Here is a 104,621-nt window from a genome sequence, read left to right on the forward strand (position 1 = left end):
AAACGTCTGTTACATCCGAGGTCATTTCAATCCAAAATTACAGCCGTGGCATGTTGAAATGGTGAAACTTTGCATATACCACTGTCCGAACCGAATACGATCGCAAGGACACTGGAAACATTTAAGTTAATGTAAACAATAAATCAGCAAGTTTCCGCGGTAAAGGTACAACCACGTGCCAAGGCACCTTGCTGTCCACCATTTTTCGGTCTCTGGTAGCCGAAATACAGCAATTTCGCTCACCCTAGAGCATATTCAGACACCTGCACAACTGAAAGATTAAAGGCCGCCACAATGGCGCAAAGCTGGCCGACCAGCTTCTCGCCGTGCCGCCGCCAGGCCCAAGGACATCACTGCCGCCGCTGACACTAACATCGGCTACAGTTTGTTTTTCACACAACACCCCCAGCTGTTGTTACAATAAGCTGATGTCTTAATTTTATCTTTCGCGACAAGCGACGACCACTGTCAAGCAGGTATCAAGAACTAGAGCTGCAATACGAGCCAAGTTTAACTTGCCACTGCACACTATGTGAGATGGCTCAATCGCACCACGTATTGTTGTTTCCTTTTTTAATTTTTGTGCAAATTGATGCGACGAGAAAGTGTTCTCAGTGCATTCTGCGATCGTCGGCTGTAGTTTTTTAAGTGCTGTATGTCATGGTTTCACATAGTGGATTAGGCCTGGTAGCACTTTTGGCACTTTGACGGTGTTGATCCGCTTGCGTGGTCGACCCAAAAGACTCTTCCTTAGCCGGTGGAGTGTTGTGTGGAGCACCCTGTTGCGGGAGGCTTGCCGCTAGTGTGTTTGTACTATACGAAAAAGTGCATTTTCGCGCTTTCCGCAAGTGGCTGGAAATAGTTGCATGCAGTGGACTGCCGCAGGCATCGCCGCAGCAAGGTGCATTGTATTCATGCCATCTAGACAAAATCTGCCCAAAAATGTGTCTGTTGTAGGCGATTTGTTGCCTGAATAATATAGGCACACGAAACTAAGTGAGAGGAATGATCTGTTATATTCGTAAGTATGTTTTATGCAGATACGTTGTAACAGGCGTGGACTGTACGAGATTCCACGATGTCTGGTGTTTTGGTAGCGATAAATGCATTAAGTCGGGGATTCCCAAACTACTTTGGCCTCAGAAAAGCCCCATCCCACCATCATCCTTGCCTCAGAAAATTCATGCAGTCAAGAGTACAAATGCATCATGGACCCTCAATAGATGGTTACTTCGTTAGTGAATTGACTACACAGGGTTTATTAGGTAGAAATCATAACAATGGTGCAAATATAGCATGACAGGTGCATCTGTCTTCCGTTAAGCCTAACATGCTTTTAATTTTTGTAACTATTACGACAAAAAAAGAAGTAATTTCTTAAGTCTTCGAGAATTTTGTTAACCTGGCCGAACTAAAAATTCACCGACGATTGCGATACTCCCCAATGCAGAATTTGAGTGCAGCTGTATGCATGTTTTCATTTTGCGATATGTTAGCTGGCGTGGACAGTCTGTCTCATGCGGTACGTTGCAAACGAAGCTAAGTGTGCCACGACTGCCTCACTAATCGGGAGATCACGAGAGACAGCACGTGGGCACGATTCACAGCAGCCACCACAGACAGACCTTCACTCATACAATGCTTTGTTTTCATATATAGTATCGGTGGATGCGCTCGCCATGTGCCATCGGTGAACAGACGACGGTGTGCTACCTTGGCGTGATCTCCTAGCTGTCAACGCCGCAGAGCCCGTCTTGCGTGGTGCTACGCTTTTCTTCTCACACTTTTGCCAAATCCTCCGCATGCCGCCTCACACTCTCTTCGCTTTTGCAGTCTTTCATTTCCCGCTGCGCTCCGCGGTGACTCATTCATCCTTCGCTGTGTTCGTTTGCTTGGTTACGCCGAGGGCCGATGGTAGATGCAGGAATGGGCGCATAGAAGCTGCGCTCTAAAACATAGTGAAGTATTAAAAATGCAATTAACTGGACAAATACTACAGCACAAGCGTCTCGTATTTGTCTGGTCTGTTCATATGCTGATCATGCCTTGCAATTAGAAAGAAAATTCGGAATGTCTGCTTCAATATTGCTGTTTTTCACTAACTGAAACTGCCGCACACTAATACTAGAACTGGAAAGACAAGGGCCCACAGCTATCCTTTATTTTCATGGTCAATGTGCATTTTGCACCCATTTGCATTATCATGTTAGCAACCTGCAACATTAAGCAACTGTTTACAGCTGTAAGTTTTTTCCAAATTAATTTTACACATTATTGTAACGCCATCTACAATTAGTGCATCAAACTTATAATAAATTAATTAAATTATGGGGTTTTAAGTGCCAAAACTACTCTCTGATTATGAGGCACCCTGTAGTGAGGGACTCTGGAAATTTCGACCACCTGGGGTTCTTTAACGTGCACCTAAATCAAAGTACACGGGTGTTTTCGCATTTTGCCCCATCGAAATGCAGCTGCCGTGACCGGAATTCGGCCCCGCGACCTCGTGCTCAGCAGCCCAACACCACAGCCACCGAGCAACCACAGCGATCAAATTTATAATAAGTAAGGCAAGCTCTGTGTGTCTGAAAAACCTGTTCTTTTTTTCCCTAATAAGGCACGTCTAATTGTATCAGATGAGCTGTACTTGTTCGAAACAGTTATCAGTGAAGTTGTCCAGATGAGCTGAGCTTGTTGAAACATTGACGGAATTCAAGATGGAGGATAACATACACTGCAATGGGTGTAAACCTTTTTTAGAGAGTGTTTAGCTTGCAGTAATTAAAGTTATTTTAAAGCTGGCATCTGCTTATAGCTAGCTATAACAGTTTTTGCACAAGTCCAAACTGGTGGATTCCATTGCAGAAAAAGAAAGGCAGCGAGCTCGGCCGTTTCGTTGAACGGTGGTGCATGTTCAGTGGTTTGTAGTGTTATGAATTGATGGAAGGCATGCTGTACTCGTGTAGCCCATAAATACTGCATTTGCACGATTACAAAATAACTTTTTTTATGGGTAATTACTAGCCTGAGAGATCACTTCTGACGGCATTTCGGAACCATGTGCCAAATACTAAGCAAATTTACACTACCTACCTTGGCCTTGAATTTTGAGGTCTAAATTGATAGCTCAGGCACCAGGCAATTGAACTGTGCAGAAAAGCTAACTTCTTGACACAGCAGCGAATGCCAATCTGTGAACAGCAAGAGCACAACACCGCACAATGAAGAAGAATGCTGTGATGGCATAATAAGTAATTGCAGGAAGGCTTACGATAGTACATCTTGATCCAGTGGTCCAAACCATAGAGTTTCTCACTAAATTACCTAGAGGGAAATCTGGCACTGCTGCACTGTGGTATGCATGGGAATGCCGGTATATTGTGACTTTGGATTGGCATCATTCTCGGAGAGCCAAGTAAGCACTGTTCTGTCTGTCATGATGATTAACTTTCTACTAAAGCAGCACGTAAAAAAGCTGTTTTAGCTTTATTAATGCACAAAAAAACATGTTTTGTTTGACTATAAAAAAACTTGTTATTGCATGTACAATTTTATGAAATGTAAAAAGTATCAGCGGGCCGCTAAAGTTGGAGGACCGATGACAAGATTCGTGCTTGCTCTGCAACAGTTTGTCGTCTGTTCTTGCTTTTCTTTGCTTGGTTATGCATTTTAGGTGAATAAACTTCACTGGAAGATGTAATATACATGAATGGAAACATTTTATGAAGATTTTACTTTAAGAATGCATTATTTGTGTAGTCATATCCACGTTTTTAGACACAGACTTACAACACCAGCCAACACAAGCCTCGCAGACACATACACCGTCATTCCCATGACAGCACCGCGCCCCTTAGGAAACTCTCATAGACGGTAGCATCAGATTTCCCTCTAGGTATTATAGTGAGAAACTTTATGGTCCAAACAACTACAGCAATATGCAAATTTGCACAAATGCAGCTATAATGGTGTGCATGCATCTGGAATAAATTGCACTCCTGCTGGAATGATTCAGCGCAACGCAGGAATGTTGGCGTGCTATGCTAACATATTGCCCGTTATGCTAAAGCCTTATGTTAACCCAATGGTACAGCCGTATTACAAAACATTAAATTGCATTATAATCACAATATATATTTTTCTGAGTCATCACAGTTTGCTCCCCTTCTTTCATTACATTCATACGAACACGGTATACTAGTATCTAGTTTGGGAATCCCTGATCTAGTCTGTAGGTTGTATTGTCCGTATTTTGCGTCCATTGTGAAGTATCAAACAGTGTGCGATTCGCATTGCATTTGTAGTGAAGTCCATCCAGTGAATAGTCTTTCGCGTTTTGTCCGTGCCAAAAAGAAAAGGAAAAACATTTTGACTTATCTATGGCAATGTTGAGCTGTTCTCTTCTGCTGAACGTCTGCATCAGCAGATGCCTTTTGGCGTGAAAATTTCCAAGTGAAACTTTTTTTTTAGACAAGTTTCCCAGCGAAATGGGCAACGGCACGTTCTGTGCCCACGTTTTATTTCCGTGCTGTTTCCCTACCAGAACAACATCACCCAAGCGGGCTCTTGTGTGCGCTGTTCTGTAGGGTAATTTGAAGCTTGCAGTCTATAACCTTGCATGTGCTTGTTTAACGTTTACATTCTGGCCCTTGCCAGGTAATGTTTCGTCACTCTGATAGACTACATTAAGGTGGATTCACATGACCGACTGATTCAAAAGGCGAGTCCTTCATGATCGACTTCTTAAACATCAGTAAAGCTCCTTAGTTGCTACACGTTGCTGGCATAAACGTCTGAGCATAATGTGTAATAGTATTTCTTTGCGACCAACAACAAGCTTATTTTTCTATAAACAGTTGCCTGCTCTTTCCTTCAACTTTCTTAAATCCCTGCTATTCTTTGTGTACTGTAGTTGCTTGGACCATTACCACGATGGCTAGTGGTTATCTTATCTTAAGATGTCACCCAGCCATAACATTGGAGAAACTTCCAATACTGAAAGGCACGTCTTGTGCTGAGCGATAACCTTTAACATTTCTTAGCCAGTGGAAGACGGTCACCGGAAAAGGTACTTAAATGCGCGTGGCAATGTTTTGGTGGACAGTCCACCAATTTTTCACGATGCCTAAGTCACGAATTTGTCTGCAAGCTCAATCTGTGATGTGAATCCACAACTTGAAATGCCTCTTTGATTATATAACCGGGTGCCAAAAACCAAGAATACTGTCTTTATTTTTATTCTTTTCTTTTTCTCACATTTGTCAATATTGTTCCAGGAGTGACAGGTGTGACTTAAATTGGCCATTATAACTGCACACATCTCTGCAGTAATTAGAAGCGTTATGTGTGCATAAGAAAGAGACTGCATGAGTTGCGCCAATTGATTTGAACAGAGTTTCATCTTTAGGTCATGACCACAGTCATCAGCAGTCATAAAGATTTTTTTAACTTGAGCCAGTTGTGAATTGTGTTTTCAGAACACTGAATGAATAATATGCAACAGAATATTTAGTACAACAAGTTAACCCATTTAGCCCAAAACCATGGAACTTGTCGTGCAAACAAGGAAGGCTGCCGAGTAAAAAATTTTCTTTGCAAGTGCGAAATACGTAAAAAAAAAAAAAACTGGAAACAAACATTTTGGTCCATCTCAAGCCATCCCGACGGCATTCTGTGTTGGGAATACTGTAAGGAGTATTTGCTGCTTTCTTTGATTAAAAAGAAATTCCAAAACTGAGGGTGTGCTTTTTCTTGCATGCAGCACTGGTGTGAACAAAACCCAACTGTCCCACCAAAGCTCCGATCAAAAGGTAAACTGAAATGGGAAAAAAATGATTTAAAAAGAAAGAGAAAGAATCACCTTGTGGTTTCAAAAAATGAAAAAAAGAAAGAAGGAAGCTTTATGTATCTATAAAGTAGATGCCAATTTTTCTTAATGCTTCCTCCATCATGTGGATTTCTAGAGAACTTGTTTGCCACAAGGTACAGTCTGCTTACGGAGCACAGTATCTCAGAAAATGTTGCATTTTCGAGCAGACTATCCAGTAAAACCTTACATCGCAATGTTGTTCGCACATACTAGTAAAGATTGGAATGTGAATACGAAGCTGCATTGCGAGGCTGCATGTATATTCAGCTCTTTCTCAGATCACGAGATCACGTGGTCCATAAATTTTTCTTGTCTACTGCACTGTCTATCGCAGTGCTATCAAGGCCATTGCACGCACATGACAAACTTCCACTGGATGCTTGTGCTGTGGCAAAGACCTGGAGAGTAGAATGAACACTGGAACTCGTGGCGTGGCTCTGAAACTTTTAGCAAACAGTGTGCATAAGGAAAGAATGCACACTTTGGGAGAAGCTGTACGCTAGAGGCGGCTTCCGGGAACCTGGTGGAGTCATTGGCTCTTGTGTGACTCGGGGTACCACCCTTGAATATCTTGGCGAAGTGTGTACATTAAAAAAAGAAAAGCCTTTTGTTTGGGAAAACCAGACCCCTGGGAACTGGCGAATCTGGGACAGCAAGCAACACAGTCTTCTTGGTCACAATGACTTTTTCAGCTACTTTGATATTGCCAATTTCGCCTGCTATAGGAACTTCTCGAAGCAGCTACTCATCTTGTGTTCATCATTGGAAGGTTTCCAAGGGTGGGGCCAAGGCCAGCGAGCTTAACTTTTTCGCTAACAGAATGTTTTGTAAAACACTGCGTAACACTCGAAATCGTAGAACTAGCCAAAATTCTGTGTATGGGAATTCTGGACTGTCTGCCTTGGAGGAACTCTGCACTGCGATCTGTTACAAAAGTGAAAAAGAAAAACAGCATCGAGCCTGCGACCTCGAGCTCAACAGCGCAATACCACTGCCACTGGGCTACTGCTGTGGGTTACAAACGTGAAGGCAGACTAATGGTGCACAATAGTTGCTCACTAAGGAACGATGATTGATGTGATTTGTCATGGGAGGTCAGTTTTCTGTACATTAAATTATGGGGTTTTAAGTGCCAAAACCACTTTCCCATTATGAGGCATGCCGTAGTGGAGGACTCCGAAAATTTCGACCACCTGGGGTTCTTTAACGTGCACCTAAATCTAAGTACACGGGTGTTTTCGCATTTCACCCCCATCGAAATGCGGCGGGATTCGATCCCGCGACCTCGTGCTCAGGAGCCTAACACCATAGCCACTGAGCAACCACAGCGGGTAGTTATCTGTACATTGTTGCCATTGCATGATGCAGCACCTTTTGTGATTTGAGGTAGTGTTCGCCCATTAAGAAGTGCTGAAACTGCATGCTAATAGACATGTGAGGAGCTCTCAAATGCACCAGCATCTCTACCCAAGTTGCAGACAAGTGGTCTCAAAAGGACACTTGCTCTTCTGCATGGCATGACGCGGCTGTCTTTAAGAGATTCAGCGCAACATTCGTTCCTTCATCTAGCATCGTCCAATATAAATGACGGATTTGAAATAAAGGGCATGTGCATGTGTACTCATTCATTCAATTCACATCTCTTGTTTGGCTCCGTAGGAAGCAAGCAAATTGCCAGTTTAACACCAAACCAAAGCCTCCCACATTCTTCAATCCCTGTACAATTGCTCCGATATTAATGGGAGCCAATGGCTCACTGCTGCGGTGCCAGCTTCCCAGACAATTTGTTTGTGCAGGTACTTACGCCTATGCATTACTCGGCAGAAATCTCCTGTGCATTGGTAGTTCCGCATTGCTTTGCTGAAGAGCAAGCCTGCGTTTCACCGCACGAATAAAGTTTGATTTGTTTCAGTATGCTTGTTTTGCCTCATTTAGAGCTGAAAGTGATGTAATCTTCGTAACAAGTCGACAGCATAATGCACAACGTTCCCTCTCCTATTAGCACTGCGTGTAGATAGCTGCACTGTCACCTTGGTTATGCACCAGCATGCACGCAGCGATGGTGAGTATTGTGCAGTCCAAAGCCACAGGCACACATTTCTGTTTGGATGTACGAGAACTAGGGGTGTGCAAATACCACGTAGTAGATTTTGAATCGAATATGAAACCAAATCAAGAAATAAAAAGGCAAATATCGAATTGAATATCAGAAAATTTTTCGAAAAATTTAATGCTCACAGGTTTTGGGCAAGGAAATATGGTGCTCGGAAGTATGCTACCTTGCTTAACAAGAATATAACAAGCTATCAGTAACTTAGGTACATGGAAATAAAGATGTGCATTGTAGTCTACTCTTTTTTTAAAGGGAACTCCAAATTAGTATGCCAGCATTGATTACAGGCCTCTTCTAGTTTATGCAAGTCTGAATTTTTTTTTTTTTTATGGATGGAATATCTGATGAAAAGAATAAAAGCCCTTTTCCCTCTGAAGCTAAACAATTACTTATGTTGTAGTGAACACCAATGAGGTTTGCATTCTAATAGTGGACCTTAATGTAATCTTTTATTGCACAGAATGCTTCGTTTTCCAGTTCTCCTCTGAAATGCAGAAGGGCTTTCTTATCTGCACGGCAGGTGGAAACTTGCAAGGCCAATCTGTGCAGACTGCGCATCGTCTAACTCGACCGCCACTCCCCATGCACCTATCGTTGGCGCTGTGCGGGTCGACCGTGATAGTTGCTAATGGCAAAGAGCAGGCGCCATTTTATGGTCAGGTTAGGTGCGATTTTCTGCATGTCAAAGATGCTGAAATTAGGAGGGTCACGGCAAAATTTGCTGAGCAACTCAGTTTCGTATGCGAGGTTTGTCTCCTTTCCAAGTGTCGCACGACTGCTGCGAACAGATCGGCATCAAATTGGCACCGAACCCTAACTTTACTTGCCAACGACCGAAAAAGCAGCACCTAGGCAGTGTGGATGGAACAAAAATGCACCGCTGGCCCATGTGGTAACAGGCCACGATTACGCAAAATCATGCATATGGGTTAGACTTACGGCTATTGAAGTGGCGTTAAGTAGGTCACCACGTATCCAACACGATTGGCGTGCCTTCTGGCAGCTAATCAGCCCGATATTCACACATGCTTTCGCGCTTGCCGAAACATGCACTGCTGTTGTTGCTGTTCCCTTCATCTGCATCAAATTATCGTTTCAATCGATCCTATCAAACCATACAAGCCTTTTACCGACAGAGGCGGCCCCCGCCATCGCAGTGCCGTTCCGCGAATTGCGCCATTTGAGCGTTGTGTGTGCGGTCTCCATATTGGGCTGACGTTGGGTAGGAACACTTGCAGAGACAAAGTCCATGACCGTGTAAGCCAAGGCAGCCCATCCATGCTGTGCTCATTTGCATGGCATCGACCAAAGGGGCAACGCAGTGCAAAATCGAACAGTATGTTTTTTATTGATAGATTGAATTATTGAACGTTCTGTATTCAATTCAGTGACATTTGAGTATTTGGACACGCCTAATAAGCATGCTTGAATGATCTCATATATGAATACTGCTTCATAGAGCAGTGTTTCCATTGCCTCTTTACTGGTTGTTCTGCTTGAAAATAATTGTTCACGAGTTATTCTAGCTATCCTGTGCATTGTGCAAGCATCAACCTGTCACATTGGGAAATGTCTGTATAGTTATGTTACATGTTTTGTTCTTGCCCCAGCACCCAGCTGTGACACTTAGACTTAGAAGTAACGTAAGACTTGGAAGTACCCAGGTGGGTACTTCTAAGTCCTCAGCGTAAGTAGCACATTAGAAATGAGTAACTTGCTAACTACGCACAGTGCCGCACTCGGAGTAGTACCGTGCGCAGTGCCTTCGTGGCCTAGTGTGCACAAAACATGGAGCCGATGATCTTTTATTCTGCCTGTACATTTTGGCACGTTCATACACTTTTATAATTTGAGTAAACATACCCGAGGGACAGCCAGCATGCGCTCTCTCAGTAATCAACGTTGCAAGAAGTTTCCCAGTAAAAAAAAAAGTGTAAGCACAGTCCCAATAGCATTGAACATTTTCAAGCATGACCATAGACCACTTGGGAAGCTGCCTCTCCATGCTGCATCCCGTGAAGCCATGTTGGAAAGCTATGATAGGGTGGCCTCGCGCCCCCAGGAGTTATCTACAGTAGACACTATTTAAACAGAACTTCAAGGGACCAGGGAAATTGGTTCTGTTTAACAGGAGTTCCATTCACTGAGAAACATTGCAGACAGCAGTGCATGAATACAAAACCAACCAACCATAAGGATGGTGTTCTGTTTAAGCAGCAGTTCCGTTTGAGCGATTTCCGTTTATCGAGACTCCACTGTAATTGTGACTCCTCAGTAATCATGGATGGAAGTGAAAAAGTAACACTTTCACATTCAAAATGAACAGCGCTTCTTACCCTGGATCTTTGAACAGAATATTTAGTTTATTGGAACTTTTGCCTGTGTTTATATATGCTCACGGAGATTACTACTTTGAGTTCCATGCTTAGAGTTCCATTACCAAGCAAGAGGCATGAACTCTAAACAAGGAATAGATGCATTTTCGCACATCGTTGAGATACCCGTCTATTTTTCCACCATGCCTGTGGGTGACCAGTGGGTGCGTGGTTTTGAACCACGAGGCCATAGCTGTGGTGAACTGGCATGAATGAATGCATGCATGAGTAATAAGTAGAGGTATGCGAATATTCGATTTTGAATCAATAGTGAACGATTGAAAGTAGAGGTGTGCGAATATTCGATTTCAAATCAATAGTGAACAATTGAATGATTCTATTCACAAATGTCGTTACCTACAGTGAGTGATCCGGCTGTATTCAGTACCTTGATGTGCGCAGCAATCCCGTGGCGTGCAGTCTATTGGTACAAGGTTCGGCCAGACCAATCGAAACTATTAACGTTACACGAACAGAGGGAACAACAAAAGCAGCGCATGTGGACATCACACAAGCGTGTGTCAAGATAAGGCCGATTAGCCACCAGAAGGCACGCCGATCGTATCGAACACGCGAGTTCAGTGTTCATGCATGCAGATTCGCGCAGTCAGGAGCTTTCTACCCACATGCAAGCAAACAGATGAACTTAGCACGCATGCCCGCGGTATAGTCGACCATGGACCCAAACATTACTTCAACGGGCGTCGATCTAACCCACACGCCCAATCAGTAAGATGCCACTCGTAGGAACATATTAGCAACAAGCTTCCCGCGACAGTTTGCAGCCCATTATCACATTAGCTGGAGGCGAATTTTGGCGAATTGTCTAGCCCGTTAGGCCTAATCAGAGCCGCGTCATGGGTCTCGGCAATTAAAGTTATGGTTACCGAATCAACGCAAATCAATTCACAGTGGTCGCATGACCCCCAGAAAGCCAACAAACTGGCCTTGCCACTGAAAGCGAGTGCATAGGATGACTGTTGCATGTTCACAGCCGCCATCTTAGAGAAATACTGTATGGTGGTTCCTATTACGAACGTCGTTCGTAGGCACACAACAGTCTCTTTTCATAGCTCCGAGCGATTCGTCACAAGACTGGCTCTGGATTTACGTGGCAGGCTTGAAAATATATGACGGTGTGCTGATGCCTGATCAGAGACGAACTTGGGTGGGCAAACTTGCCGTGGGCCTCCCAATTTGAAAACTCTTTACCGTCGATGCCGATGACAGCACGAAGCGGGGCCGAGTGACATGATGCGCATTCACCGCTTTTCTCTGTTGCACAGATGAGCCTTAACGAGCTGATGATAATCCACAGAAACCACCTACCATAAAGATGGAAAAACCTGGCTCCTGTTTTCTGGAAGAAAACTGGAAAGCTTTCTAAGCAATAGAAGGTTGCCACTAAGCACAGTGTTACCCACTATTAAACTAAGAGCCCCATTGGTATTTAGGATAACTCTACTATTTCATCAGCTTCAGAGGGAAAGTAGCACTTAATTCCCTTTGACAGACATTCTATAGATAAAAAAAAGTTTTCCAGACCTTCATATATAATAACGATATAACCAGCATGAAAGCAGATACGGAACACAAAAGGAACTTCATAATAAGGGCTGCACTGTTTTCAGTGCTGACACACTAATTTGGTGTTCCCTTTAATAATAGTAAAGCATACTACACATCTCAATGGATAGGTACTTAAGGTCCCACTAGCAAGATTCTTGTTAAGTAACATCATTAGCCTCCTGAGGATGTGCAGCACTGTTTTTTGCACAGATTTTGCAAGCATCAAGGCTTGTTTTAAATTCTCTGATATTCAATATTTGATTCGATAATCAGCTTTCTTTTCTTGATTCGATATTTGTTTGGAAATCTATTTGGTATTCACATAGCCCTAGTAATAAACAGTTATTCTAGTTTGTTTTTCTCTCAGCACCAAAATGTGGTATCTGTGTGGGAAAAAAATAAATTTAGGAACTGGAAAGGCGTGACACCTTTGCTTCTAAGCCAATGGACAAAAATGAAGGACAATTACAAAAAGCTAAAAAGTGTTTATTTAGCATTACGAATCGACAGCCACAAAAATAAAAGCTTAAAAAGTGGCCCAATAAGAATCATTTCTTAAGCGATGTTAAAAGTGATGAATAATATACAAGGTATCGGAAGATGAAAACCATGTAAACCAAGTGGCCCTTGTGAGTCCAAGGTCACTTATTGCCTTCGACGCTCTGCGTAGTGCGGGACACGGTGGACATGCCGTTGACGAACTTTGTTCGGAAGAGGACGTTGGCGTTGTTGAACATGCCCTCCTTCAGAGAGACGACGACAAACTGCAATGGTCAATGAACATCGAGAGTAAGTGACACACTGTACAAGACAAACTGTCCCACTCATAAGTGGATATTGTGCTTGTTGCTTTTGAGTCACTTGTAAAATACTGCAGTCACATCTTTTCTTTGGGGGCTTGTCGACTTTTGAATGTCTGAGCACACACAATCAGTCAATGTCACGTCCATCTTTGCATTTGTAAGCCCTTTCTTGTGGCCAAATTTAGAGCTGCACTGGGCTGCATTCATTTCGACAAATACTCCATCGAAGCTAGAAATCCAACACAGTTTTCTGGTTTGGCACAGTAGAACACCGACAGTGCTTCCAACTAATACTGTAAGCATTGAGGCATAATTACTGCAGCACAAGTGAATACGATGTGCGGGAATCTAAAAATTCAATGCAACCTTGACACCAGGAAAACATAGATGTTGCTGCTGCAGGGACAGCATCTCTGCTGAAGTCATTGGAACTCTGTCGTCCTCAGGAAGGGATGGCATGAACAGTGTGCGAGGAACATACACACAACTCCACTCAATTCGGGAGCATAAGTGGAAAAGACACGCTTCCACTGGCTCATTCTTGCTCAAACTTTATGCCGAGGAGGCATTCAGTGGTGCATACAGCTTTATACGAAGTGAGATTCAGTCCTGTTTTGAACTAACTTGCCCAGAGGGATGTCTCACCAATCTAAATATCTTCCTGCAGCGCTGTGATTTGTGTATGCATTGAAATGCCTTACAGAAACATCCAGTGCAGAGAAAAGCAGGATCCGACGACACTAGTCACAGAAATCAGTGACCCTAATTGCGACACATTTTATGCAGATTTGGGCACCACAGATCAATGGCTCTTACTAGAGTTTGTCAAATGTCCACAAATTGCAGTGCACTGACGTTATCTAGGCCTCTGTTCTGCACTCTTGGGAGCTCCTGTCTGCCGGAGCAGTGCGTGTAAATAATATTTCAAGAATTTGTGGTTCACATTCAGACACTTCTAAATGTTAACTTAGAAGTAGGAAGTTTCATAAGACTCCTCAAAGAACTAATTTACAGAAGGATATCTCCTGTTTCCTTTGTCGTTTCATGGAACAGAACGCAGACTTCTCAATTTCAAGGTGCATTTCTCAAAACGCTTTACTCACTTGTGACTGCTTGAAGTGGGCACGCAGCATCTGGCCAATGTTTTGTGTGTGCGAGAGGTCAAGCGCAGCGTCCACTTCGTCCAGGATGTAGATTGGTGCTGGCTTGAACAGCAGCAACGACAGGATCAAAGAGAGTGCCACCAGTGACCTGTTTCATTAAACAGGAGAAAGAAGAATTCCACACTTAATCATACAGTCTAAAAAAAGAGACTAGGGGCATATAATAGGCTTGAGTGAATATTCAATATTTTTTATTACGTGATCGAACAATGCATTTAGCACTTGAGTAAGGCGTGCACCACCACTTCGAGGCATAAAAATTTGAAGAAAAGAAAGTTTCGAGAAGTGCCAAGCACATGTCCACACACTGGCTGGTTAATTTCTGCAAACTACTACATGTCACTGGAGCCGTCTTGCCGACGATGACATCATCACCACCGTATCCTGCAGCATCATGCAGCATAGATCCAGCGGGCTTCAACCGTATCACCTGTGCTGCAGCAAATTGCTTGGCTGCTTCATGGTTTCAGGCAAGCTCCACTGGCAAAGATAGGCAAGTACTCAATCACTTATACTGCGATCTTCAAGCTCCAGGTGACCGCATTGCCACCAAGAGCTTCAAGGCGATGGGAATCTCGAACAGTATGGGTCGCACGGAAGAGAAGCAGTTTTAGGAGGACGCCAATGAGGCAAATTCGTCAAACGACAGGGGCGCTGGAAGCAACAAGACGACTGAATAAATATGTTTACAGTCAGCCACCAGTGGTTGGGTTTTTCTGCATAGCAATTTGAGCCCAGATCATGACTACCTTGTGTTGGGCCTGCAGCTTGCAAAAAAATCTGAAAATATTTGGGCCTTATGCAAGTAAATGCAGTACTATGCTATTCGATATTCGCTTCAACTATAATTACAGTATGCAGAATTTCCTAAGTATTTGAAATGAATTAAAGAAATCTGAAAACACGTACACTCGATAGTTTCAGTGGGCAAGTCGCATCGCATAGCAAAGAGACGCCAAAGATGAATACAGTTAAACCTCGATATAACGAACTTCAATATAACAAAATTCTCAATATAACCAAGCATTTAACTTTTCATAACCTCCTGTCCCTAGAACACCATGTATTTAGAACCTCAATATAACAAAGTGTGTTTGTACACGATTTAAGTACTATAAATACTTAAATGAAATTTCGCTTGCGCTGCAAAGGAATGCCGAGACAATAAATGGAAACTTCTGCGGACCCAGATGGTCAAATGATTGAATTAGAAGCAGCTGCTTGCAAACGCACCTCTCAAATCACGCACAGCGTGACGAGCCACCACTGAAGTGGAGCCGCAACATGTTCCATATAAAGTCCAGGTCCGATAAGATCTTATCATGGCCCGCGCACTTTGTGCTTTAGGTGCGAGTGCAAGTGTGTGAGGGTGAGACAAGAAAGATGGTGGCTTCACAAGTGCTGCCTTCCAATGTAAGCAAAGGGAAAGAGGGGGAAGGGGAGCTCACTCGTGGTAATGCAATCAAGTGCGCGAGGGGCGATGGAGGGTAAGTTGGTGCTTCTAAATTCCTGGCGCGCGTCTCAGCAGTGGCTGTAAGCGCAGCTGAGTGCATACGCAGCCGTGCACCCTGCTTTTGAGGTAATGTGTCACGTGTGCAAAGAGTGGGCATGCTGAGACAGCATGGCATCACGTAAGCTGTCTTCTCATCATGTAACGTTCCCTGTGGAGGTTGCGTAATCTCGAGTTTCGGTGACTCGGAGCGAGGGGTAGACGAAGTATTCGCTCACCGCTGTCGGCGCTTTTCAAGATAGCGCCATCCCAGTGCGGGCGACGCCATCAGCCACGGGGGCAGAGTGCATGCGAAAGCGTGGCTGGCTTCGCTTAATTCGTACCGCCGATGTGGAGATTTCATTAACGTGGCACGAAACCGTATCGTTCGTCGCCGACTCCCGAATTCATCAAATAAATTGTTTTCTCATTCAAATTTGCTTTTTTCAATCGCCCGATAATTTGGAAAATTCTGCAGCGCCTTTCCTTGCAAGAAAAATCAGTCGGCAACTGTACTTATTTGCATAAAAGGTAAAATTTCAATACAACAACATTTCAATATAACAAAGCAAGTTGCCGATTTTACCTACTTCATTAAATTGAGGTTTAACTGTAATTTGTTTACAGTCACTGGTCAATCTTTTGGATCTGCTTGATTATTCTCGTGCTTTTGCAGCACCGCCACAATCAATGAACTTGTTAACGAATGTGTATTGGCAACCAAAGTTTTGGAGGCCATGTGGTGCCTTACTCGATTTTTCAACCATGGTCTGCGCGCAGCAAGTCGGAAAAAGTGGCAGCTCTCAAACATAATGGCAGCAATGAATTCCTTCACACTCTCACTTTCGTTATCGAAATGGTGTTCCAGCTTTGCAAGAGCCATAAGGCTGCTGCAAATAGTTGTGTTGAGCCTGCACCAAACTGTACGTTTGATTGCCGACACTCGATGAACCAGTGCTGGTTAGGCCTAACAGCCAAGCCAGTGCTGGCTGCAACGAAAATCTGACGCTGGCCGGCATGACAGAAGGTGGCAAACCACAAGTTTTCTTATCATCGAGTGGCTCATCGGTGATTGGGCTTGAGGTCGTGCGCTTCAGTGAAGGACGTTGATGCAACATTCAGGCTTACGGGTGACCAGCAAACAATTACAGCCATCGTGCCGACCACGTTTATCTGCGCATTTACTGGACGGAATGGGTTAGGCTCCATGTAGGCAGAAAGTACTAAGCTGAAATTGTGCAACCCAGCTCATACTGTTGGTGTCGCACAGTCAAGGTTGCACTTTGTGGCATCGGGATAACATGCAATGACGTACATTTGCCATCCTGATGGGCAAACACTAGACATTCCCGCAGTCTTGCCCATCACCTACCCTATTTACTCACATAACGATCGCACTTTTATGTAAAAAAAAATTGGCGCAAATTCAGGGGTGCGATCATTACGCGGGTTAAATATTGCGCGAATAGAAACATTTCCTTTTTTCATCCCGCATTTACTGCGGGATGACAACGGGTCAACAAGCAGGCGGCTGCTGCCGTCAGTGCGGGACACGAAAACAAAAATGGCGGCCGGCGGAGCAAGCCGAACGCGATTATTTTTCTTTTTGTGAGTACATTATGCGCATTGAAACAGTTTTTTCTGTATCAGTAATGAATAATATCGTTAATATCAGCAAGTTTGCGACAATAATGTAGCCATGTCCACTTTGAGGGGACAGAAACAGAGATGGGCATGCTTAGCTGCCAGTGACATAGAAACACATGGCAGGCATGCTGCGAAAACTGCGGCATTTGTCTTCAGTGCTATCCTAATATGGCACGTTTCCGCTAAGGGTGGGCGAATATCTTAGCTGCGTTACAAGCATTGGCATGTAAATAGGGTACACTTCGAACATATCAGTGTAAACATGGCCACTATCGTTGCCGCTCACAATTTGTTGCGCGCCCACGAGTGCAGACGAGAAGAATCAAAAGGCACCCTTTATGTTGTTGTTGTTGACCAAAACCATTACAAAGCCTACAAATAATAAAGCCGATGCAAGTTTTTTTTTTTTTTTCATGGAAGTGCGGAAGTGATGAAAGGAATGAAATGGGGCATCTGCTTGACTATGTTGGGTGCGTGCAGACCGCTTGGTTTGTCTTGAAGAGTCGCTCGCGTAGCATTTGACAGATGGTAAGCACAATCATCATTAGCTAGACTTGGCACACGACATATCACTGCGACAAGTTCAGGGTGCGATCATCACACGGGAAAGAAAAAAAAAATCGAATGTTGACGACCAAATTCAGGGGTGCGATCATTACGCGAGTGCGATCATTATGCGAGTAAATACGGCAATTTTAGCTAGGCTGAACTCCAACATTAAGCAAAAGTCTGCAAACTGTTTTTTGCACTGGTGGCGTTTCTGCGTGAACATATCTGAGTACAGTATTACCCAATATTTACCCAATATTCAATGTTAGTGCCTCAGTGCAGTGCCGTGAATATTTTCATATGTTCACTGTCCTAGCTAAATTCTAGTGCTTGCGCATCGCATGCCGTGTTGAATGTAATGTATGTTTGCCCGCACCAAAAATTTACGTAATAAATTTCACAGTAAAGTCAGGGTGTGGGTTATAAGCGAATTTCACCTTGAAATGTGGCTTCACGGCAGCGTAGTGCATGATGCCGTGAAGCCACACCTCAAGGCTAAGTTCTCCACTATTCAAAGTTTACTTATCTCATAGGGAGCCCCATCCACTCCCCACCCCCGCAAGATGAAGCTGCCTTCTCCTTTCCATCATGGTCACCCATTCTCCTTCTCTTTATGGGTTGCCATTTTACGTTTAGTACTCTGCGAACAGTGCACACGGCACCGGCAAACTTATGCGTCACCCACACTCGCAGCACTCCCTTGGTCTGTGCAAAGCACTTCACGATATGGTGCAGGGCTGAATCACAATTGGTATTTTCGGCTAGGTCGCATTTGATCCACCGGGATGGATCTCAAGTCCTGCAGTTAACACAAACATTGAGCTAGTACTTTCTGGGCCTTTTAAAGAAGTCATGAAATCTGCATATTGTTCGACAAACTCACACAGTCGAACCTCTATATATCGAACAGCGCGGTGATCGCAAAATAGTTTGATATAGCCAGAATTCGATATATAAAATCACGTAGAAAATGCGTCAAAAACTAGCACAAATCAATCAATGAACCAATCGTGGCGCAATAGATATTCACATGAAGCTTCAAACAAAGTACTTATTTAGTTCGCTGAAAGTACTGAAGCAGCGTAGCCTGCTTCATATTGGCAACCGCGTGCTTGACCACGGCGTCCTCAACATAGTCCAAACGGTCCACAAGAGACAGTCCAGTGCCTTCTCTTGCGCTGCAGTAGCAGCGTACAACGGCCAAAGCAGGTACAGCCTCAGTTGCGGTCGGGAGCGGGGCAACATCGGCGCTTGCTGGATCAGCCTCGGCAGCGTCTTCGTTTGGCCGCTCAGCAGTCACTTCTGCCGCGATATCCATGTCTGTTAACTCCGCCACTGTTCCGGTGCTGTCGTCACCGCCAACGAAGTTCTCAATGCACATGCTGCGTGGCTCAGCACCGACAAAGCACTCCAACTGGCTCCACGGCCGCCTCGATCACGCGCGCAAGGCGGAGGCAAGCCCCGCCGTGCGCACTTGATCGAGGCAGCCGTGCTGGCTCCAAGCCGCCACGTGTGTACACTGCTACGTTCAAATGGCGCCCTCGGCGCAACCGATGTGGGCAGCTGTCATACGCAGCAGTCTGGAACGCCCATCGCGCCGCCGCTATCTTCGAGAGTGTTGCGGGAAAGCTCGCCTCCTGTCATCAGAGCGCACTTGGTCTGGGGCGGCGGAGTTCGATATATCCATTTTACATCCAGCCCCGTTCGAAATAAAAAATTAAAAATGCACGCGATTTTCCACGTGATATAGAAAGTGTTCAATATACGCAATAATTCGATATAGCCGTGTTCGATATATCGAGGTTTGACTGTATTACTGTAGCCGTCCTAAGTGTTAGTTCCAGTTTTCTGGCAAAACTATGCTCAGATGAATTACAATGCCTGTTTACACGTGTAGGTCCTTCTCCACTTTATCACCCCGACGACTTGGAAGAACCAACAGCGATACTCCTACCCGTTCCCTTCCTATGAAGACTAACTTCTCAAAATTTTACAACTTCAATTTCACTTACCCTACTTTACACACCAGTTTACTCTCCCCCTCCCCCATTAAAGGTGGGGGAGTGAACTATGCACACAAATTCTGCTAAGAAAAGCAGTTGCTGTCCTTGCAAAGACAAATTCCTTTGCTGCAACGTTGGTTCCGATGGTACTTGTTCGACCCCTGCTGGTCGCCTCAAACCTCCATCTCCCTGTGAACTTCTGTGTTGTTTGGATGCCTAAGTGCTTCTTATACACTTAGTGCTGTGACAAATCACAAACTGACAAACCAGCTCTGCAAAAGCCTGCAATAGGTTTCCTTTGTAGCCTTTCACTGCAATCATGTGGATTACATCTATCCCTTTCACGAACCTTCATCCACCTTGCGGGCTTTCGCAGAGCTGGTCCATCATATTCCGTGTCCCTGTGCATCGAATGGTCAATTGATGCAGCCTTGCTCTCCTATCTGCTAGCCTCCTGGTTAGTTTAAACAGAACGACTGCCCCAGCAAAACATTAGTCCTGGGTTTGATCACCGGACCAGGAAAAATTTTTCTTAAACTGCAAAGCTTTCTTTCTCAGAAACATGTACGGGTTTTCTTTGTAGCCTTGTGCTACAATTGTGTGGATGGCAATTTTCCCTTTCATGCTTTAGAAATACAGTAGAACCTTGTTGACACGATGCCATCAGGTATGGTTTCTCGGCACCAACGTTCGCAATCAACACAAGAAATGACCCAATGGAGTTTATGTTTCTTCTCACCCAGTTTATACATTGCTGGAAAACACGATTTTTCGGCACCAATGTTCAGTACATCACCAAAGTGCAATCATATAATATGTTTTCTGGCCCGCTAGATCCCATGTGAACACAAAAAAAAAGAAGTGCGTGGCATGTGCAAGTGAGAGTAGTAAGTGACCGCCATGGCAGCTTCCCTGCAGTACTCGCCCACCTGTGTCACACGAAAACGTTGGCACACACACTGTTCCTCTTTCGGTAATGGGTCGTTGCACGTCGCTTTCACAGCTCTGTGAAAAGTAAGCGTCTTTACCTATGTGGCACAAAGTGAGTGTGGCGTGAGGCCGTTGGAAGCGTACCGCATGCTTGTTGGAGATGACCCAAACACGTTGCCATTCCCTGCTGCAGGTGCTGTAAAGTGAAAGCTAAAGTGTCATCTTTCACTCTAGTGGCACTGTATTCTGGGGTCACTCACCAGCTCGATTTCGTTTTGGTTTCCCGTCAAATTCTCAAAGCACTACACAATACAAAAATGACGTGTCTCAGGCCGTTAGGGCCTCACCCACTCAACGCATGTCAGAGTTTTATGTCACAATGATTTTTGCCAAGTGGCCACATCAAAATTTCCTGCTAAAACACCCCACCCGAAGAAGCTTCTGACCCAGGCCGAATTCAAAATGCGCAAATGTAAGCTTGCCAAAGCCACAAGAATAATAAGCATTTCTGGCTGCGTGGGCCCCGCAAGCTCCACGCGCGTCGCCGCTTCGTGCTGCAATGATTCATGCAACACTTTGCATTACGAAGATGTCAACTACAGTTGAGTCTGCCAAATTCTTTAGTGAGTTAGGATCGCACAGTGTCTCGGTTAGTATGTTTCTTTCTCGCTTTTCTTTTCTGCAACATATGTGCAGGGTTCTCCTGTATAAGGCACAAAGAGGTCATCTCACCTCTGTCCTCCACTGAGCTCCTGGAGAGATTCTTTCCACACGCCACCAAAGGCCACTTTGACCTCGAGACCCTGAAGTGCATCCATGCCTTCTGGAGGCACTAACTTGGCGTCCGTGCCGGGAAGCAACGTTGAGAAGATAGAGCCAAAGTCCTGCACACAAACATGTACAAATACACAATCACTAAGTTTAGTTTACAGGCAAGCCACACATCTGCGAAAACAAAAGGAGCAACACAAAGCAAGCAGCACTTGATGTAAGTGAAGTCAAACAAAAAGGATTAAGACAAGGACAAGCTGAAACTGGACAACACAGGCTACGTGAACACCCATACTGTCCAGTATTATGGCTATTCTGAGTCCTAATTAATGCTCGGTTTTAACTGCTTCAAATGCCTAGCCAAATGTATGCTGAACTGAAGGGCATAAATTAGGGAATAAGCAAAACCAGCATGTGCAAGCACCAAACACTTTTGTACTCTTCTATCTGTTACTTTTAATGGCAATAATTTAATCCGAGTCTGAGCGCTTGATACAAAATTGCTGCATTATCTTATTGTACAATCTCATACCATGGCTCCATATTACTTCATGCTTGTATCAAGTGGAACTGCTTTCCCAACTTTATTATATTTATTGAAGATACATTATGCATCACAGGCTTATTGACGTCAGTAACTCACAGAGGTCGTGCGATTATGTTGGTTGCAAAGTAACTGGTCACAAACAGTCGCTTTGGTCAAAAATGGACTATTTTAGGTCAGTTGCTTGCTGCCCGATTTTTTAGTCGCTTGACTGCAATTACAAAACTCCAGAACCAACCAGCAATGCAGGAGCAAGATATGTGCTTACACTGACACCTATTTCATGTGGCGATGGCATTGCTTGCAGAAGTGAAAGGCATTAAGTGCAAGACGCTTCGACATGGCAATTGACAGGTCGTGCTAACCAGTGTGAACATTGGTCACTTCGAGTTGCTTCTGGTCGCCAGTTACAGTCGGCTGCGTGACCTCTGTCAATCTCTGGTGTGAATGCACCCTAAGACTATCATTTGCAATCGTGCCACCCAGTAACCTCACATTCATTGTTTAATGCTTTTTAACAGCGGAGCTGTTTGCTGTTCAGCCTTTGCTGTTCAGCGTCCAGTGTCACGCGGGGGGGGGAGGGGGGGGCAAGTTAATGGCACAAGCCCACTATGGGGTATAGGCCATAGGAGGGGGGGGGGGGGGGGTATAAGAGCAGGTGTTTCGCCGGCGCGCACACTTTCGCCCCATGGATTCTGTTTGGCGCGTGCAGCCCAGAAGTTGTGGCTGCCCAGACGTCACGACTGCCCCGAGGTCACAACTGCCCAGACGTCACGACTGCCCCGAGGTCACAACTGCCTAGACGTCACAACTGCCCAGATGTCACAACTGCCCAGACATCACAACTGCCCAGATGTCACAACTGCCCAGACGTCACGCAAATCCTGAGCTTCGAGAGCAAGAAGCGCAAGCAAAGCACCAACAGAGGGAAGCCAGTACTGCCGAGGATCAAGAATGGGAAGCGCAAGCCAAGTGCCAGTGGAGGCAAGCCAACCCCCACTTTCAAGAGAAGGCAAACCAAACCAAGCGCCAGCAGAGGCAAGCTAGCCCCCGACTCTGAGGAGAGGAGGCCGACCAGAGACGACGCAGAGCAATTCCTCTCACGGAGGGTGCCAATGGATGGTTCAAGAGAGAATTCCTCGACCGTGAGTGCGGCCACAGCTGCAGGGTCTGTGACCTCACACAACTGAAGAGTGTGCGCAATCGGGAACCGAAGCTCGAATCTAGCAAAACGACGTCAACAAGACAAAAGACTCATGAAAATTGCGCTCAACATGAATTCAAACTTCAGAAAATGACCACCAGCTTAGCTTGCTGTTTTGACAGCATTCACTGCATGAAACTGGCTTTACCTTTTTTGTTCCATCTACCACTGTGAACAACAGCTGAACACAGAAAAGCTCACACATAAGATGGAACACCTTTCAGACTAAAGATTTTTTTATTGTTATTTTAAGTTGAGCAGTTTTGCTCAAAGGCCACTGAAAGCGATAGCAAGGTTTACGGTCTCACTAAACCTCCTCAGATGGCATTCTAAATACACGAGCAAGCGACAGGTTCATGCAACGAAGCCTGCAAGGCAACTTCTGAAGCATAGCATAAACAGCGGCCTGGCAGCTACTAGGCATCTCGAAACACATGACGAGAAGTGCTGCCAGCAGCATCGCAGGCATGATGCCTCGGTGGTGCGCAGGATGAGAACGAACCCCCCTCAGAACAGTGACACTATAGCCAGAATTTCACTGCAGAACTTTACTGTTTGTTTTACAGCACAGAGCTGCACAGCAGAAACTCTTGGTGGATTTGTGTGCACAACACTTGTGCCAACAGTAGAAGGCGTAACACTGTCCTGGCTCCCCTGTAGAGTACACTGCGCAGAATGCTCAGACTGAGCAAACGCACTGCGCGTCTGTCACATCTCCAGACCTTTTTAACACTCCACCCAGAAGCTGCACATCGACCGTGACTGAACAGTGATGATGATGGCGACAGCAAAAATGTGCCTTCAGCATATAAATTATTGCTGTTGAAATCCTTACATGTCACCTTATATTCTAATAAATAGGGCACATTTAAATTCGTGGCATGCTGGCCAAAGTATGTGAGATCACCATGGAGCTTACATCATCACCAATGACAAATACAGCTCTGTTAAAGAACTGTGCCATGCCTGTCAGAAATTGGTCTACATATGCGTCACTCGTCCAACTCTCCAGAGGAACTGAAGGCGCACCTTGTCAACCTTCTTCCAGGCTTCCTTGAGGGCCATGTTCTTTTTCTCGTCCAGCTCCCGGATGACATCAATGATCTTGGCCCTGTCGTGGATTACAGTCCGTTTCTTGTTCAGCAGGTCTTGGTACTGGAATGAAGCAAGACACAAGACCATGTCCCTGAAATTCCTTTCTTACCCTAATAGTGCAATGCAAAGTTCTCCCACCATCAAACAGTGACTCTGGCTCGGATGATGACGTGCTGTGTGTTCCAGACCCTTCCACATGCGGATCTTACTCAAGCCTTTGCAGTCCTTACACCAGAGTACAACGAAGCTTAAAACTGGCTGAAATACAGGCGGCCTTGGTTGCACGTAAGCGGAAGTGCATGCAGCAATGCATCGACCACTTGTTCTAGGCACAGGAACCTTAAAACATAAATAAAGTGATCTTTTTTGGATACATTCGGTTCTTTTTTTTTTACATTCGATAGTTTGTACTTATTTACATCCCCTGTGGAGTCTGAATTATTGGTAGTCGACTGCATATACTTTCTATTTTCTTTACAGACAGGTAGGAAAAACCTTTAAAGTGCCACCAACACATCCTAATCGTTGGCGCTGTATTTTTTTATGGAAGCTGTTTCTGTCTGCAACGTCTTTCTTAGTGTGGTCCAACACCTTTGGCAATGAAGTACTACATGGTCAAGCTAACGTGCTCCAGCTATACAGATGGCTGAAAATGATGTCGCAAGAACAGACACCAACTAGTATGCACTTTGCTTACGACCAATAGCATAAAAATCTGTCCTCAGTCTTAGCAGCAATGCTGCGCTTCCTCCAGTCTACTCTTTAAACATTCTTTTTTTGCTGCGCATTATTTATCATGATGTAGAAATTACCACACCTGTGTACTTTAGCGCTCTGCGCCTGCAAGTTAGGAAGGACACAGCGGCCAACAATGGCTGCAAGGGTGACGACGCACACGGGAGGAGGAAGATGTCACTACTTAGCAAAGAAAGAAAGCATATCCAAGGACTTTATCACGGTGGGAGTGTGCATACGTGTGGGGAGGTCGTTCAACCGACCGTGACCATCAGAGATGCCAAAAGCTTGGTGACCAAGTCGTCGCAGCAACCAGACAAGGGAAGTCTCTCACCTTTTCCTCAGCCTTCAGCAGCATGTTCTGGGCGCGCGAGTTGACATTCTGGCCTAGCTTCTCCTTGGTCTCGGACAGCTTGCTGATGCGCCGGCCGGCATCGGTCGGGTTGTTGGCCTCAAAGTCGTACTCAGTGTTGCTCTTGCCAAAGTAGGGCCGCTCCGAAGGAATCCACTCGTAGTGGTGGACCATGTCCTCCAGCTGCACACAATTGCACCCACTGACCACAAAGCTTTAAGCAAAATTATAGCGCCTAGAATATATTGATTATAGTGTGTTGAGCACAGGCGTCACGGTGGCACCAAGTGTAATGCCTTTCGCTGGAGGTTGCATGGTGTGCTGCAGTACAGAACTGCGCACGTCTCCCTCTCGCTGTGCGCTTCGAAATGATGTGCTGTGCAGAGCACAGCTTCGTTTCTCTTTTTTTTTTTTCACATAACGTCAGCACACTAGCAAACTATCTCACATTTTGTTGCCATGGTACCGTGGAAAGTGTTGCCAGACAGCATTGCTAGTAGGGATTGTGCTGAACATGCAGCCTTCAGGCATCATTGGCGGCGCCACCATCTCCCGTTAAACAGGCCCAGCATTCAGCACACTAGTCTGCATATTTATTTGGTTATTTATCTAATACATACTGCGGACATGAAGTCCATGCAGGGTGACTAATACAATATTAGGTCACAAGAAGTAAAACAATGTCAATACAACAAAATGTGGAAATACGACGATAATGCTGATACAAAAGGTAAACAATCGTGATACAAGTTTTAGAAAGGCAAGTCATTCAAGTCATTAATAGTGTGTGCAAAGAAAGCATTTAAATAGGTTGGTTCGGGCAAAATAGGGGGTTAGTGCGTTTTAATGATGCTGGCGAGTAGGTCGTGACCGTGCCCTAGAAACTAGAGCACGATCTGGCCCAGCAATCAATCGGCCACTATTGGACTGATGGAAATGAGAACGACACAACGGATACAAAGTCGTCTTACAGCACATGGGCAACTAGGACCAAACATAGCCAGACCAGGGACGTTCGTGGGCCTAGAAGTGCTGTGAAACAGATAAGTGAAGTTGCTTATCGTAATGGGATTGGTAGCGATAGCCGTGAATGCGACGACCCGGGAGGAAATTTGCTGGTATGTACGGGAATAAGAAACTTAGTCCACACCAGCGTTTTCCCATGAGGTAGGTGAGCAAGTATTGCAGAGAAGTTGCCGCGGTGGGTGGCCACTTGCGTGCCTTGCATGCCTTGCGCCTCTTCTTTTTTACACTGGACCTAGGGACTGGAAAACATGTCATACGATCGCAGTTTGGCTATCTACTGGACATTGGTGCCGAAAGAGTGTTTCCTGGAACTGTATGAACCGATAAAAAAGAAGCATACAGTAAAACCTAATTAATTCAGACTTAACGGGACGAAAAGAAATTGTGCTGGTCCAGATTAACCGAATGTCGCATGATTGAGAATATCAAAAAATACAATAAACAAATGCTTCCTACATCAACACACTTTTATTTACAGAATGAATTGGCAAATCCTGCTTCTATTTTGCACAAAAGCAATGCGCAAGCTGCAATTCTCATCATTTCGTGACTGATTAGTGTTCGCAGCGGCGAAGGCCTCGCAACTTCCTCCACAGAGCGGCCATGGCGCGTGTCTTTATCTAAGACATGCTTTTCACTATTACTCGCACATCCCGATTCTTTTTTCGCCAAGTCGCTACTCGTCGCGATGTAGACGGTGCTCTTCATCGTCAACAGCTTTGCACTGAGTAAAATTGAGACTACTGTTTGCCACAACGGCTGCAGACGAAACGGCGGCCACTGTCAACACGATCACAGATGGCAACCTTGTGGTTCTGAAGGCCATTTAAGAACTTTTTAAGATTTTGCACTAACCACCGCTTTATTCACACTGCCTTGTTCTTGCACAACATTGCACAACAAGATCGGGTTTTATGGTCTCAATTGTTCACTGCAGCACTAGGCAATGTTGCTTGCCTAGTTTGTCAAAAAAGAAAAAAGATGCGAATTTGCTTTATTTCTGTGCCCCTTCAAATCACAACACTCGGGGAATAATGCAAGCCGATCTTGAAAGCCATGCTTTGCTCTGCTGCAGGTGCCGGAAAGTGACCCTCCATTTTTATAAGCTATTATACATGGTGAGAACCTCAAACCAAGGCAATCTTCTTTTTCTTTCTCTCAGTGAACCAGGCAGCCAGCAGTACCAAATATTATATTCTATGATCCGGGCTATAAAATGCGACCATGCTGCGAAATTTGAGCAATAATCAAAGCAATGGTAAGCGCAAGATTTTCTTAAGAGGGAAACACGCAAGTCACTACATCATTTACAGAGTTAGTACACGTGTGGTAAAATTGGTCCATCAGTAGTTAACACTCAGGCAGGCATTCACTACAGTGAAGCCCCACTGTTTTTCCCTGCTCGTTTAATTAATGCGCAGTGCACCCACAACCACCAGAACAAGCACGCCCACCTTCTTCACAGCATCTCCAGCCTCACGGTCGATCTTGTTGACGTCGTGCTCCCACTGCTGGATCTTGAGCTTGAGTTGGTCAGCCTGCTTCTCGATCTCGGCCCGCTCGGCATATTTCTCGGCGATCTCGCGGCTCGCAGCCTTGAGCTTCTCCTTCTGTGCCTTGACCTCCTCGCCTGCCTCTTTCACTTTCTCCTGCGTGGCGTCCACACAACAGACAACAAGTCCTTGAAACCAGGGATATTTCATACTACAATTAGTAGAGGGAAGTAACATAGGAATAATTCTTAGTACATGAATTTGTTTGTCTGATCCTTGTGCTTGTGGCTTCAGAAGTTCTGGTGCCTTTATTTGCTATGCTTCATCTGCCTTTTGTGGCCTAAATTTCGAAGCATTTGTATTTTGATAAACGCAAGAGGCAATAAGACTGTGCGCATGCATAATCATTATGAATTGCGGCATTTATAACACAATATAACTTGTTAAAAATGACCGACTTGTAGTCACAAAACCATTCAAAGCCGCAAGGACTAAGTTTAGGCAAATCATGGTGCAGTTAAACCTCAATATCGCAACACCAGTAAAATTAGCACTATGCTTTGTCTATTTCAAGTTTTTACACGATTATGTACAGTTACAGACAAAAATTTCTTGCACGGACGGGGCAGTAAAAATTTTGAAATTGTTGGGCGATCAGACAAGAAAGAAAGAATAAAAAGCGCACTTCTATAACAAATTTCTTCTCATTTCATTGAATTTGAGAGTCAGCGACCAAATAAAGATATGGTTTCATGCCTTGTTGATTACACCTTCACATTGGCAGTTCAAAGCGAAGCCTGTGTAACTTTTCACATTCACTCCACCACTGCTGCTGACACTGTGCTGCTGACCGTGAACACTTGATCACTGCCACGACGCTGGTGTGATGAAGAGCGCAGGCAGGGGGAAGTGAACGCTCTCTCTGCCTCTTGCTTCAACATGTCTCCGAAACTTGAGCTCCAGTACTAGTCAAGCAGGAAGATGGTGCACACGAAGCCAGCAGCGATCTCGGATCGCCCAGTTTTTGCACCCACGGCAGAATACCTTCAAGATAGGGTGTGCGGAGCACGTATGCACTCAGCCACGTTCACAGCCATGCGCAGACACAGCAAACCTAGAATGGGAGAAGCCCACACACGTGCTCTTACTTACCTTGGCAGCAGCCAGCTTCTGCTCATTCTGCTTGAGCTTTTCTTCGAGTTCGGCCAGCATGGCATCACTCGCCTTCATCTGTTCGTCATAGCCCAGGATGGACTTCTCCAGTTCCTGGATCTCCAGGTTCAGCCCTTCTACTTCCTACATTCCGGAAAGAGAGAGAGTCAGTGAGCGAGATGAACGGTGATTTAATCAAGACAAGTTACGCATTCGCTACGCTGGTGGTGCCCAAGCGATCCGAGACTCACATTGTCACACTTTACTACTGTGTGGTATTTTAAGACGGCAACAAGCTGAAACAAAATCAAGCTGGCGGGCGACACCAAAATACAATGCTGCCGGAGATAAACATGGCACTCACTTCGTGTAGCCTGTAGCAGCGAACAGCAACACATTTCGGTTATCACCTATTAAAAGTGTGCAGTACGGTTCCAACAGCACTGCGCTACCCACGCTGTGAAACAAATAAGTGAACATGCTTATCGCAATAGGATTGGTAGCGATAGCTGTGAATGCGCTGTGCGACGATCCAGGAGGTGATTTGCTGGTACCGGGAGAGAAAACTACTAAGTGAGAGTTGGCGTTCTCACGTGAGACGAGTGGGGGAGTATTGCGGGCATGCTGCTGCAGCAAGCAGCCACCATTCTCGATCACGTGCGTCTCGCGCCTTTCTTCGTTTACATGGGATCTAGCGGCCAGGAAACGTATTATACAATCACAGTTTGACGATGTACTGAACATTGGCGGCGAAAGATAATGTTTTCTGGGAACATATGAACCCGTAAAGAAGAAGCGTAACTGGATTGGGTCTTTTTTGTGTGTATGTTCTTGATCATGAACATTAGCACAGGGAAATCATATGTAATAGGATCGTATCATAGAGGTTCTCCTGTGCACCCAAAAGTTCATGGTGCTGCGACTGCTCACTGTTACATCCAATACACTCGACTTCCGTTAAGTTGATCCTGATGGTAACGACGAAACTGGTCGAATTAAACAAATTGCAGAAAAAAAGATATTGCCAAAGCACACTGTTGATTCCCTTGACAGTATATGCACTTAAAGTTATCTTCGCCACAATACAGCCATGTTATACGGTGAAGCAAGTCAAGCAAAAAAGGAGCCACTGTTACGAGACATAGCACCTGTTGCTTTAATTACACACGCACATTCTCCGTCTTCGGTAACAATACGAGCACCAAAACACCCAAGTTTACTGGCAGGCCATTGGAGTTTTAGGTAGACCCCCACTCTTTTGTTGGCTTTAAATGCCCTCTCAATTTCCAGTGTTTTTTCATCTCACTGCCTTTTATTTCACTAGATTTCCCAAACACAGGTGGAATTCTCTACTTCTCAGTGCACGGCACCTGCGCATGCATATAATTAAGGAATACACACTAGGCCCCATTAACTGTCTCATATACAAGACACGCATCATCATGGCAATGTCAGAAACAGCTTGTTTATTTAGCGTCAAGGTGCTCGTACTGTGATCGGAGACGGCGCGTGCGTGCCTGTATTATTAAGCAACGTCTACTATGTCTCATAAAAGCGTCCCCTTTTCTTTGTTAATATGCTTCACCGCAATAATTTGCTTATGCTTCACCACATAGCAAGACTGTATTACGGCAAAGCTGACCAGCCAAGCTCTAATTGTCCGGCAAAGGTCAAGCTTCAGATCGAAATAATGGAGATTTGGGCCCATAGAAATGTATGGGCACTGGCAGGGTCCTACGGTTAGGATAGAATTAATGGTAGTCGAATTAATGCAAGTCTCCTGTACATTATTAAGACTGTTGTCGTTGTAAATGGGTTTGATTGTATATGAAAAATATTAGTCGGAGCCAAAATATAAAATATGGTGAGAAATACTAAACATATTTGCTGCTCAGTGTGCCGACTGTTTATGAAAGATTCACCGACTTTGTTCCGTGAACGACAACGACCTGCGCCACAGACAAATGTAAATATTTATTAAGTTTAGAATGAAATATGGACGTAACAGTGGTCGAAATTTTGGCTGCCATTTTAAAATCGTTGTATAAGTTGGCATCTCTGCTGCGCAGGCAGGTCCGTATAAAATCCACCGATCCAAGAAATCGAGCTCAGAAAACCAGTCGCATACAAAGCATGCAGGGTGAGGTCAGAGCTATTTCTTTAAGTACGAAAGGCATTTACACCTGCTTGCGAACGCTATTCTAAAACTGTCTAGCAATGCTGGTACTGGCACAATACTGCTATACTGCAATAAAAAAAAAGTTACACCTGGCCAGCCACTGTTCTCTCCCCCCTTTCGTCTCACCTGCTTCTTGGCAGTGGCCTTCTTGGCCGACTCGTCAGCCTTCTTTTTGCACTTGGAGATCTGCTGCTCGGCTGCCTTCAACTCTCGATCTCGGATGTTCTTGGCATCTTTCACTTTCTCCTCGAGGTCCTTCACACGAGCCGAGGCCTTCTTCTGTGTCTCCTTGCACGCCTGCAGCTTGGCCTTCGACTCCTCTGCAACCGACAAGAGCAGAAGGAGCTTCGTTTTTGAAAGTCAAGAGACATGGCAAACAAACAACCCAATCACTGAGCTTTCGTCTAATGATCAATTGCTAACTTCGGGCAATGCAGCAAAAGCTATGCATAGCATCACCAACCAGAAAAGAGAACCAGAGGTAGGGCTTCTCCATTGTTCGCCCATTGTGCAAAACCAATTGAATACAAGCTACACAGAAGGATTAGTAAGGCACAACGGCCAAGCCTTGCTTCCTTTTACAGAACGCAGCCAGTTCTCGTAACCGATTGATTGACATGAGCCCTAGCCTATACTGCACTGAATGGGGTTGAGATGGTGTCCAGCAAATTACCAGTTTATTCGAAATCTCCCCTAGTACCGACGCAAATGCATGCATTTTAATCTGGATTGCTCGAAGCATACCGATAAGCTGCTCTGCTTAGAGCGAACTGTCTAGGGGCACACACACACTCACAGCAGTGCTCAGCACCTCTTGCACTGAGCAAAGCGTTCCGCGCCGGGCAAGCGAGCGAACTTCTCCATCACCAGCTACACCATCGCACTGCCTGTGCACCAGTTTTCTCCATGCTGTACTCGTGTGTTATTAGTAGTAAGCAGGAGCACACTCACGACGGCACTCAGCGCCATTCGCACCTAAGTCCCATGAATAAACTCAAGGTAGTGACATTCCTTCTCACTTTCTTGCCGCACACACCTTCCCTCACCACTAGCCCTCTCAGTTTGTTGTTTTCGATTGTGGCAAACGCACTGCATAGCCTGCCGATCTTCGCAATCGTTGGGTCCACAATCACCACCACTGTCATGGTGCCGATGCAAGTCAAAAGAAGAAAGCAAGAAAACAAAAGGCCCAGATGGCAACACACAGATGCTCCCGTGCTTATTTCCTCGAAAATGGAGCAAGTGCAACTACGCGACTTCACTCTGTCAACAAGGAAATACAGATAAGCCCCGGACTGCCTCCCCGGCCTTCGCTCGCTGGCTCGGGTGGCAAAATAAAGGAATGTCGCTACCTTTACTTTTATTCAGGTGGCTTATTCACGTCAAGCAAGCGAGCAACCCTCTTTGTCGGTGCACTCTTTTTCTCCATGCTGTGCCTATGTGTTATCAGGAAATAGCGCAGTGTTGTGGAAGCAGTGTACGACGGACAAATGTTACTCTACGCTGCCTTCCACATGCCCTGCGTGCCCAAAGTCACTCGTACCGAGATTGGCTCCCTCCCGCAGCATCCGCAAAGGAGCCAATCGCGACTGAAGAATTCTATACCAATATGCTCAATTGCAATCGAAAATGCGCCGCATAACACCAGTATTCGACTTCCATGGAGTTGTGCTATTTCAGCTCTGCTATTTAAGGTTTTATGGAGTAGCCACTTTTATTGTATTATCGCTTATATAGCATTTTTCTGCCGTTACGTTCAGTCCGTTATAATGAGTGTTTATTGTACGTTTAGCTAACTTTTGCTAGTTCACATAGAACGAATGAGCCAGTGGCTTCAGTCGCAGATGCATTTGCCTAGCCTACGAAACACCGTTTGGCTGCAGGACCTCACTTCAGTCCCTATTGGGTTTACAAAGCTACACAGGAATTATGAGAGGCTTTCTTAAACCAGGGATTCATCAATGTACACCTAAAGCACATAGGTGTTTTTTTAATTTTGCCCCCAATGAAGTGCGTAAGCTGCGGCCGGGAATTGAACCCACGACCTCATGTTCAGCAGCACGCCTTAGCGACAAACTGCGGCAACTGTAAACTATACAGACAGCTACTGCTGCCGTCAACATTGCAAGACCCACCAATAGTCTGTTGAAGGGCCTGGTACTCCTGCAGAAGCTGGTGGTGTGTGCTCTGCTGGAGCCGACTCTTGAGCTGCTCCAACTCGGTCTCCTTCAGGTCCGACTCTTCTTTTAGGCGGTTGTACCTGCACAGGCAACATACAGTAAAACCTCGTTAATTCGAATTTCACGAGACCGAAAGAAATGTCTGAATTGACGAAATGTCGAATCATCGAGGGTATCAAGAAAACAATAAACAAGTGCTTGCTACATCAACACGCTTTTATTTACTGAATGAATGAGCCAATCCTGTTCCTATTTTGCACAGAAGCAGTGAGGAAGCTCCAGTTCTCGTCGTCTCATGGCTAATTAGCGCTCGCATCGGCGAAGGCCTCGCGACTTCCTTCATACTGCACAGTGAAAGAAGTCGCGAGGCCTGTGAAAAAGCTTTTCACTACCACGCACACATCCCGACTATTCTTTCGCCAGTGAGCTGGTCGCCGCCCATCGCGATGTAGCCAGTGCTCTTCATTTTTCCACAGATTGTCAGAACGAAACTACTGTTTGCCACAAATGCTGCGGACGAAACAATGGCCATCGTTGACATGATCATAGATGGCGACCTTACAGTTCCGAAGGCACGCAGCCGACTCACGCACTGAGTTAAACTGAAACCACCGTTTGCTGCAACTGCGGACGAAACTGCAGTCGCTATCGAAGCGATCATGGATGGTGACTACAAAGTTATGAAGGCACGCGGCCAATGTGGAACTATACACTGTGGCAAACACAATAAAGGATTTAAGAGCACAATTAGGTACGAAGCGTTCTGGCATTCCTGTCATTCACGTACGATTTCCACTGATGACTATGGCGATGCGGACTCCACCGTTTCGTTTCGGTTGGGTGCTAGCACCCTTTTTGCTCTCTTGTGTCACTTACTTGCGGCATTCCGGCTCTAGCCGAGCTCTGAGAGTTGTCCGAAATTACCACGCGCTGTGAAACATATAGGCGAAGATGCTTATCGCAATAGGATTGACAGTGATGGCTGTGAATGCCGCGTACGATGACCCCGGAGAAGATTTGCTGGTACCGAAATGAGAAACTGAGTGCGCACCGCCGTTTTCACACGAGACGGGTGGCCAAGCATTGCAGTAATGCTGTTGTGACAGGTAACTATATACCATTCTCAATCACGCACGCCTCACGCATTTTCTTGTTTACATGGGATCTAGCGGCCGGAAAACGTATCATATGATCCCAGTTTAGCGACGTACTGAACCGCTGGTGCCTAAACATGTCGTTTTCCGGGAATGTATAAATCGGTAAAAAATGAGCGTAACGCTAGTGGGTCTTTTTTTTGTGTTCTCGATTGCAAACGTTGGCACTGAGAAAATGTACCTAACACGAACGCATCAACGAGGTTCTACTGCAATCACGCTAGCACTCCTAGGGCTAGGTCTAGTAAACATAAATACCCAAGTTAGTGGACGGATTGATAGCCGTCGCCGTAACACAATTGGTAGAGCAACACATGCGTAATGCAGAGGTTATGGGTTCGGCTTCCACTGGAGACAAGTTACCGTATTTATTCGCGTATAACCCGCACCAAAATGTGAAAAAACGCGTTTAAAAAGTGGGGGTGCGGGTTATCTGCGAATTTTTTACTTGGGAGGGGGGGGGGGGGGTCGGCTTCACCGCAATGTGCGGCGGCCTCCCCGTGTAGTCCGCCATCCCCATCGTCATCGACGCTTGTCAAGCCGATGAAGGGCCAACGAAAGGCCAGCCGGGCCAGCATTGTTGAGCCTCGCGTTAGGCGCTGTTTAGTGTACTTACCCCAGTTTGCACTGTTTGCCTGCTTTGTTTTGGCATCATGAGTGCGACTCGACGGCAGTGTTTCACAGCGAAAGAGAAGCTGAAGATTATAGCCGCTGCCGAAGAAATCGGCAACAGAGCTGCTGCAAGACAGCATGACGTCGACGAGTCGTGCATTCGCGACTGGAGGAAGAAAAAAGAGAGACTCGAAGCAACGAACCGGGACAGGCGAGCGTTTCGGGGTCCGAAGACTGGCGCGTACCCCCACCTCGAGACGCAGCTTGCGAAGTTCACTGAGGAGCAGAGAAGTCGTGGCCACGCTGTTTCGACTGAGATGGCGCAAATGGAAGCCCTGAAGTTGGCCCGGGAATTGAACATTCCACGTGAGTTTCGTGCAAGCCGTGGATGGCTTCAGCGCTTCATGCGAAGACATGGATTTTCTATGCGGCGGCGAACAACCATGTGCCAGCGGCTTCCTGAAGCCTACGAGGAAAAGTTGTTGAACTTTCAACGATATGTTATCGCACTTCGGAAGGAGCACAGCTATTTGCTGTCTCAGGTGGGAAATGCTGATCAAACACCTGTGTACTTTGAGATGCCGATGGACACGACCATGGAAAAAAAGGGCTCCAAATCAGTCAGCGTGCTGACCGGCGGAAATGCCAAGCTGCGCTGCACAGTCATGCTATGCGCTTTGGCTGACGGCACGAAACTGCGCCCGTATGTCATTTTTAAACGCAAGACGCTACCTAGCATTCCACTGCCCCCAGGAATCGTTGTGCGTGCGGAAGAAAATTCGTGGATGAACAGTGGCCTAGTCGGTGACTGGCTTCGAGTAATCTGGGAGCGAAGACCAGGTGCCTTGCTGGCACGCCGGTCGATGCTCGTACTAGATTCCTTCAGAGGCCACTGCACTGATGCGGTGAAGGCTCGCCTTGCCGAGACCAGCACCGACCTCGTCATAATACCTGGCGGCATGACGTCCATGCTACAGCCACTCGACGTGTGCCTGAACAAGCCGTTCAAGGCACACGTGAAGCGGCTGTATGCCCAGTGGATGGCCGACGGCCTTTACGCCCTCACACCGACGGGACGCGTGCGAAGGCCTGACATTCCATTGCTGTGCCAGTGGATCCTGGATGCGTGGAAAGCGATACCGGCCGATTTGGTGCGCAAAAGTTTTAAAAAATGTGCGATCAGTAATAGTTTGGATGGTTCCGAGGACGACTACGTCTTTGAGAGTGGCGATGAAGCCTCGGATGGCAGTAGTGAGAGCGGCGACGATTAAGAATCGGATAACCAGTGACGTGGTGGCGGTCGTTTGAATAAATGTTCTGAAAACGAAATGATCACTGAGTGTGAGTTGCATCTTTCTAGCGCTCATTTTTTTTTTTTTTCAGGTAAACGTGCGGGTTATACGCGAGTTTTTTTTTTTTTTTTCGCGGAGTTCAAAGTTAGGGGTGCGGGTTATACGCAGGGGCGGGTTATACGCGGGTAAATACGGTATTGTCTTGTCCATTCCCTCTCCTTCATTATGTTCTACATTTCGATTTCAACTGCAGCTAATTTCCCCAATGCTTTCCTTGGCTTCATTGTCTGTTGGCTTTATGTCTTCCGCAAGCTAGCACTGCAGACTGATAGAGCAGGCAAAACTGTAGTTAGCGTGCAGTTTGGCCTCCGAGACTGGAAACATGTGCATAGTCTCAAAGGCCATGTTTGATGCCAACTCTTCCCGTTGTTTACCCCAACACGGCCCACACAACAAATCGTGGTGAGTGGTCGCGTGAAGTTGCATGCAGTACCAAAGTTCTAAAAAAGCAACAGACGCTAACCTAGAAACACTGAACTAAACAGCAAGCGATTGTACCACGCAACAATAGTATTGAAAACGAAGAAAACAAAATAGTAAGGTGCAGCAAGCAGTCATGAAGGCTTACTTTTGTGCCACTGCCTGGATTCCTGCGAGCTCCTTGGAGATGTTTGCGTAGGCCTGCTCCCGAGATGCCAATTCCGTGCGGTCTTTTTGGATCTGGGCGACCATTTCCAGTGTGCTGGGACCCTTGGGCTGTGCACCTGTGCCGCATCGCAACAACACTTCGAGTTAACAGACAGTACCGCACCCAACAGAGGGCATGTAAGATCAGACATCAGAATGCGACCCGCCAGCATGTAAATGCTGGCGGGTCGCATTCAGGGAAGGAGGAAGAGTGTGATGGCTGCGGCCATGTGCTTTCCTCCACTCACTGGCAGAACGAAAATTGCCAGAAACTGGTTCCGGCTTATTTCGAGCAAAGGGGGATGCACCAAATGTTAACGCTGCCGCATAGTAGTTACCATGATGCGCTAAAAATGCAACACGCTACCGCTGCATTCAAGTAAACGCAGCTATTGCCATTTGAGAGTTCCTCTGCCTGTTTGGCACGAGATCACGCAATGAAGTGTAAGATTATTTGTCCCCTATTTCTGACAGTGTTGCCTGCCTCTTCACCAACACTACACCACGACAATACGGATTAGAAATTCCCACTTAGTGTCCCTTAACATATTACATATTAGTGGGTCCCCTACTTCACCTATTTAATCACTCCCTCGATTCCAAAATTCATCCATCAGAATTAAAAATAGCAAAAGTAATTCCGATTTATAAGGACAGAGATCGTTCTAATCCATCGAGTTATCAGCCGATCTCAATTAATAGCATTATCAACACAATTTTTGAAAAGATACTCTCCGTGCACATAAACAAATTCATATCCACATACAATATACTGAGCCCCCACCAACATGGTTTCAGACCTCAGAAATCTACTTCTTGCGCTGTTTTCACCCTGACGCACCTGCTGAATACGGCTCTCCAGCAGAATAAAATTGCAGTCGTTGTCTATCTCGACATAAAAAAGGCTTTCAATACAGTTGACCATCAGATATTACTCAACAAGATTAAAAATCTAGAGTTTAGGGGCAAAAACCTGAACTTGCTTCAAAGCTACCTCAGTAACCGCAAGCAGCAAGTAATACTTAAAAATTATACGTCTACTTCACAAACCGTACTAACTGGTGTGCCACAGGGTTCTGTTCTTGGGCCCATGCTTTTCTCACTTTACATAAATTATTTCCCTGCAACGCTTAGGCATTCACAGGCTTTAATGTATGCTGACGACACCGCTCTTCTATTTACTGGAGACAGTCTGCTTGATATACAGGATAAAATAAATGCAGCGTTAGATAATGTTTTTAAGCGGTTCACGTTCAATGAGCTGACCCTTAATCTTAGTGAGACTAAGTATACAGTTTTTCATTCCAGGAAGAAAAAGCTCAATACTGAAATACTGGACATATCATTACGAGGTACAAAACTACAAGTTGTCTCCTATAAATATTAAGGCATCTCCTTTGATTCAGACATGCACTGCAAAACTCACATAAAACACCTTTGTTCCAAGTTTGTTTACGGATGTTATATTCTCCTTGAGGCTCGTGAATGTTTCGAATATCCTATCATACGCATTCTGTACTTTTCCTTCATTCAAAGTCAGATATCTTATTGTATTGATTCATGGGGAAACACTTTTATAACTTACCTTGAGCCTGTATTCCGTCTGCAAAAACGCGCATTAGGAATTATCACTTCTTCTAGATGTACACAATCCCATACGTACTAGTATAGCTCATAGCATGTGTTGCCAGTGCATGCATTGTATGAATTGAAAATTGCTGAGGTCATTCATAGTATTATCGAAACCAATAATCCACTTCCAATTACTTTATTTAAAATCCCGTTACGAAATACAAGAGCTGCATCTAATCAATGTTTTAATTTGCCTCCTTGTCATAATCTGTATGGGAAAAGGCTCGTGGAATTTAATGGCGCACTTATTTGGAATTCTCCGCCAATACATATAAAAGAAGCCCGTAACTTTAGGTCTGCAGTGAGAAAATACTTTTTTGAAATATTGTAGTGCATGTAGAAAGCAGTGCATGTCAATTGCTCAAGTTGTGCACGTCAATTTCATTGTTACGTATTATATCTGTTTTCTTTGCTCGCATGCGTGAAGGATAAAAGAGTTTATGTTTACCTTCGTATCTGAGTTATCAATGCTAATATTACTATTATGTTTTTCTGCTGTTTTTGTTTGCTCGCATCCTGCGTTTTATACCCTAAGTTGACTATGGACCCCGGACTAGCCAATGGCTATGGTTCCAGTAATTGCTTTCGTATATTGTAAAATATGTTGTAAATAAAGAATAAATGAAATGAACAAGAAAAATTACATCTCACAAACAACGAAGAAAACAATCTTTAAGAAACAGATAAACTATTTTTCTAAGTGGTTTTCGTTAGCGTTAAGAGGGCCTCAACAGATGCAGAAGTTGCCAATGGCACAAAGGAAAGAAAACAAAGTCAACTTGATGCAAACCTCCAGAGATGACACCAGAGGGGTCAAAGGAAGCCCCATCAAACGAGACGGTCCGCTTCTGCACACCATTGTCAAACGCCACAATACGGGCTTCGTCAATCTTGGTTGTGACCAGCGTGGTGCCAAAGACAAACTTCATGGCGGGCGCCAGGTGTGGTGGGTAGTCGACAAGGGACTGCGCTGAGAACACGTTGTCTCGGCCAACCTAGAAAACAGTGCACCTGTGTTGTATTCATTCGAGTCGAATGCTTGAGTGCACAGTTGATGTAAAAAAAAAAATTCACCAACGATTATGATCCTCCCCAACGCGAAATTTGAGTGCAGCTCTATATGTGTTTTGTTTTCATTTCACGATAGTATATTGGCTGGCGCAGACAATCTGTATCGCGCGGCACATTTCAAATGGAGCAAAGTGTGATGTGACTGCCTCACTAATTGGGAGATCATGGCAGGCAGCACATGGGTGGCGTGCGGGCACGATTCGCAGAAGCCGCCACAGACAGACCTTCACTCGTGCGGTGAGTTGTAATCTATATGTGGTATCGCAAGTCTTGCACGGCACAGCCCTTTTCCTCTCACACTTTCGCCATACCCTCCTCCACTTTCCACCTCGTGGTTCTGCTGCACCTCTCCCTCTACTTTCCTCCTCGCTCCTCTTCGCTCTCGCCGATTTTTTTCATCCCTCGCTGCGCTGCACATCCGCTCTCATCTTTTGCTGTGCTTGTTCGCTATGTTACGCCGTAGGACAACGACAACACTTGCCACAGGAATGGGTGCCTAAGAACTGCGCTCTAAAAACAACTAAAAGCTAAAGGCTCTTTGCATAGAGCTGTAACTGAGAAACTTGATAATAGCTTTCTGGTCTCTTCTGCACAAGGTGCCACTGATGCACATACTCTCAACAACCTCCAGTTCGGATGCACATCTCGGTGAAGCCATTGTGTTTGTTGTAGTGATTGTGGTGCCATCTAGCATGCATTTGGCAAATTTGGGTTGTTGCTGCGGAGGATTCAGAACAGCTTTACAGCTTTTGCTATCTTCTTTTCTTTCTTTTTCTGCACGTTAAACATCACACAAGAAGCTTCAGACGAAGTGAAACGAAGCAGTGAAAGCCCAAAATACTGCTTAGTACAGTTGAACTACTAAGTCAAACCTTCATATAGTGAAATCATATGAACCATGGATATACCTTTGGTATATTGGATGTTTGTTACAAGCTACATGCTAATAGTGTAAAAAGATTGCATTTAAATTTTACTTTATCAGATAATTTGTTATCAGTCAACTTCCGTTAATTCGACTCTGACAGGACTGACAAAACTGATCGAATCATCTGGCGAGTCGAATTAAGCAAATTGCATAAAAAATGCCAAAACCCTCCGTTGATTCATTTGGTAGTATTTTGCCAATTCTAACACCGCCCTCCCCCCCCCCGAATCAAATGTGCACCCACTTTGTATGTGTCGAAAGCAGAAAGCGTTACTAGAAATGACATTAAAGCTCCTAAACAAAGTAGAAATCTAATGCACACCTGATTTCTTGCAAAAAGAAAATGGGCAAAGGTCTACTACGACTTGCACAACGACGAACAGTTTCCTAACGTCAGCTTCGCCGCAAGACATCTGTGCTAAGCGGTAAAACATACGACCCCTGCAAAAGCGGTTTTGGTTTTATGCGCAACTGCACTGCGCAGGCAATTTTCGGCTAAATTTTCTTTTTTAACAAGGCACGCGTTAGAATCAGGTACTGTAATCAGACATCGTGAGCTACAGTACTGTAATTGCTTGAAAATCTTCCTAGAGTAGGCTGAAAATAGGTGTTTTTGACGGGGGATGAGATGACGTATGTTCAACGCATTCACTGTCCCTAAGCTCCACCAGGACCGCCGCTGCCACTAAGAATGATGCTATCGGAATCACCACAGGGGTCAGGCATGTGCATGATGACTGGCCAGGTTTGAATTGTTCAGCGAAGGCCAATTTCGGGATTGAAAAAATGAAAGTTTGGGGCCCATAACAATGCATGGTCACTGAACCATGCATTCCGGTGAGGTTAAAAAAAACGAAAAATTGAATTACCCGGAGTCAAATTAATGTAAGTCTACTGTATAAGCGTGAATTGTATATTAGGCTTCAACTGTATTGCTAGTAAAATTTATCATGATTACACATCTCACAGGCTTATATGGCACACAAAAGGCTTCACGAACCACTGCAAGCACTAAGTACAATGTCCTAATGCATATTAATAAAACTGATCCATACATTAGCACTACCAACAATGTTTAAATAACACAGACAGGCAAGCACAGTAAATGAGAATGATAGCTTGTTTATACACGAGAAGGCCGAAACATTGGCTCAGGAATGCAGGCTCTTGCATGCTGCGTTGCAAGGAGAAAAGGAGGTAACGGAGAGAAGCATGATTATGGCATTGGAGCGGATGATTGCAAGGCAGGCTGTGCGCACTATCATGCGTTTCTTTGCAATTACAGTTGAATCTCGTTTATTCAAACGCGAAGGGGCCCAAAAATATGTTTGAATTAAAAGAAGGACTTGTTCTTGAAGTATTTGTGCACCATAGCACGATGGACGAATGGTGCGAGTCGTGAAATATCGCGGCACGCAAGCACACATTGAGCGAGGACCACGAAACTGCGCACACCAGCCAACGCACGTTTCCCCGATAATGGCAGAAAACGAAACTTCAAGGAGCAAGGTGACGCCAGGCCGGCGCAAAGGTGGGCGCGCGCGGAGGCCATCGAAGGTGGAGTTACGAGGGAGTTGAGAGAGAGGGCCTGGGGAACGTAGTTGGGAGGAAGGGCAGGAGGGAAGCAACTTGCTTTTCTGCCAGCTTGATGGATGGCGCTAATTACTCTCTGTCACCTAAAGCACTGCCACCTAAGGCTGCCACAGAAGCAGCGGAGTTGCCGAGGCCGGACTGAGCCTCCGCCATTGCTCTACGTGCTCATGTGCTTTTTCCTTAGTCTGCTGAAAGGGCAGCGCTGCATTTATGTTCTTCGTCCTGTGTTCTTGACGCGAGTCATGTCTTATACCTGTGTCACACGGGCACATTCGGAAGGCCTTCCAGTCGATGGCCTTCGAAACGCCACAACTCTATCGACTCAAAGGAGTTGTCGCGCTGCTACACGGCTCTTTTCAAAGGCCGTTGAGTGGTTCAGGCGTGTCTCGCAAAATTGTGTGGCGCTGCGGATCTTTATTTTCATTTTCATGTTACGAAAAGTTAAAAAACTTTAAAACCACTTAAAAGCGCTATTTCTTTTATTTGTGTTTACACATTAAAAAAGGCACATGGAGTAGAGGGAGAGTGTACTAGGCAACCTGGAGGAAGGAATGAACACAAGCATGTCGCTGTTGTCGAGAGTATGTACAGTTCGCACATGTCAAGTGGCAAACATACTTTATTGAATAATTAATAACAGTCATATATAGTATTTTTAGAGCATTTTGGTTTGATTTGTTCTTTCGTACCGTGAGTACGAGCGCACTGTGAACGAGAGGACATGTTCGCGCTGTTTCCACTTCCGTTGCTCAAAGGCCATCGAGATTTCGATAGAGTTGTAGGGTGCTCCGTTGACCCATAGACTATTGACTTGGCGGGCTTCGAAACCGCCCGTGTAGCAGCTCGAATTTGACCTTTGAGTCAAATGACTATCAGTTGGAAGGCCTTCCAAACGCCCGTGTGACACGGGTATTATCAAGATGACAAAGTCGTTTCCACTGATCATAATCAAGTTGGTGCGCTCTGTTCTGTTGCGGCGGCACCGCGTTCAAAGGAGCGGTGAATGAAATACTGGGTGTCGCCTTCGCATCCTTGTACTGTATTCAGGGTCTGTCTTGTCATGCAGAATCGGATATAACACACTGTCTCCAACAACCTTTTCATCGGGATGTCTTGGTTTAGACTTGTCATAGTAAAAAAAAAAAAAAAGCGCGAACAAGACCAAACCGAACCAACCACAACAAGCATAAGCTAGAGCTGACGCGAGCAGATGACAGTGCGAAACAAGCAGTCCGGCTGAACCAAACACTAGTACGAATATAGCGGTCGGGCGGGTCTGCATGACACCAGTTTCCTGCGCGTATGTCACTGTAGGAACCACTCTTATTCGTCTTCTCCGATCTCGGCTCATCTCGCTTGCCGCCGCAGCGGGCCACAAAAAATCGGCCCAGGACCGATAACTCCCGCAGCACGCGTTTTGCTGCTATACTCGGGGACAACTTTCTGCGACTATGAAGAAAAAGCTAAGGAGGCAAAGCGTGCACAAGTGAGAGCGCTTCTGAAAAGAGGCCCCATTCTCATCCACATTAGTTTAAGGGGAAGAGAAAACATAGACAACTTATTAGCAACCGTTAAATAAGACAAAACACGCCACTGAATGTAAAGTTTACTACTTATTTTGCGGCTTTTTTTCTTCCACATCTGAGCAAACACCAAACCATTGCATCTGAGCAACCAAAAGCACTGTCAAATGCTGGTGAACTACTTGGCGCAATAACACGTGCAGAAGCTCCGCCCCTGTAGTTTTCCCTCCATAGCAACACAAAGTTGTCCGCAAGTACAGTATGGCTGGGGCATTACAGTGTGATGCAGAAATTTAATTTAATTATGGGGGCTTTACGTGTCAAAACCACTTTCTGATTATGAGGCACGCCGTAGTGGAGGACTCCGGAAATTTCTACCACCTGGGGTTCTTTAACGTGCACCTAAATCTAAGTACGTACACGGGTGTTTTCGCATTTCACCCCATCGAAATGCGGCCGCCGTGGCCGGGATTCGATCCCGCGACCTCATGCTCAGCAGCCTAACACCATAGCCACTGAGCAACCACGGCGGGTAGATGCAGAAATGGCGACCTTGTTATTTGAGAGAGGGTGAAATTTCCACTACCGTTTCTTTTTTTCCTTCGCGCGCAGCATTGCAGGGATCCCTCCTAAGATTTTCCTCTATGGTGGCATAAGAGCAACGCTGGTCGGAGGCGCCGCCGCATGATTTGGCGCACTGCTGAGAACATTGCCGAAGTGCGATATGTCCAAATTACCCGTCACAAACGCTTGCGCGTTCGAATTGCCGGGCGTTTTCGGCCATCTAAATACACAATTTGACGGGACCACGGCGTCAATCCGGACAAACAGAAAGTTCCAATTAAGCGTCTTCAAATTAACAAGGTTCGACCGTAGTTGTATGGCCCTTCCCTCACTTAATTGCTGCTTTTGTCAGCATGAACATAAAGGATGGAGTTGGCAACACATGAAACTGCTCGAAGAAGCTGCCCAGGGGGATGTCACTATTTAACACATAAATGAACAAATGCTGGGTGCGCACGCATCTCGCACTTCTCGCGTGACGAAACCCGAATACAACCTTTACAATTTAGTGGCTTGGCTTGGCTTGTCAAGCAGTTTGGGCTCGGTTGGTGACCACTGAGTCAACCAGTCGTCGCTAGTTTTGGTCTCAATGAGGCACCCGTGACATTGCTGACGACCGTGCTAAGCATGTATAGAAACCAAAATAATCACTACTTCTGCTTGATGCAGTGTTGAAATTAGCATGCAGTCGTGCAGGCAGAGTCCGAATTATTAAATAGGACACCATAAGTTGTCCGAAATTTCGGAGTCTCTATACATCAAGTCTATTGGTCTTGTGGGAGAGCCACGAAGATTCCTGCACTATCAGTTGGCAACATTACTTCGCTTCATTACTTCACTATTACTCAGTTATGTAACTTTGAACGCCTGAATAAGTCTTGATATTCCTGATTATGCTTGCTTGCTGGATATGAATGACTTTTGTGCAAGGACACTCACCATGGGCTGCTGTCTCAAATATCTTAAAGAACTCTTTTTATTTGTAACATTCTGAAAACACTAAAAAGGTGAATATTTGACGTTATATGATGCTTATTATTTACATACAGCAAACTTTAAAGTAAAAATAAGTTAAAAGATGTTCAAAGAGAGAAGGGTGAAGCTTACAAACTCAAGCAATACCTACTATTATTCCTACAATGGATGATGTGCTGCAAAGGGTTGCACTTGTAGACGCAAGTGCCACACTTCTATCTGAAATTTTATATGAAACTCCATGCTCGTAATTTAGTTCATGACAATGAACATTGCCATCAGCATGCTTTGGCTGCAAGTACTACTCAGGGTCTGAATCGCATACCAGGCTCTGGGCACGCTTGATCACGTGAGGTTCAACGTCGCGTCCTGTGATCTTGTTCAACGGGATGATGGTGACACGGCGCTTTAGCCTACCATTCTTCAGCAGCAGCTTGCCAGTTTCCTCATTGTCGACCACAATGTTGAAGAGCTGCACCGCATGTGAAATTGCAGTTTAAGCCTCCATTTAATGAAATCGACGGCACCGAAGAACAATTTCATGAAACAGAAATTTGTTAAATCAGAAACACTTAAGGCTAACTTAGGTTCAAACTGCATGGCCTTCCGCATGCATTCGGACATGTGTAAAACTGCACATGTCACACACACCTGCTTAAATTTTTGTTTATAATGGCTCCACGCGAGAAGTGTAAATTGAAATTTGTGTAGCTGTATGCAACTTGTGCAGTTTTCTGAACTCCCCACTCATGTGGAAGACTGTGCGATTGAGCATAAGTTAGCCCCAAAAGTACCACATGCAAATAAGATTACATAAATTCCACAGCAAAACAAAATATGCAATTTTCGCGCACATGGAGAAACAGGAGCTGCAGTTAATGTCTACAATGAAAAGGAAATGTTTTTCAACTCAGCTACAACACGGTAGCTGGCACCACCTAGTAAAACTGATGCTAAGACTGCAAAGCAAACACTCTGCAACAAGCAGTTTCGAAGGGGAAAAGACAAGCGGGAAGCACGGCTAGGCGTGGCGTCTGGCTCGGCGTCTGGCTCGACTAGTGAGCTCTACTAGTGAGCTCAGTGCCAACACGATCACTTGATGCCACAGGATGAAAAATGTGTGCAGGCGACGCTTCCCCGTTGCCTTTTACCTGGTATTTTCGAAATCGAGATTTCGAAGTATCCAGAGGGTTCGGCACAAATACACTTCGAGCTAAGGGGTGAAGACACGCAGTGGTTGACATCGTGGCAACAATAAAATTTCTACGTAACTTATATTTCAGGATATGCGAGTTCGAGTTAACGCGCTTTTACTGTAATGAGTGCTCATTTCATTTGAGCCCTGTTGGAGCTTTCGAGCACCGCCAAAGTAACTGAAGCAATTAAGTAAAAATTAACTTAAATGGACTCGAACTTGAGCTAGTTGTTCTTGGTCTTGGACGACAGGTACGTTGAGCACAATATGCTGACACAGAAAAGGCAAATAAGACAATATGGGCACTCGCATTAAATACCTCTGTCTTTGGTATTTGTAACAGAGACGACAAAAGAAGTACTGGCGTAGTCCCTATTGTCTCTCCCCTATGTCTGTGCAATTTGTGCTCAACATGTCTGTCAGAAAGCCGTCCGTAACAATTCCAAATTCTTCAAATCAGAGTCACAAATAACACAAAGTTCAGTAGGATTCAAATGGAGTCAATTTCAATCGGCATGCCGTCAGCTAGTCCATTTCACTTATGTGGTACAGAGGAATGCGGCCACACACCTTGCCTCCAGCAGCCATCTCGAGAGCGCGTGTAGCACGTTGGTCCTTGACCGTGAACAGGTCACAGACGAGACCGTACACTTTCCGCCGGTCAAAGTTGCGCACGGGGTCTGTGTAATTGAACGACAGGTGCTGGTTCCTGCAAAAAGCAATATTTAAATTGCGGCGTTTAATATCCCAGAAACTGCACTGTGGTTTATGAGGGACGTTGTAGTGGAGGGCCTGGGACAAATTTAGCCCACCTGGAGGTTTTTTATCGTGAACCCAATGCATGTCACATGAGCGCCGGCTGATGCTCATGCTGAATGGTACCTGAACAATCGCAGCGCTGAGAGTTCCGTCTAGAATGGCATTTTAGTGGACGAAATGCATTATTCTTCCTAAATTTTCATCGTTGTCTTGTACAATGATGCAACTTGTGCATAAAACCATGTGTGCTGATGTGACTCATATCGGATTTCTTTTTCATGAGTACAAAGAATCGTGTGTGGCAGCATTGTTAAAGAAATTGAATCTTATTTTTCCAGTAGAGTGACTGTAAGGACAGGCGGACATCAGCTCCTAGGGCTTTCTCCATAGGCAGCCCGGCAAAAGTAGTAAGAGCCACTAACGTGTCTTCCATGGTACAGGTACCTCCAAGATTGAGTCACACATACTAATTTGCTGTTATAGTTTAGTTTTTCTTAAATAAAACGTAAAACCCATGGCACTGACACAATAAATAAGAAAAATTCTAATTTTTTCATTGTTACATTGTGACACCCAACATCTACCCCTAAAAACAATAACACTTGCTTATTATCATTATCAGTCACGGCTACATTGTGACACCCTACATCTACTCATTAAAAAATTATAACACCGCTTGTTTATCATCATCATACACCCTACATCATCATCATCATCATCAGCCTGGTTACGCCCATTGCAGGGCAAATGCCTCTCCCATACTTCTCCAACTACCCCGGTCATGTACTAATTGTGGCTATGTTGTCCCTGCAAACTGCTGCACCCTACATTTACCCATTAAAAAATTATAGCATCACTTGTTTATCATCATCATCATCATCATCATCATCATCACCATTATCAGTAGCGGTAGTCCAGCAGTAGCCACAATGTTTCAGGCTTCCGGTCGCCATTTCACTTTTGTATGCATGGGTTCAGGCATGATGCGAACATTGTTCGTATGTTTGTCTCGAGCACGCAGCACCACAAAGGCAATGCCAGCAACGTGCTTCAAGATGCTTACAACATTGCGTAAAAGTTATTCAGAGGTCGACAACGGTTACCCAGCGATGTGACTGCCTGAAGTGGCTGAACCTTCTGACAGTGTGCCCGAGGACGTGGCCTTGAATGGCTTCGAGTTAAGTGCAACAAATGTAAAGTTTTTTTTTTTTTTTTGTGCTTAGGAGGAGCGCTGGTTGAAGTCTTACTCTGCCCGAATTTGCAGAATACAAAAATTTTGTTCATGGAAATTGAATGCCTTAAACATGTGTGCATACAACATACAGGTACGAGTTTACAAGCGTGCATGATAACGTTTCGCCATGCCGACCGAGTCAAAGTAGGTACGTCTTTTTCGTAGGAAACTCTGTGCCTGCAGACTCTGCGTCTATGCATTGCTGCTTCACTTTTCCACTGCGTACTGCCCATGTCTTCGAAGGTAAAATAAAAGGAAGCAAGATGGCTGACCTGGCTTCAAAGATGTCGATGTTCTGTCGCAAACCATGAATCTCCCGCTGCAGCTGCTGCTTCTGGCTCAGGAGGTTTTCATCACGTCCTTCTTCATAGTTCAGCTTGCTCAACTGGGCCTACATAAACAGAACCAAACAAATCTGCCTACTGTCTAAAACTTTGTAAACAAACAAACAAATGAAACCAAGCAATATGTTTAAAAACTGTTGGAACTACAGTCGAACCTCGATATATCGAACAGCGCGGTGATCGCAAAATAGTTCGATATAGCCAAAATTCTATATATAAAATCACGTAGAAAACGCGTCAAAAACTAGCACAAATCAATCAATGAACCAATCGTGGCGCAATAGATACTCACATGAAGCTTCAAACAAAGTATTTATTTCGTTCGCTCAAAGTACTGAAGCAGAGTAGCCTGCTTCATATTGGCAACCGCGTGCTTGACCACGGCGTCCTCAACATAGTCCAAACGGTCCAGAAGAGGCAGTCCAGTGCCTTCTATTGCGCCGCAGTAGCGGCCTACAATGGCCAAAGCAGCTACAGCCTCAGTTGCAGTCAGGAGCGGGGCAACATCAGCGCTTGCTGGATCAGCCGCGGCAGCGTCTTCGTTTGGCCGCTCAGCAGTCACTTCTGCCGCCATCTCACGTTTGTTAGGGCCGATTTACGCTCGAGCCGCCCATCGCCGCAAGCCGCACCGCACGCTTGCGGTCGCATGCAAGATTGCACGTGTCCAGCACTTGTGCACAAATTTCAATTTACACTGTGTGCACAATGTATACCTTACACATTTTAAACCGAAATTTGTGCACAAGTGTTTGATACGTGCAATATTTCGCGCGACCGCACGCGCGCGGTGCGGCTTGCGGCGATGGGCGGCTCGAGCAAATCGGCCCTTAACTCCGCCACTGTTCCGGTGCTGTCGTCACCGCCAACGAAGTCCTCAATGCACATGCTGTGTGGCTCAGCACCGACAAAGCACACGAACTGGCTCCACGGCCGCCTCGATAACGCGCGCACGGCAAGCCCCGCCGTGCGCGCGTTATCAATGTTATCGAGGCGGCCGTGCTGGCTCCAAGCCGCCGCGTGTGTACGCTGCTACGTTCAAATGGCGCCCTCGGCGCAACCGATGCGGACAGCTGTCGTACGCAGCAGTCCGGAACGCCCATCGCGCCGCCGCTATCTTCGAGAGTGTTGCGGGAAAGCTCGCCTCCTGTCAACAGAGCGCACTTGGTTTGGGGCGGCGGAGTTCGATATATCCATTTTACATCCGGCCCCGTTCGAAATAAAAAATTAAAAATGCATGCGATTTTCCACGTGATATAGAAAGTGTTCGATATACGCAATAATTCGATATATCCGTGTTCGATATATCGAGGTTTGACTGTATTCACTCTAAGAGTTTTACCTCACAGTAGAGAGTAATGACTGGTAACAACTGCCTAAGTATGAGAGTTACAAACTTTTGCTATTTGATTAGAAAATTCTCGACAGTCGACCACCGCTACCACAAATGCCTCTACATTGAAATGACCTGTATAACGCAGGAACAATTCTGTCCCAGTTCTATTGTAAGCTGTGCAGTGCAGGGCCTTTACAACGAAGTGACTTGTATAACGAATATAACAAAGAGCCGATGCTTGCCGTGATTCTCCCAATTTAAGAATCTTTTACAGGTGGCAAAGCACGACTTTACCATCGGCACCGACCACGGTCAACCTGCACAACAGCAATGATGGCTGCACGTGGAGCGTTGCTCGAGGCAAGTAATGCACAGTCTGCGATTTTGTCTGTTGTGCAGATTGGTCTTCGATAAACCACCCGCCATAAAGACTTCTCCGAGCACCTTTCTCCCTTCTTTTCCACGCCTCCGAACACGAATGGCCTGCACCCATAGCTCAAAGCCGCGCCACCCTCTGAAACATGGATGGACCGTGCCAACTGCGCTGCTCCCAGATTGCTCAGTGGCTTCGCATTTCTGCAAACAGCTTAGTCACTCATGTTCGTGTGTGTTGGTTGCTTCGAAATTGTTGCTGGCCATGTGGTTTCTCAGCCTCGTTTGACTTGCCGCCAAAACGGAAGACGGCTGATCCGCCCACTGATCATCGGCAATGGACAACGTTGCAGTGAAAAGAAAGCGCACAGCTATAGATTTGGAAGATAATTGCTTCTAATCGATGAGGGAATCGTCGAAAACGTGCTTGCATCGGATAGCGACAGCGACGACAGCAGCAATGACGCGTTAGAGCAAGCTGCCTGAACGTTGTCCTCACAGGAGGCCCGGTAGATGAGGCCTTACGCACTAAATAGCAGCGTAGCGTACAATACTAACCCAAAGCAAACCTGCTCCTGTGGCAATCACGCCTGTTATTGCCGTGTCCCAATATAGCAAGAAAATTTTCTGTTGTGCTAGTATAAAATCAAGTTGCCATCATACCCTTATCGCATTGAGCTCTTTCTCGATGCCGCGGTTGGCAGCCTCGTCCTTCTGGTAGCTGGCCTCGGTCTTTTTGCACTCGGCCTGCTTCTTCTTTGCCTCTTCCTGCGAGTGCTTGAGCCGCATCTCCGTCTGGCGGCTCTCCGTCTCGGCCTCCGCAATGTCGTTCTTGGCCGCTGCATGGGGAGGGTGACAACACGCAAAAAGTGAGCAATGCAAGCTTGTGTTCCTTTTGACTTGCATGGCCGGAGAAACAGTGGTTTGAAACAAGACAAGAGCAGACGGCTCGTGGCGTTTGCCCTCGTCTTGTTCTAAAGTGCCATTTTTTCGCCCAAGTACGTACCAACCAGCCTAAATTTAGCACTCTGTCAGCCAACAGATTCACGACTATTGGTGGTTGGAGCATGCAATACTTTTCTCAAGCAAATTTTGTGGCAGGCAAACTGTCTATTTGGAACTCGACGAATGAGTTAGAGAAACTGGCATAGGTGACTGGGAGACCAAGGATTCAGACGCCACATACTGTCACGAATATTGCTACCGTGAATCACATAGTTGCCATCATTACTCGCGGTAGGGCAATTGGTCCACTTCTCAACAGTGTTGGTAAGTTTCTTTAGACAATCATCAGGAAAAAAGTCGCTAAGTGATAATACTGATGAATTCAGTAACGTCCAACTTTGGGCGGGTTGGTTACCCATTATTATGCAGATTGTATTGAATGCTTGGAAATTAAACCACGTGCTGTTTCCTCCGAGATTACTGTCACATCTGTTAACATCATAAAAGCAACAAGCGGCCGATGCCGGCAATGTTTAGCGATGTATACAATTGATGCTATGTTTCTGCACATACAAGCTAAAGAAATAAAACTGCACTTTTAAACAAAATGTTGCCTTATAGAAAAAGTTTAATATCCCGAACACAACGTAAGCAGGGTTGGCTATGAGTGCCCTCTCCTGGCGATGACATTAAATACAAGAATTGTTGCTTAAATGAGAAAGCAAACAACGTTCTAGGAATCTAGTAAAAGAGGCATTAGTAAAAGGTGTATGCATAGCTGCCAACTTGTGAACATTAATATAAATAAAAATCCTCAGTACATGACAAATGGGAAGGGGGGAGAGTGCGATAGCACATTTAGCCTGTGCACTAACATCTTGTCAGATAGACATAGACACTTTACAAGCAATGATTTACTTTTAGACTCGGCACACAATTAGCGACAATCTTGAAAGAGCAGAGGCTGATTTTTATATCACTTCGTTGCTGCCGATTTCACCTACTTCAGAAACTTGGATAAATGAGAAACAGCAGGCACACAAATATTTACATGGACATGGCCAAAAACAACAGAAGGTGCATCAACCAGCCAGTCTCCACTCTACAGGAAATCGCCTGGATAAGCTTGTTCGAAGCAAGTACCCCTCTAGTGTATTGCGTCTTGTGCCGCCACGAAATAGTGGCACTGGTAGCGTCACAATTTTTTTCCTGCATGCATTTTGTTGCAATCTAGCAGCACCCCAGCCTTCAACACCTTTAAAGCTTTTTTTTTGCGGACATGATGTATATTTCGTGGAACAACGCAATATAATTGCAGAATAAGCCCAAGTTTTTATGAAAAATTCGGGAGTCGGTAGGTATGTGGCACTCAAGAGGCTAGCAGTCTGGAACAGCGCAGTGCCAGCTGCCTCAGCAGTATGCCGAAAAATGTAAAATACAATATCCTTCTGTTCACCACTGCAGCCGACACACGCAACGTCACGTACCCCTCAACTGCTCAGCAAGAGTCGCCTCCTCTCCCTCGGCGTTGCTTGCAAGGCCAGCGCTGACCGCCTGGAAATGCTTGTGAGCCGCGGCCATGGCCTCGGCATCCTTCTCGCTCTCCTCGGCCAGCTCGACGAGCGTCGCCTGCAACTTCTCCACCTGCTTCTCCTTGCTCGCTATGGCAGTCTTGTCCTGGCGGCAAAGAAGCAGAGCTTTTGTTTGAGCTGATTGATCAGACATTCTGGTGTAAGTACTAAAGCACCAGCAAAAGAAAGACCCAGTAACACACATCAATGGGACAGGCACCAAGTACCAGCTGATTTTATTCTTTGACGGAGACAAGCATTTAAGCTACAATCAATATCAATATAGTAAGCACCTTAATGACGCCAGCAAAACAACAGATACACTAGAATGCTCATCTCCTTCAAGCAATAAAATTGGTTGGTAGTTGACACTCGTCCTGTCAACGCATGTTTCCTTGTCCTCATTTTTTTTTTCACCATAATACTTATACCGGTCGGTACAGTCCTCCAGAAACTGCACAGCTAACACAGTAAACAGCTGTTAGTTGACGACGACTTCCTTTCAACTTGATACCATTTCTTACTCTTCATTCATTTGCAGTGAACCGCTTTATTTTGGAAGAAGCTGCAGAGCTCGACGTCGTAAAGAATCACCGGCACCACCAACAAATTGCACGCAAGCAAACAAAAATTTCTCTGCAAGCTTACTAGCAGACAATTTTCTCGGAGGGACGCCTTGGTGGAGAGCTTCGGATTAATTTTGGCACACGGGGTTTTTAAATGTACACAGAGTGCACAGAACATGAATGCTTTTGTATTCTGTCTCCATCGGAACGCGGCTGCTGCAGCTGGGAATTGAGTCTACAACCTTACACTCACCACCACAACACTACCGTCGCGCGCCACCATTTTCACCAGTTACACCAAATTTCACCAAAAACAATCTTTACCAGTTACTTGGTAAAGATTGTTTTTGTGCTCTCTTTGCTTGCAAGCACGTAACTTGTTTACCCAACTTTGGCTTGTTCTTTATGTAGAATACAATATCATTATTCATGTTCTTTTTAACTTTTGACAACTTTAATTATGATTCAATAACTGTACACTTATTTAATGCTCCCATTACACTACATCTAACTTACAATAACATACCTTCTTGACAGTTTGACATATTTCATCATCTCTCCGGTCTTTCCTATACCACTTATTCACCCGTGGCACAGAATTATACTGCACCATCGTCATGCAGTTCGTGTTTTCCTATTACCACTTGCCAGGTGCACACAAAACTTACACCTGCACCAGTTGCAATGAACACACGGGCAGACCTAGAGCACCGAGCCGAAACAGCGTACCTCGTCAAGGCTCTTCTGGAGGCTCGTGCGCGTCTTGTGCTCCTCCTTGATGCGCCCCTTGCTGAACTGCAGGTCCGAGTTGGCCTTGGTCTCCTCCAGCTGGCACTCCTTCAGGCGACGCTCCAGTGACTCCAGCTTGTCACCGGTGTCCTGTGAATCAATGGGCGGTCCGCAATGTCACGACCCCAACAACCCGACTGACACCAGCCCAATTGGTGCCACTGCGAGACCACAACCACTGCAGTCCCTTTTCCAATTATGGCTACTACTTTCTAATGCATAACTGCGAGTCGGCCTAGTTGGAACAGATTCATTTTTAAGCAAACTTTTTGTGTGGAAATCAAACAGGGACAAAGAAAAGGAGCAACACAAGAACGAGCGCTTGTGTCGCTTGCTTTCTAGTCGGCAATGCTGTGGAGGCTACGCAGGGTAGTGCGGTCATAGGAAGTCTTGCTACCTGTTTTTCGCGGTGCAATTGTTTCTGGTATGCGACACTTTCTGCGGTGCAACTGTAGTTAAACCTCAACATAACGAAGTGTGTTCATATGCAATTTCTGATACAAAAAAAATTTCGCTGCCACCGCAAAGGAATACCGAGGCAATAACTGGGAACTCCAGCGGACACTGATGGTCAAATGGTTTATTTACATGTGACTGCTTGCTAACATACCTCTTAAATCACGTGCAGCGTGACAGAGAGCGGACACAGAAGTGGAGCAGCGTCTTTGCTGATAGTGATTCGCTGGTGAATTCAGCGAATACCAAAATCATGCGGCGCGCACTGCCCGATTTCAGGGGCCACAATTGACGACTGCAGTGTGAGCACAGCATATCGTACATTTGTATGCCGACGCATTTTACGCTGCATATACTTCTGTATCTCAAGCGTACGTTACGTCAGCGCCCAATTTGGTGTTTCTTGTCGCCAACTGTCCCTGCCGCATGTGGCAATACAGTTGAATTTCGTTAATGCGACTCCAGTTGTGTCTATTTTTCAGCTAAGCTGGTTAACAGATGAAGAACCCTGTATCCCAGAGCGCTGTGCGAATCAAAACTGACAAAAACCCCACCGTCAGGTGCTGTAGTGATGAAAGGGGTCTATTGCTGGAAAAGCTTAGCCTCTCAGATATGCTTTCGCTACTATGATGGAGCCATTTCTAGGCGTGCGATTTCATTTCTAGGGTGCAATTTCACACAGTGTTGCTTGACTGCTGTACAGTTCAACAACTATACAAAAATTTTAAATAACCGTTTCCTACCATGCCAGTGCACTAATATTTTGCCAGCTTGCTGTGGGATGCGCACAATTTTAATATACAATGCATTATTCAAGCTTGAAAATTTGGCGTAACAGCCCCTTTATGGGCCATGTGCAGCGAAATTGAGTTCTGTAGTTTAAAACTTCTAGAAAAAGTTCTTATTGTGCTGCCACCTCTCGGCTTCCGTCAAAACTTTTTTTTTCTTTCCTTATGATGTCTGCCATGACAGTATTTTCATTTCATTTATTTTACCCTCAAGGTACACAGTACATTATACAGGGGAGGGGCTAAGAGAACACAAAGTAAACATCGGTAAAAGTAACTAAAACAAAATAAATAACAGCAGTAATAATTCCAAATTTTGAGTTAACATCCGATGATAACAAACAGAGGTACAAAAGATACAAATACAAATGTGATGTACACGATGGTAAAGAGGTTCAAAAAACATATTATGTACAGTAGATTTACAAAATGCATTGTTAACTTTTTTTATCATGATGCTGATGAAAACGCTGCAATAGAGAAAGGTATATACACATAGGCAAGATAAATGGTAAATACAGCCGAACACGGATATATCGAACCCACATATATCGAATTATTGTCTGTATCGAACTCGTAAATTATCCCCTTGAAAATTCTGTGTAAAAGTATAGAAATTCGTACGTTTATATCGAACGATATTTTTACCCGCCATTGGATATATAGAACGCCGCGCGATCTCAGCACTCGCTGCACCCGCGTGCTCCGTGCCTCCCCCGAAAGGCTCGGAAAATGTGAGAGCGAGAGGGAGGGAGACTCGGACGGTACTCCCGCTGCGCACGCTCTCCGACTTGCGGCCACACCCTGCTTGCGTAACTGCTTTTACTTTTCTCTCTCCCAATGTCTCTCATCCTTCCCCCGCGTAACCATAGTGATCAGCTCGGAAAAGGTAGCCAGGAACGAAGGCGGCGGTTCTCTCTCCTCCTTTTGCCTTTTTTTTTTTCTTGTTGCATTTTCACGAGTTTTGCTCAGCCAACCACAGCTCGTGCCTTTCGTACGTCGCTGTCGCTCTCGGAGGTGGCCATCGCGAGCGCTTTGTTGGCGGTGGCTGCGCACGTGAATTCTTGTGTTTTGTGCGCGTTCTTGTGTTTCATGTTCATTATTGTTTTGCGTGCGTCTCACGACACGTGTGACTGGATCGTGGTGAGCTGACGCGGAAGCAACGGCCGCAGCAAGCACAAGCAGCGTCAAGAAGCGCAAGAACCTGGACTTTGCGACAAAGCTGAAAGCCATTCAGCGTGTTAAGGCGGGCGAGAAAAGTGCGACGGTGGCAGACGACTTCGGGATTCCTCGGAGCACTCTAAGCACCTTGTTAAAAAACAAGGCGGACATAAAGTCGAAAGCGGCGGAGCAACGAACGTCGGGAGCTTGTCGTGTGCGCGCTCCTGCCCACGAGAAAGTTGAAAAGGCCCTCTATGCGTGGTTTTTAGAGGTGCGGGCTAAGAACATTCCGGTGGATGGCCCAATGCTAATGGCTAAAGCCAAATGGTTTGCCGCTGCACTCGGTGATGACAACTTCGCCGACAACACAGGGTGGCTGCAGAGGTTTAAGAACCGCCATAAGATAGCTGGCAAAACCATTTCTGGGGAAAGCGGAGCCATCATCAGCCAGGATATCCAGCAGTGGATTTCGAAGGAATGGCCGGAAATTTGCGCGAAGTTTTCATCCGCGGAAATCTTCAACGCCGACAAGACCGGGTTGTTTTGGCAGATGCTGCCCAGCAAGACGCTCGACGTCCGGGGCAGCACGTGTCACGGGGGCAAGATGAGCAAAGTCCGCGTGAGCGTTCTGCTCGCTGCTTACATGAATGGCTCTCAAAAGCTCCAGCCCTTTGTGATTGGCAAAGCAAGGGCACCGCGCTGCTTCAAAAACTGTAAGCAGCTCCCCGTTCGCTACGCCTTCAATAAGAAGGCGTGGATGACGCGTCAGCTGTTCACAGAATGGCTGCAAGCGTGGGAGGCCGAACTGGGCAAGTCGGGGCGTCACGCTTGCCTCCTCGTGGATAACTGCTCGGCCCATCACACCACCTGCGAGCTCGAAAACATCGCGCTCAAGTGTCTGCCGGCGAACACGACAGCAAAGTTGCAGCCGCTCGACCAGGGCATCATTAAGTCGTTCAAAGTCGGCTACAGGAGGCGACTCATTGATAGGGTTTTGGTGAACCTCCGCATGGGCACCGAGCTTAAGGTTGACCTGCTGGGGGCCATTCAAATGATGACGGGCGCCTGGAGAGACGTGAAGCAGGATACTGTGGCCAACTGCTTCCGGAAGGCAGGCCTCGTGACGGCCAAACTTCCTGAAACCTGCGAAGACTGCGACGGCGACAACGAGTGCATGGACGACGCGTTTCGCGAGTTGTCGTCCCTTTTCCCGGCTGCCGTTCCAGCCGAAGTGTCTGCTGACGATTATGTGAACGTTGACAGCAATGTTCAGGCTGTTGCGAGCCTCGCCGACGAGGATATTGTAGCTGCAGTCGGAGGGACCCAGGCTGACAGCTCGAGTGGCGACGAAGATCGTCCGGACGAGGGCGCGGCTACACGCTCGTACTCCGTCGCTGAAGTGGCGGCAGCGTTCAGCTTGATTCACCGTTGTTGCGGCGACATGGAGGGAACCGGGCTTTCGCACCTGAACAGCCTCGATAAGATCGAGGTTGGCGTCTTTAATTTCATTTGCAAGGCGAAGAAGCAGACCAACATAAGCGATTTTTTTTTTTCACGCAAATAAAGCATTACGTTGCGTCGTGTGTGCGGAAATAGTTGTCATTCTTGAATGCACCGATCGGGAAGTCACCGTCCGCCACAGGTAAAGTCTCTGGGCCTGTAGTTTTTATATCGAATTTTTGATATATCGAATTAATTCGTGATCCCCTTCGAGTTCGATATATCCGTGTTCGACTGTATTTCACAAAAGTTCGTTTTCAAGTTTTCTTGCGCGCGCTCACATACAAATTTCGATTATGCTATGGGTGTATGCACTGGTTGCTCTGCTGCAAGTTAAACGAGCAGTGATTCCTCTCATCCGGACTACAAGTGCCGAACAAGAATATATATGTTTCAGCATACCTACTATTTTATTTCTTATCATAAGTATTTATGTAAGCCCACCTGTATTCACGAGTTCTGTTTGAAATATGTAAGTCTGAAGATTTTAAATCTGCAATAAAAAATTTGACCCTGAAAGGGTTAACAATCTATCTAACATTTGATTACAGCAAGTATCTCGCTCGCTTCATTTTTTTCTAGCAGGTGGGCACCACTAAGGTTGCTTGCAGAGGGTCACATGGCATGTCTCACTTTTGCTGTGGCTGCGCGTCTCTGGGACCGTGTTCTCTAACGATACCCGTCATTTTTAATATTCTTCTATTTTAGACTTCCGAACGTTTTTATTGGTTCGGAAGTCTGCCGCACCGCTTTCTTTGCTCGAATAGCACCTTTGATGCAACACACGATAAATATGGAAAATGAAACTGAATGTTTCAAAATATGAGCCCCAGTTGTGTCAAACCATAAACATAAGTTGCATAATTAATGCATTTGTTTAAAGACTAATTACGGCATTTTATCGATGTATTCAACAATAAGACATGTATAAAGCTGAACAGATTAAACAAAAATTTCACTTTGTTGTTACCTAAAAATTATTTACTTGTTTTCTCTCAAAATAAGTCACTCTCAAGAATTTAAATCAGCAATGACAAAATTTTGCTCTCGGGAGATGCATATTTTGAAAAAGAATGTGACCTTCACAGGTTAACCCTGTGACAAATTGATGACAAATGCAGACTTTCCTCTTTAAAGACCTGCATTTTTGTGGCCTTTTTTTTTTTTCCTAAATGATGTGATACCAGGAATGCCTATAGCACTTTTACTGCTATTGTTGAAACAAAAAGTAGCAAAAGGCATTGCATATTATTTATGTGCCAAATTACAAGGTACTGCAACCTTTGTCATAACGAGCTACTGTATAAGCCAGAATACAGGTAGATATTTTTTCCCGGAAAGAAAGCAGCTAGTCATCCTTCGTCTTATATAGCGATCTTTAGCCCATTGTGAGTTGTCTACTGGCCAAGTCAAGATCAGGGGTCGATCTATATTCTGGATCGACCTAATTCTGGTTCATATGGTAAGTCGTCGTGGGCCCCCAAGTGGTTAAAGCAGACACACCATGGTGACTGTCATGTTACACGACGAGATAGTGCACATCCTGATTACGGAGAGACTAAGAACAATTGTGGAGTGAAACACCAGGAAGTGCTGAGACAGTGTAGAAAAATCAGCCCTGACGGTGGGCTTCACGAAGTGCAGAACACCTCTAGGCCTTACCTCATCCTTTTTACGCTCCATCGTGGCGATGAGCTTGCTCATGTCCTTGGTCTTGGCCTGCAGCTCCTCGACCGAGGCCTTGGACTGCTGAACGGTCGCCTTCATCTTCTCCAGCTTTTCCTTCGAGGTCCGGCTGAGCTCCTGGGCATAAAATGCAGAACATTATATGAATACAGAAATGTGAATGCCGCGTGAACTTAGCTATAACTACAATGAGACAGGAATGCAAGTGAGTGATTTGCAGTGTACGCCCTTAAACTAAATTACTGGTTGTTTCGCTTGGAGCTGGGATAGAACTTGAGTACTGGGCCAACAGCAAGAAGCTTGGCTCATTACTTACGGCAAGGCTTATATTGGTCCCAAATTAAAAAAGCTGCTCGTGGGAAGTGTTCAACTTGACTACCCTGGGCAGCTGCTGTTCACTTACGTTACAAATAGGGTTCCGACTTTTCCATATGAGAAATTTGAAAGCCAGAAAAAATGCGATACCTAAAGACATGTGGTGGCGCCACCATGAATTTCTCAAACCAGCTGGCGGTGATGTCATGATTCTGGCAGCATCAGCCCAAGCTTAGTTAATTTCTTGTAGTAAAAGATGGACTACATTGTATCGTAAAGGAGCCAATGAGTGAACTTATTGAGCCAGAATGGCCAAAGTACAAAAAGTACTTTGAAATCAATGTCCTCATATTGAGAAACCAATGCTATGGCACCAGCTTGAAATTTTTTAAAACTGTAATCATTTTCTCTTCCAATAAGTAACCTAGTACCACATAATTAATGACAAAAAAACTTTGGGAAAATACTTCATCATTTTCGATTGATTCAGTGTAATCTCTGGTGTTCCTTTAACCCTTGAAGTGTCACTGACGTCCCAGTACACTTCCACGTTTCTGTCCAGCCATGTCACTGACACACCCATACATTCTCCAGTCTCTCCACTCGGATGTATGTAGTAAGACAAAGTTGGTGAGCTTCGAGGTAGTACTGCCATCTGTAGTACATTTGTAGAAGAATTTTTTTCTCCTCTCTGTGGGTTTGTTCAGCATAGGCTTTTGCTAGCGCGGTGCGAAACGCGCCTCTTTGTAGGCGCTGGTGTGCTTTCTACAGGACAGTTCTGCCCTCTGTCGTATCCCTTTCACCTGTTGCTCTTGTTGCTTTGTCTGGTTGAGTACAAATAAACGAAAGCGCTCCTTCCTTGAGCATGGCTGAGTGATCGCTTTGATATGGCTGCTCGCGTGAGACCTTCACTCCTAAACAGAGTGGTGGCTCTTCCAACTACGAATACATGCCAAGCTCGGACTCCAAAGATGAAAGTTTGTTATCCGAAGAAGAAGCCACTTCAACTGCATCGCATTCTGACTCTGACACGCCGGCAGCATCACAGAAGCATGTGCATCAAAATGAAACGAGGTTGTAGACAGGAAACGAAGGTATGAATGTGATGACCATACCAATAGTGCATTTGCCATTATTTGGATCTTTCTTCCGATAGTGCATAAGCAAAAATAAACAATGGTGTTCGGTTTCTAATGTCCAAGAAGAAAACCAAATGCTGGAGGTGCGCCACCTCTGAAAAAAAAAAAGACACTGAAAGGATGAAGTGTAAAAGAAAGCCTCATTATGCTTTCTTGTGCACAGACAAACTTTCAACCAGGCTTCTTGACAGGTTACTCCACTGTCCTCTTGTTTGGAAAGTGCAAAAGCCTGCACTGTTTTGCTTTTTCACTTTGATGTTGCCTGTACGAGGCTGTCTTCTTTGCCCGATTTGTCAGAAATGGAAGTACACTTACGATGTCTGCTGTGCATCTTGCTATCTATCTAGCTGTCTACGGCGAGTATTCAAATTTTAATTTTCTTTCCCCGGAGGCACTACGCTTTCTTCTTGCAGGAGGCCAAAATTGCAACAGGAAGATATACATCACATGGACTCCTGCTCATACCCTCGCGGAGGACGGTAACAACGAGACGGCATACGACGCGGCTCGAAGGCTTACAGACCAAGCCGTAGTCGCAAGTGACGCCCCGACACCCTCCGGACGTGACGGTGCAGTAAATGAGTGGGAATGGGAGGACAGAATGACCACATACAATGACATCACGAAACACTGTAGGTTAAAGAGGGGCCGATTCCCGCGACCTCATGCAAAATTAACAAAAAAGCAGTCTGACGCATGGCGGCAGTTACAAACTAGGACGTATCCAAATCCTGCGCTCTCGCATGTCATATATCCAGATATATCTAACGGACAAATGCAACACATGTGAATCCAGAGCTACTCTGGAACAACGCCGAGGGATATATAAGAATAACGAGAACGCGGCCTCTAGCAAAAGCCTTCGCATGCGTTGGGAAGCCGCACTGCTCAGCCCCGCCTTTGAGGATCAACTATGGGCCGTCTAGCGGGCCGAGGATGCCACCAGGACCCACGAACTCCTGGCCGTCATCTGGGCGGGGCCTTTGGCCCTCCCCACCAACTCGCAAGACACACATAAAGTTATTTCCTCTTCCTCCTCCTTCCTTTCATTTTAACCTTTTGTGGTCACAGCATTTACCCAATTTGTAGTCGTTCAAGTCAGGCACAAATTGCGCATTTACACGCTACGCAGAAAAAGCGCTCAGGTGAACAAACGCATTTAAGTGATTTATTTTTGAAAATTCATTTATTCCCGAGGCTCTGAACAGTACTTCGGCAGTAGCACAGTACTTCTGTACTGTAGAACAGTACTTCTCTTCAGTACTTCAGTACTTCTGTTCGGCAGTAGAACAGTACTTCTGTGGTGGTAGCACTCTAAGTACTCCTGGGTGAAGATCAGGATTTGTACTGCAGGTCTGCAGGGTCCTAATTGTCGCTTGCTCTTAAATTATTCTCATATGAGGACGTTTGCTGACCATCCCATCGCGAACAATATTCATCTACACCACTAAAATAATCCAATTCACTTAACTCAAGTGAATTTTGTCCATAAAACGAACATGCAGAGAACGCCGTCATCCTGTCGTCGCTTCGCACCACAAATCACGCTAAAAATCTCTTTGAGCATGCAGGAAGGAAAAATAAAAATGTTGCCAGTGTCAGCGGGCATTGCAAAGTGCACTTATTAGTTGGAAAAATTCCAGAAAGCTGGCACTATCAACCCAAATAACCGGCGAACACAAGCATGCATGCATGTTGGACACTTTCCGATATCTGAACAGAAGAGATATTTTTTCCGTGTTGAGAGGGGCCCGACATATGACTGCAAAGGGTTCAGAGAAAGGCTACCAAAACAAATCCAAAGTTTGACATGCCTTTTATCACTTCTTACAGTGTTCGCGCAAGTCTCCGTGGCCTGCTTACTTTAGCACAAAGTCTAAATCAAAGTGCTTTTCCTTCCAACCACACTCTGCAACTTTTCAAATGCTTAATTCTATGTTGAGAAACATTCCTTGGTGCAGTGAGATGTGTGACTATGCCGACCATGCAACAAAATGCGATGGCTGCTGTAACCGCATGACATCCACAACGCCGGCTAGCAGCCACATATGGGACAGCCAAGCCAGGCTGTTTCTGATGCATCTGTTCATCTTTCACACACACTACTTTGAACTGAGCCTTCTTCGTGGCTTCCTTTACAAATACTTCAGTGGTGGAACAGCCATTTCAGCTTTAGGCGCAGGTCCTGGTGCAAGCAAAAAGCCGATTCGGCACGGCAGCAAGCACTTTCGGCACAGGGTCCAACACACGTGCTTATAATATACCAGGAAAATTTTGACTGATTTAGACAATATGTTGTGGATACAGGTTTCCGCGAGGCTTATGCTGCGAGCGCAGTCAGAAAAGAATGCGACGCTCCTCGACACAACGCACAACGGGCGCTATGGCCAGGTTCGTCGATAAGGCACAGAGAAGGCACCACAGACAGATCGTCAACAAATGCACGTTTATCAACCCAGGATGCAACACAGTGCGACAGTCATGGCTTGTGCGCAAAGGCTCACCGCAAGGCCGATCAGGATGCACGCCTGCAATGTACATGAGATCCCACAATATACTCGTGTCACGCCATGTACGTTAGGGAGTTTTCAAATAGGCGCTGCACAGGTTTTGCAGCCGCAAGGAAATAAAATAAAACAGCATCAGTGCCACTGCGCATGCGCGAGACGCAAACAGAAAATTATGGGGTTTTATGTGCCAAAACCACTTTCTGATTATGAGGCACGCCGTAGTGGAGGACTCCAGAAATTTCGACCACCTGGGGATCTTTAACGTGCACCTAAATCTAAGTAAACGAGTGTTTTCGCATTTCGCCCCCATCGAAATGCGGCCGCCGTGGCCGGGATACGATCCCGCGACCTTGTGCTCAGCAGCCCAACACCATAGCCACTGAGCAACCACGGCGGGTGAGACACAAACAGAGTTTTGCGTTTGCGTCGGTGACTTTTTCACCGAAATAACCCCGCCACCGAAGCTCGACGCAATACTTTTGCGTCGACAAGCATGCCGTCACCCATTGAAGTGGCGGCTCTCGCCATGTATCACATGTGACCTCATTCGCTAATATCATTTTTAACTATGCACCACGTGCGATTGTGACCGCAGTGGATCCTTCGCAAAACCCCGCTATCAGCCATAAACATTGAAAAAGCTTTAACTTTAATCCTAGAATACGACATCCTCCTTCGGCAAACTCCGGGGTACCACACATATAATTTCTCACTATATAGCGAGAAACTATGGACGGGCCTCAACTTCCTTTTATGATGATGATGATGATAGTGTGCTGTTGGGTTTTTATTTACGTTTTGCTAGCTGCTAAGCATCGACAGAAGGAGGGATTCACTCTTATGCATCTTTGGTGCAGGCTCTGCGCAATTTCCCACTAAAATGCCATTTTGAGACAGGATCGCGCAAAGGCCCACTCTCGGCAGAGTTTGGCACAGCTGTTCCACCACTGATATTCCACCACTGATGCTTATTATGCAATGCAAAATTAAGCAGCTTCATGCAAAAGGAAACTATGGTAACTTAAAGAACACCGATATTGTAGGCTAACAATGCGATTCACATGCAAGTAAGTACGATGATACACGACAATCCGCAAGCACAAATGCTTGTTCACATAGAAGCAGGAATAAAAGTAAACACAGAACAAGCAGCCAGGAATGTGTGTGTAGTCAGGGTTAGGCAATTTACAGTAGACACTGACCTCAGTCTGGACATACTGCCACGCGACGTACAACTTCGTCAGGTGATCCAGCTCTCGCGACACCTTGGTGTAGTCCAAGTATGCCTGCCTCTCCTCCTTCAGCTTGTTCAGCGTAGGCGTGATCTCTTCATTCAGCACCTGAAATGCCCTCACACAAATCAGACGTGTGGTACAACACAAAACTTCAAAGAGGCATCAAAACATGTTCCTTTGAAACTGAGGTTGTTCTGAAATCTGCAAGCTTCCCTCTCCTCTGAGATGCTAGTCTAGACACTGCCAAATTCGCCATCTGAACAGCTCTGATCACAGTGCTGTTGCAGCCTCCCTGATTGGCTCAAAACACCAGCATGGTGGAATTAAACCACATGGCCACCCATGGTCATTGCAAGCATGCTGGCTAATACAGTTACCACAAATGAAAGATCAGCACCTGTGACTGGAAAATGATCTGGCGTTTGCAACACTTAGCACTGGAGGCCATGAATAGAACTGCAACAAAAATGTCAGGCTGTTCATGCTCTCCCATTATAGGCTAACAGCTGTCAGAGAATAGTGGAGAGAAAAGCTTTTGCACCACCTAAAATACAGCAGCTGGCCCAGAGACGATGATGATGAGAAAATCTTAACTACAACAGCAATGTCACAATGTTGACGAAAACACCAAAGACAGCATGACAGCTAACACCTTCTTTTCTTTCAGGTGGTTTCTAAACTCCATTTCATACTTAGCAGGGAACGTTGCCGAAGCTATGCAAGTAGTTCAGTCATAAAAGTCTCCGCGCCATTCACAGTGCAGTTGGTTTTGATCTGCAATGATTTCTACACAATTAATAAATGGACATACGGTTAAGTCAGATCTCGTTATTTGTGCACCTTCGTGTTCCCAAATGTGACATACCTACTATGTTCTCGTCGTGAGCGCAAGGGGTGTGCTGCGGCAGATGCAGAAACGTGCCACTCAGCTCATTTGGTGGTAAATAGGTGCATATCTGCTATGTTTTCCACGTTACAAATCACTTTCATATTTTGTAACACAAGAGTACAAGACGATGTTACACCTACCTGCATGACGCATGCCTATATCTTTCTTCCATGTGTGATGCACAACTCTTCAGTGAAATAAGTCGCTCTAGCTTTTACAGCGTTGCCTGCTAGCATGAAACGAAGTATACTCAGGAAACAAGATAAGACAGCAGCAACAAATGATATGACAGTGAGGGGAAGTACTACGACTCGCACTGACAAAAGTTTACCAGATGTTAACGAAAACTGCAATGTTGTATGAAATGGAAACGCCCATTCTGCAGCTCGGGAATGTAGACAGACATCAGCGTTCTGTGAAGCACCATTGATAGCTAGCTGATAAAGAGCTCAAGAAAGAGTGCAAGGGTTTAGAAAAGAGCATAGAAGGATCGTGGAACACAGGCCAGAGTTGTCGACAAGCAGAACTCAAGACCAGCTAACCAGAGTAAAGGAGTGACGGCAGTGCAACAGCGTCCAAAGCTAGCATACAACCACAGCCAGCCGTTGGTTCACCCCTGGCAACAAGGGCACCAGTCAGCCAACCACTAAAACCATCAACCAGCATCCATAAGCCTCTTCCGAAGATCTTGAACCAAATGAGAAATTTTCTCCTTTTGCAATTTTCTTGCAAAGGACTTGGGGATTCCAGCGACGAATGGCCGTGGACTTCAAGACAACCATGGGAGTGAGCCGATAACTATTATCGCTGGCTGTCATATATTAATAGCCTTATGAACTCACAAAGTAGGTGTGAACTTAACTGCAATTCAAGCAGCTGCAGCAGCGTGTGGAAATTGCTGAACTACAGAAATGTTCTAAAGTAAATGATGATAGCTTGCCATTACTGTAGATTTAATTTCACATTGGTAAATTTTTTCGGAAAACAAGAAATACGTGTTAGAATCAAATACTTATGGTCATCGCTAAGCTGTCTCCCTGTCTGTGCCATGACTTCTGTGTGTCCGGGGTGAACCCAAACACATTGTGAATGGCAGCAACGTTACAACACATTACCACACGATCCCTTGAGGGATAAACAGTGAACTAGTGATCAAGAGTGAACACACCAAGCTCAAAACAGTATAGTAGAGCAGCAAACAAAGGGAGCATGGTAAAGGCTGGCCTTACACTATCCAGTTCGGCCAGCTTGGCTTCCTTCTTCTCGATGGTGCGCTGTGCCACCTGCTTTTTGCTCTCATACATACGTGTACCAGCGGCTTCCTCAATCATGGCCAAGATCTGCAACAGAACATGTGAACATGTACTGCATGTGCTTTCCTCTGACAGTTGCTATTTGGCAAACAGGTTGAAGAAGTTTCGTAAAAGGAAAAATTGTTGGCCGCTCAAAAGTAGCAGAAAGCTTTATAGGTTTCTCAGAAAGAAAGCTTCAGAGTTGAAGTATTCGTCCTCGTGCGAGAAACAAACGAGGGACCAACAGCCTTTCCGGGGTGGCCGCTCTACCATCGGTGTTACCGAGGAGGTTAGCGAATCACAGAGCGAGGCTGAATTAATCAACTCGAAGCACAAGAACATTGAATATAGCAAATAAGTTCTGCAGAAATCCACACAGAAACCCATATTGGTTTATTTCTTAAAAAACCCTACAGGTGTCCTTCATAGCTTCATGCTACTATTCTCTGGATGAAAATGTTTCCTTTCAATCACTATTTGAGTCAGTTTCTGACAAGTTATCCGTCAGTTTTTTGGAGTGACAATACACACATCAATAAGTGACAATACATGGTAGAACATTGTCGATGAGTTTATAATAGGAATGCTGCATTGCTCAAATTTAACTCTGAAGGGCACAACAAGAGCAGGGATCGAATTCTGTCTAAAGCATTAGAAGTGTGCTTTCAATCATGTGGCATTCACAAAAGGTTAAATTTGAAAGCTGAGAAACATATTCCTCTTCATCATTATCGGCAGCCTATTTATGCCCACTGCAGGATGATGGCCTCTACCAGCTATCTCTAATTAGTACCATTGTCTTGCACTAACCGATTCCAAGTTCTGCCTGAAAATTTCCCAATTTCAAAACCCCATCTAATTTTTTGCCATCCTTGACTCTGCTTCCCTTCCCTTGGCGCCAATTCTGTGACTCTAATGGTCCACTAGTTATCTTCCCTATCCATTACGTAGCCTGCCCAACTACACTTATTTCTCTGAATGTCAACTAGAATATCGGCTACGCCACCTTGCTCTCTGACCCCGTCTCTCTTTCTGTCTGTTAATGTTATGCCTAACATTTTTCATACCCTCGCTCGCTGCGCAGTCCTGGACTTCTTCTCAAGCCACTTTGCCCCATACTGTCCCACTTTGTTTCTGTCCCATACATTAGTATTGGAAAAATGAAATACTAATTGTATACTTTTCAAGGATAGCAGTATGGTGCCACTCATCACTTTGTAATGCTTGTCATATGCACTGCATTGCATAACGCACAGTGCATTGCAAACCATTTCTTTTTCAGCAAATTTTCTTCTCATTATCATGGTCCCTGGTGAGTAATTCGCCTAAATAGACATACTCTTGTACAAATTCTAGAGGCTGACTGCTAATCCAGATTTTTCCTCTACTGCCAGGCTGTTGAACATTACCCTTGTCTTCTGAAAATTAATCATCAACCCTACTCTAAGGTCTTCAGTCATCTCTTGCAAGCCATCTTCAGTGTTGCTGAACAGGACAATGTCACCTCCAAGCTGAGCTACTTGCCACTGATCCCCATTCCTAATCCTTTCCAGTCTACTAGCTTGAATACTTCTTACGAGTATGCAGTGAACAGCATTGCAGAGATTATGTCTTCTTGGTTGACGTCTTTCTTGATTTGTATTTTTCCAGTTTCCTACAACATATTTTACACATTGTATTGTATACACATTGTAGAGGATAAAAAAGTGGGACTTGGTGTGCCACTATCTGCTTAAGTCATTTATACATTAAACGAGAAGTGTTTGTCTTGATTACCCACTTCTACTTCATTACAGCTGCCTATGATATGAGCAGAAGAGCTGGTGTACACTAGTACACTATACATACAACCAATGCATCAAGCACCCTTTCAAACAGCTGGCTGCTTTTATCACAAAACTTCTCAGGAAAGCAGATGCTCTTTGGAAAGGCACAAAGGCTTCATGTATTCCTCATGGTGTTACTGTCATGTGTGGGTAAATATAATAAGTGGATAATCTATTCTTAGTATGAATTGGCACACAAATTGCAATGTCCGAGAACATTAAAATCAAGAAAGCACATACGTGCTATGAACACATGTCCTCAAGTGTTTGCAAAAAACAGTGAAAGAAATAATACACCATTGTGGAGAAGGAAGAGAAAATAAGCAGCCTGTGCGAGCGTTCTACTTTATTTATGAATATGAAATTTAACGCAAACAAAATGTTCAACTTCAGTGCATAAACACACAAAAATGTCCCAGGTTACGTTATTGCCTTGAATAATGTACAACAAACGTACAAACTGATTGTTGCAGTACCTGCATCAAATAGGGCTGCATGCATTTGTTTGATGCCCTTTTGCTCATTTTTACTACACATGCATTACAACACATCCACCACAGTGAACAACTTTCGACCGTAGTGCTAATACTTCGTCGCTACAGCACAGTGTAGTTGCTCTATGACATGGGCTACATGTTCCACTGTCTAGCCAGCAGTTAGGCATCTTCAACGTTCTCCACCATGGGTACATCATTTGGGAGATCGCATGTAACAGAGCGATATCAATTGGGTTATGATGTGTCATGCTTTGCGGCGCATGGGTAAGACCCAGTCCCGACGCAGATGACCATAATTCACAACCAGTCCAACAAACCTCAGGTGGCTTCATGTTGAGCACTTTGGTGATACGGCCCTGCATAATGAGGAAGTGAGGGTTGTTGACGTTGAGTTGCACTGATCCAAACAAGTCCTGCACCCGGTTGCTGGTTGCCGTCACGCCATTGATGAGGTACTTGTTCCTGCCACCTACCACCACCTGCATCCATCAAACAAAGGCGCTCACAACAGGACATGACTCAACCTGCATTTGTTAATGCAACAGCACTTATTGGCACTGGATAAGCATTGCATACTATGTGAACTTGTACAAGTGAATGCGTTACCCTCTGAGGATCTGCTGTACTTGAATAAACATAACGTGACCAAGGATGTAACACAAAGAATTACTGTACTGGAAACTTGGACGCAAAAGAAGGATTATAACAGGAACTAGCAATCCTTAATGCAACTGTGGTGACGAGTTCAATGATGATGTTTTAGCACAATGTCATGCGCAGTGCCAGAGTTCTTTCATAACTACATTGTTTTTCTTCAAACGAAACTTCTGTAAAAATGTTTGATATGGCCACCCAATGAACCTGTGACACAAAACAGCGAAGTAAGTGGAGAAACAGTGCATTTTTACCACAAATATTAGGGCACATATCTCTACACTGATATCATCCACAGAATTTATTCCAAATGGATATGCCTCACAAACTCGTGGGCTATGATTCAGAACTTGCAATATGTGCCATAATTAGTGAAATTGTCAGAAAATAAAATTATGATTAATTCATTGTTTAATATTATGGCATGGGTACACACAAACGGCAGCATCTCCATTTGCAAGGACAAAGCAACTATGTCATGTTCATTAAGACAAAAAGCTTTACGTTTAACCTAAACACATGGCCATACATGTCAGCCTTATGATTTAAAGAATGCTATGGCCGAAGCCAGAAAATACTGAAATTCGGTGAAAAATATTAAATATTGTTTGATTACTCCTCCCGTTTCCAATTTTTTGAAGGTTTGCAGGTTTTGTTCAGTACAGATGCTGTGAACAGGCACTTTGCTTTTAGATGCAGCAAGAATGGTCTGTGTCACAGTCCTGGATTGACGAAATATTCACATAACAATAACCGAAACTTTCATTGCCGGATAAGTTGATGGTGCTGCTACACAAGTAGCTCTGTACAATCGACATGTCCAGAAAAACAGCTGTAATGAGGTTTATTGGCTGTGGAGGTAGAATGGCTAACACGGCGGTCAAGCAGCAGCAAAAGTCTCAGCACGAGCAGCAAACCCCGTGCCCAGGTGATGATGAGTGGCCAGCGTTCATCACTTCACTACAATTTTACATCCGTGAATGAAAAGGAGCCGTCCTATGAGCGGGTCATAGTACATCTTAAGGCACTGCACATGGACAATATCTCGTCCCCGGCAGTGCGTTTGAAGACAGCATGACTGGTTCGAAGACATAGTTCATGGGAGATGTGCACCCAATATGCAGTAAGGGCGTTCGTGCTTGGGAAGTAGTTTCAAAGAGAGACCAGCTGCGTTGGCAGGAACTGACAACCACACAAGCGCGCCAGGAAGGAAAGTGGGTGCATCAGTATTGGTGGGGCAACTGCTCTTCTGGTGTTCCTGGTTACATGAAGTTGAGGCCTGTGCGAGTTCACGGCATTCCTCAGCAGTGTCTCGCAGCAGCAGAAACGGATGCACACTCGGATGCATCAGGCCAGTATGGGAGAATTGTGTTGATAGCGTGTGACAGATGGTGGCCGTACTATAAGAAAAATAGCGAAAAACCAGTGGTGATCTGTATCGCAGTGTTGTATGCATAAGTGACAAAGGGTAGAACGAGGTCCCAATTTGTGTGGCCAGAGGCGACATATATTACAAGCACGTCGCCAAGCATATGGTTGAAGCGTTAAGTGAGCCCGTTGGTTAGAGGGCGACAGGCAGTAGTTGTCCGAGGAACAACACGGCATCGATCGAGGATGGCCTCAACGACATCGGACAAAAAGGCGCAGCCGTGATCACTAAGCAGCGCCTGGAGTGGACCATGGCGGAGAATAAAACTGCAAAGGAGGAACGACACAACATTGCGTGGTGTAGCTGCCGTTAGGGTGGCGGTGTCAGCGTATTGTGCAAGATCATCAATTGTGACGATGGCCCAGCAGTTACCAGCAGCTGTTAGGGGAAGTGGCCCATATAAATCAATGCTGACACGTTCTAATGGCTGTGCAGGGCAAGGTAGAGGCTGTGAAGCACTTGGCGACTGGGGGGCAGATTTGCGATGTTAGAAATCAGGTCAAGAGCGAACAAACTTTCAAACATAGTTGTACATCTCTCACCAGTAGTACTGCTGTCAAAGACGGTAAGTTTTGAACTCCCAAGTGACCACACTGCAGATCAGCCTGGAAGGATATGCAGATTTCGGAGAGCAGGCTTCGAGGTATTACCGATAACCACTGGCAGCCGTCTGAGAAATAATTACATTGGTGAAGTAGGTCACCGTGAATGGCAAAATGGTGAGCTTGACAACGCAGCATGTGAGTTGTCGGTCGTGTTGACGAATCGGAGAGAGTCTATTAAGGAGGCAATCCAGTGGTCCCTGCACTGCTCGGAAGTGATGGTTCCAATGTCAATGGACGAAATGGTAGATTGAGATGCTGAGGAACAGGGAATGTTGTCGGGCAAGGGAGAGCGTGACAGGGTGTCCGCATCAGAACGCTGGTGTCCATTTTGGTACACGACGTGGATGTTAAAGTCTTGTAGCCGAAGTGCCTGGCAAGCAAGGTGGCCTGAAGGATCTTTTGAAGAGAGCCAACAAAGTGCATGATGGTCTGTGACAACATCGAATGGGCGACCATACAAATAAGGACGGAACTTAGCAATGGCCCAGATGATGGCTAAACATTCTTTCTCAGTCCCACTGTAGTTGCCCTCAGCTTTTGTCAGTGTTCGACTTGCGTATGCAACGACAAATTCACCAAATGTAGGTTTACATTGCACAAGGACAGCGCTGAGGCCGACACCGCTGGAATTCATGTGCACTTTCATAGGGGCTGTGGGGTCATAATAGCGCAAAATTGGGGGGGGGGGGGGGGTAGGAGTAAGAAGATGGCGCAGACTCATGAAAGCGTCCTCGCACTTCGATGACCATGAGGAGAGAGTGCCATTGCTTCCGAGCAGCTTTGTCAGGGGTGATATGATGGTGGCAAAACTTCTAATGAACCACCTGAAGTAGCAAGAGAGTCCAACGAAACTACGTACTAGTTCTTTTATCGACGTTGGTTTACGGAATTCTGCAACGGCTGAAGTTTGGTCAGATCAGGGATGACGATGTCCTTGAATACGACATGACTGAGTATTGTAAGCTGTCTTGCTGAAAAGCAGCCCTTTCTTAAGTTCAGATGCAGGCCAGTATTCGTCAAGCGTGTCAGGACACATTTAAGCTGCTGAAGATGCGTGGTGAAGCCCGGACCAAACAGAACATCATCAAGATAGCACAGGCGTGTGTGCCACTTCAAGTCACGCAAAACTGTGTCCATCATGTGCTCAGATGTTGCAGGTGCATTACAAAGTTCAAAAGGCGTGTTCAATTCATATAAGCCATCAGGCATAACAAATGCTGTCTTCGGCTGGTCAACTTCTGCCACTGACACTTGCCAATATCCCTGAGGCAAATCTAATGAAGAAAAGAATTTTGCATCTTGCAGGCAGTCGGTGGCGTCATCTATGTGCGGTAAGGGATAACATCCTTGCAAGTGAATTTGTTGAGGTGTCGGTAGTCTATACAGAAGCGAACAGAGCCATCGTTTTTTGTAACAGGAGACACCCACACGAATCACCTGACAGCGAAAAATGTCGTCGACTTGCTCATTGATGACATGACGCTCAGAAGCAGATACGCCATATGGATGTTGTTGCAATAGCGGGTGGGAGGTGGTGCCAGTGGCATGCATAACTGTGGACGTGCAGTCCAAAGAAGTTTGTGTGACATCGAAAAAAGAACAAAATTCATTTAACACACATAGGAGCTGTGAATGCTAGACTGGTGTAAGATCATCAGCGATGGAGGTACCAAACACGTCTGCGGACAATTCTGTAGACATAGATAAAGCACGCAGGTTAGGGTGGCTGGCAGAGGCTGCATCATCCGATATGTCAATGACTTGCTTGTCTTCTATGGCTTCCACACTGCCTAGGCATTCTCCTCGAAGCAGTGTCACAGGATACGGAAGCGGGTTCGAAAAAAAGAGGTTGCTGCTGCCTTGCATAATGTCAACAGCAGCAAAAGGTAGCACAACAGCTTTTGGTTTAAGGAACAGGCCAGATGGAGAAAATAGTGCAACTGCGTCAGAGAAGCTACTGCAGCACACGGGCAGAAGCGCTGAGGCATTGGGGGAATGTTCATATCTTCCTTCACAAGCAGTTTACAGGGAATGGGCAGAATGTCGGCTAAGGTCACATTTACCAATGGTGATAATTCAACTTCAGCATGTGCACAATCAATGACAACGTTACGATGTGAAAGAAAGTCCCAACCGAGGACAACGTCATGAGAGCACGAAGAAATAACCATAAATTCAATGGTATACAGGACATCCTCAATAACCACACGCGCCGCACGCGCCGCCAGAGGGTGAACATGCTGAGCACCTGCTGGGCAAAGAGAGAACCCTAAAAGTGGCGTAACTTTCCGAAGTCACCGACAGAGTTTTGCATGTATAACAGAGATGGCGGCTTCAGTGTCCACAAGAGCTAATGCGCATACACCTTCAACACAAACTTCTATAAAATTTGATGAGCGACTGTGAGGACTTGTGTAGTCTGACGGCACCGCAGTCCTTGCCTCGTGGGCTGTGACAATCAGTTTTCCTCTTCTCAAGTTATATAACGAGGACACATCGGCAATAGTGCGCAGCGACGCGGAGAAGGTGAACGGCGGGTAACGGGCATTGGTCGAACAGCTAATGGGGCCGAAGACGAGTTCCAAGAGCTGCAAAATGGCTTTGGCACGCCTGTATCAGGGGATGTCATGAGTGATGCGGCACCAGTTGATCGAGCACGTCGACAAAAGTGGGTTATGTGACTGGTGCAGCCACAAACAAAGCATATTGGCCAATCATCGGACATACGCCACGAGTTTGCGACGGCAGGTACAGTCCAGGTCACATGGCACGGTGTACGTGCCGCTTGGTGAAACAACCGGACGGCGACATGGGGTACCACGTCAGCGTAACTGAGGGGCAGAGCTGCAGCTACAGGGGATGGTCGGGGCCTGGTGACGACTTCAGCATAACTGAGAGGCACCGCTGCAGGGATCTATTGGCAGTGAAGAGACAAGGCCCCGGCAATTTTTGTCTCAATCGCGTGGCAGAGCGAGGGCCCAAAATCTGGAGCAGGCTGTTGAATATGCCGTGGCTGAACGAAGGGCACTAAGGAAAGCTGGCAGGCAACTTCCTCACGCACAAATGCCTTTTATCAGTGAGCAGCACTGACTGGTCGGAAATGGCAGCCAATCCAGCCAAATGTTGGTCGTGCGAAGGTCTGCTACAAAGCGCAGATTCTTCGCAAGCTGCATGCTGAAAACGTCATCCACTATTCCTTTCATAACATTCTTGATTCGGTCTGACGCTGACATGGTCACATCACTCTCTTGCACAAATCTAGAATGTCTTTGATGTAGCTTGTGAATAATTCACCCAGCCGATGACATCGTTTCCACAAACGCTGCTGTGCACGCAACTTGCGAAACACGTCTTGGCTGTAGACGTGTAGACTACAGATGTGTCTTGGCCGTAGAGCTGTAAACACGTCTACGAAAAAGGTCTTAAATACAGACCATGTCTGGAAATCCCTTTCATGGTTCTTGTACCAGAGTCTGGCCACACCCATGAGGTAGAACATTACGTTGTTCATGTTTTGCGGCATCGTCCCATTTGTTGTGCATGCCTACCTCTCATACAAGAGCCAATCCTCCATGTTGTTCTCATCCGTGCCACTGAAAATAGCGGGGTCCCTCTGGCGGAGAACACGACCGACGGAGGAGGAGGCTCCTGCGGGGATGCGTCGTCGGGCATGGTAGACGGTAGCATGCGGGATCATAGTTCCAGCATGGTCATTTTCAAAATACCTAGCACCTTCCACCAATTGTGATGTGGTTCACTGGCTGTGGATTGAGAGCAGCTAATGCGGCAGTCAAGCTACAGCAAGAGTCCAAGCACGAGTGACGAACCCCATGTCGAGCGCTGGTTATGATGATTGGCGAGTGTTCGTCATCTTCCCCACACAGCCTATGAAAAATTGGTCAGTGACTGTGTTTGTATTCTTTTGGTATAAGGTGTGCCCCTAAAACGGTCACAAGCTACAAATAATAAAATAATTGGTTTCAACACAGCCATACAAAACAAGCTTCCAAAAATCAAGAATTTTACTATAAAGTTTGGGCAGCTATATAGTTATACATATAAGTGTACTTCGCCTTTACTCAATTCTTCCTTGTGGAGCCTGTAATGCAGTAAAAGTTCGCAGTTCCACCTGAAAGGCGAAGCACCAATTGCGATAGCAAATTAGTAGATAGCTGTACGAAATAAAGATAGTAGTTTTATCAGCCATATAAACTCGTAAACGTTTCGCTCACTAACTAAATTAACAATGATAGAATGCACGCCAGTGACTTCGACAGTGCTCATCGCCCAACGCAAGTGGACACTAATAAACAATTAAATATAAAAAGTATTCTTTGAGCTTGGTGGTACCGAATTGGAAGCTCTTGGCACTCCCCTGGTACACTCAAGAAACGCTCGAGTGATTGCCGAGAACATTAGCAGTGGTCGTAATTGTATTGACCCAGTTGAAACAGCTGATTCAGGCAAGTTGCGAGCAGCATTACGTGTCGCCAGATTTCAGACTAATTTGCAAATCTTCATTCTCAACTAAGAATGGCTTTTTAGGTCCGCTCCAAGAAAATATTTGTTACCTGATACGCTATCTTAAATGCATGGGGTCTTATGGGAAACTTGAGTAGAATTACAATTACTTAATTATAACCAATTTCGTTTTAACAATATCTGACTACTCTGAACCTCAAGTCCATCTACTTTATATGCATTTAAATAAATAAATGAAATAAATAAATGAAAGAAGAAAATAAAAAATTGGCGCACATTGACAGGCAGTTTCAAATAGAGGTTTATATATGTAACAAAGATAACGCAGAGAATACATATTAGCTGTTTACAGAGAGAGATAGAGGAGAAGCACCAACTGGCCCTCGGAAGGTAAATCACATTCCTGTGTTACCACAATGACGAGAGCGCCGGATCGACAAAAGCTACGTGTCTAGTTCCAATATATATATCATCATCATCATTTATTGTCCCTTAAGGACCCCTTTCAGGGTATTACATAGGGGGGGGGGGGGGGGGGCAAAAGCATCAAGAAAAACTATGGTCATTATTATACAATGGTTAACTCATTTGTACAACAGTAAACAAAACTTAGTATACATGCTAGTAGACGATGGGTAAGAAAAATTTTAAACAAAAGAAAGTAAGGTACGAACGACAGTAGAAATGGCAACACAAACGGCAATATAACAGTGCAGTAAAAAAAAAAAGTTAGATGTTAGGGTAACAGCATAGTAGTGGCAGGTTAAGGGTTTAAAAAACATGACAATAGGTGTCTAAATTTATCTGGATCACTTTCATTTACTATACTGTTGGGCAGCGCGTTCCAGAATTCAATAGCACTAGGTAACAAAGAGTTGTTGAAGGCATCACAGGAACCATGAAGACGTAGACTCAGGTTGTTAAAGAGACGCTTAGAAGAGCGGTTGGGCGGAAGTAAAAGAGTATTCCTGAGATGTGGGAAATTATAATAGAATATGTGGAAAAGAGAAACTCGTAAAATCTTCGTACGAAGTGTTAGGCTAGGGATACTGAGGGATGATTTAATGCCGCTTATACCTGTATGCCAGTCATAGTTTGAAGCGATAAAGCGTGTCGCGCGATTCTGCACTGCTTCAAGCGAGTTAATAAGATAATACTGGTGAGGGTTCCAAATTGCTGAGGCATACTCAAGTTTAGTCCGAAGGAACGTTTCACAGGCGAGCTTGCGCATGGGAACAGGAGACAGAAAAATCGACCTTTTGAGTAGGCCAAGTGATTTAGAACAGTCGTTTATAAGTTGAGTTATGCGTGCAGACCACGTAAGCTGATTAGTGATAGTAATGCCTAGATAACGGTAAGAGTCAACTTGAGTGAGGGCTGTGGAATTAAGAGAGTACTGGTGGTTAATGATTTCCCACTTGCGAGTTACACACACGTACTTGCACTTGGAAACATTGAGGGACGTTAGCCAAACAAAGCACCAATGTGCTATTTTGCATAGGTCTTCCTGGAGTATTAGTTGGTCGTTATGGGAGGATATGTGCCGATACAGGATGCAGTCATCAGCGAATAACTGAACTGATGAAAGAATGCTGTTAGGGAGGTCATTTATAAAAATTAGAAACAAAAGACGCCCGAGCACAGAGCCCTGTGGTACACCTCACAACACTGGACTACTTGAGGTTATCAATGACAGTGTGTTGTGAGCGGTTTGTGAGAAAACATTCAATCCAGGACAATACAAGTGGGTAGAGATCAAGACAAGCAAGTTTCGCGGTAAGACGTAGATGGGCGACACAATCAAACGCCTTTGCAAAATCAAGATAGATAACATCGGTTTGGAAACGGGAGTCAAGGTGGAAATGAAGGTCTGTGGTGAATTCGAACAGCTGTGTTTCACATGAGTGGCCTCGTCTAAATTCATGTTGATTAGAAAAGAAAAAAGAATGCTTGTCTAAATGAAATGCAATGCTGGAGTACAATATATGCTCTAGAATTTTACAAGGTACGCAAGTTACGGAAATAGGGCGGTAATTACATGGACTGGAACGACTACCAGATTTGTGCACAGGTACAACACTGCTAATTTTCCAATCATTCGGAATAGTGGAAGAGGCAATAGATTGAGTGAAAATCAACTTCAAGAAGCGGCTAGATTGCGATTTGGTGCCCTTTAAAGCTTTGGCCGTTATGCTGTCTGGGCCTGGCGCACTGGAAAACTTAAGGTTATCAATTAAATTGGAGATTCCTTGAGTAGTTACAATAACAGCCGGCATTTCTGAATAGTGAGTAGATGGCAACGTAGGAATATCAGTGGGAGGTTCATCAGTGAAAACCGAGCAAAAATAAGAGTTCATGACATTGGGATGCTAATTTACTGAAACAGGAGACCCATCCGAGTTGATTAATGCAATACTATTACATGAAGTATGTTTAAGTGATAATGAGTTCCAGAATTTGCGAGGGTTGTCACGCAGAATGCTCAGCAGGTCCTGGTGGAAATATTTGTGTTTAGATTGTCTCAGCAAACTTGCGTATTCCCGCAATACCGTGGAGTATTTTTCCCATTTTGGCGGATTGTTGCGTCGTTTGAGTTCACGGAAAATGCGATTTTTTTTTCCTAATTGTTTAAGGTTGTTCGAATACCAAGGTCCTGGACAAATGCTTTCACATTTTGGAAACTACAATTGAACAATTTCTCTTTTCATTCCAAGTGTTGTTGCACTTGAAGTCGCCTGTACTCCTTTTTGTTTTGCTGCATCAGTTAGCCTGCATTATTTCAATTCATTCTTGATGTAACATCTTTGACTTATGTATGTCTATGACTCCCCCCCCTTATGTAATACCCTGTAAAGGGTCCTTAAGGGTCCAATAAATGATGATGATGATGAATACGTATAAGAGGAAGATGAGCATCAAGAAGGGACAAAAGTTTATGTTTATAAAGTAACCAGTTTTGCTCAACTGTTCTGAAAGGAGCTGATTGTGAATTTCTGCAAAGTTTGCTTTATTGTAATCTCGGATGTATTTAGCAGACGGCTGTCGGGTAGGAAGTTCTATAGCTATGTACTGTTCTATATATATATATATATAAGAAATGCAGTTTTTTAACCACTATGCAAAGGACGCGACCGAGTTCCTGGCGGCGCGAAGCGGACGAATGACATGCGTCCTTGATGACGTCACAACGAACTACCGACGAATCGCAACCTCACGGAGCGATAAAAAAAAAAAAAAAAACGTTCGAACTGCGTGGATCGCTTCGCAACGGCGATTGCTCTCCGACGCTGCTCAAAATGCGGGGCGTAGGAAGCGGTCCGAGCTTGCACGACAGTCACCAATGAGATTATTTTCGCGCACAATGAATTGGGGCAAACGGTGAAGTGTACGGGACCATGTGGATCCGGAATTTCTTGAAGTCTGGGCAAGTTTCAGTACATAAGACACAAATGTCGCAGCAAGCACTGAAATATAACGGGTCCCATGGCCAGCTTGAACGGAAGATCGAACCAGCTTTTTTTGTGTGTGTTCCAATCAGAAGTAAGATGCAGCAACGACGGACGGCAGACGAACGGTAGTGTTTCTACAGACGACCCTGGCCGAACCGTACGGATAAGGTAGCCCAGAACAACGAAGAGGAATGTACGGAAAACTACCGCCTGGCGGTAGCTCCAAACTACGCCACAGCTACCATACCTGTCTCGTGATGGTGAACTCGTCGTAATGTTCATAGCCGACGGGCTTCTGACGTGGGTCGCGGTTGTCGAACGTGATTGAAACCGTCGCCTTGGTGATGCCCGCCTGGCCGTTCTTGTATACAAGGTCCTGCAAGTTGACGGCACGCACCTGCGACAGGTTGCTGATGCCCAGCACGAAACATATTGAGTCGAGGATATTGCTTTTGCCACTGCCGTTGAGGCCTGTGATCGCATTGAAGAGTGGGTCGAACCCCTTGATGTCGACCCGCTGTCCGTACGACTTGAAGCCGTCGATGGTTATACTCTTTATGTGCATCGCGGTATATCAGTGTTTAACGCGTCCACGGGCACAATTCAAACGTTCCAGGAACGACGCGAGCGCGAGAACCACGGCGAGAACTCACGCGCTGTCGTAACCGCCATATTCCGCGCACTTTTGAACGAGCCGCAAGACACCATCCCGCAAAATCTGGCGCCAGATTCGTTGCGCCTTTTGTTAAGATTTCTTCGGGCGACCAGTTATTACATAGCGCTGCAATCTAGCTATTAATTTTTGTTGTTTTTTTATGTTTATACTATAGCATGTAAACAAATGCATGTCCAACAATATGACAAAATATTTGAAAATGTCATACAAGTTTAATAGGCTGCCAAATTTTCGTTAGCAGCGTCTTAGGTAGTAGCGTCTTTTTTTTTTTGTGCTATCCACAAAGCGTCCAATCCACAGCCAACATGAGTCAATTAAATATGGCGTCAAACTCATTGACGCGCGCTGGCTGCTCCGCATGCCCGTAGTTTCGGCAGCTTTCTCAGTGCCTTCAGCGCGGTGCGGGGTTCCATCGTAGACAGATAGCGCCCAAGGTGAAGCGACCACGCAACGGAGCCGCGGACCGGCGCCGCCGGGTCCGGTCGGGCGCGGGCGGGCGGCCATGTTCCAGTCGAAGGTTAGTCCTAGTCCGACTCGGAGCAGCATCAAGGAGGCCAACGACCACCTGCAGCTGCTTCACGTCAAGGTGGCCGAACTCGAGCGCACCGTGCAAGAGCAGGCCGAGGCCCTCATCAAGAAGGACGAGGCAATGCAGATGCGCATCCGTGACGTCGGCGACGCCAAGGACGCGCGCATAGCCGAGCTAGAAGTGCAACTGGCGACCGCCGAAGAGAGGCTACGCAAGCACGAAGAGCTGCTCCGCGAACGCGACATGCAGCTAGAGCTGCTGTCGCACCGCTACGCGCTCGTCGACGAAGTGGCCGCGTACACGCCCGTCGTGGAGAAGCTGCTGGCGGCCATGCGCAGGCTGCCTGCGAAAACGCCAAGCCGGCAAGCGCCGCGATCGCGAGCGAACTCGAGGGGAAACTTGACTGCCGCCTCGTCGGTGGCGACGCGCAAGAGTTCGACGCCCGGGACGCCCAACCACGACGGCGTCGGCGGCAACAGCGTACTCGTGGATGGCCACGCGCTGTCTGAACTGCGCATCGGTCGCAGTTTCAGCATCAACAGTAACTTTTCCGCATCTGACGACGAAGCCGACGTGGTTGGCGCCATGCTGTGACGAAGGACGGGTCAAGCGCGGGCGCGCTTGTTGTCGTCTGCTACGGGGGAGGAACTTAGCTTCGCGCGTGCTTCGTCTTCTTCGAGGTAGTGTCGAGTTCAGACATGATAGTTTGTTGAGAAAGAGTCGGTTTGAGCGCTTCTGGGGCGCTCTTCTTCGGGAGCGCCGATTTTAGCCTAATACATTGCGCCTGTTTCGAAACTCGGGGAAACCTGAGCGCGACTATGCCTTTATCAATGCTTTAAAGGGAAGCTGAAGAGTCTGTCGAATTCAATAAGACGCTCATATACGGATGCGGGAACCTTATAAACCATGTAGGTCAAATTTTGGTGTTTTTTTTTTTCAAATAGGAGCGACGTAATCGTCGGTTGAAATTGCGCTGTAGCTCCGCCCCCCGTCGAATGCCGCGCGCTGCTGCCGACGCTGACGATGCGAGCGGAGACCGGAAACCGCGGTGTTGTGACGTCAACTTTAGTGTTTTGCTCCTTCGCAGCCTGCGCGACCGTGGCTGACCGTGCTTGTTTCTGCGTGCGTGCCGTCGTAATCTGCTTCGATCGACCCTGCATTTCTTTGTTGGTGCGTCTGTGTGTACGTAGAGTGGTGGTCAACGTGCGCAGCATCAACTGATGTGGTGGGCAGATCATGCCGTCTTTCTGTGCAGCCTACGGTTGCACGAACACCAGCGGCCGCGACGATGTTGTCTTCCATTGCTTCCCACAAGACAAGAAGCTTTTAAGGAAGTGGGAGGCTGCTGTAAAGCGAAAGAATTTCAAGCCCTCAAGAACAACACTGCTGTGCTCCAACCACTCCCGTAACGACGATTATCACCAGAATTTCCACTAGCAGGCTTTCTAAACGCAGCGCGAAAAGATCGGAGCAACGAAAACAAAGACGGCACGAGTGCGGACTGACTGATGATAACTGGTGTTGGAAGGCCTTATGAATACACGAACTCGCCCAAACCTGGATTTTGATTTACTGCGAGCTCCTTCGTGTTAGCACGCTGAACGGAAGGTGCATGTTTATTTCCCGCCCTCGACGCAGGTTTCGTCGCAAAGCGCCGCGAATTTTCTATTTGCACGTGTGTTGTAAAACAGCCTGCATGCAGCTATAGCATAACGCAGTGCAAATGTAGAGCTTGCATGTGCTGGAAAGCCGGCGCACGCCAGGACGCTACGCTCCCCCCGTCTCTCGCGCACAGCGAGAAACCGACCGTCTCACGTAGCCGACGGAATTCGCCGCCTTTACGACTTCGGTTACGAGTAGTGTGCGGATGGCGCACAGATGAAGGTCACTACACGTACTGCATGAACCGGGAAGCTTTTCACGCGTTTGAACCGCCTTTGTAGGTTGCCGACAGCTTTGGACAGCGCACAAATGCCGACGATCGCATCCCCGCTTACGTTCCACGAGGAGGCATGCAGGAACACAACACTGCAGTTGTTTGACCGGAAACGAGCTCACTAGATCGGCGAAAGATCGGCGAGATCACTAGATCGCTTTGCAAAAAACAAATTCACCAAAGAGCATTTCCAACGCGCGGAGATCCCAAGACTTCGCTTTCGTTCTCGTCGAAAGCACTGCTCGCACCAGCATCGTTTGCTTCTTCGAGAGGCCGGATCTTTGCAGTTGGCTCGTACATGTAGGGAGCAACGCCGAACTCTTCAGAAAAACGCAGTCTCTCTAAATTTTCTATTACCTCTTAATTTTCCATTACGGCACCAAACTACCTGGCACCGCGCTTCATGTGGAGCGGCAGCGGTCGGTCGCTAAAGTTGACGTCACGGGTCGCCCAACCAATCACAGGCGGAAACGAGACGCGCGAGCTGGGCGTGTCCACTGCTGCACTTTTCGTCGAATTAAAATATATTTGCGCTTTCTTTCGCTCAATTTCGATACGATATTCGAATTCGGAGGGTTGAAAACCATAATGTACACATGTTCACTCATTTTTTCTGGAAAACCTTTCAGCTTCCCTTTAACATAAGGTAGGGAAGGGGGTTGAGGTATGACGATGATGGAATGGGGTACGGGAAATGATGTTCTAAGGAGTAATATAAGCACGGCAGAACTTGTGGCCCGAATGCGCGCAGCAAACAAATGTCTGCTGTGAATACCATTGCCTGCTTCTAAAGCAATGCTGCCTTAAAAGCTTGTGAAACAGCTTCCTGCAGTGTAGCCAATTTTATGCTTCCGCGCGCTTGCTGTTATTCGATTTGTTCGCAATATATTTACTACTATTAGGAGCACATAAGCATCGAATATGACCAGAAATACAAGGAAGTGTACTTGCCGGAATGCTGCGAAGACAGCTGCTGCAGAATGATTGCGCAAGAAGCAGCGATTCGGCCTCTCAATGCTTAGTCACTTTGGCTGAGCATGCTCTTTTTTTTATTGCGGGAGTGTAACTTCATTTTTTATGAGATCCCTTTCGCAACATGGCGTTCATCCTGAAGAAGGGCTTCAGCATCGAATGTGACTGCAGTCTTGTGCAACCGACCGTTCTACAAGGGCCTTGTGGAAACATTCCAACGGTGATAACTTGACGATATTGTCTTGTTGTATGTGCAATGCAAGCTACTGCAACTTCAGCATCGTGGTTGTCTTCTCCACCACTTTTGTGTCTCATGGCTGTGCTGTTCTCTTGTACCTAATAGGAATCTCAACTTGTTCTCCTTAGCCCAAGATAGTGGCACACGTAGTGCATCCCCTCTGTGCTTCAAAGTCCCAACCCTTAATTTATTTGCCTAACTTATAATTTTGTTAATATATATTTCAAATGTTTGACACTTTTTGTCATATGCAGGTGTTACCAGTTACACAGTATTATTCAGTAAGTCACACTTGTAGTACCTCCACAAATGCATGTATGCTGTGTGTGTTGTGCGTATGAAGAATGTTGGTCTGGTACTGTAACTTTTTTTTTTCTTCTGGTCTTTTAGAGTTAAAGCAAGCCTTAGCACGAGCTTCCAGCTGACAAATATGTAGATAATTACAAAAATGCACTTCAGCGACTATGGTAGTGGAAAGCTAGGCTATGCTTTCTGCACTCACTGCAATTCTAAAGTATCTATGAATGTTGCTTCAATGAAAAAGTCCACTATAAATGTACATTTTATGGCCTATAAGATCGTTCACATTGACAATGCCACCTTTAAGAATTGGCGATGCTTGCGAGTGCACTAGTATGCTTTTAAAGGCTGCAAATACAATTTGTGGCTGCAGTATACCATTTCGATTGGTACGATATTTACGAAATGTTCACGAATCTAGAGCTCTCTGCAATGATGTCTGTCAAAGAGCAGTCAATGTAAAACTTTGCAATGGAAAATGCCACACGTGCAAGAAGAAAATTCTTAAAGCTGACCTGTCTCATGTGCTGCACAATTTCATAACTTCTGCTGATTTCTCCCCAATGTAAACATTTCTACTGTTGCCCATGCATTGAAAGTCTTTTGGACATTTTATTTAATCGTGCCACTTGTATTAACGCGCTGGACACTGCTGGTGGCATGTGTACTTCCTCAAGGTAAATTGACCATTATTCACAGCCACCAGTGCCAAAAAAAGGAAATGTAGTGCATTACCTGTTGTAAGAGCATGTAGCCTGCAGCAAAAATGAGTGATTCACCTGGAAAGAAAGCACCAAAGGTGAGAGAGGGACTCAAACTGGCACTACGCTGAACAAACAGTTGTAATGAAGAACACATATGCAAGTACTCAAACTTAGTTCCTTTCTTTAAAACTGATGGTAGCGCTAAAAAGGAACAGACACACGATAAAAAGACGACACGACGACGAAGAAACTTCGTCGTGTCGTCTTTTCATCGTGTGTCCGTTCCTTTTTAGCGCTACCATCAGTTTTAAAGAATGCATCACCGACTAGCCCAGCACCAAGTTTTTATTGAAGTTAGTTCCTTTCGATTCAGTGCATCTGCATACCCACCATCTCATCCGAGTTTTTCGTATAGTGTACAAATTTAGGCTCATCTTACAGTTTTACAAATGTGTCATATTTTACGGAAAATAAGCTCTGTTTGTGGAAGAGTTTATCTCATTGGTTTCTGAACCTTCCATTGGACATCATCTGATGGTGAAAGGAAGCCTCCAAAAGTGCTCCTATGTGCTTGCTTCAAGCAAGTTTATGTAGGTAAGTTCCACAAACAGGCAAAGTAGGCAATAGCAATGTCACTGAAAAAGTAATTACCATCTAAAAACAATATGCTGCTTGTCAGTCTCTGCAGCTCCAAGTTAGCTGCTGTTTCTGGGCTGTGTTAATGGTAAATAATGTATAATAATTAGTGTTAATGTAACCCACAAAAGGTGTATGCTCAGAGCAAACTTGAGAATAAGTGCCTAATCTGCCCTCCCCACCTCTTTGTGGTGTGCACAGGATGTTTACTAACTTTAAGGTTTCCAGGTTGGCATGTATGCATGTGCATTTTATTTATAGCAAAGTAAGCTTTCTTCATTAAAAGCTTGTTAGTTTTGAGGGATGGCTCTTTCTTTTAGTTGCTTTCTTTATGACATGAATGTTTACCTGCTCGCAAAATTTCAGTTCTTTACGGAGTTCGTGGTGTGAGACACCATCAGTAGAGAGTGCCATAATGACTTCAAAGTTCAGACATGATCAAATTGTCTCTGTGTGCACGCAATATTTGGCTGTCACCATTTAAGAGCTTTACCTTGTTATATGCATACTACTGCACCGAGTTAACATAGTACTAAAATAATATTGGAATGGGAGTGCTAAAGGCAATTCTGAAAATCTTGTGATGAATTAAAATGCAGTAAATATCTTGCTGTTCCACAGTTCTTGATGGAACACGTTCAAAAGTGTGCATTAAGATTGCATCTGTGCCGAGGTGTTTTGTAATGTGAGCTAAATATAGCACAAGTGCGTTCTTACATGTGCTCATTTGAACTAAGACCAGGTGTACCAGGTGTTGCTAGAAACTCTTGTGATCATCTCAGAATCGCTTGTACGGGAAAACCTATTTGTGCATGTCAGGAGAAATGAATATTTAATGCCATTAGTTCTGTCAGTGAGTGACATTATGTTTCATTCCATTTCAGTGGCAAAGTTCCTGCGTCAAATATTGGCGTTGGAGAGTTATAGGCCAGATTTTAGTTCATTCAGTCTGAGAACATGAACCCGTTAAAATATAGTACAGTAGTTTACCGCACATTGACCATGATGCAAGCCCTTGAGATTTAGTACGGCCCATCACAGTCAGGAAAAGGGGCTGTCGGTGGATTATCATCTACACATGGCAGTTCTTCTGTTGCTTGTTCTAAGTTTTGGCTCTCTGCTGTACCATAATTGCAGTGTAGCTTTCTTGAAGCTTAGTCACTGGTTTTCGCTTCCCTTCACGAAAATGCAAGTAACTATTGCGAGAATGTGAACATCCCACTTTCAAGAAGTGCTGACTCACACAAAAAAAAATTGTTTCTTCATGATTTCACCCCTGACATGTTGGTGACATCATCCAGGGCATTGCAGTGTAGCCAACCATGAATGGTATGAAACATAATAAGGTAATCAGATGCAAAGTTGACCCATCCTTTATGTTCTTCAGGCTGTCAGTCGCAGCCCTGATAACCTCGGTACTGACTGCATGTCATTCGGTTCCAGGGTTGCCAGATTTAGCAATCTCGCACCCAAGTGGCTTCTGTTGGCACCTTTTAGCTATGGCAGTTCCTTCTCTATTTCTTGGCTACATTTAAGACCAACATACAACATTAAATGTCACAGTAGTATATACCCTAACAATTGGGCATAGGATTTTGCATAAACTGTCATGTTTGATACTTCAGTAGTAGCGTGCATTCAGCTACAAACCATAATTGTGTCTTCCGTGATGTTTAAACATAATGCCGAGTTGCTATTTGAACCTGTGTCTCTTAACTATGTTGATCAGCAGGGCCTATGGGTTGCTTTGGCAACCAATTAGGCAGTGTTTGGCTTCTTGACTGTTTTTTTTACCTGTGGCCTACATTGGTTATCTTCTTAGTGCTTTTGAAATCTGGTATCTGGGGCACATGTGCATGGTGGCCAGTCACTCACATTTGTATATTGACACAATGATGTGCAAGTGACACAATGACGTAAGACGTCTTCAATCTACGTTACAATATTGTCTGTGCAGCTGTCCCGCGAATAGCCAGTACTTCTGTCATGGATGGTTTCTGAAAGTTTTAACAGAAGTCAACTGTACTTGTGTGTACTTGATTTTAAAGGTTGCGCAGCCCACTAGATAAAAGTAGCCATGCATAAGATGTTTTTGGCTCATGCGAGCTTTTAAAACTGTTTAGCGTTATGCCGGCTTCCGTGACATCTCTAATGTGCACAAGGGGCAGACAAGAATTATGTGCCACACTGCATCAGCAAATGTGCTAGCAGACACATTTGGTGTGGCATTGTTAGCGGTGGCAGAAGACTGATGTGTCGCATGCATGGTTCATTGTCGTTTTTCGAGTGAGCACAGCTCATTCACAATGCTTATCACTGAACAAATTAAATGGCCTGGCTATTGGGATAATAGGCATAAATAAATAAAAAGCACCCAAGATGCTGATGTCAGGGATTGTTCAACATAAAAATAAGGGAGTACTAGTTGCACTTAGGTGAAATTCAATATATATATTTTTTGTTGCTTTGTTTCCTTCTGCGCGTGAAAACTTCTTGAGGCAGCTCATTGATATGCAGCTCTTCTGACCACTGTACAAAGATTGCTGTTTTCAGCCAAACCTGTTCATACAACTTTCTTGGTGTCAAGCTTTCTGCACAAAGTCGTCTAGTCTCGAAGCCGTAGCAAGATATGTTGCGTGTCTTGCATCGCTTTGTGTTGTATGCTCCCTTCAGTGCCCAAACGCATGATACAACAATTGAAATGGCCTTTGCTTTCTTTTGACATTTCTTGTGAGCGTCATGTGAGTTAGTGTGTCAAGAGATGTATGTGATATGGCTCTGGGTATGCCCGGTGTTTGGATTGAGGATTACCTATGCTCTGATTACATTGCAAGAACATATGGTATGATCTCTGTCGAGTGTGCTCATACCTCTTTTGAGAGTAATAATAAAGGTGTAACAAAGGTACTGGTTGAAACTATAACTTCCTGGTCAGTTTTGTTTCCACACCTAGCGTGCAAGACGAGTTTGTGATCTTGGCTTCTTCTTGAGTAGCAACTGATGTGTACGCCGTATTTCCTGCGACGGAAACAAGCTCGTGCATGTCATGCTGTACTTTTGACAAGATTGGCATATGTATCAGGATGGCTGCAATCGGTTGTGGTGTTCCCATGAGAACTGCAGGTTTGTCAGGAATGTGCGATGACGCAATATTCATTCAGTCATTCATTCAATCATCTATTTTATTTTCCTTCGTCAACGAAGATGGGACAGGACTAAAAGCCTAAATAAGTTATTATAGAGAATATAAGTCGACCACGTCATTCAATTCGATAATAGCTGACTGTGCTTATCCAACACCACTATAGGCCCGCAGACATGCAGTCATAGCGTCGCACAAGTGTGATGGTCGACGTATCCCCATTATCAAGCGTAATGGCATTGCAAAAGAAATGATATGCGATAACTCTCCTTGCTATTTAACCATCGTCCTGGTTAGATTTACGAGTTATTTGCCACGGCGCCTCTGAGTGGGTATGGTGTTGCAGTGCCAAGCGTGAGGTCCCCAGTTCGACTCCTGGCTGCGGTGGCCACATTTAGATGGGGACGAAATGCAAGATTGCTCATGCACGTCGAAGAACCTCAGATGCTTGGAATTAATCTGGAGCCTGCCACTACGGGCACAGTGAGTCCCTGTGCAGTTTCCTGTCGTGAAACCACGCACTTTAGAAATTTAGGAAATATCATTCCATTTTGCTGATAACAGCAGTTAAGAGTTGGGAATTAAATGGGCTGCACAGTTCCTCATGACGCTTACATAACCGCCTCCATCGCCCTGGACTTCATCTTCACTGCATCAAGACAGGCTGTGTAGCGAAAACGAATTGAAGCTAGGGCGGGAACGCAAACGTACTCTCAGTGTGAGCAGCAGTTATGAGCAAAAAAATTTGCCAGACGCACTCCAGACTGCTTATGTGTGGGAATGTGAAAGCATTATACTGTTTTTAGACCTGGGAACGTCATGAACGCACTCATTTTATACACCTGTGACATGGCACCACCTCCTCCCCACTGGCTGCGCCATCACAGGCCCAATGAGGCATGCACTAGGCCACACATTTAGTCAGCCAGATGGCTGCAACATGACATGTGCAATGACACACGCATTATGCATACCTTTAGTCAGCCAGAACCGTGGAGCCGGCCTCCATCCCATGACTACAACTGGTGAGTGTTTTATCAGGTGGCTTGCTACAGTAATAAATACCATGAAAGAAAAAAAAACGAGAAAAGCCGCCCTGGTGTCGGGGAAGCGTGCTCGTCTCGCACCCCGGACGCATCGGCCGAAATGCACCAAATTTTCTTTCAATTTCGTTAACTGACTCATCGTCGATCTGAGCATTTTTTTACATATTTTTACTCCTTGAGCTGTCAGCCATTCTTGGTATCAACTTCGGCAACGCCGAATGAGATGGATTTTCACTCAATGAGGCATATAATGCTTTCGCAATTATATGTTGGGAAAGTAGTGGCAAGCACTTTTCTTTTTTCTTTTCTGTCCTTCCACGTCATTTTGTCCAGCTTTGTCCATGCGATGTCCTGTGACGCCATTTCTAAAAAAAAAAATGATTTAGGATTGTTTGATTTCTTAACCAATATAGGTTACCACAGTAATGACGGCCGCACTTGAGTAGTGACAAACATTTCGGCAGATACCATCTCATGATGACTGTCTATGGCAATGCGATTAGCATTCAAGCACTGCACCGACACAACTGGTTGCTGAAAACACGTTTATGAATATCCGTCTAAGGGCCGCACTTTTTTTTTGCTAGAATCTCGGCTGGGTGCGGCCCTTACATAAATCGGGCCGATGACGGTCCGCTAAATGTTCATACCGTTCCCGCAACTGTAGCAGAGCGTAAGATATGCGCAGATGACAACGCTGCAGTAAACGACCTCACATGCCGGCCCATCGACCGTGACCAGCGTTGACTGTTGTTGACCCAAACAGTGCCCCCTTCTCCAGAGGCGAAATGTCACCGATCTGACCGGAAACGCTGCAAACACAGCCGAGACGACGCGCCACACAGTGGCGTGGTGGCGCCGGCGCGAATGACGTCAGCGGCGTCGACGGCAAAGCAGCTAGCGTCATCTAGCGGTAACGGAACTAACCTCGCTTTCCGGCGGCCCATTTTGTGTTTCTTTTTCCAAAATTTTGCCCTCCAAAGTTGGGATGCGGCCCTTACACGAGTACATACGGTATTTAAAAATTTGTGGCTGTCATTCTGAGGCGCGTCGGTTTCGGGCCACGTTGCCGCGGCACTCGCTTGCCAATGTCGGCCATTGGCACGACGGCATGACAACGACTGTATGACGACAACGCGCAGTCACGACAATACAATGAAGAAGTTCTTTAGGGAATGCATGACGAAAGCGTCGAAGGCGGTATGACGATGATGACTTGACGGCGACTTTATCACGAAGACTGACGATGAAGGGGTCACGACGACAGCACGACTACGGTATGATAACACTGTGATCACGATGGCGTGTGGACCACAGCATGACGAGTCTGATGACGAAGTCAGAATGACGGTGATTGAACTACCACGACGGTACGGCAACGAATGCACGACGGTGGTAGCAATAACGGCGATGGCGGGACGAGAATCATTTAAAATTATGGGGTTTCACGCGCCAAAACCACTTTCTGATCACGAGGCACGCCGTAGTGGAGGACTCCGGAAATTTCGACCACCTGGGGTTCTTTAACGAGCACCTAAATCTAAGTACACGGGTGTTTTCGCATTTCGCCCCCATCGAAATGCGGCCACCGTGGCCGGGATTCGATCCCGCGACCTCGTGCTCAGCAGCCTAACACCATAGCCACTGAGCAACCACGGCGGGTAAAAGCTGAAATGAAGGCAATACAATTTCTACGACGGCATCACATCACGACGAGGTGCGACAACGAATGCATATTACGGCTGTACGACGACAATGGCAAGAGTAGGATGACGAAGCTGTAATTACGACAATGCAATATGACCACGATGGCATCACAACCACGAGTACATATCCAGAGGCTGGAGCTGTAGTAGACAATCTGGGTCACTGGGTCAGCTTAGGAGGATAAACAGATAGAGTCAGGCAGACAGACAGACAGACAAGAAACTTTAATTGGTCCGAAGGGACTACGTTGTCATATAGTCAGGCAAAAAAAATTCTAATCTCATTAAATCATGTTTGTGACGGCCTCCGCGCCGCTTTCGGTCTAAAATTGCATTCACGTGAAACATGTTTTATGCAAGGAAGTTGACAGTTGTCCAAGAACGTGTTCGTTGTTGAAGAGGAGCCGTCAGGCATTGCAGCGTACAGTATGGAGCCCAGAGTGAGAGAACAATAATCCAGAAACGTACCGATTCGTCGGTGACGCCGAAAGGGTGAAATAGTTCGCCTGGTTCTAGATTGAATGCCAGCAGTTGCCGCCCCCAATTTCTATTCCTTCCACCGTCCGCTTCTCGCCCGGTAGAACCACTGCAGTGGGTGTGGGCCAATGCTTGACGTCATCATCAGTAGCAGCGAACACGAGCGCACGCAGCACGAATACCCACGATAGCGGGGAGATCCTGCCGCCCAGCCCCTGCTTGCTTCCCACCTCTACTCTCGAAACGACCGACTGAAGAAATGGCCGGTATGCGTACTATATCCTTGAAAACTATAAGATTTGAGTTCGCAGTCGAAAGACTATGCCGTCCCGCTGTTAAGCACGAGGTAGCGGGCTCGACTCCCGGTCGCATTCCGGCGAGCTAGACCTGCAATGGAGTGCGGAAAACGCTCGTATCGTTGTCAGTGCACGTTACGTGGGCCCCCACTTACGAGAAACAATAAATTAGTTTAGACTAGTAAAGTACTCGTTGAAAACTGTTAGATTTTCGGTAATTGCACGGTAAGAGGTCCAACTTCGCGCCAGAACCCCGTCGCCGGTACGAAGGTGCGAAAAAAAAAAGCATGTGAAAGTGGCTTTGGTAGATCTGACGTGTTTGAGTTCACACACACACGCGCACGCACCACCAATCGGCAACGTCATTCGTACGTCAGAGAACACTTTCCATCGGTTCAGCTCAAGGTCTACAAAAAAGTGTCTTGCGCAAAAAAAAAAACGAAAAAAACGCATGCCTCAAGCCATCTCACCCAGAAGGAGCCGGTCGGGCTCCAAAAGCTTTTCTTTAAATAAATTTTTGTTGGAGTTGTCCCTCTATAATTAAACATTGGATATATACGCGTACTACAATTGGCGGAATATAGGGCACATAGGTGCATGGCAGCAACTCTGGTGCTTTGATTGCTATTTTTTTCCAGTTGTTAGAGGTCCCTGACCTTCATTTAACGGGGAAAAAAAGCAGTCGAAAACATCATGTCTGTACTCCCTTATCTGTTGGTGTAAACCATATATGTGCATAGGGCATTTTTATTGCGTCTACGTCTGTTTACAAATACCAGTGTGACCAAAATCGACTGCCCATAAAAACAAACGCATAAGGTACCAAGATAAAAAAAAGTTTCAAGGTATAGCGTGCCATTCGTTTATCTAGCCGGCGTCTTCCCAATTCTCGCGCTCTCCTGCCATCGCTCGTGCGTGATTGGCTCATAGCGCGGTCACATGACATTTCGACTGGATAGCGTTTTTTTTCTTGCTTTTTGCTTTGTTTTTTAACTGGCTCCAAAGCATGGTTTACGCCAACATACGTATGAACGAGGATTGACTGTACGCAATACAGTTTGAAGACGAGTATTGGTAATAAATGTAGTATGACGCAAATTATAGAACGAGAAGAACGGGGATTAACCGGGGCGCCCGATATTTATTAATCATACCATAAGAAGCCAACAAAAAAAAACATTAAGGACTACACGAGAAATTACTTGTACTTAGACAAGTAATTTCCCCTGTTGTCCTTGGTGTCTTTCTTTGTTGGCAAATTGTAAATGTTATTTGTTTTTGCACGTGTGCTGAGAGGTCTGGAATGTTTTAGGGAGAGTGGTTTAGCGGCGTACGTTCTATGTGTAGAAGGAGGATTATAAGAGGGGAGCGGGAAAGGGAGAATGGCGATTTCTCGAAACATCTATGGACACCAACGTGTGGGGGCGCCTCTTTTTCTCTAGTGCTCCGCTTTTCTTTTTCTTTTCTTTCTTTTTTCTCTTGCGCTATAGTTCAAAACGGTCATCTTATACCACATCGCCAATTTTTTTTTTTTAATTTTGCTCTCTCTAATGACCTCGCACCCCAATCTCCACTTATTTCCCATGCAGCAGTAAACCGACGTTGGCAGGGTACCTGTCTGTCCTCTCCGCCCTCTTCGTCGGGCGAGAGCTCGACGGCTTCCCAGGAGGGCAGCCCCGTTGACTCGAGGCCCGCTTCACCGCGAGGCTCCCACTCTTACGACAGTGAGTCGGCGAAACTGCTCAACGCAGCCGCGAGGGACGTTCGGATGACAACCTTAGTAAAGGACAACTGCAACGACATTTCACTTTGGCCAGAGAGAGAGAAAGAAGTTTAATGACACGAAATGCCGAGAGGTCGGCCTGAGGTATATTCCTCTAGCCAGCTACTCGGCATTGGGGGAAGGGGAAGAGGGAAAGAAAGAGGGAAGGAAGAGGTGCATGATGGGTGACGATGACGATAGAAGGAAGATGTAGAACATATGGCAAGCAATTTGGCGTGCTCAAAGTCTGCAATCCAGGCCCGTAATTTTTAAAAAGTTCAGTAATGCCTTGATGGCCTTGAAACTCGACTGAGCGTCTGGCCAAGGGCCTAAAATAAATGAGCACGTGTGCACCACTGAAGCGTTCCTGGCGAAGCCGAGGAGCTGGTAATAGCGTAATATTCGTGTCAGCAGCCTTTGAAAAAGAAAAGCATTGAGCAGATGACGCGTGCATCTAATAGCTGGCGACTATGACGCAAGTCCCAGCACGTCGCCTCCGAGATCTTCGTTAACGGGCGCACGCCAATCTCCGAGCCCATGTGGAGGAGCCGCGCGTTCTAGGTCATGTGTCACTTCCGGCGTGCGTTATAAAGGCCGGCGGTCTTTCTTTTCTCTTGCTTTTCAGTTTCGGTGTAGAAAACGGCTATTTGCGGGCTTCCACTCGTACTTCAAACGCACATTTTGCGCAGAGGCCCATCTACCTAAAGTTTCTTAAACTACATAGGCTTCCTACACTGTTTGAAATTTCGTTGCATTTATTTGGCCTAAAAGGAACATTAAAGAAAAAAAATAATTTGAGCCGCGATACCGAGTGTTGTATCAATAGGGACGGCAGGTTTACTCGCCAGAGCAATTGCATTCGGACCAGGAGTTCCTGCGATTGCGTAGATATTATTATCCGCCTATTGTTGGCGGAACTGGTATAATGTAATGCCCGAAAATGTGGTGCACATGTATTAAACTATACTTCGAGCAAAATGGTACGCCTGCACGATATTCTACCTTCGATATATGCGAGTTGTTTAGTATTATTACTCAACTCTTTCTTTATTCTTTTGTGAGGACGAAGATGTGTTCTCGGTTAATGAACGTTTGCTGCTTAGAGTACGCTATACTATAGCGCATACGCTATTGTTGCGTACGCTAAACTAAAATTAGAGACGTTTAGCGTGTTCGGTATTCGGGCAAGCGCGGGCGGTTTTCCGGTTTAGCGGGGGCGTCAAGGTGAGCAGCCAGATCGGTGGCGCCAGCTGGTGGCGCAAAGCTCAACCACACAAACACAGAGCTAATTACTATGTTCTGCTTAGCTGCTGGCGTAAATTTTCGACAGTGGCGTAATCGTGTTCACAATTACGCCGCTGCCAAAAATTTGCACGAGTGGCGAAGCAGGATATGGTGAGTTACTGCAGTTTTAGCTCTGCGTTTGTCTGGTTGAGCTTTACAACACCAGGCGGCTTCACCGCTCACGTTTACGCCCCGACCATCCGGTAATCCGCCCAAACTGCTCCCGTTTACCGGAATAGCGTACGAGCTAAAAGTCTCTATTGTCTAATAACTTCCCGTTCCGCCCGCCATCTCAGCGCTGAACACGAGCCCGGCACGACACCCGAGCCCTCCGCCGGGATGGTGCCGCAGCCCCGGAGTCGTGTCTCCCACCCACAGTGTCCCCGAGTTCCTCTGCGCCGGAGGCACCGGTAGGTGACCGCGGTAACCTGCCTGAGGTGGTGCTTGGAAAAAATAGAATACATTAGGAAGCAGCAGCATTACGTCTCGCACACATAGCCTTCACAAACCGACTCTCCGTGATCCCACCCTCCCCGCCTTCTCTCTCTCCATCTCTCTAAAAAAAAAAGTCGGCCCAACACGCTCGGATGCCCTGGATTGAAGATACGTTTCTCGAGACAATTCCTCCTCGTAGTGGAACCACCAAGAGACGATACCGAAGCGCTTTGGAGAGGAAACTATGATTAAGAACCAACTCCTCTCTTCCTATTTAAATGCACGTATAACGCAGCAATTATCTCCAATCGCTGTATCCAATAGCTGTAACGATTTCAGTGACTTTTTTTTATTTGCATAAGAAAAGTCAATTCTAGTAACTGTACGAAGCAGAATTTCGATTTAGGACCACATACTTTTTACGAAAATTGCCGGAATCTCAGTAAGGTTCTAAAAAAAACATAGAAGCGTAAAGTTTACAAATATGGGAATCTGCCCTAAAAAACACACGTTGCAGTTCTGTCAACTGCATCTATTAGAGTATCTCGAGTGGACAAGTGTTGATATGTGAACTTACAGCTTAAATGACATTCTTACAATGTTTACGGGGATTTTGCATGAAGCGTTAGTCATATATATTAAGTGGTACGTGCCTGAACGATGTACAATACAGCAGTTTCGCCCGCCTTCGATTTATGGTTAGGTACAATTTACGAAATTGTGTTATCGTTTTTTACTGCTGAGTTAGCGTTGTAAACATTTGACATTCTGGAAGTATTTCTAAAGAAAACTCATGGTGCACGTTGAAAATCTTCTGCTGACTGTTACAAAATTTTGTCTTCGTATTTTAAATGCATCAATCCCCTAAATCGTTGTAGTGGTTGAGGATAACGAATTTCAGAAACAATTTAGAACGAATAAACATTTTCAGAATTAATAAAAAGAAACAATTTATCCGTCGGCGTCCCCGCGTACTTACGTATCGTATTAAACAGCGCGAAACCAGACCAAAGACGCAAAAAAGGGGGGACGTAGACAAGTACTTCTAAGTCACCCTCCCCCCCCCCTTTATTTTATTCCTTTGTCAGGTTTCTCTCTGGATTACCAAGATGGAACACCCACTAACCCAGTCTCGATCGTACCTTATTCTTGGGCATTCAGAGATGGCGAGAAGGATGTTTATTGTTACTCTCAAAGGTCCGGGTCCTGGGGCGTTACTCTTATTCTTCGTTAAGAATTTCCAAGATGAACTCCACCAAGGGTTTCCAGAGCTGTGGCTCAGAACCACGTCGGGGAGCGATACACTTTTTCTCTGGAATTTAGTTGGAGGGATATGAGTAGCTCGTTTAAATATTTTCTATTTATTGCTTGCGTGGCTGGGCATTCCCAAAGAAAGCGTTTGCTATTGGGATATGCTGCAATTGTGAGCACTTGCGTATACCTTGTATTGTATGAAAATGTTGTTTGTAGCTTTCTGTTAGGCGTGTGCCTGCTTGTGGTTTCCTCGTAATTACTACTTGACGTCTAATCGGTATTCTGAACAAACTTGGGAGGGTGACGCGATTGTCTCGCAGTTCCCGGAGAAGCGCCCTTTTTTTCGAGGTGCAATTCTTATCCGTCTAAGTACGGGTCGTAAGTGGTTGGCCAGGAGATCAAAGGGACCCGGGTAAGTGTATTCACGGGACATAGCGCGTTTGCTTGGGCATCTCACTGTTTATATATAGCATGCTCTCGAGCGGAAGCTTCCTCTTAACAGGCAGCTCTGTGTCCTCTTTCGTGAGGCCAATGTGTTTGATGCATCAGCGAGTACTCGGCAAAGGCTATATACGAATGCCGCTGCGGTCGCAGGTGGCGGGGCTTCGCCGGTGTCCCGCTGGGCGCTCGCGTCGGCCGCCATGCCGGCCACAGGACCTGCGCGGGCCAAGAGCCCGTTCTGGGTGACGTCGGTCGACAGTGCGTGCGGGCAGCAGCAGTCCAAGCAGCACATCCAGCTGGCCGCCGCAGGAGCCGGCGAGGCGCAGCAGATGGAGCGTGAGTCACTGCACGTATGCAAACTAGATTTGGATGCGCGTCGTCATCGTTGTGGTCGTCGTCGGTAGAAGGTGTCGCTAGTCTGTGCGCGGGGCCCATGGTGGCATTGCACTAAAGCAGAACCTGATTATAGTACGCTTCTTAAGTATAGAAAGGCAATATACGCCATAGTCAGCAAGTAAGTAGCCAGCCAGCCATAGCCATAGCCATAATCATCCAGTAAGTAGAAACATCTCTACGAGGTGGGATAATTCTCGCAAGTACCGGCACGCAATCGGGACACGTAATTTAACCGGTTTCTGTTTTCTGGGCGATACGTATTTGGGCGTTACTTCTGAAAGATGTGCATCTTGTCTCTAACACAGGTGACCGGGATAGCGTCACCACAGATGATCACGACGTCACAGGTGAGTGTTGATCCGGCATTTTATAATTTAAAGATGATCAAATAGATATTGAAGCCAGCCTACACTGGTTTATAGAGCTTTCAGTGACGTCAACATTTTCTCGGCCGAAAAGATCGCTTACTGCTCGAGAAACTGAAAAGAAACTTCTATCCGCTTTCGCGCCAAAAGTTCGTCGTCCGTGACGTCAACATGAGGTCCGGGATCCCGAAATTTGAGCTGCTTTTGGTACTTCGCTATGCAAGAAATACACGCCAAAATCTCCAGGCTGAGTTTTTGTTTCCTCTAGGCAGCAATGTAATCTTCATCGTTAGTGAATTAATCATTGCACGCGGCATACGCTCCCAAATTCTATGACGTCACTAGGAGGCGGCCCGTCAATTTCAGGGTTGACAACCCACCAACTTATGCCAACTTATTCTTTTAACTACATTTAACTACATTTATTTTAACTACATTTTTACTACATTACCGGTATGCCGAACTCCGCTCACCCGCTTAGCCATTCAATTATCGTAATCTACATAACTAACGTTAGTTGCTTTCATTATACTGTTAACGTTGCAGTTTCTTTGAACTCTCTTGTACCCGCCGTGGTTGCTCACTGGCTATGGTGTTAGGCTGCTGAGCACGAGGTCGCGGGATCGAATCCCGGCCGCGGCGGCCGCATTTCGATGGGGGCGAAATGCGAAAACACCCGTGTACTTAGATTTAGGTGCACGTTAAAGATCCCCAGGTGGTAGAAATTTCCGGAGTCCCCCACTACGGCGTGCTTCATAATCAGAAAGTGGTTTTGGCACGTAAAACCCCATAATTTAATTTTTTTTAACTCTCTTGAGTCATTTTAATATGTCCCTCCTCGCTATTTGCTGTTACTTGCCTTACGTGCCAATAAACTTGCTCTAACGCTACTCTCGGCTCAGAGAATTCAAGGCAATTGAGTGATATTTCGACTAAGAATATTCTCTACTTTTACGCTGTGTCAAGAAGTCCTTAGCCGGACCACTGCAAGCTTTGGTAATACGCAATTTGCGCGCATCTAGAATCCTTCTTCAATTGTCAAATGTCAGGAGTTCGCGCAGATGTCACGATGTCTGTGATTTGTTCCCATCTCATGGTATTAACAAAAGCCACTTGAAGGAATTACTAAACAAAACTCCTTGTTCGAGTGTGCTGGCTTCTTTGCACAACGAGAAACGCTAACAGAAAAGCACGCTTTACAGGAGCACATTGAAAACGTTTTGTTATGTTACATCTGCATGGCTTTTTCGCAAGACAAGTTGTCATAACAGACAGAACACGCTTTACAGGAGCACGGTAAACTTTTTTTATTGTATTGTTAGGCCCCGCCGAATTTTCTAAGTTACGAAAACTGGCATATAGTTTTGTCTAGTATGCCGACTACACTAAACTTTGTTTTTCTTTTTGCGTTTGGTGGCGGCACTTTGTGGCTTCATTGAAGCAGATAAAATACTCCAGTAATCTCGTAAACTAATATGGCAACGTGAAACATCCTTTTATCCACGTAGCGGCTCCGTACTGAGAAGTCGTGACTGCGCTAAACAAGGTGGGAAAAAACGAGAAAGGGACGAGGCCAAGCGCTTCTCGCCATATCGTCCTGCTTCGCGCTGCACCAGTTATCTGTATGAAAAACCAGCTAGCCCAATCCACCAGCCGTCTGAGTTGTTCGTTCTCCTCGGAACGATTTGCCCCTCATCCGAAATGCTATCGCCGCTGCGCCCTACACGCCAGAATGGACGATATGCGGAATTATGCTAGGCTTTTTGATACGTCTGGCGTTTAAAGAGACACTAAAGACACCCCTCTTGCAATACCAAAGTAAGTGAATATTACTATTAGACGAGACTTGGTAAGCGAGAAAAGATGCAAGAAACGAAAGCCACATGGCGACACCACCTCAAAGTTCCTGCACCAGGTAGCCATGACGTCATGGACTTAGTCAATTGCTTATCGGTAGAAATGAACTACATTGTGCTCCTAACGAGCGAAAGATACATTATGCCCAAGTGTTGGGAACGTTTACCGAGTTGATGTGGACCACACGCACACACGCACGCACGCACGCACACACACACGCACACGCACACGCACACACACACACACGCATGCACGCACGCACGCACGCACGCACACACACACACACAGACACACACACACACACGCACGCACGCACGCACACGCACACACACACACACACACACGCACGCACGCGCACGCGCACGCACACAAATACGAAGCGATTGACATTCTCATTTAATTGATGATTCGCCGCAGTTTGTTTCGAAGTGTACGGCTCTCCCTTTGTGGTTTATTTCAGTTCCTAGAAAACTGCGCAGTGTAAAAAAATGTTTTTGAGGTGACGCCGTACACTTGCTTTACGAAATCACAGGAGATAATGCGTTAGTTTTATCGTCAAACTCTAGTCAATGTCGAAATTTTTCTTTTGGTCAGTTTCAAACGCGAGGGCCTTGTCCTGGTAGTCGCTTGTCCTCAGATTTAGCGACACTCCAATTGTTTGCACTTCAACCGCTTTTCTCTCTCTCTCTTTTCTTTTCAGATTCCAGGTATGTATCTTGTTATCACTAGGAGTAAACTTCTCTTAAATTTATAGGCCCGTTGCTCCATTCTGTCGCTAGACTGGTATGCGCTGAAATGCTGGTATGCACATTACGCTGAAATCGACATAAAGATTAAGGTTAATATTTAGTCAACTATTATTATATAATGTATCAAACTAATATCCTCCCAAAGAAATGAAAATTTAATATTAGGAAGACGCTCTATTGCCCAGTCCAGCGGTGCAAACTGCACGGCACAATACAAATTATTTGGTGAGCCAACGAGAAACGTTTGTTGTTGTTTTTTTTTGTCTACACACCGGGGGTATCAGCTACAACTGTCTGCGATAGTTAGAAATAAGGGATTCGAGACAAGACGGTAATTTTTGCCGGTAAGTATTCGTAGGAGAACATCGGAAAAGTGGGCGGTAACCGCCAATAAACACGTCAGCTAAATTTCACTTAGATTTTAAATTGTCAGCTGCAGCACGCATGTCGCAAATGACGGATTGAAGCCAGTCGCTGCCCAAAGTGCGTGTATGCGTTGTGTGAATCCTGAAACTAGCTCCAGCTTCAATACTGTAAGGATGATGATCATCGTCAGTGTCGTCATCATTAGCCTAATTATCGCCCTATTTTATGCCCACTGATGAGCGAATAATTATCCCGTCAATCTCCAATTACGCACGTCTCGCTGCTTTAGGCGTGTGTATTAACAAACTTGCGGTGCAATGCGTTAAAGTACGGCTTAATCCATTGCTAATGGGAAAAAAATTAATTGTGCGGGACATCACAGTATTCGTTGGTCGATTTGGGGGATGGATTTTTTTGTTTTTTTGAATTGGTGTCAGCCTAGAAAGTTATATTAAGGGAACATGCCTTCGTCCCTGACCACTCAATTTCTGAATTCCATTGCACATGCAAAAAAATATCAATAAAAACTAATTATTAAATTTGTTCACTAATGTGCTCATTGGCGATCATCGCTTGCTGTTGTACCGTGGTAATCTTAAATAAATGTTCTGTCTCAGAAAACCTGCTTTCAGTAATTACATAGGGTCGTTGCTGTAACGCCCCCCAAAACAAGTACGCTGTCAACATTGCTTCCTACGACGTCATTACAGAACGTTCACGGGTTGAATCTTTCTGCAAACGTTAGCTCACAGCAAACGTGGTCGTGAGCGTAGGAGCATTCCGTGTACGGTGGTACGCGAACAAAACTACACTAAATTGTGGTGTTTTATGCGCCAAAACCACGATTTGGTGCAAAAGCACTACAACGTACGACAGCGTCAGAAGGGTGGTGAGGCGTCAGAACTTGAGCTTTGGTTCGTTTCGATTCAGACGTAACAAGCTGAAGTAGCCCTGCGACAGCTCGGGTGGCAACGGGCCGTGTAACATCAGATGGTATTGGGGGTTCGAATCCCTCCAGCGACTAAGTGTTTCCGACTCCCAAGTCTCGTTATCTTCTCTTTATTTTGGAGGTGTTCGACAAGCGAAATTGCCGAATCGAATCGAATACGAATATTGGAGGCAAACGGTCTTCGAACGTCGAATCGAATACTGAACATTCGTGTCACTTCCAAAAGAAGCAAAACTTAATAGTTGCGTGTAGTCTGCTTGGTAAAAAAACACGAAACAATTTACGTTATTTTATACATGTTATGTCATTCAAATGAGGAGCCTGTATATGACGAACAGCAAAAAACTGATGATATCTGGCGAACCGTTAAAGTGAGAGTAATAAAACACAATGACGTTGCACAAATAATAAATTGTCTTGCTTAAAGCGAAAAAAAAACAAATTTGTTTTCCTACCTAAAGGTGATCGAGTCATCATGACTGAACGATTGCAAATTATTGAACAGAAGTTTCGAGTCGTTCTCTTTTAAACTGGTGCACTCCCAGCAACAACTGCCGCTTCCTTGCATCAGGATCATTCGGAAAAGTAAACACTTGCGCCTGGCTTTATCCCTCTATCCTTGTGCTGGCGATGGCGAGGTAACTCGTCATCACAACGAGCGTCCTATGGGGTGAACTTTCTTCAATTCTTGCACATGCGCATATGTTGACTTTCTCGTAATTTTGACAAATAAATAACATACCATTTATTTTGCTATATTTTTTAACAATATGCAGGTCTAAAATAATGCCGCACTTGCATTTTTTTTTCAAAATCTGTCAACAAGGGCTACCCCTTAACTGGCAGTGGCGACTTAACTTGTCCTGAGCACTTCGTACAGTTTGCATATGTGTATATGTGCTGTTTCTTGGTAATTTGGACTAATAACTAATACACAATGACTTTTGCTGTTTTTTTTTTCAACAGGATTACTAAAAATACAACAAACGTTGCTGCTATTACATATTCTAGAAAAGATTGGCATAAAATATGTAGGTCTAAAACAAATTCCGCATTTTGAAATTTTCATTCAAAATTTGTCATGGCAGTTAAAGGGCTAGAGTCCAATAAGTTTTGTTAACTCTTGTATTCGGAGAGAAACAAATATTCGACAACTTCGAACAATGAACTACTGCATCGAATACGAAGCCAATCGCAAAGCCTATTCAAATCGTGTTCAAAATTTCGTTTTTTCGCACACCGCTGCTTTATTTCATTTGTAATGAAGTAATAAAAAACTATGGCAGAAACCATCCGACGCTGACTGTCGACGTTAGTGCGATTAGCATTAAGGCAGTTTATAGGGATAAACATCATATTGCTGGCGACACTTTTACTTACAATCTGTAGTGGAATGTATTTGGCTGAGGATGCTAATCGAATCGAAGAAACCTTCTTCACCTCCTCACGCCACAAAGAAAGCTTCACTAAACGCGAGATATATCAATCATTTCGCCAGCGCTATAAAAATGAGGCACAAAGAGGTGACCTGGACAAACACTGATTTGTGGTGTGCGAATTCTCACTTTTCCCAGCCTCGTCATGTGACTTACGTCGCGTCATGCATCTATCAGCGCCAGAGAACGAGATTAGACAGATAAACGGCAAAGCGAAAAGTGCTTCAAGTACCCAAAGAATGCTAATCCCATTAAAACAGCAGCGGACCAGGCCTTACCGTTGCGACAGAACACACTCGTTCTCCTCCATTTGTCTTTGGCGCGTGACGTAGTTGTGGAGAATTTCACCACCTTTAGTATGTTGCATAAGAGAGTA

General features: G+C 45.5%; 2 protein-coding genes across 3 annotated transcripts; one reads left to right on the forward strand and one right to left on the reverse strand.

Annotated features, from left to right (window-relative positions):
• Positions 1-12,391: 12,391 nt before the first annotated feature.
• Positions 12,392-90,463, reverse strand: LOC135921396 (structural maintenance of chromosomes protein 2-like). Of its 2 annotated transcripts, XM_070526005.1 has the most exons (23): positions 90,401-90,463; positions 85,680-85,723; positions 69,992-70,153; positions 67,289-67,399; positions 65,138-65,275; positions 59,948-60,088; positions 54,321-54,470; positions 52,942-53,131; positions 51,173-51,348; positions 48,733-48,851; positions 47,038-47,176; positions 45,598-45,744; positions 39,409-39,613; positions 36,928-37,063; positions 33,197-33,321; positions 31,188-31,381; positions 28,883-29,026; positions 27,692-27,886; positions 25,194-25,394; positions 24,059-24,184; positions 21,243-21,394; positions 13,833-13,980; positions 12,392-12,690 (listed from the first exon to the last, which is right to left on the reverse strand). In XM_070526005.1, the coding sequence occupies exons 1-23, from the start codon at positions 90,438-90,440 to the stop codon at positions 12,568-12,570; spliced, it is 3,306 nt and encodes a 1,101-aa protein (XP_070382106.1). In that variant the 5' UTR covers positions 90,441-90,463; the 3' UTR covers positions 12,392-12,567. The 2 variants fall into 2 exon arrangements, with proteins under 2 accessions (XP_070382106.1, XP_070382105.1); XM_070526004.1 differs by lacking the exons at positions 85,680-85,723; positions 90,401-90,463 and adding an exon at positions 80,541-81,001.
• A 2,249-nt stretch (positions 90,464-92,712) lies between these two features.
• LOC135921386 (uncharacterized) lies at positions 92,713-104,396 on the forward strand. Its single transcript, XM_065455737.2, has 7 exons — positions 92,713-92,921; positions 94,541-94,675; positions 96,294-96,407; positions 98,281-98,463; positions 98,829-98,870; positions 101,446-101,452; positions 104,384-104,396. The coding sequence occupies exons 1-7, from the start codon at positions 92,915-92,917 to the stop codon at positions 104,394-104,396; spliced, it is 501 nt and encodes a 166-aa protein (XP_065311809.2). The 5' UTR covers positions 92,713-92,914.
• Positions 104,397-104,621: the final 225 nt, after the last annotated feature.

This window comes from Dermacentor albipictus, chromosome 9 (assembly GCF_038994185.2).
Source record: "Dermacentor albipictus isolate Rhodes 1998 colony chromosome 9, USDA_Dalb.pri_finalv2, whole genome shotgun sequence".
In the NCBI taxonomy this organism is placed as follows: domain Eukaryota; kingdom Metazoa; phylum Arthropoda; class Arachnida; order Ixodida; family Ixodidae; genus Dermacentor; species Dermacentor albipictus.

Coding starts and splice junctions, on each gene's coding strand:
- LOC135921396 (XM_070526004.1), bottom strand. CDS start 80,858: ATGCACATAAAGAGTATAACCATCGACGGCTTCAAGTCGTACGGACAG. Junction 65,276..67,288: donor AGCTGGCCGAACTGGATAGT/GTAAGGCCAGCC, acceptor AGGGCATTTCAG/GTGCTGAATGAAGAGATCAC. Junction 25,395..27,691: donor CTGGAGATGCTGTGAAGAAG/GTGGGCGTGCTT, acceptor AATTGTGTGCAG/CTGGAGGACATGGTCCACCA.
- LOC135921386 (XM_065455737.2), top strand. Junction 94,676..96,293: donor AGGCTCCCACTCTTACGACA/GTGAGTCGGCGA, acceptor CCGCCATCTCAG/CGCTGAACACGAGCCCGGCA. Junction 98,464..98,828: donor CGAGGCGCAGCAGATGGAGC/GTGAGTCACTGC, acceptor TCTCTAACACAG/GTGACCGGGATAGCGTCACC.